Genomic DNA, 143,569 nt, shown 5'->3' with positions numbered 1-143,569 from the left:
TGCATGAAGTGCATTTGGAAAGTATTCAGACACCTTGACTTTTTCCACATTGTTACGTTACAGCCTCCTAAAATGAATTAAAACAAAAAAAATCATCATCAATATACACAAAATACTGTGTGTACCGGCAGGATAGAAGAGCGACGTCTGGTAAGACAAGGGGTAGAGGACTATGTATTTTTGTAAATAACAGCTGGTGCACGATATCCAAGAAAGTCTCGAGCTATTGCTCGGCAGAGGTAGAGTATCTCAAAATCAAATCAAATCAAATTAATTTATATAGCCCTTCATACATCAGCTGATATCTCAAAGTGCTGTACAGAAACCCAGCCTAAAACCCCAAACAGCAAGCAATGCAGGTGTAGAAGCACAGTGGCTAGGAAAAACTCCCTAGAAAGGCCAAAACCTAGGAAGAAACCTAGAGAGGAACCAGGCTATGTGGGGTGGCCAGTCCTCTTCTGGCTGTGCCGGGTGAAGATTATAACAGAACATGGCCAAGATGTTCAAACGTTCATAAATGACCAGCAGGGTCAAATAATAATAATCACAGTAGTGCAACAGGGTGGGTGCAACAGGTCAGGAGTAAATGTCAGTTGGCTTTTCATAGCCAATCATTGAGAGCCAAACAGGCAGGATATAACCCCACCCACCTTGCCAAAGCACAGCCCCCACACCACAAGAGGGATATCTTCAACCACCAACTTACCATCTTGAGACAAGGCCAAGTATAGCCCACAAAGATCTCCGCCACGGCACAACCCAAGGGGGGGCGCCAACCCAGACAGGGAGACCACATCAGCGACTCAACCGACTCAGGTGACGCACCCCTCCTAGGGACGACATGGAAGAGCACCAGTAAGCCAGTGACTCAGCCCCTGTAATAGGGTTAGAGGCAGAGAATCCCAGTGGAGAGAGGGGAACCGGCCAGGCAGAGACAGCAAGGGCGGTTCAGGGTTACAAGGGGCACTGCAATTTAAAACTAGATTTTTTAATTATATTTCTACACTATTACATTTTGAAGATTATGATAATGCACTTTTTGTGGAAGAACTATTTTGGACCAGATCATGATGTCACAATCTGATCTGATCATAATAGACCAATGACCGTTGATCTGGGTAAGGGGGTGGGCTCTAGACCATCAGCCAATCATGGCTGTGTATATAAAAATGTGTTTCCTAAAGCCCACAGGATCAGACTAGGCATTTTGGACAAAAGTTTTAAAAAATACAGGGGGGCTTTAACAGTTACATTACAGAAAATGTAGGTCAATGACCCTCAATTCAGCTTAATAATGGGAAAGGGATACCTACCTAGTCAGTTGTACAACTGAATGCATTCAACCGAAATGTGTCTTTCGCATTTAAACCCAACCCCTCTGAATCAGAGAGTTGCGGGGGGAGGTGGTGCTGCCTTAATTAATCAACATCATCAGCACCCAGGGAGCAGTTGTTGTTGGGGCTTAACTGCCCTGCACATTTTTCATTCAAACTAGCGACCTTTCGGTTACTGGCCCAATACTCTTAACCGCTAGGCTACCTGCTGCCCAGTGGGTGGACAGGCAAATTAACTTCAGCTAATCAACTTACTGTAGCACTTACTGTTGCACGCAACCACTCTGTTGTACAACAGTAACCTACTAGGCCATCACCTGTGTAACGTATATAGAAAACTTTAATTTTGGGGAGGATTTGTTCACCATAGATAAGCTCGTTAGTTGCAATGCAATTGTTTTGGAACCTCCATTGCCAACTTGGCAGCAATTCCATCTAGCCAATCAGAGAGCAAAGTGGAGATATTTTATATTGCTACCCATCTGATCTTATCAGGTCACCTCAGGGGCCTAAATAGTCTCCGATTGTGTCCCAGGCTGTGGGCCAAACAATTAGCTAGAGCCAGGACCATTGTGCATGGAGTGGTGACTCACCCTGTAATGCCCTGCATAGCCCCACTCACTCTGTAATGCCCTGAGCTCTTTACCCTGTAACCTGAGATCATAGCAGGACAACTATCTGGGCAGCAATTGAGAAGCACAGCATCCTGCATTGATAGCTGGCATGTGGACAGTGTTTTGGCACAAAATGACTGCCATGGATCACTGAGTGCTACACATCTGTTGTGTATGAGACCGGTTACCCCATACAATGACCTTGCCACTGTCGCTAAACTGACTAAAACTAGAAAAGGAATAACAAAAGCATCATTGAATCAAATTAGTGTAGAATGTTAACTCTTTCCGATTGGTTAATGTTTGTTGTTCTTTATCGTTCTAACAGAGGTTTGGAACGTTGTGGTTCTTATCTGGTTCACCCACTCTAACAGAGATTTAACCAAATAGGACCTTTCACTATCTCAGAGAGACAATGAGACCTTGCCTGGTGTCTGGACAGCCTCATGTCAACAACAATCTGGGATGGCACCACCAAAGTAGACAGTGAGGTCATAATTCCTAAGAATCTTGAGGAAGTCTATCTGCATAAGGACCAGAGGGACCTCCCAGTGAATGGGGGTGATTGGGACAGTTGGAACCCATACAGAACTTAGAACTCAATGTCTAATCATCCTTCCAATCAGGTTTTCCTCTTATGTTCCCTTACGGACACAAACACTACAGTAGCACTAAAAAAACTAAGATTGCTAACCTTTGACCTGGAATCGCCATTGACCTCCCGGCAAGCAACAATACTATTCCTGGAGATTTATATCCGCCCACTTTGGCCTCAGTCTGTCCAGTTCGGGCTGAAGTGTTGTTAAAATGTGAGCGTGATCTCACACTAACCAGGAGGTTGTGTAACCATCTTACAAGACAGCAGGCGATCTTGCAAAATGTTGAAGTATCATACCCCACACACCCACCGCATAAATCAGACCAACAACTGCTTATGGCCAGGGGTTCTTTCTGGACAAGCCAGAGTCTCTTTCCTAAAGCCTACAAAATCCCTACCCCCAGCATTCCACAGAAATCTTAGGTCTCTCGGCATCCATGTGTGTATGTGTAGGTTGTACCCTGAGGGTACATCAGCCAAGCGCAGTGGACCCTCAGCTGGGTGTGGACGAACAGTGGACCCTCAGCTGGGTGTGGACGAACAGTGGACCCTCAGCTGGGTGTGGACGAACAGTGGACCCTCAGCTGGGTGTGGACGAACAGTGGACCCTCAGCTGGGTGTGGATGAACAGTGGACCCTCAGCTGGGTGTGGATGAACAGTGGACCCTCAGCTGGGTGTGGACGAACAGTGGACCCTCAGCTGGGTGTGGACGAACAGTGGACCCTCAGCTGGGTGTGGATGAACAGTGGACCCTCAGCTGGGTGTGGATGAACAGTGGACCCTCAGCTGGGTGTGGACGAACAGTGGACCCTCAGCTGGGTGTGGATGAACAGTGGACCCTCAGCTGGGTGTGGATGAACAGTGGACCCTCAGCTGGGTGTGGACGAACAGTGGACCCTCAGCTGGGTGTGGACGAACAGTGGACCCTCAGCTGGGTGTGGACGAACAGTGGACCCTCAGCTGGGTGTGGACGAACAGTGGACCCTCAGCTGGGTGTGGATGAACAGTGGACCCTCAGCTGGGTGTGGATGAACAGTGGACCCTCAGCTGGGTGTGGATGAACAGTGGACCCTCAGCTGGGTGTGGATGAACAGTGGACCCTCAGCTGGGTGTGGATGAACAGTGGACCCTCAGCTGGGTGTGGACGAACAGTGGACCCTCAGCTGGGTGTGGACGAACAGTGGACCCTCAGCTGGGTGTGGATGAACAGTGGACCCTCAGCTGGGTGTGGATGAACAGTGGACCCTCAGCTGGGTGTGGATGAACAGTGGACCCTCAGCTGGGTGTGGACGAACAGTGGACCCTCAGCTGGGTGTGGACGAACAGTGGACCCTCAGCTGGGTGTGGATGAACAGTGGACCCTCAGTTGGGTGTGGACGAACAGTGGACCCTCAGCTGGGTGTGGACGAACAGTGGACCCTCAGCTGGGTGTGGACGAACAGTGGACCCTCAGCTGGGTGTGGATGAACAGTGGACCCTCAGCTGGGTGTGGATGAACAGTGGACCCTCAGCTGGGTGTGGACGAACAGTGGACCCTCAGCTGGGTGTGGACGAACAGTGGACCCTCAGCTGGGTGTGGACGAACAGTGGACCCTCAGCTGGGTGTGGACGAACAGTGGACCCTCAGCTGGGTGTGGACGAACAGTGGCGACGCAACGTCAGAAAATTGCAGAAAATCGGCGTTAAATGAACAGGAAATGAATTGCTGTAATTCAGACTACAAATGTATTTATTACATTTTATATTATAAACACATTCATCAAAATGTACATTTTAGAAACAAAATCCACATGTAAAAATCTAACTGACATAAGTTACAATAAAATCACCTAGGGGAGAAATAAATAGTAAAACACGAGACTGCGAGACTGTTCAGTCTGATCTCATGTTAAACGAGGCTATAGTGGTGGGATGTAGGGCCCATCTATAAGGTGCAGAGGGGACAGACTTTCTAAAGAGATGTTACACTGAAAAAGTAAAGAAGAACCCGTTTAAACTGTTGAATTTCAGTGGAAGGCCCCTTTAATGCCTCTGCTTAAAACAAGCACCGAAAGAGACACTCTACAGCTGCTGTAGGGAGTCCTTCATATTCATCCCCGGAGAGATTTAAATCATTAATGCAACAGCCTTTGACGTTAGTGACAATTTACAGGTTGACATGAGACATCTGCATGTAATTTGAATGGTGGCCAGCTGGCCAGTGATACAACTACAAAAGCTTAAATAATATTTTAATATATCAGGCTGAAATGTAAATGTACTGGTTGCATGAGCAGAATCTCAAGGGCTGCGTTTCAAACTCACAAAAGAAACACCTTCCTCCACTTACCCTTGTCTTATGCCCTCGGGGGAATCCCAGTCACCATCTTGGCCTTCGCTCCAAACGATTAGCCAAACAAGGGAAGTTCAAAACGTAAGCCCCATCAGCCCTTGTTTTTAATTGAGTTTGCAAGTGTACAATTATGTTCACTTCGGGCCTGTAATGCCCCATAATTCAATTTGCGATGATTGCACTTCCGCTAAGAAAACTCAGCCAAAACTTAAAACCTCAACATCAATATGGAGAAGTCAACATACAAGTGGGAGTAAAAACAAATGTAAATAAGTTAAATTGTGCTACTAATGCACAAACACGTCTCATAAAAGTAATGATGTTTTTGTTTGGTTCGTTTTTGGAAATTGTAGAAATAAAAAGTTCAGAAGTTCCAGCTTGGCAGGCTAACCTTAGTTAGCTAATTAGTTTGCTAGCTATCATACAGTAGACGTATATGAATAATTATATAGTTAATATAAGTAGACATAAAATCAGAATTGACTGTAGCTCATATAAAGCACCCACAAGCCACTGGTGGCTGAAAACACAATTGTTGTGGGACAAACGAGTGACAAACTTCCGGGCAAGGGCGCTCCATTTAAAAATCATTCCTTCCTCCCTCGCCCTGCAAGTGTAAACTCGCCAGACGTCATGACCCGTCATCAGAAGTGTCCACTTAATTTGAGGGCTGAGGGGAGAGGGTGTGTCTGTTAAGTGTTTGGAATGCAGCCAAGGTGCTTACCGTGCCCGACTACATTTCCCACGTTTCCTATACTACCTAGGGCCAAGATAATACCAGTACCGCGACACTCGTTAGTATCATGTCAAAGAAACAAAACACAAAGCAGATTTAACTTCTTTAGGAAAACAGTCCTAATGTTGGAAACAAACATCCTTATGTTGTCACCCAGAGTCACATGTATTTATTTTCCAAGCTATAGCACACAATATTTTACATACAGCAGGTTTTTAAAGGACCAAAGAGTTTGTTCTGCTTCGTGTTTTCATTTTTGCCATGGAAAAAATATTGGGATACTGGTGTGTTCACAGCCATAATATTACCCATCAAGCCCCAAGCCCTAACTGACTACATTTCCCATATTTCCTATACTCCCCACGGTGCCCCTCTGGTGTCTGTACAGGTGTAGCACCAGGTCCCTGATCTCGTCTCGTTTCCTCCTCACCTGTTGCCGTGGGAACCAGCGTTCTAGGCACAGGGGGAGTTCAAAGTGCACCACAGGGTCCTAAAGGGAGAAAGGGTAGGAGAGAGAGAGAGAAAAGTTATATGTAGGTGTATGTCAGCGTATGTGTTTGGTGAGTATGGTCTCATAAGAGAAACACGTGAGCAACCTTGTCTGAGACCTGAAGACACAAGCTTAAGTTCCTTTGGTTAACGGGGTCTTGAGTTGATCAGACACGACAAGAGTTCAATACCAGGCTGGTTACAGGTGGGAGCGTGTGAATTCCTATGCATGTTCTTCTTCAATGCGTACAGTTACCTGCAGGAAGCTTTCCACGTATTGCAGCAGGTAGAGGCCGCAGTCGCTGCTGTTGTCCTGTAGGGGGACCTTACAGTGGGAGCCTTGCATCTGCTCAGAACTGAACTCGCGCACAGAGCCCCGACGCAGCTCCCACTCCGACTGCAGGTACCTGGCACACAGAGATAGCTGGTACATTAAGGGAACAACACACACACACACACACACAACATTCCATTCAATAGTAGACTCACTCCCGTAAGAGTTTGAAGACGCGCTCATGGAGGGAAAACTTGAGGGAGTTCATGATGAGAATACAGGGTCTACGGAGAGAAGAGATGTGTATATAAACATCTAGTTAAGATCTCTAGAACACACCTCCTTAGTGTGTGTGTGTGGTCATCTACTCACCGTTTACAGATGGTCTCTCTGTGACAGGTCTTCTCAGTGCAGTCCTAGCGAGAAGAAGGACAGAATGTAAGAAAGACAACAGAGTGAGAGAGAAGGAAAACAACTGAATGTGAGAAGAAACAGAGATTCCTAAAGAGAGATGTCTTACCAGAGGACCAGGAGGTGGCTGGAGTACTGATTCACTCTGTACCACACCATTTGAAACTAGAGAGAAAACAGCAGCAGGATCAGCAATTATCCTCCTCCTGCTAAATCCCAGGACGTCAGCACTAGTATTTCCTAACAGCAACCCTGTTCATATTGTAGTTGTTGCTATTGTCATTGTGGATGTTATTTCAGCACAGTGATATAAAGAATGCGTCATAAAAAACCCTGTAGACGAAAGCCTCTTGAGTTCCAGCCTCATTCTGTGTTTCTGCCTGTAAATGGAATTCTGAGCAGCTCTCCCCTCACGGTTCTGACTCCATCCTACCCACAGACTACAGCTCTAGTTTTCCACCCTGCGTATTTATCTAAAACATATATTAGAGTTATACTCCTAAACCTACGCACATGTTCACTAATGTGTGACTATTATGTCAGTTTGACATAAAGACATGTAACATCCTGAGAGACAGGATGAGAGGACTACAGACACACATACCTGTAACTGTCAGTTTGTCCTGGTTGTCAGTGCTAATTGATTCAGGGGTGACTTCACTGATGCCATTTAGCTTTTTGGACCCAGAGGCCTCCTCTTCAGCCTGGGCCTCGTCTGGCTTCTCTCCCCCTGTTCCCCTCAGCGAGGCTGGGCTGCTCCCCTCCTCACACTGAGGCTCCTCCAGGCCAGGGAAGCAGATCACCACCAGGTACCAGTGGGCTCTGTCATATAAGGAAGAAAGCACTATGAGCCACACAGTTTATTTATTGATGTGTGTGTGTGTGTGTCACTCACTCCTGATTGACAGGCACAAACAGGAAGTCTTTCTGGAAGATGTCCACATGTCGTGTCCATGTCTTCACCCGCTGATGCCGCCTCCGCTGTGCTCTGGGGACAGACAACACACACACACACACGTCAAGAGACACACACATACAAACAAAAACACACAAAGATACAAATCCATAATTGATCAACTAAAATAGACACACACACACTTACGAGACGCTGGTACTGTCCTCACTGGCATTGTCTCGGCGAGTGAGCTGCCTGTAGAAGAAGCTGCTGAAGACGTGAGCGCGATCAGCCACATCCTGCGGAACCCTCTCCAGAAGCAGATACCTGTTGGGAAAGAGACATGCACAGGTTAAAACTGTCCTCTATGTTGTTGAAACTGTCCTCCATGCACCAAACTGACGATGTCACTCACTTGAGGTAGAAGTCGATGATGACATCATTCAGAAACTGGCCGTTGTCAAGGCACTCCAGATCTTCTGTTGTCACGGCGATCCCTCCTTTGGAAGGCGGTGGAGGAAACTGGATCAACCTGAGAAGGATCAGAAAGAACATAACTAAGAGTGAAACCACATATCTACACTAACGATTGTCTACATCAGGGGTTCCCAAACGTTTTCACTCCGGCCCCCTCTCCCCCGCATCTATTTCTATGGGCACAGGCACTGTTCATGACACAAACTGTTCACACCCCTCTTGTTGGTGGAGAGAATTTTGCAGATTTAAAGCTTATTTCCTGCAATTTCACACATTTTGTCATGTCTAATGTGTATCCATGTGATAAAAAATGTTAGCTGATGTGCTATTAAAGTTATAAATAGCTCTCTAAGCTATGCAATGACTAACATGACAAGAGGAACTGATGATGCACTACCCAATTTAGAAATTGCACCTTGTGCATTCTACATTACAACTTTCAAGAGTAAGTTTAATGCCGGACTACGTTCCTTGTTATTATTTGATTATTTTCTGCGCCTGCCCTGCCGACCACACAGTTTGGGAACCACTACTCTACAGCAAGGGTCTCCATCTCTGGTCCTGTAGACCAATATGGTGTGCAGGCTTTCGTTCAAGCCCTGCACTTACACACCTGTTTCAAAGAATCAACAAATCATGGGAGTTGTGTAGCTTGCCTGCGTGTGGGGCCCTGGTGCTTGTATCGGGTCCAGTTGGAGCCTGGCTTCGGGCCCAGGAACACAGAGTAGGAGCCTCTGGTTCTGCTGTGACACACTGTGTACACGGGTCTGGGCTGGACTGGACTCTCCTGGAGGGGGGACAAAAGACAGAGGAAGTGTAATAGGTTACATGTTGTTAATTTGATCATTCATGTAGAGCTTAGGGTTTGTTATGGTTGAGCTTGATGACATCCGTCTCCACACCCAAACACACACACACAGTACTACCAACCTCAGCGAGGGGTACGCTCTCTGCCTCCCTCTGCTCCTCCTCTGCCTGTACCTCTGTCTCCGGTGGTGTCTGTGACTCTCCCTCCACAGTGTCCAGATTTGGCCCAGGTGTGTCTCTGTCCTGGTCGGGTTCTGTGACAGGCTCGGCATTGTTCTGTCCCAGTAGGGAGAGCAGCTGGTGGTCTAGTCCGGTTCTACCGATCAGCGCCAGACTGTCATCCAATGACAGGAGGGGACTGTGGAGGTCCACCGCCTCGTTGATGGGAGCGTTCCCCCAGAGACATGCAGCGTCGACGTTGTTGAGACAGATGATGTCGAGGATGGAGCGAAGTAGAGCCCCTTCCACCCCCTCCAGAGGGGCATGCAGAGTCAGCAGGAGGAAGGGACTGGCCTGGCCTATGAACACACACACACACACACACTTGAATAGCACATGGGCATACACCCACTTGAGCAAACACCCACCTGCCCACATACTAGTGTTGTCACAAGACCAGAATTTTGACTTTGATACCAGGTTTAGTATCACGATACCAAAACAACAACACTGCAGAAAAGAAGCTGACGTATCAGAAGGGCACTTATTCCAGACGATCTGTAGACTTCAATATCACACTTGAAATGTTTGACGTCCATTTTTCATATTCAGCCATGTATGCATTAATGAATCAACTATACAATCAATCTCAGCACATAACATAAATGGTCATCATTGAATGGACTTATTTTACTCTACTGATCAACAACATTTGCATATACGAAGCAATGTCTTCTTTTATAAAAGAGTGCGTCTCTAAGACCTAATGATGTCACTCACACACACACAGTGAGAGAGACAGGAAAGATGTGAATGAACAACGTTTCAGACATTGAATATGGTTTTTGGCGACAATCAGCTTTGAAATCAGCATATTTTGCGTTATGGTTCTAGGGTAGCAAACTGACATTAGCTTCCGCTATTAGTTCAGCAAGAAAAGTTAGCCTACAAAGCTGGATGATAGCAGTATCTTCCTGCAAGTGTTCTAGCCTTTAATGGACATTATTTGGTGAACAGTTTCAACATGTCTACATGCTGTGTTGCATTACTCAAGTGCGTTAACTTATGTGCAGCGTGAGAGAGGAGACAACATGATACAGTCCAGACTCCCAGTGGTTCCTCAGGACAGACTAGAGTCAGTATGAGAGAGGAGAGATAACATGATACAGTCCAGACTCCCAGTGGTTCCTCAGGACAGACTAGAGTCAGTATGAGAGAGGAGATAACATGATACAGTCCAGACTCCCAGTGGTACCTCAGGACAGACTAGAGTCAGTATGAGAGAGGAGATAACATGATACAGTCCAGACTCCCAGTGGTTCCTCAGGACAGACTAGAGTCAGTATGAGAGAGGAGATAACATGATACAGTCCAGACTCCCAGTGGTTCCTCAGGACAGACTAGAGTCAGTATGAGAGAGGAGATAACATGATACAGTCCAGACTCCCAGTGGTTCCTCAGGACAGACTAGAGTCAGTATGAGAGAGGAGATAACATGATACAGTCCAGACTCCCAGTGGTTCCTCAGGACAGACTAGAGTCAGTATGAGAGAGGAGATAACATGATACAGTCCAGACTCCCAGTGGTTCCTCAGGACAGACTAGAGTCAGTATGAGAGAGGAGAGATAACATGATACAGTCCAGACTCCCAGTGGTTCCTCAGGACAGACTAGAGTCAGTATGAGAGAGGAGACAACATGATACAGTCCAGACTCCCAGTGAGTTCAGGGGTTCCTCAGGACAGACTAGAGTCAGTATGAGAGGAGCTAACATGATACAGTCCAGACTCCCAGTGGTTCCTCAGGACAGACTAGAGTCGGTATGAGAGAGGAGATAACATGATACAGTCCAGACTCCCAGTAGTTCCTCAGGACAGACTATAGTCAGTATGAGAGGGGAACATGCACTGTGCATTATCAGGGGACATGGGCTACGCTGACACGCTTGATCCTCTCTCAATCAGTAGATGATGTGAGACACATTGTGACGATTCTCGTACCGGACCATTTTTTTCATGTTCTACTATTGAAAAAGTTTTGGTACAGTGCAACACTAACACACAATTTGGTTCCAAAAGGCAGGCTCTCACCAGCGGGTGGTTCTAAGGCCTGTTTGATTGACAGCTCCCTCAGGTCTTCTTGAACGGCGACTGCCTGGGCGTCTGACACGTAGAGGAGGAGGGCGGGGGGAGGCTGCCCCATCTCTCTCTTGACCTCACACCCCAGCCCTCTCTCCTGTAGCTCCTCCCTGTCCCAGATGCTGTACTTCCACAGCTGACAGCGCTCCACAGTCACCATCACATCTACCTGGCCTGAGGGGGCAGGCGACAGAGGGGAGAGAGGGGTCAACAATCTAGGCCACCACCCCACACCACCACCTGCCCTGGGTCACAGACAGGGCACAGATGGGCAAGCGACCGCACACGGTCATGTTCAGGTTGGACCAAGTAATAATTGAAAACGATTAATGATTCAAGTTTAAATAGAGGACCAGGACTGTATGGTCAATGGTGTGGTGAGAACACAAGCAAAGTCCAGGGGTGCTGGTTACCTTTAATTGGTATGATGATTCTGTGGTTTGTGATCTGCAAAGGATGAAAGAAAGGGCCCCATGTCACATAACCACTGTATTGCATGCCTATTCTAGAATGTACTGCACCCATTCTCCAGTTGGAGCAGTGTGCATAACCTTACCATGAGGTTTCCGCTGGACTCCCCTCGGACCCCCCCACAGTGCAGGGCAGAGAAGGGTAGGGCCATACCCTCAGAGTCCTCGGTGCTGGGGAAACTGGCCACCCCAGACCCTGTCACCACCGCAGGCATCACCTGGAACACACACACACAGATGAGTAACACACACATTGATGAGCAACACACACACATATTGATGAATGACACACACAAACACACGTGTGCATGCATGCAAGCACACAACAAACATGCTTTCTGATAACGAGGACACTTTAGAATCTGGATAAGCAATGAGGCATTGAAGGGGTTTGTGTGAGAGACTTAGTTAATCAACAGATAGGTTTAAATGATGGTGGTTCTGCCTCCTAGGGCCAGTCTAATCATGAAATCCCTTTTCCCCACACCTGCCTCTACCCAGATCCCTCTGTGAGCAGCCCTTTGTGACATCCCATCCCTCTGTGAGCAGCCCTTTGTGACATCCCATCCCTCTGTGCTTTTCTTTGTGATATCATCCAGGCCAGGTCAAGCCCTTTGTGATGTCACAGAATCTGCCCAGTTCCCAACCCTTTGTGACGTCATCTATTGTGAGCTCCCCCTGTTCTGCCCTTTGTGATGTCATCCATTGTGAGCTCCCCCTGTTCTGCCCTTTGTGACGTCATCTATTGTGAGCTCCCCCTGTTCTGCCCTTTGTGACGTCATCCATTGTGAGCTCCCCCTGTTCTGCCCTTTGTGACGTCATCCATTGTGAGCTCCCCCTGTTCTGCCCTTTGTGACGTCATCCATTGTGAGCTCCCCCTGTTCTGCCCTTTGTGACGTCATCCATTGTGAGCTCCCCCTGTTCTGCCCTTTGTGACGTCATCCATTGTGAGCTCCCCCTGTTCTGTCCTTTGTGACGTCATCCATTGTGAGCTCCCCCTGTTCTGCCCTTTGTGACGTCATCCATTGTGAGCTCCCCCTGTTCTGCCCTTTGTGACGTCATCCATTGTGAGCTCCCCCTGTTCTGCCCTTTGTGACGTCATCCATTGTGAGCTCCCCCTGTTCTGCCCTTTGTGACGTCATCCATTGTGAGCTCCCCCTGTTCTGCCCTTTGTGACGTCATCCATTGTGAGCTCCCCCTGTTCTGCCCTTTGTGACGTCATCCATTGTGAGCTCCCCCTGTTCTGCCCTTTGTGACGTCATCCATTGTGAGCTCCCCCTGTTCTGCCCTTTGTGATGTCATCCATTGTGAGCTCCCCCTGTTCTGCCCTTTGTGACGTCATCCATTGTGAGCTCCCCCTGTTCTGCCCTTTGTGATGTCATCCATTGTGAGCTCCCCCTGTTCTGCCCTTTGTAACGTCATCTATTGTGAGCTCCCCCTGTTCTGCCCTTTGTGACGTCATCCATTGTGAGCTCCCCGTTCTGCCCTTTGTGACGTCATCTATTGTGAGCTCCCCCTGTTCTGCCCTTTGTGACGTCATCCATTGTGAGTTCCCCCTGTTCTGCCCTTTGTGACGTCATCCATTGTGAGCTCCCCCTGTTCTGCCCTTTGTGACGTCATCCATTGTGAGCTCCCCCTGTTCTGCCCTTTGTGACGTCATCCATTGTGAGCTCCCCCTGTTCTGCCCTTTGTGACGTCATCTATTGTGAGCTCCCCCTGTTCTGCCCTTTGTGATGTCATCCATTGTGAGCTCCCCCTGTTCTGCCCTTTGTGACGTCATCTATTGTGAGCTCCCCCTGTTCTGCCCTTTGTGACGTCATCCATTGTGAGCTCCCCCTGTTCTGCCCTTTGTGACGTCATCCATTGTGAGCTCCCCCTGTTCTGCCCTTTGTGACGTCATCCATTGTGAGCTCCCCCTGTTCTGCCCTTTGTGACGTCATCCATTGTGAGCTCCCCCTGTTCTGCCCTTTGTGATGTCATCCATTGTGAGCTCCCCCTGTTCTGCCCTTTGTGACGTCATCCATTGTGAGCTCCCCCTGTTCTGCCCTTTGTGACGTCATCCATTGTGAGCTCCCCCTGTTCTGCCCTTTGTGACGTCATCCATTGTGAGCTCCCCCTGTTCTGCCCTTTGTGACGTCATCCATTGTGAGCTCCCCCTGTTCTGCCCTTTGTGACATCATCCATTGTGAGCTCCCCCTGTTCTGCCCTTTGTGACGTCATCCATTGTGAGCTCCCCCTGTTCTGCCCTTTGTGACGTCATCCATTGTGAGCTCCCCCTGTTCTGCCCTTTGTGATGTCATCCATTGTGAGCTCCCCCTGTTCTGCCCTTTGTAACGCCATCTATTGTGAGCTCCCCCTGTTCTGCCCTTTGTGACGTCATCCATTGTGAGCTCCCCGTTCTGCCCTTTGTGACGTCATCTATTGTGAGCTCCCCCTGTTCTGCCCTTTGTGACGTCATCCATTGTGAGTTCCCCCTGTTCTGCCCTTTGTGACGTCATCCATTGTGAGCTCCCCCTGTTCTGCCCTTTGTGACATCATCCATTGTGAGCTCCCCCTGTTCTGCCCTTTGTGACGTCATCCATTGTTAGCTCCCCCTGTTCTGCCCTTTGTGACGTCATCCATTGTGAGCTCCCCCTGTTCTGCCCTTTGTGACGTCATCCATTGTGAGCTCCCCCTGTTCTGCCCTTTGTGACGTCATCCATTGTGAGCTCCCCCTGTTCTGCCCTTTGTGATGTCATCCATTGTGAGCTCCCCCTGTTCTGCCCTTTGTGACGTCATCCATTGTGAGCTCCCCCTGTTCTGCCCTTTGTGATGTCATCCATTGTGAGCTCCCCCTGTTCTGCCCTTTGTGACGTCATCCATTGTGAGTTCCCCCTGTTCTGCCCTTTGTGACGTCATCCATTGTGAGCTCCCCCTGTTCTGCCCTTTGTGACGTCATCCATTGTGAGCTCCCCCTGTTCTGCCCTTTGTGACGTCATCCATTGTGAGCTCCCCCTGTTCTGCCCTTTGTGACGTCATCCATTGTGAGCTCCCCCTGTTCTGCCCTTTGTGATGTCATCCATTGTGAGCTCCCCCTGTTCTGCCCTTTGTGACGTCATCTATTGTGAGCTCCCCCTGTTCTGCCCTTTGTGATGTCATCCATTGTGAGCTCCCCCTGTTCTGCCCTTTGTGATGTCATCCATTGTGAGTTCCCCCTGTTCTGCCCTTTGTGACGTCATCTATTGTGAGCTCCCCCTGTTCTGCCCTTTGTGACGTCATCCATTGTGAGCTCCCCCTGTTCTGCCCTTTGTGACGTCATCTATTGTGAGCTCCCCCTGTTCTGCCCTTTGTGACGTCATCCATTGTGAGCTCCCCCTGTTCTGCCCTTTGTGACGTCATCCATTGTGAGCTCCCCCTGTTCTGCCCTTTGTGACGTCATCCATTGTGAGCTCCCCCTGTTCTGCCCTTTGTGACGTCATCCATTGTGAGCTCCCCCTGTTCTGCCCTTTGTGACGTCATCCATTGTGAGCTCCCCCTGTTCTGCCCTTTGTGATGTCATCCATTGTGAGCTCCCCCTGTTCTGCCCTTTGTGATGTCATCCATTGTGAGCTCCCCCTGTTCTGCCCTTTGTGATGTCATCCATTGTGAGCTCCCCCTGTTCTGCCCTTTGTGACGTCATCCATTGTGAGTTCCCCCTGTTCTGCCCTTTGTGACGTCATCCATTGTGAGCTCCCCCTGTTCTGCCCTTTGTGACGTCATCCATTGTGAGCTCCCCCTGTTCTGCCCTTTGTGACGTCATCCATTGTGAGCTCCCCCTGTTCTGCCCTTTGTGATGTCATCCATTGTGAGCTCCCCCTGTTCTGCCCTTTGTGACGTCATCCATTGTGAGCTCCCCCTGTTCTGCCCTTTGTGACGTCATCTATTGTGAGCTCCCCCTGTTCTGCCCTTTGTGACGTCATCCATTGTGAGCTCCCCCTGTTCTGCCCTTTGTGACGTCATCCATTGTGAGCTCCCCCTGTTCTGCCCTTTGTGACGTCATCCATTGTGAGCTCCCCCTGTTCTGCCCTTTGTGACGTCATCTATTGTGAGCTCCCCCTGTTCTGCCCTTTGTGACGTCATCTATTGTGAGCTCCCCCTGTTCTGCCCTTTGTGATGTCATCCATTGTGAGCCCCCCCTGTTCTGCCCTTTGTGATGTCATCCATTGTGAGCTCCCCCTGTTCTGCCCTTTGTGATGTCATCCATTGTGAGCTCCCCCTGTTCTGCCCTTTGTGACGTCATCCATTGTGAGCTCCCCCTGTTCTGCCCTTTGTGACGTCATCTATTGTGAGCTCCCCCTGTTCTGCCCTTTGTGACGTCATCCATTGTGAGCTCCCCCTGTTCTGCCCTTTGTGACGTCATCCATTGTGAGCTCCCCCTGTTCTGCCCTTTGTGACGTCATCCATTGTGAGCTCCCCCTGTTCTGCCCTTTGTGACGTCATCCATTGTGAGCTCCCCCTTTTCTGCCCTTTGTGATGTCATCCATACATGCAGTAAAGAGGTCAATGGAACGCAGACCGTGGGGGAAAGAATGTCATTGGTGCACAAAGTGGATATTTGTCAAATATGTCATGATTTATGTGTTCTAACAGGTGATTACTCAAATCTGATTTGGATATATTTGGCTATGTTTGCTGCATAATATTTGGGAGAATTTTTTTTTGTCGGGGTTAGAAAAATGTCTGCTATATCGTAACTCCTGTTCATATAAGCTGGTAGCATAGCTAGCCATATAGAAATTGGTGGTGGTACTTTACAATGTTTTTAAGTGTAATGCAGTTGATTGGTGATGATAACAGACCATGTATTGGGGTTTACCTCCATACAAGCATTATACACAGATTTTTACCCCAAAATAGTGTGAAATGCACATATAAGCAATAGCCTAAATGTAGCCTAGGTTCATTTTGATGGGGGCAATGAGGACATTCTTAATCTTTCCCCCACGGGGGGACACCTGAGTGGCATTGCCATGGATTTTCCATTGTTTTAGTAGAATTCGATTGATCTCTTTGCTGCATCCATTGCGAGATCCCCCTATTCTGTCCTTTATGATGTCATATGTAGAAGTAGTTTTTGCCCACCTGAAAGTCTGTCTCTTCCACCACGTTGTCTTCCTGAGCATGGTTTCTCTGGGACTCACACTCACTAGTCTGAGGCCAGAGGACTGAACTGTGGGACGGGGTGACTACCTCCTCATCACTGGAGAGAACGACTAGAACACACATATTAAACACGTTGCAGTGGAATACTGTATATATCAGACAAATTATAATCTCTCTCACACGATGACTGTAGTGTAATGCACTGTTAAGGAAAGATGCAGACAGCAGTAACCCTGCTATGTTGGGGGGGCAGTAACCATAGCAATGCCAGTGTTGTAAGGCACAGCTTGTGCTATTTCAGACACATACAGACATGTACTGTACACAAACAAATTAAAACGTTAAAAAAACAATACTGGCAGAGTCACAGAAACGCACTCAACACACACTGGGCATACTGACATAGACAGTCACAAGCACAGACCCAGCGGTCCGTGTTACAGACAGACAGTATGCGTGCTTGTGTGTGAGGGGGCTGACATGCTGACCACACCGCTCGCGTCGCGGGCTCGAGCTTTGCAAAATAAATGTACACATACATGTTATTCAATCACTGCAACCGCACTGCTCGCAAGCGTCTGCACAGCCTGGCGCTAAAATAGGTTCTATTTGTGACGCGCTGCAGGTCTCGCCCCTCCCATCTCCTCATTGGTTTTTAGGATCATATACCCACGTGGGTGATTGAAAGATAAACTGATGTCCACACTACAGTTCAGTTGGTGGTGGTAACGCACCTTAAAGTTATAAGGTCCCAAGAAGAAGAAGACTGAAGGAGGAGAGATTGTTTCTAGTAAACTCGATTTACCATTTTATCTGTGGATTAGTTGTCGGAGTAGAGGACCTTGTGCATTTCAGGTAAAATAACAACCTAATGTTTATATTCCACAACAAATTTGCTAGAAACAGCAAGCAAGCTGGATAAATTGCCATAAATGTTTAATGCTTTTCAACCTGTCCCCAAATGAATATAGTTGGTTCAGAGTTACATGCTGACCAGACAACTCGCATGTTGATATTGTCCACCCACACCAGACACCATCAGGACACGGAGGTTTAAAAAATCTGAACCAACTATATTCATTTGGGGACAGGTCGAAAAGCATTAAACATTTATGGCGATTTAGCTAACCTTCTTCTTTGGACTATATGGAGGTCGGCAACCAACTTTAAGGTGCGTTCTATTTTAGTGCCAGGCTACGCAGACGCTCGCGAGCAGTGTGGGTGCAATGATTGAATAACATGTATGTGTACATTTATTTTGCAACGTGAGCGGCGTGGTCAGCATGTTAGGGTCAGTGCCCGTAGGCAGAGAAATAGACTATATTATGATGACGCTATTCCAGGAGGAGGGAAGGGTGGGGAAGGGTGGGAAACTAGACACACCAGGAGTGCAGATATGCAGTGTACAATATGATAGCCTAAACGTAGCTCTATACTCACTGGGTTCAACAGGACTGAGTTTGGGCGTCCTATCCTGGCTGGAGGACAGGGTTCCTCTCCTCTCCTTAACCCCTCCACAGCTGGGGTTAGAGGAGCTGGCAACTTCCCTGTCTTCCCCCACAGTGACTACCATCGGGGTCCCATCAAAGTTTGAGGGGTCCACCTCTACTTCTATGGATGCTACATTAGTGTCTATGCCCCCCGTCCCCCCCAGACACAGCTGTTTGGGGGGCAGTCCTCCCCCGCCTCTGGCCTCCCTGGAGAGGCGCAGCACGCTCCCTCTGGAGCTCCTGGAGGCATCTGTGGTCAAGCCCTCTGCCACTCCATCATTCATCCCTCCATCCTTCACCTGTCCATTACTGTAGAGCCCAGACTCCCTCCTCCAACTCTCCCTCTAGAAACAAAGAGAGATAGGGTGTTACTTTAGCCCCAGGGCATGTTGTCTAATGGTTTGGTTAGCAGCTTGCAGGTTCTTGGCTTCAGCCTTAAAGTCAGTCAACTTTAATGTCAGTATTTAAGTAACTTCTACCCGAAGACTCTACCTCAACATGTGTGGATTCGCTTGAACCTGAATCTGCCTTCCTAGTCCTGGTGGATTGTGGGTAAGTCTTTTCCTGGTGCATGTCCCCCTCAGTAAAGGTCACCTCCTCCAGGGGTTCCTGTGAACTATGCCTCCCTGACATACTACTGTCTGCAGAGGAGAGAGACGGTGAAACAATAAACGTGTCACTACTCTCCAGAAAGTAGTGCAGCAGATATGGGAAAACAAACGACCGTAACATAGAATTAAATCAACTTTGCCTGTGTGTGTTAGCAAGAGATGAAAAGCACATTCAGCAGGTCTTTGTTTTACAGCTCTATAAAAGTAAAAGAGTTTGTTACTTTACAGCAGGATTGAGGCCAGGGATACTACAGATCCTTTCCAATAAGGAAAACCCTCAGAGAGGGGGAGATAGGGAACACAGTAGCAGGGGGAGTGTGTGTGTGTGATGGCGGACTCACTGCATCTCTGGTCTTTGATGTTTTCCTCTCCTATTAAAAGTTCCTTCACCTCCTCGTCTTCCTCTGACCCCCCTCTGTGGTGTGACCTAAACAAGAGAGAAAGAAAAAGTAGTAGAAAAACAATTATTCCACTGCATGCTGACCTTGTGTTTTAACTCTTAAATCGCTCACTGGCATCCTAAAAAGGAAGACATGTTCCCTACACTTAACAGACTCCACTATAATCATCTACAGAAATTCATCTGCATACAGCGTCCCCTCTCCAACAGCCAAGCTGAATTCAGCAACATTTAACCAAGCATTACCTCCTCTCCTTGCGGGTCGGGGTCGAGGTGGGAGTGGGGTGGTCATGGGGTCTCTTTGTGTGTGCTATAAAATCTCTACAATCCTCCCTCCCCTCTCTGCTACACTGAGACACCCTCCTTTGCCCGCTCCCCATCGGTGACTCTCTCTTCCTCTCTCCAGTTCCTGTCATCTTGCCACGCATCTTCCTGTCTAGGTAGACCTGTCCCTGTTCCGTCTTCAGGACGTCCGTGAGGACCAACTGGAGCTGCGTGCTGAAGGAAGGAACAGAACCAGTCAGAACCTTTAGATCCCTACGACCCATTTGTGTCATCGTGACCCCATCTGACAAGCATCTGTTAAAGGACTTAAATGTAATATCTTGATGGCCATTCTGGGTCATCTCTTTTAAAGTTAACCAATAGGGAAATGACAATAGGGGGGAGGGGCAGACAGATGGAATGGGGTTGATAGGACCAGGCAGTGTGATAAAGATAAGCACTGTCGCTGCAGCTATAGCTCAACAGTATCAGTAGTGGGGGTACACTGTCAGCTACACTGCATTCGGAAAGCACTCAGAGGCCTTGACCTTTTACACATTTTGTTACGTTACAACCTTATTCTAAAATGGATTAAATAAAACATGTAGCATCAATCTACACACAATACCCCATAACGATAAAGTGAAAACAGGTTTTTAGAAATGATTGCAAATGTTTTAAAAAAATTAAAAGACCTTATTTACATACAGTACCAGTCAAAAGTTGACACACCTACTCATTCCAGGGTTTCTTTATTTTTACTATGTCCTACATTGTAGAATAATAGCGAAAACATCAACACTATGATATAACACATATGGAATCATGTAGTAACCAAAAAAGTGTTACACAAATCTAAATATATGTTATATTTGAGATTCTTCAAAGTAGCCACCCTTTGCCTTGATGACAGCTTTGCACACTCTTGGCATTCTCTCAACCAGCTTCATGAGGTAGAAGTAAATAACTCACGGACACTAGAGAAGCTTAACCAAGTTTAATTATTCCCAAAGGTTCGATACAGCTGGATTCAGACAAAACACATTTCACACAAGCACTGATATTTAACTCTTTCTCCTAGACTGAGTATCCTCCCAGCCTAGGAGAAAGGAAACCTGGCACCATCCCTATGGTGAAGCATGGTGGTGGCACCATCCCTATGGTGAATCATGGTGGTGGCACCATCCCTATGGTGAATCATGGTGGTGGCACCATCCCTATGGTGAATCATGGTGGTGGCACCATCCCTATGGTGAATCATGGTGGTGGCAGCATCATGCTGTGGGGATGTTTTTCAGCGGCAGGGACAGGAAGACTAGTGAGGATTGAGGGAAAGATGAACAGAGCAAAGTACAAAGAGATCCTTGATGAAAACCTGCTCCAGAGCACTCAGGACCCAAGACTGGGGGCAAAGGTTCACCTTCCAACAGGACAACGACCCTAAGCCCACAGCCAAGACAACACATTAGTGGTTTTGGGACAAGTTTCTAAATGTCCTTGAGTGGCCCAGGCAGAACCCGGACTTGAACCTGATCAAACATCTCTGGAGTGACCTGAAAATAGCTGTGCAGCGACGCTCCCCATCCAACCTGACAGAGCTTGAGAGGATCTGCAGAGAAGAATGGGAGAAACTCCTCAAATACAGGTGTACCAAGCTTGTAGGTCATACCCAAGAATACTCGAGGCTGTAATCGCTGTCAAAGGTGCTTCAACAAAGTACTGAGTAAAGGGTCTGAATACTTATGCAAATGTAATATTTCCATTTTTTACTTTTAATAAATTTGCAAAAGTTTCTAAAAACCAGTTTTTGCTTTGTCATTATGGGGTATTGTGTATACATTGGTGAGGGGAGGGGGACTATTTACTCAATTTTATAATAAGGCTGTAACATAACAAAATGTGGAAAAAGTCAAGGGGTTTGAACACTTTCTGAATGCACTGTACCTGAGAAAAGTGCTTAGGGAAAGAGCTCCATCTGGTGAATGTTCGTAAAACTGCACTCAATGACACAGTGGATGAATTCGTCCTTACCGTACAAATGGACCGAATAAATTCACAGATAAAGACAAAGGCTGTCTCAAAGATATACTATGCAGAAATCGCTCCGCCATTTCCTGCTTGCTAAAATTCTAATTTCAGTTTGTGACAAAACAAGCAAGTATGGTGTAGAAAATCATTGTACCATCTAAACCGGTGTGAAATATATTTTCCATAACCAACAATATTGTATTTTCAGCTGTTTGAAGCTGGTGTACAAAACCGAAAGTAAGACGCAAAAACTAAACTTCAGAACAGGAAGCATAGAAATGGCGTACAAAGAACAAATCTACTGCTTCTTAGAGTTCATTTCAATGAGAATGACAGATCTATAACATATTTATATGTGAATTTGGTCAGGTCGCCCAAAAAGTGACATATTGCAGCTTTAATAACTGACCGTGTTATGGAGCAAGGTCATCTATGAACCGTCAACAAGTCTAACCTAACCAGACTAATTAGGTTTGCTTCCTAACGTAACTCCATCTGTGGCTCCATAAATACTGCTCCTCACCAGTTCATTGCCGCTTGGGCTAAAGCCGCTTGGCCGTGATCCAAAGAGATGGATCCATTCTGCTGACAAGACTTTTGGAGTTTGATTCCATTTCCAGCAATCTGGGTCCAGTGAATCTGTTGGAGGAATTGAGGTAGAGGTACTGACCCACTACCCAGATCACAATAACAAAACCTCAGGAAACAAGGTTAAATACGCAATCTGTCATTTAATTACTTTTCTATCATTTTAATATTTGAGTGTATGCGTGTGTTGTACACTTCGTAGGGAGGCCACAAAAAATAGAAAATAAAGAGAAAGGTGACCTGTAGAGAATAACATTTACCTGTGACTCTTCATTCCCACATCTCAACTCTGAAGAAAGAAGGATCTTGGGAATTTTTAGTGGACTTCCCATCTTAAAAGCAGAATGGGGTACTGTTAAAATGCTCACTGTTGTTGATTATAGTAATTGCATAGTGGCTGAGAAAAAGACTAGGAATCCCAATGGACTAATATAGCCAGGCAGGCCAGACATACTTGAGAGTTATCCACCTTGTCAACGGCCAGTGAAATGGTGAGTGCTCTCTTATGGTCCATCATGACCAGGCTCTGGTGCTTTAGGGCTTGACCTCAGGCCACTCCTTCTCCAGGGCCTCCTGTGACCAATCCAGGCAGCGATGGTGACGCAGCCAACAAGCTCTGCAGCAGACACACATGATATGTACAGTATACATTCACTTTCGTACCTGTCAGTTTACAAGCGCACAATCAAACATACACTACATGATCAAAAGTATGTGGACACCTGCTAGCTGAACATCTCATTACAAAATCATTAGCATTAATATGGAGTTGATCCCCCCCTTTGCTGCTATAACAGCCTCCACTCTTCTGGGAAGACTTTCCACTAGACGTTGGAACAACGCTGTGGGGACTTGCTTCCATTCAGCCACAAGAGCATTGGTGAGGTCGGGCACTGATGTTGGGCGATTAGGTCTGGCTCGCAGACGGCGTTCCAATTCACCCCAAAGGTGTTCGATGGGGTTGAGGTCAGGGCTCCGTGCAGGCCAGTCAAGTTATTCCACACCATTCTCGCCAAACCAATTCTGTATGGACCTCGCTTTGTGCACTGTCATGCTGAAACAGGAAAGGGCCTTCTCCAAACTGTTGCCACAAAGTTGGAAGCACAAAATCATCTAGAATGTCATTGTATGCTGTAGCGTTAATATTTCCCTTCAATGGAACTAAGGGGCCTAGCCCGAACCATGAAAAATAGCCCCAGACCATTATTCCTCCTCCACAAAACTAGCATTATGCATTGGGGCAGGTAGCGTTCTCCTGGCATCCGCCAAACCCAGATTTGTCTGTTGGACTGCTAAATGGTGAAGTCTGTAGCATTTCCACTGCTACGGAGTCCAATGGCTACAAACTTTACACCACTTCAGCAGATGCTTGGCATTGCGCATGGTGATCTTAGGCTTGTGTGAGGCTGCTCGGCCATGGAAACCCATTTCATGAAGCTCCCGTCTAACAGTTATTGTGCTGACTTTGCTTCCTGAGGCAGTTTGGAACTCGGTAGGGAGTGTTGCAACCTAGGACAACTTACAGTTCACCGAGGCAGCTTTAGCAGGGCAGAAATTTGACAAACTGACTTGTTGGAAAGGTGGCATCCTATGACGTGCCACGTTGAAAGGCCATTCTATTGCCAAGGTTTGTCTATGGAGATTCCATAGCTGCGTGCTCGGTTTTATACGCCTGTCAGCAACCTGTGTGGCTGAAATAGCGGAATCCACTAATTTGAAGGGGTGTCCACATACTTTTGTAGATATAGTGTACATTGGTGACTGTAGCATCATTAGGTACATGCAAGAGCTATTATTTTATTCTGTACTTTGAACTTAATGCTTTTGCCAGGAAAAATAAAACCCTTGTTTATAAGCTTGTAATAGCGACACATGAATGGCAGCATCTTGTCACGCGTGGTGCTGGTGCACATTTATTTTCTGAATTTGCATGCTGTGCTACTACCAATTTCTAGCTAGCCCTCAGGTCGCTAATAATTTGCATTTCACTGAAGTTAAATACTGCTCATGCAATGCTTCTCTTCGTGTGTGCCCTTTGACATTCTACAATATTATCCAGCTATGCACAGACACGCTACCTAATAAAACCTGGCAAAACCTGCCTGTTTTTTAGCCAGCAAGCTAGCTAATTTAGCTAGCTCACTAGTAGACATCAACTTTTGTTCCCGATTCTCATACTTACTCAATAATACAGCGAGTTAGTGCAACATACACAAACGTGACCAAATAGCGAGGATAAGGGCAATGTAAACAGCTACCATACACTCCAAATCATCTCGCTGATTAACTGGAACGCCTATAAAATTCTAAATAGCTACACGTTGCGTTGTTCGCACAGGTTGTAGATATTTTCACGCTTTTCCTGGACAGAAGAACATCCTGGTGTTTCCGGAAGTGTACGATCTAGCCGCTTTAGCGCCTATAGAGATAAATAATAATGGCATATTTTTGAAGGCACTTAAACCAAAGATTTTTATAACTAACCCAAGATAGACCACAGCCTGTCAATTTCCAATGGGGGAAAATTAATTCAGTGGGCAGAATAGGCAAGGTGGGCAGAGCCAAGCACGAGCTAGCGAGAGCCTATTGGTGCGTTCTAGCATATATTTGCATATTTCCGTTGGGAAACGCCTACTCTGTGAAGTACGCATGTGCAATAACTAAATTTGCCCTTGCAGTCCTTCCAAACAACGCACTGTACTGCAGCGCCAGCTGTGCCATCAGAGTCCCTGGGTTCGCGCCCAGGCTCTGTCGTAACCGGCCGCGACCGGGAGGTTCGTGGGGCGACGCACAATTGGCCTAGCGTCGCCCGGGTTAGGGAGGTCGGTAGGGGTGTCCTTGTCTCATCGCGCACCAGCGACTCCTGTGGCGGGCTGGGCGCAGTGTACGCTAACCAAGGTGGCCGGGTGCACGGTGTTTCCTCCGGCGCATTGGTGCGGCTGGCTTCCGGGTTGGATGTGCGCTGTGTTAAGAAGCAGTGCGGCTTGGTTGGGTTGTGTATCGGAGGACGCATGACTTTCAACCTTCGTCTCTCCCGAGCCCGTACGGGAGTTGTAGCGATGAGACAAGATAGTAGCTACTACAACAATTTGATACCACGAAATTGGGGAGAAAAAGGGGTAAAAAAATAATATAAATAAATAAATAAGAAAACTGTACTGAGATTACAAAATTAGCCGAATGTCAAGTGTTGAGGGAGCCATCTCAGGTTGATCTCAATTCAAATTAAGGCAGGTGATTCCTATGGGTACAAGGGGGAGAAAGAGTAACTCAGGTGGACTGATGAGTGTAGATGTAACAGTATAACAGTATAACCGCCCCATACCCGGGCGCGAACCAGGGACCCTCTGCACACATCAACAACAGTCACCCACAAAAGCCACGGCTCTTGCAGAGCAAGGGGAACCACTACTTCAAGGTCTCAGAGCAAGTGACGTCACCGATTGAAACGCTATTTAGCGCGCACCGCTAACTAAGCTAGCCGTTACATAGAGAAGCATTGAACTGTAGGAACAGAGCTTTCAGAATGTTGAAAAGGTGCCATAATTACCAGCGCCTGATTCAGTATAATCAAGCACAAGCAGTAGTAAGGAGGATCATTAGGACAGCTAAGAGGGAGTGTTGGCGCCGGTTCTGTGGAAACATGGGTAGAACCACTCCTGTGGGAGAGGTATGGGGGATGATTAAGAGGATGTATTTGCGCCGGTTCTGTGGAAACATAGGCAGAACCACTCCTGTGGGAGCGGTATGGGGGATGATTAAGAGGATGAGTGGGGTCAGATGAGATTTGGATCTCCCTGGGCTGAAAAGTGGGGAGATTGCAGTGAGAGATAATGAGAAGGCAGAGATGTCAGCCCAGGCATTTGTGAAGGTGCACAGCTCAAATAACCTGACAGAAGAGGGAAAGAGGATGTCAGAGGAGAACCATCTCTCTCCTGGATCAGAGAGAGATGGTGGGGGATGCATTGAATGCCCCTTTTACATTGGCTGAGATGAAGAGAGCATTAGCTAAAGCTGGGGTAACATATCCTGGGAAGGATGGGATGTGTTACATCATGATGGCTCATCTCAGTGACGGGGAAAGTATTGGGCCTTTACAATAAGGTGCGGCAGGGAGGGAAACTGCCTGGAAGTTAGAAGCAGGCGGTAGTGGTGTCAATATGGAGACCTGGAAAGACCCTACTAGTCCTTAAAGCGATTGGCCGATAGCGTTGACATCTCATGTATGTGAACTATAGAGAGGATGATTATGGAAAGGCTGACTTACTTTCTAGAGAGTAGAGGACTAATGTCACCAGATCAAAGTGTGTTCAGGAAAGGCAGGGAAACGATAGATCCTGTACTGTGCCTTGAGTCAGTCATACGGAAGACACAGGCAAATAAGGAGGTGGTGGGAGCCTTTTTTTTGATGTAGAGAAGGCTTATGATATGATGTGGAAGGAAGGCCTACTTCAAGCTGGATAACATGGGGGTTGGAGGAAGGGTTTTTAACTGGATAAAGGATTTTATTTTTGGTCAATCAATAAAAGTGAGGGTGGGGATCTCTATGTCAGAAAGCTATGAGGTAGATAATGGTACCCCCCAGGGAAGTGTCATTCGTCCTTTTTTGTTCTCCATTATGATTGATGATGTATTCTCCCAGGTGAGACCTGATATTTGGAGATCATTGTTTGCGGATGATGGGATCTGTGGAAGAGAGCGAGAAATATTACCCATAGAGCTAGAAGAGTTCAAGAAGCGATTAGTGAAGTTGAGCAGTGGTCCCTCAGGTGGGGCTTCAAGTTTTCACTTGAGAAAACACAGACTGTGTTTTTTTCTAGAAGGAAGGTTGGGGAGGAAATATACTTGAAGTTGTATGGAAGGAATCTGGAGAGGGTGAGGGGGTTTAGGTTCCTGGGGTTCTGGTTTGACACTCAAATTACATGGGCAGAGCATATTCAAATGTAATGGTAAAAATGTAGATTTCCGCCTAAATAAACATAACCAAAAGTAACTACTATTCATGTGTAATTACATGATTCTGACATGAAAAAACATGGTATATTTGGAAAGAAGACATCTGGGAGATTACGAGGAAATGATCAGAAGATAGATAGGAGTTACATAGTTCAGAATACACCAAATAACCGTTTTTTTAATTTTGAAGTCATCTTTCATAAGCTATAAGTGAATTATTGATGACCAGAGCTAGAAACACATTAGATGGCGTCCACAACAAGTGAACAATATCAGAAAAGAAATGGGATTGATAGACCTAACAACTAGAAATGGGCAGATGTTTTAGTAAGTGGTGTCAGGTGTGGTCTCGGGACGTTTCCAAGTATCCCTAAACCTCTCCAAAGTGGCATGTCTGTAAATTAGATAATTCCAGTGCTATTACATATTTGCAATCCCTAAATGCTATTTATTCAGTATAAAAACAGAATTTCTACCATATCAACCTCACTCAAACATTGTGGTGGTGTTATGGGATATCCAGGGTACATTCAAGTGTCCTTTCAACCTCTCCAACGTGTCCAGATATGGTAATTCCACTGTTTTTGCACACTGGGTGTGCCTAAAAGTTATTTTTCACTATAAAACCTCAATTTCTACAATACAAATCTCTCTCAAACATCGAGGTGTCTCCAAAGTGCCTCAACATTTAGCCTAGGCATATCCAATGTATTGGTCCCACATACAAATGAACTGTTTATAAACGCAACAGATATAAATAAAAATATATATAAAAGTGTCTTGTCAAACACAAACTTGGTTACACACGTATCCTTCAATAAAAATGTGAAAACATTTTAAAAAAGCTGAACTATTTACAAATGACACTCGTGTTGGTTTTACATCACAGGTGTAGATGATTAGATTTAACTTTCACCATGGTGTGATTGTCTTTGAAACAGTCCCTCTCTGCCAGAAAACAAAAAGCAAACAAACTGGCATTTCAGACAGAAGATCTGGGATTTCACTCTTTTTTACCCCTGTGTTTTGTGCAATGCTTTCAGTTCTTCCTTTTGTCTTTTGGTATATGTGTTGGATAGTGGCGCTCACCTTGAGTGGGGGGTCTTGTGATGGTTGTGAGGTTGCTTTGGGCCCCTAATTCAGCCATTTCCAACACCAGCTGCTCTCTGAAGGCCAACTGAGAGAGAGGGGTTTGACCTTTTGCTTTGGCCATCTGCTTGTGGAGAATGAAAGCATTTACTGTAGCAATGTCCACAAAGTGGTAAGAAAAAACTCTTATACCACTTCCTGGTCTTGTGGAGGACCTGGTAGTAGCCTATCAGAGCATCAGATAGGTCGACACCCTCCATGCTGGCATTGTAGTCCTTCACAGAAACAGGAATAGGGACATTCTTCCTCCCCCATGCCCCATTGGCACTTTTCACCCTCCTTGAGACATTGGTAGTTATTGAATGCCTTATGCTGTGTGGTGAGCATGGTTAATTCCCTAATGTCCTTCCATTTCACAAAAAGCAGCTTGTCAGTCCTGATCCAACGTATCGTCCCCTCTCTGCTGTCTTTGTCATGTTGTTTACCTTGGTCTTGGGGAAACTGATTATGTTAGGACGAATGGTGCCACAAGCCCCTATTTGTTTTCAAGAGGTCTATGAAAAGCATGGGACTAGTATAAAAATGTCCCACTGCCAAGTAAGGGGAAGTCCATCAGCTGCATGACAGTCATAACCAAGGCCCTTCCCAGTGGGTGTGATCGCCTTGCCTTCATAGATAAAGTGCTATATGTAGGCAGAGGCTGAATCGGCTAGCACAAAGAGCTTGTAGCCCCGTTTGGTCGGCTTATTTTCATATATTGCCTCATCTATAGATAGATTTTGAGCAGGAGGTTTTGCATGCCTCCACCATGTCATGATAAAGGGGCTTGACTCTTACAAGACGATCATACCCTGTAGCCCCCTTCTTCTCGTCACTGTATACCAGAAACTAGCTCCCTGGTATACAGAAAATACCCGAGCTCTGAAGCAAGCTTCCAGAAAATTGGAACAGAAATGGCGCCACACCAAACTGGAAGTCTTCCGACTAGCTTGGAAAGACAGTACCGTGCAGTATCGAAGAGCCCTCACTGCTGCTCGATCATCCTATTTTTCCAACTTAATTGAGGAAAATAAGAACAATCTGAAATGTCTTTTTGATACTGTCACAAAGCTAACTAAAAAGCAGCATTCCCCAAGTGAGGATGGCTTTCACTTCAGCAGTAATAAATTGATGAACTTCTTTGAGGAAAAGATCATGATCATAAGAAAGCAAATTACGGACTCCTCTTTAAATCTGCGTATTCCTCCAAAGCTCAGTTGTCCTGAGTCTGCACAACTCTGCCAGGACCGAGGATCAAGAGAGACAGTCAAGTGTTTTAGTACTATATCTCTTGACACAATGATGAAAATAATCATGGCCTCTAAACCTTAAAGCTGCATACTGGACCCTATTCCAACTAAACTACTGAAAGAGCTGCTTCCTGTGCTTGGCCCTCCTATGTTGAACATAATAAACGGCTCTCTATCCACCGGATGTGTACCAAACTCACTAAAAGTGACAGTAATAAAGCCTCTCTTGAAAAAGCCAAACCTTGACCCAGAAAATATAAAAAACTATCGGCCTATATTGAATATTCTATTCCTCTCAAAAATTTTTGAAAAAGCTGATGCGCAGCAACTCACTGCCTTCCTGAAGACAAACAATGTATACGAAATGCTTCAGTCTGGTTTTAGACCCCATCATAGCACTGAGACGGCACTTGTGAAGGTGGTAAATTACCTTTTAATGGCATCAGACCAAGGTGCTGCTTTTGATACCATCGATCACCACATTCTTTTGGAGAGATTGGAAACCCAAATTGGTCTACACCGACAAGTTCTGGCCTCGTTTAGATCTTATCTGTCGGAAAGATATCCGTTTGTCTCTGTGAATGGTTTGTCCTCTGACAAATCAACTGTAAATGTTGGTGTTCCTCAAGGTTCCGTTATAGGACAACTATTGTTTTTACTATATATTTTACCTCTTGAGGATGTCATTCGAAAACATAATGTTAACTTTCAATGCTATGCGGATGACACACAGCTGTACATTTCAATGAAACATGGTGAAGCCCCAAAATTGCCCTCGCTAGAAGCCGGTGTTTCAGACATAAGGAAGTGGATGGCTGCAAACTTTCTACTTTTAAACACGGACAAAACAGAGATGCTTGTTTTAGGTCCCAAGAAACAAAGATATCTTCTGTTGAATCTGACAAATAATCTTGATGGTTGTACAGTCGTCTCAAATAAAACTGTGAAGGACCTCGGCGTTACTCTGGACCCTAATCTCTCTTTTGACGAACATATCAAGACTGTTTCAAGGACAGCTTTTTTCCATCTACGTAACATCGCAAAAGTCAGAAACTTTCTGTCCAAAAATGCTGCAGAAACATTAATCCATGCTTTTGTTACTTCTAGGTTACTGCAATGCTTTACTTTCCGGCTACCTGGATAAAGCACTAAATAAACTTAAATTAGTGCTAAATATGCCTGCTAGAATCCTGACTAGAACCAAAATGTTTTATCATATTACCCCAGTGCTAGCCTCCCTACACTGGCTTCCTGTTAAGGCAAGGGCTGATTTCAAGGTTTTACTGCTAACCTACAAAGCATTACATGGGCTTGCTCCTGCCTATCTTTCTGATTTGGTCATGCCGTACATACCTACACGTACACTACGGTCACAAGACGCAGGCCTCCTAATTGTCCCTAGAATTTCTAAGCAAACAGCTGGAGGCAGGGCTTTCTCCTATAGAGCTTTTTATGGAATGGTCTGCCTACCCATGTGAGAGACGCAGACTCGGTCTCAACTTTTAAGTCTTTACTGAAGACTCATCTCTTCAGTGGGTCATATGATTGAGTGTAGTCTGGCCCAGGAGTGTGAAGGTGAATGGAAATGCTCTCGAGCAACGAACCGCCCTTGCTGTCTCCCCCTGGCCGGTTCCCCTCTCTCCACTGGGATTCTCTGCCTCTAACCCTATTACAGGGGCTGAGTCACTGGCTTACTGGTGCTCTTTCATGCCGTCCCTAGGAGGGGTGCTTCACTTGAGTGGGTTGAATCACTGACGTGATCTTCCTGTCTGGGTTGGCGCCCCCCCTTGGGTTGTGCCGTGGCGGAGATCTTTGTGGGCTATACTCGGCCTTGTCTCAGGATGGTAAGTTGGTGGTTGAAGATATCCCTCTAGTGGTGTGGGGCTGTGCTTTGGCAAAGTAGGTGGGGTTATATCCTTCCTGTTTGGCCCTGTCTGGGGGTATAATCGGATGGGGCCACAGTGTCTCCTGACCCCTCCTGTCTCAGCCTCCAGTATTTATGCTCTAGTAGTTCATGTGTCGGGGGGCTAGGGTCAGTTTGTCATATCTGGAGAACTTCTCCTGTCTTATCCGGTGTCCTGTGTCCGGTGTCCTAGAGCTGAGCCCTAGGACCATGCCTCAATACTACCTTGTCATAATGACTCCTTGCTGTCCCCAGTCCACCTGGCCGTGCTGCTGCTCCAGTTTCAACTGTTCTGCTATGGAACCTTGACCTGTTCACCGGACGTGCTACCTGTCCCACACCTGCTGTTTTCAACTCTCTAGAGACAGCAGGAGCGGTAGAGATACTCTTAATGATCGGCTATGAAAAGCCAACTGACATTTACTCCTGAGGTGCTGACCTGTTGCACCCTCGACAACTACTGTGAGTATTATTATTTGACCATGATGGTCATTTAAGAACATTTGAACGTCTTGGCTATGTTCTGTTATAATCTCCACCCGGCACAGCCAGAAGAGGACTGGCCACCCCTCATAGCCTGGTTCCTCTCTAGGTTTCTTCCTAGGTTTTGGCCTTTCTAGGGAGTTTTTCCTAGCCACCGTGCTTCTACACCTGCATTGCTTGCTGTTTGTGGTTTTAGGCTGGGTTTCTGTACAGCACTTTGAGATATCAGCTGATGTAAGAAGGGCCATATAAATACATTTGATTTTGATTTGATTCTTTCTCATCATCTTCAAGGACCATATGGCACATGTCCTCAGTTTCATCTCCCTCTGTTGTGCTGCTTCCACGACCTCTCCCTCTGTTGTGCTGCTTCCACTGCCTCTCCCTCTGTTGTGCTGCTTCCACGACCTCTCCCTCTGTTGTGCTGCTTCCACTGCCTCTCCCTCTGTTGTGCTGCTTCCACTGCCTCTCCCTCTGTTGTGCTGCTTCCACAGCAGATTATAACAGAAAAGCAATCAAATTAATAGTTTACCTTTGATGATCTTCGGATGTTTTCACTCACGAGACTCCCAGTTACACAATAAATGTTCATTTTGTTCCATAAAGATTATTTTTATATCCAAAATACCTTTTTTGGCGCGTTATGTTCAGAAATCCACAGGAAAGAGCGGTCACGACAACGCAGACAAATTCCAAATAGTATCCGTAATGTCCACAGAAACCTGTCAAACGTTTTTTATAATCAATCCTCAGGTTGTTTTTCAAATTAATAAATCGATAATATATCAACCGCAACTGTCTTTTTCAGTCGGAGAGGGAAAGGCAATGGCAGCCCAAACTCTGTTACGCAAGCAAAACGCTGCTGGCACCCGGCCATACAATGATTTGATGTTATCTTTCTGGTTGATATCCCTTTAAATGGAGCAAAGGCAGGTTATGGAACATGGGAGTTTTCAAAATAGAAGCCACTTCCTGGTTTGATTTTCCTCAGGGTTTCGCCTGCAATATCAGTTCTGTTATACTCACAGACAATATTTTGACAGTTTTGGAAACTTTAGAGTGTTTTCTATCCAATACTACTAATAATATGCACATATTAGCAACTGAGACTGAGGAGCAGGCCTCTTAGTTTGGGCAACTTATTCATCCAAGCTACTCAATGTGAGGGCCCTCGGAGTGTGGTGTCAGGAAAATAACCTCTCACTCAATGTCAACAAAACAAAAGGAGATGATTGTGGACTTCATTAACCAGCAGAGGGAGCAACCCCCTAGCCACATCGACAGGACAGTAGTGGAGAAGGTGGAAATTCTATGTTCCTTGGCGTACACATCACAGACAAACTGAAATGTTCTACCCACACAGACAGCATTGTGAAGAAGGTGCAACAGCGCCTCTTCAACCCCAGGAGGCTGATGAAATTTGTCTTGTCACCCAAAACCCTGACAAACTTTTACAGATGCACAATCGAGAGCATCCTGTCGGGCTGTATCACAGCCTGGTACGGCAACTGCTCCACCCTCAACCGCAAAGCTCTCCAGAGGGTGGTGTGGTCTGCACAACGCATCACTGGGAGCGAACTACCTGCTACCTTGAAACCCTTGCACTTCTACCTGTGATCCAGACCACTCATAGAGCAGCCAAAGTGTGACGTTAGGCTTATGTTCTGCCTTACCTCACAAGATATCATTCTTAAACAATTTATAGGAGTTTTGTGTAATTGGGCATGATCATACAAATTGAATTGTATAAACTCCCTTCATTTTGGAAGAATAGATGCTGCCTTGGAAACAGCTAATGGGGATCCATAATATAATATGATTATATATTTTTCATTAAAATCAATCAAATGTTATTGGTCACATACACATAGTTAGCAGATGTTAATGCGTAATATTTGAAATATGCAATACATTTTTTGTTACCAAAATGTGTGTGGTAGAGGGTTAGTTACTTTATACATTTGTGAGCTAAAAGGAAACTATCTGAGAAAGAGATTGATTTGATTATTACGTTTATTTGGCACAACAAAACATAAGCTAAGTGTCAGATCACTGAGAACATGTGGAGCACCAGATTTAGCCAATAGCTCATTTCCATCTGTAGTCCCAAAAACATCTAGACATAGGTGAACATCTAGACATGGAAAGATTATATACAAAACAGAAAAACATAAATACACCATACAGTAAAGAAGTATGATAATGAGATCAGGACATTATACAAAAGTCAACACATTGTGGTGCAGTAAGCTAAAGCACTGTGGAAGAAAGAAGACAACTAAGGTTCAAATTTTAAAAATCAATCAACATTACACGACGAAAATGGTTAGTTTGTAGATTATGGTGTTATTTAACCCTACATCTTCAAACAGTATCTTAAACAATCCTCCTCCACACCTTTTTATTTATTTATAACTAAATAACCCAGCACTTGACCTCTGACTCTACTGACGGCTACATTACTGAGGAAAATGTACTTTCTCTGCCTGTGATATGTGGTTGTCCCACCGAGCTATCTTAAGAAGAATGCACTAACTGTAAGTCGCTCTGGATAAGACAGTCTGCTAAATGACTGAGGAGAGCAGCCTCCCTGACACAGAGGAGAGCAGCCTCCCTGACAGAGGAGAGCAGCCTCCCTGACATAGAGGAGAGCAGCCTCCCTGACACAGAGGAGAGCAACCTCCCTGACACAGAGGAGAGCAGCCTCCCTGACAGAGGGGAGCAGCCTCCCCGACACTGAGGAGAGCAGCCTCCCTGACACTGAGGAGAGCAGCCTCCCTGACACTGAGGAGAGCAGCCTCCCTGACACAGAGGAGAGCAGCCTCCCTGACACAGAGGAGAGCAGCCTCCCTGACACAGAGGAGAGCAGCCTCCCTGACACTGAGGAGAGCAGCCTCCCTGACACTGAGGAGAGCAGCCTCCCTGACAGAGGAGAGCAACCTCCCTGACACAGAGGAGAGCAGCCTCCCTGACACAGAGGAGAGCAACCTCCCTGACACAGAGGAGAGCAGCCTCCCTGACAGAGGGGAGCAGCCTCCCCGACACTGAGGAGAGCAGCCTCCCTGACAGAGGAGAGCAACCTCCCTGACACAGAGGAGAGCAGCCTCCCTGACACAGAGGAGAGCAACCTCCCTGACACAGAGGAGAGCAGCCTCCCTGACAGAGGGGAGCAGCCTCCCCGACACTGAGGAGAGCAGCCTCTCTGACACTGAGGAGAGCAGCCTCCCTGACACTGAGGAGAGCAGCCTCCCTGACACTGAGGAGAGCAGCCTCCCTGACACAGAGGAGAGCAGCCTCCCTGACACTGAGGAGAGCAGCCTCCCTGACACAGAGGAGAGCAGCCTCCCTGACACAGAGGAGAGCAGCCTCCCTGACACTGAGGAGAGCAGCCTCCCTGACACTGAGGAGAGCAGCCTCCCTGACACAGAGGAGAGCAGCCTCGGTTGAGTGACTTCTCTTCAAGCCTGACTGGTTAGGGTCATTTAAAAAAAAACATACAATCCACCTGCAGTGAAGCTGCTCAGCTATCCAAGGCCCCCCCCAAAAAAACTCCCCCCCAACTTCACCCCCTCAGGGGAACCATCCCTGCCCAACCCAACCTAACAACTACCCTCCTGATGTGCCAACAACCAATAAAATACAAATACTGAGAAAAAGAGAAAAGAACAACAATGTAACAACAAAACACATCAAAGACAATCAAATGAAAACAGCAAGGCCAATTGTGTGTGTTTGCGTGCTACTATTTTTTTGTGTGCTACTATTTTTGTGTGTGTGTGTGTGCGCGCACGTGTGTGAATGTGAGTGCATATATATGATATGATACGAATTCCAATTTCTTGTGGATAATGTTAGCTAGGTGGCTAATGCTAATGTTACCTAGGCTAGGGGTTATAGGTTAACGTTAGGGTTAAGGTTTGGCATTAGGTTAAAGGGTTAGCGGTAAGCTTAGCTAACATGTTAAATAGTTACACAGTAAATAAAAAGTAGTTACAAAGTTGCTAATTAGCTAAAATTGTCTGTGATGAGATTAGAACACGCAACTTTTGGTTGCTAGATGTTCACTTTATACAACACGACCAACCACCCTCCTTTCGTTTTTTAAGTTAAAGTAACCTGTCTTATACACTGAGAATACAAAATATTAACGATACTGTCACGTGTGCTCCCTCTCCGGCCTCTAGGTCACCAGGCTGCTCGTTATGGCGCACACCTGTCACCATCATTACGCGCGCCTACGCATCGTCAGACTCACCAGGACTCCATCACCTCCCTGATTAACTTCCCTATATATGTCACTCCCTTTGGTTCCTTCCCCAGGCGTTATTGTTTCTGTTCAAGTGTTGAGTTTGTGTGCTGTTCCTGCTTTGTTTTATGTTTGCATTTTTTTATTAAAACACTCACTCCCTGAACTTGCTTGCTGACTCTCAGCGCACATCTTTACTGATACCGTCCGAATATTGAGTTCTCCTCCCCTCGTTTGCCCTCAGAACAGCCTCAATTCTTCGGGGCATGGACTCTACAAGGTGTGGAAAGCCTTCCACAGGGATTCTGGTCCATATTGACTCCAATGCTTCCCACAGTTGTGTCAAGTTGGCTGGTGAACTGTTATTGATAAGATTGGGAAACGGTTGAGTGTGAAAAACCCAGCAGCATTGCAGTTCTTGACACAAACCGGTGTGCCTGGCCCCTACTACCATATCCTGTTCAAAGGCACTTCAATCTTGTCTTGCCCATTCACCCTCTGAATGGCACATATACAATCCATGTCTCAATTGTTTCAAGGCTTAAGATCCTTCTTTAACCTGCCTCCTCCTCTTCATCTACACTGATTGAAGTGGATTTAACAAGCGACGTCAATAAGGGATCATAGCTTCACCTAGTCAGCCTGTCATGGAAAAAGCATGTCCTTAATGTTTTGTACACTGTGTATAACCATACCAATTGTAACCAGGCTGTAATTTCATGTTGAAGTTATGTAAGAAATGTTTATGATTCATAGCACTTCTTGATCATTTTTAATGTTCGTTAGTGAGTATAGTACCTAATAGCTCAATGGATATTCTGGGAACTTATATGCCTACAACACAATAAAAGACAAGTCGACCAGATAGTTTTCAAGTTTTTATTAGGGAAGCTGCAGCAGGGGCATCAGAACAGCTCAGTCCCTGGGTGGAGGGGTTGGTGAGCAGGTCGTCACACGCTGCAGCCATAAAGGGTCATCTGGTGTCAGAGGTTAAACAGAGCTCACTGGACCCAATATTAACCTGAGATCAGTGTATATGAAAATGTCATAACTTCACACAATCTTCACACTGACTTAGTGACCGAAAGTTGGAATTACAGCAAGTATCTCAGCTTAGTATTTGGTCCACTGAGTATGGGCACACTGGACAGAGACTGGGACAGCAAGGGCATGACAACATAAACATTTTTCAGTTGGAGGGCTGTTAAAGAATATCTTCTATAGATCAGTAAATAATCAACTTTTTATTGCGATATCGTATTAGCATTCTTGGGTTCAGAAACCTACACAACGTAAATTAAATGGAATGACTTATGTCATAATTTGGTCTCAAAACTAGTCATCATTATGGTCGTAGTGACATTTTCTATGGGAATGCTTTGATTAAGGTCAGCAAAGTTAAGTAAGAGCATGTTGGGCTATACAAAAAAGTGATCAAAGTTTATTGGTTGCGTACAGATTTGCAGGTGCAGCAAAATTCTTATGTTTCTAGCTCCAACAATGCAGTTATATCTAGTAATACAATACATAATCCAAACTTTTGAAGAAGAAATTAAGACGTATCAGAATAATGTATGCGAATGTAGAATTTCCCTGATTAACGTACAAAAGTTTTTTTCTGGGTGTAAGTAACAATACTAGAAATGTTCTGAGCAAACAAGGTAAGAAATAACACAAACAAATCTAAATACTGCAAAGTTGTCGGGGAGCGAGGAACAAGGCGACTGCGTCTCAACATACAGTTCTGTGAATGCATCCTTTTCAAGACATGCTTAATAATAAGTTATTGGTCCCAGCCAGTTATCCAGTGTGACCTTTAACCTCAGGATCCGCACTTCTGCACGGCTGTCTCTGACGACGCCGGGCCGCCGTTGGCGATACCATCATCAGGTTCAGGGGTCATTACGGCCGCCGGTGGATCAGAACCTGATGTCAACTGCTCCTTCTTAAAGCCTGAGGAGCACACACACACACACATTCTATGTAAAGGTTATGCAAAGGGAAAACAAGGTTTAGTAGACCAGCGCCAAAATTGATTTAGTTACCAAAAGATGCAATTAGCCTGCCTAATCGTAGTGACTGATAATGCTTTATAAATCCTAGCCGTACATAGCTGGTTATCAAACAAGAGCTCAAGAAGTATCCAATTGTCAAAACAGTTGCCGTCACGACTGACACAGGGTAAACGTTAGACGTATTTTAAAGACATATGGAGTGACCTTAGAGTGTTATTATAGAAGTTGCTACACAGATCTAAGAAATGTTGTCCAACCAGGGTTTAGAGATTAACCTTCTCAGCCGGTGCTTAAAATGTGGAGATGCAATAAGCTAATTGAAATTAGAAGACTTAGCCTGCAAGCCATGGGATAACTCAGTCTCTGATAAGGGAACCTATTACCAGTGCCAGCCTGCCCATTGGGCAAAAACTGGTTGAATCAACATTGTTCCACTTCATTAAATAATAATAATAATAATAATAAATGTGATGACGTTGAATCAATGTGAAAAACTGATTGGATTTTCAAAAATGGAATTTAGTCTTTTTCACCCAACTTTGAACATAAATCCAATGTCATGGTGAAATGTTTCGTTGATTTCACATTGGTTGACAACAGAAACAGAGGTTGAACGGTCTGTGCTACATATCAGTGGAATGTATCAATGGCCGATATTGCCCTATTAAAATGTATACATGCAGTAAAGAGGGTAATGAAACACAGGGCTCTATTCAATGTGGATTGATGAACTACAGATTGCGTGATAGAGATGTAAAGGTCATTTCTGACTGAGCTGACATAGGCAGCGAGTTAAAGAGCCTGCAGACTGTGGGGGAAAACACAAGGAAGTGGTTATTGGCGGTTCTAACAGTGGATATTCATAAAATCCGTCATGATTTATGTGTTCTAACAGGCCCACAATATGGTTATTAAAATCAAATATGGATATATTAAGCTGTTTATGCAGCATAATGTTGGGTTTTAACTTGAAATGTACTTATTCCCGTCACTATATAATAACTTATTGATTACGTTACATGTATGATAAGGCAGGCCAGCTGCAGGGCAATAGTATCTGATAAGGCAGGCCAGCTGAAGGGCAATAGTATCTGATAAGGCAGGCCAGCTGAAGGGCAATAGTCTCTGATAAGGCAGGTCAGCTGAAGGGCAATAGTATCTGATAAGGCAGGCCAGCTGAAGGGCAATAGTATCTGATAAGGCAGGCCAGCTGCAGGGCAATAGTCTCTGATAAGGCAGGCCAGCTGAAGGGCAATAGTATCTGATAAGGCAGGCCAGCTGAAGGGCAATAGTCTCTGATAAGGCAGGCCAGCTGCAGGGCAATAGTATCTGATAAGGCAGGCCAGCTGAAGGGCAATAGTCTCTGATAAGGCAGGCCAGCTGCAGGGCAATAGTATCTGATAAGGCAGGCCAGCTGCAGGGCAATAGTATCTGATAAGGCAGGCCAGCTGCAGGGCAATAGTATCTGATAAAGCAGGCCAGCTGAAGGGCAATAGTATCTGATAAGGCAGGCCAGCTGAAGGGCAATAGTATCTGATAAGGCAGGCCAGCTGAAGGGCAATAGTATCTGATAAGGCAGGCCAGCTGAAGGGCAATAGTATCTGATAAGGCAGGCCAGCTAAAGGCAGGCCATGCCTAGTAGGAGGTTATAAACACGTGCTTGTGTAATCATAACCAGGGCCGTTACGTTAACTGTATTTCCGCCACACCGGTGATCACGAGTCATGACGGCAGTCAAATTCCACGTAACCGTTTAGTCACAGTAAGGCTTCTCCAAGCTCTGATGCTGCTGATAGTCATTAGTAGCCCACCAAACTTGTTAACTGCTTGTTCTCAGCACACTATTGTCCCTCTAATCACTCTGACATCAATGCAAATCTAATCAAAAATCTAATCAAACACTTCATGAGAGGTCATGAGCTCATGTTGCGCAAAATTATTATAGGCTATGCAATTGCGCAAGAAAACAGAGTAATGACCACTATTAAAAAGAGAAGGATCACATCAGCTTTCTATAGGCTAGGCCTACTATATTTATTTATCAACTTTCCTAATATTAAGCACACTGCTTCTCTTTACAACAGGAGTCTAGACTACCTGTCTGGCATGAAATGAAAATGAACAGTGGGAAAAGCGTCCTCCATTCGCTTTTTAAGTTCATAGATGACGTGTTTTTTCCCTCTGCCCCCATTTCGATACGGGTGCATGATAATGGTCCATTCTAAATCAAAACTCATTTTACACATATATTATTTAGTAAATGTAAAGACAAGATTAAACCAAGAATAGTTTGATGGGTGACAATATTAGCCAATCACATGTGAATGATGCCCAGCTTAAGGCAAGAAACATTGCATGCCTTGTTTTTGTGACTTTTTGTAGTCATAGTCGCACACTTCATGTAGTCCAGCCCATAGGCCTATATGTTTTGAGAAGGTTTTTATCACAACTAAAGTGGCCAAATAACTTTAAATGAAGCACATCCATACGCTTTACAGCAGATGTAGAGCCTAACTGGCATACAATATCCAGCACCTGAGTTTCAAGTTTGGGGAACAATTTTCAAATGCATCTTTATAATAAAAACATTTTCCTGTATAATCACATTTGTGGTCACATTTGAGAATGGTGTTTTCTGCTAATGGAACATTTGCTCTTATATCCTACTGCCGTGAAGAACTGTCGTGTGCATTGCTGGGCTTATAATGTGAAGAAATACCCTAATAGTTTATAAACCTTTTAAGCTAAATGTTCTGATCTGTTGCGTCAGGCTCATTGCTTAAAACAGGTTTTTTGATGCTAGTGGTTGTATTCATTTGGGATCTATCGTGTCCCACAACTGTCCCAGACTATGTTGGGAATATTTATTTCTCGCAGAGAATAGGTCGACTTTTGTCCTACAGGGGATAGTAGATTGACAAAGGATAGTGCTTCTGCTGTTCGTTAGGTCTACTCATCTTGTTGGCTGACGAAAAGCAAATGTGGACAGTTCTTCCAATATCTTCAATATGAGCCTCGGAATTGGATAAGGACGCGCTCAGTTGCGTTCACGATGGGTCTGTCTTGTAGCCTGTGAGAAAGACCAGATCGATCACGTGACAGAGTCATGTGAGTGAGAGGTGCTTCAGCACGCAGCCGGGAGGAGGGAATGATCATTATTATATTCAGCCCAAGGGTCCAAAGTCCCTTGGGAATGGATGTTTTTAGGGGGCATTACAACCACACAAAAGGGATGTAGCCAGGAAATTGCTTGTCAAATTGTGAATGAGAGACTGATGAAGTGTGTGAAGCCTGCACAAAAAAAAATATATAACGTATTACATATTTCATTGTAAATACAATAAATGTGTAAATACAATTTAAAAAATGTAAAATATTTAACCTGCTCCAAAATAACTTCAGAGTCACGCTCATAAAGTGTATAATAGTTTCCCCTTCTTTATCACAGAAAAGGCAGATGTCTAATTTCATGGATTTAGAGGACAACTGCAAGGGTATGTTTGTGCAAGATTTTAAAGTGAATTTATTTGACTTTATTTGATATACAAAATGTGTGAGGGAGCAATCAAGCTCTCTTCCATTCAATTTCAGTAGCATATGCGTTCCAGAAGAATTTCCCTCAAGGAGATATCTTGTTCTTGGAGTTAAAAAGTAATTACATTTGTTTTCCAGCAGGGGGAAACCTTCTAACAGAAGTTGTGCACCTATCTTGCCATTTTCTCCAAAACACAAATTACATTTAATTAATTGAGTAAGTCCTGAAGGTATTGCTTTGCATATAGAATAACATTCTTTATAACGTATAGGGAAGGTCTATTTTTCTAAAGAACTTTCTATAAGAGTATATTTCCTTCTTTATCAAATAAATCAATTAATTCTTATTTCTATGGTTGTAAGGTAGTTTAGCTCTGTGGCATTGTTCGGTAATGCCAGTATACTTAACAATGGTATTGTTAAGTGGCGCCATTGTTCTAATCTATGCCATAGATGTAGTTAGTTCTGTGGCATTGTTCTAATCTATGCCAGTGTAACGGATGTGAAACGGCTAGCTTAGTTAGCGGTGGTGCGTGCTAAATAGTGTTTCAATCGGTGACGTCATTTGCTCTGACTCCTTGAAGTAGTGGTTCCCCTTGGCTTTTGTGGAGCGATGGGTAACGATGCTTCGTGGGTGACTGTTCATTGATGTGTGCAGAGAGTCCCTGGTTCGCGCCCGGGTATGGGCGAGGGGACGGTCTAAAAAAAATACTGTTGCACCAGAGGTAGTTAGCTCTGTGGCATTGTTCTAATCTATGCCAGAGGTAGTTAGCTCTGTTGCATTGTTCTGTAATTACAGCGTTCTTAAAGCTGCAATATGCAACTTTTTGGGTGACCAGATTCACATATAAATGTGAGTTATAGATCTGACATTCACACAGTAGTAATTCAATATTAAACTGATTATGGCAGTAGGCAGATTATGCAATAGCCATGTAAACACCTTACTAAATCTTAAAATCAAAGAAGACATACAGATGAAGTCAGAAGTTTAAATAAACAAGTTAATGACTCCAACCTAAGTGTTTCAACCACTCAACACATTTCTTGTTAACAAACTATAGTTTTGGCAAGTCGGTTAGGACATCTACTTTGTGCATGACAAGTAATTTTTCCAACAATTGTTTACAGACAGATTATTTCACTTATAATTCACTGTATCACAATTCCAGTGGGTCAGAAGTTTAGATACACTAAGTCGACTGTGACTTTAAACAGCTTGGAAAATTCCAGAAAATTATGTCATGGCTTCAGAAGCTTCTGATAGGCTAATTGTCATCATTTGAGTCAATTAGAGGTGTACCTGTGGATGTATTTCAAGGCGTACCTTCAAGCTCAGTGCCTCTTTGCTTGACATCATGGGAATATCAAAAGAAATCAGCCAAATTGTAGACCTCCACAAGTCTGGTCTAATTTCCAAATGCCTGAAGGTACCACGTTCATCTGTACAAACAATAGTATGCAAGTATAAACACCATGGGACCACGCAGCTGTCATACCGCTCAAGAAGGAGACGCATTCTGTCTCCTAGAGATGAACGTACTTTGGTGCGAAAAGTGCAAATCAATCCCAGAACAGCAGCAAAGGACCTTGTGAAGATGCTGGAGGAAACTTGTACAAAAGTATCTATAGCCACAGTAAAACGAGTCCTATGTCGACATAACCTGAAAGGCCGCTCAGCAAGGAAGAAGCCACTCCTCCAAAACTACCATAAAAAAGTCAACTGCACATGGGGACAAAGATTGTACTTTTTGGAGAAATGTCCTCTGGTCTAATGAAACAAAAATAGAACTGTTTGGTCATAATGACCATCGTTATGTTTGGATGAAAAGGGGGGAGGCTTGCAAGCCGAAGAACACCATCCCAACGGTAAAGCACGGGGGTGGCAGCATCATGTTGTGGGGGTGCTTTGCTGCAGGAGGGACTTGTGCACTTCACAAAACAGATGGCATCATGAGGCAGGAAAATGATATGGATATATTGAAGCAACATCTCAAGACATAAGTCTGGAAGTTAAAGCTTGGTCGCAAATGGGTCTTCCAAATGGATAATGACCCCAAGCATACTTCCAAAGTTGTGGCAAAATGGCTTGAGGACAACAGTCAAGGTATTGGAGTGGCCATCACAAAGCCCTGACCTCAATCCTATAGAACATTTGTGGGCTGAACTGAAAAAGTTTGCGCGAGCAAGGAGGCCTACAAACCTGACTCAGTTACATCAGCTCTGTCAGGAGGAATGGGCCAAAATTCACTCAACTTATTGAGGAAAGGCTACCCGAAACGTTTGACCCAAGTTAAATAATTTAAAGGCAATGCTATCAAATACTAATTGAGTGTATGTAAACTTCTGACCCACTGAGAATGTGATGAAAGGATTAAATGTCAGGAATTGTGAAAAACTGAGTTTAAATGTATTTGGCCAAGGTGTATGTAAACTTACGACTTCAACTGTACACCTGGTTCTTTACACTCTAAACACCTTAAATCGGCGATTCGAACTCAGAATCAAATATGCTTCCCAAAAATAACATTGTCACTGTGGTAGAATAGTAGTTTATTTTGATTGCCGACTTTCTGCATCCATCAGGGTGCCACCAGGTTTCACGTGTCCATGTAAGCAGGTTAATTTGGGGAAATCTTTATTTTTTGCAAAGCATGTAAACTTTAATAGAACTATGATATTAATCTGACTAGCCACTATAACCAGATTGTGTGCATGTAACCATAGTAATTGAAAGCAAGTATAAGAAGGGGTAAATCTTTATTAAATGTGTCATTCAGTCTGACAGAGTTTATAATAAACACGTTTCCTAATTCATTGTGATATGACATATAATGCCGCCTAAAAAAATCCATGCGTCATTTGTACAGACGAGAGTGCTCTACAATCGGAGTAGATGGCTAGAGTGAATTTACGAACGCACCCAAAGATACGCTGTCTAAAAATCGCTCGACCTTTTCCTGGTTGCTAAAATTCTAAATTGTTCGCCTAATTTCAGTTTGTGATAAAACAAAAATTATGTATTTTCAGCTGGTGTACAAAACCGAAAGGAAGACGCAAAAACACATCTTAAGAGTTCTTAAGAGTTATTTGTGATAAAACAAGAGCTGACATACATACAAATCATTAAAAGCCAGACAGAAAATATTTACACAAGAAGCAATCTAATATCACACAGTCAAAACTCACCGTCGTTTAGTTAAGTTCACCATTCTGCGATTCTCACTGTTAATAAACATCAGGCGTTTCAACACAAAGGTTCAAAAATTATGTATTTTCAGCTGGTGTACAAAACCGAAAGGAAGACGCAAAAACACATCTTAAGAACTCTCTTAAAGAACTCTTAAGATGTGTTTTTGCGTCTTCCTTTCGGTTTTGTACACCAGCTGAAAATACATAATTTTTGTTTTATCACAAACTGAAATTAAGCGAACAATTAGAATTTTAGCAACCAGGAAAAGGTCGAGCGATTTTTAGACAGCGTATCTTTGTTCGTAAATTCACTCTAGCCATCTACTCCGATTGTAGAGCACTCTCGTCTGTGTGCCAGAGCGCAAAAATAACTGATGAATTTACGAACACGGAACACCCATTGAATATGAACAGTGTCAAACGTCGGCAAAAAAAAGGTATTACATTGTTGCCAGCAGCACAGCTCGTCACTAACGCTCTAGATAACATAACAGCCTAAACAGCTCTGTCATGGTGAGTAAAATGGTCAGTGAGGTGTTCTGTCATTTGTGTCTGGAAGTAGCTGACAAGCTAGCCAACTTTAGCCAGTTAACGTTCGGTCAGACCCTTCTCGACCAGCGCGTTCAGTGAGCGCTCCGAACGCTCCGAGAACGAAACGCTCTGAATTTACGAACAACCCAAAGTGCACTCTGACACACTGGAAGCAATTTACGAACGCACCCTGTACTACGGCATTGTTAGGTAACGCAAGTGTTCTTGCATGGCATTGTAGATAAGTTGATAACAATCAGCATTGTTGCATATCTATGGCATTACTGTTCTTACCAATAACACCACATGGTGTGAAGATGGGCTTCTCCTCTTGCTCTCCCTCAGCAATGTGGGCCCGAATCTTCCTCACCGTCCAGATGCTGGCTGAAAGATGGAGAGAATGAGACAGATAATTATTTGCAAAACATTATTGAAATGACACCTCACAATATTTCATTGGCATAGATGTGTATAGCCTGAGTAACATGACTTCATATATGTTACTTTGTAACAACTAGAATGAAGAAATCGGCGCGCACCTTTGATCAGCAGTCAGACCATGGCGCGAGAGTGTTCTTCTTTCTCCTCAGAAAATTGATGTTTTTGTCGCCAGATAGAGGGATTTCTTTTAGTAGTACAGTCGATCTGCTGTTACCAAACCTGTTACCAAACCAGTTACACAAAAGCACACCCAATTACGTATTCGGATAACCTTAGAGGTGGAGTTTCAGGAACTCGTCTCTCTATTGGAGCAGATAGCTACACGGCTTCACTGATTGGCTACTTCTATATGGCGCAATAGTTACGTCTGACCTAGTCTCGTGATCTGCTTATGTATTGGATAAGTGAATTGAGGAGTATTTTTGGTGATGGTAAACATGTCATACATATCACTCTGAATTAGAAAACGTGTTTATTATAAACTCGTGTGACACATTTACTAAAACTAACTGTGGGACAATTTGTCCCAGGTCATTTGTGCCAATGTATCACTGGTTCCTGTAGACTATAGTGGTTTAATAAACATGAGAATTCAATTTGCCGATTGAAGTACACAAACTTATGATATTAAATCATTTATTGCCCATACTGTACATAATATTTTGTTTCATATTGTCCACAACTGCAAAATTCATGCAACATGCCAGTGAATATTACAGACCTCCCCATACCAATACAGCAGTTTATTCAAGATATTTGCATTTCTAACTTCAATATATACACATTTCACTTTAACTTAAGTTTTATATCTCAAAAAATACAATCATTTACATCACACACACCATATAATTCTCAGTCTTTCAGGGCATTACAATAATTTTTATTTTATTTTTACAAAAAATAAAACTGGACATTTTCAATCACCAAGGAAGTAGGACAACTACTGTGGACACTCAAAATAAATGTGAAGTGTGGGCTAGAAGGTACATGACTAGGCTTCAGACACAGCTCTACAGTGTTACAATTCTGTATAGTCAACCTTTGCAGTACTTACCAGTGACATTACAGTGAACTGCACCTCACATACATCTCATACATATTGGATTAAACTATTACCTCCACCTGAACAACTGCTATTCTGGTGTCTACTCCTCAGTCCACAATCAACCCCTATAACCTTGTGTATACCTGAGAGTTAGGATAGGTATACGCTATTTGGTTTATAATTAGTTCGACCATGGCTTATATACCAAGCTGGGTGGAATTATTTTCACCATATTGCTTATACCTATCCAACTCTCTCAGATCTAAACAAGTACGTAGAGAGTAGGGGGTAAGACTCCAAGGCCCCACATCTTTATTTTTCACACAAAACAAGAAAAACAATAAACTTCCACTAGGATAGGAGAGGGCTAATTGGAGGGCTGGAGTGTTGCTGGGCAGACTTTAGTCCAACCTGATCTTCTGATTGGTCATCCTGTAGATGATGCTGTCATATCCTGGGTCCATGTTCCACAGATTGTATGAGATGACAATGACAGCCAAGGCAAGGATGATCATCAGCCATAGCACGATGTTGAAGATCACTGCATAATTAAAGTTATATTTATAGGCCAGGTTATAGGGACTACCAGGGTTACTCTGTGTGATGAGGAGAGAAAGGAGGAAAGAGAGAGAGGATTTCAGTAGTTGCAAATCTCATCTATGAAGTATAGAATTTCAGACACATCTAAAAATACTCATGGTTTGATACATAAATATATACAACAGAGGAGGCTGTTGGGAGGAGCTATAGGAGGACAAGTTCATTGTAATGGCTGGAATGGAATAATTAGAACGATATCAAAAATATAGAAAACACATTGACTCTGTTCCATTCCAGCCATTACAATGAAATTGTCCTCCTATAGCTCCTCCCACCAGCCTCCACTGATCCATCGATATGTACATAAAACATAAAAACAGAAGATCTGGGCAGATGAAGCTAATATAAACAAACATACAATCTGTTTGGACTCCAGGATGGAGCGGGACTTCCTGGTCAATGGTGCCTCAAAGCTCTTCACCGTGACAACCTCGACCACCGCACTGTCACCATAGAGACCAAACACATCCTCACCAAACTACAGCACAGGAGAGAGAGAGCAAAAGAGAGCGAGAGATGACAAACAGGTGGTCACGTATAGAGATGAAACACTACTCGTGCCACTGCCACTAAACATTTTATTTGATATATAGATGCCCCCAGGAAGCCCCCCCACACAAACTCTGCCACCGCTGCTGAAAAAAATCCTAGGGGAAACACTGTATTTACCTTCTGTAGGACGTTGGCCAGGATGGCGGTGGCATCTCGATACTGTGGGGAGTCCTGTCCGTAGCGACGGCCCAGCTCCTCCAGGCCAGACAGCTCCAGGGAGTACAGGTCAGGGGAGTGGTCCTGGGCCAGGTGCCGGTGTCTCTGCAGCTACATGAGGGTGAGGGGGTTAGCCACAACAGATGACCAGCGTTGAAATTATCCAATTCCCCTGTGCCCAACAAACAACATATTCAGTCTTACCAGGGCAGTGATGTCATGCAGAACCTGGACCTCAGACAGGAAGAGCAGATCAGCCTATAAGAAGAGAGGAAGAAGGTCAGAGTTCAGAGATCAACCAACCCTTATTCACTTTAACCGAGGGACGCAGATAGAACCAGCACTAGTTATGCATGTTACCTCAGCGTTGCGGTTGAGGGAGTTAAGTGGCAGGGAGGCCAGCACGGAGCCATCCTGGGAGAGACGAGAACGGATCTGCTGCAGGGTCACAGGCAGGTCCTCAAACACCGCGTTGGCCTTCCCCAGCATGTACAGCCTCTGTAGACACACGTAGACACACACACAATAATGGCACCGGAGGGGATGGCTGACGTTTTACGGGCTCCTAACCAACTGCATTGTTGGTTAAGGGCTTGTAAGTCAGCATTTCACAGTAAGGTCTACTACACCTGTTGTATTCAGCGCACGTGACAAATACATTATTATTTGATAACATTACTATCCCCCTGCACATACAAACCCTCTGGAAAAAATAAACCTTTCCACATAGGCTGGGTTTCTGTACAGCACTTTGAGATATCATCTGATGTACGAAGGGCTATATAAAATAAATTTGATTGATTGATTGACATGTGCTGGTCCATACAGTACCTCCTCACTAGGGGCCAGCTGGAGGACCACAGGAGTGTCCTCAGCAAAGAGAGAATGAACCGTCTCAGCCACACTGTCCAGGTTGAAGGGTACCGGCTGGAGGAGAGAGGGAACAAGGGAAGAGTTATTAATAATAGAGCCTTGGTGAAGAATCTCATTCAAATTAGAACGTTGCTGCTGCTCAACCATCACCTCTGATGGGGAGCCTGGCCTCACTCACGTTCTCCAAGGGATAGGAGGCCACATTCTGGGGCAGGGCCAGGCTGTCCACCCCCCTCACCACCACCAGCACGTTGGCCCTGGGACGCTGGAACAACTGACCTGCCCGGAGGCCAGGCCAGGAGAGATCCTACAAACACAGACGTTAGAGTATCATGTAAAATACCAGAGGCTTGCGCACCTGTTCAAACATAGGATATGCGCCTGTGTGGGTCTTCACTGATGCAAGTGGACCCGATATACCTGAGACCCAACCCCCAAATTCAAACTTATGCTATAGGCTATGCAGAGCTGTGGTCAGGTCCACTCTGGTCTATCAGCTGTAGTTACATAGACCCGATGACAATCAAACAGGACCTGACCCGGACCCAAGGGACATTTAGTTTATGCAAATACGGTTAATTTATTGACATATAGAAGGCCTGGTCAATATAATATAAAGACCTATTTGTTAAGCAGAAGAGCAACTTGGCTGATAAACATAATGTTGGGGTCCAATCGGGTGTGGTCGATACTGTTAGGGTATGGGTTAGGTCAAGTTGTCTTCCGGTCCGATTGTTCTAGGGTCTGTTTGAGTCTCCATTGTATTTTTTTCAATGATCGGGTCAGGTCTGATTGTCATCAGGTCCTGGTCCAAATTGTTGGACCCTAAAGTGTGTGTGTACCTCCTGGACAGAGAACCCCATAGTCAGAGCCACCATATCTGGAATCTTCTCCCCAGAGATTGGCCAGTCTCCCTTTTGGAAGGACACGTACTCTGGGGCCTGCAATATGGTGAGGCTGTCCCCCTGAACGCCTGAGGGAAAACAGAAGGAATTGGTTTGGTTCAAATAATATTGTCTATAAACAACCTACTTATCAAAGCTAGCTACTGTTTGGAGTTCAATATGGTGTAGGTGGAGGGGACACCAGGGCCACATAATGACTTTTGGAGGTTCATCTAGGTGGGTTCTGATAGTATGGTGTTGCCATTTGCTCCCACTTGCCTGTTAATTACAAACTGTGAAAGACAGCCATTTCATGAATGGGAATGCCAGGCTACAGGAGCTAGTTAGTTAGCCGGAGTCTCGTGACTGGGAAAGCAGAAGGATTTTTGAGGAAGTTAAGCGAATATGGTGTGTATTCATTAGTTGGATGCCAATTCAAAACGTTTTGTCAGTTGCAAACGTTTTGCAATAGTAACTATAGGAACCAAACCGAAGCAAGTAGAACGAAACGTGGAGGGACCGACCTGAATTTTTCCAATAGAAACTCTCGTTATCGTTCAAAACGTCTTCCGTTTGGAGTAAACGATTTGCAACACACCAAACGTTTAGCAACAGAATCCGACTAATGAATGCTGTATGTCACGTGATACAGCTGGCTAGCCGAGACGATCCCCTGTGAGTCTGGTTAGTAAGACAGCTTACAATGAACCATAGCCATATTGCTAGATAGTGTTGTGCACAACAACAGACGGGGTAAAACTGCAGGAAATGGCTCATCATGTTAGCTCATGTTTTGTCGTTCCAGTTCGGTGGTTGTTGCTGCCAGGCGGTCAGGCTGTCAAGTTAGCTTACTAGCAAGCTAGGGAAATTAGCCCAACTAAAAAGCAGTATTTAATCGTTATAACATATTTATAAGGGAAAGACACGGCTTGCCACAAGTTGCCAACAATATTTATATCAACACGATTGGAAGTGTTCTTTAAAGTCATTTCTTTAGCGTTAACGTTAGCTAGCTAAAACGGTTAGTGCCTCTTAGCTAACGTTACCGTTTTCATTAATGCAAATGACTCGTTAACGTTATAGCATCCCCATGAGATCATTTCCAGAAAACGATCTACATCAGTAGCTAAATAATCATATATAAGATTTCCAATTTTTACCTGCCGTAAAAGCCGAGCAGAAGATAAACGCTACGCTGAATAAAGTCTCCATCCTTCGGCGATTTTCCAGCAACACAATTCCCCTTTTGCTCTAACGTAGATCAGATGACTCGCGTGTCACGTATATCTTCTTCGTGTGACTTTCCGGAAGAATAGACGCTGTGTTGTGTTTTGCTGCTTGTCGCAGGTCAGAGTGCGGATTGCACATTTTGGTCACAAACAACAAGAAAAAGGGGCATGGGAGAGTCTTATATTGCACCACTATCTAACCCTGCACCTATACACTACCCACTACTTTCGCCCAAAAAGGTCCTACACCATCTTCCTATAGACCGTCAGCACTTAAATCTCTCACCCCCAAATATTCCCCTGCTGCTGCAACTACCACGTATATCTTCTGTGATTTTCGCACCAACGGCACAGTACATTTGATCACCATGGCTATAAATACAAGAAATCAGCGATCTAAGGCACTGCATCTCAGGGCTAGAGGCGTCACTACAGACACCCTGGTTCAAATTCAGGCTGAATCACAAACGGCCGTGATTGGGAGTCCCATAGGGTGGCGCACAATTCTCCCAGTGTCGTCCGGGTTTGGCTGGTGTAGGCCATTATTGTAAATACGAATTTGTTCTTAACCGACTTACCTAATTAAATAAATAAATAAAATACTACAACTCATCCTCTTTGGACCTCTCTTTTCAGGCTGACTCACTGGCGGACTCACAGTCAAATCACTCACCCTTGGGCTATCCTCTAGTCTCTTCATTGCCTCAGTATAGGAACATTTGTGCCCAACTCAAACTCTGGCAATCTCAACCTGTCGCTCTCTCACCCGTGCATGTTGACACACAGTGCTTTCTCTATCCCAACTGTACACTCCCTCTGACTATGCCCTCCTGCAACTTTCTCACATCTTGGGATCTCCCTTCTACACACTGCTGCAACATGTCAGAATCCTTGGCACCTATAAACCACTGTAGCGGGTTCGGAAACATAGGCCCTCATAGAATAGCAAATATAATCTAACCTGAATTTATCAGATAGAAACTCTGTGTCAAAGCTCAACAATACAACCATTCCTGTGTTTTACTTGTTATATTGTATTTACTTCGCCACCATGGCCTTTTTTGCCTTTACCGCCCTTATCTCACCTCACTTGCTCACATTGTGTATAGACTTATTTTTCTACTGTAATATTGACTGTATGTTTGTTTTACTCCATGTGTAACTCTGTGTTGTTGTATGTGTCGAACTGCTTTGCTTTATCTTGGCCAGGTCGCAATTGTAAATGAGAACTTGTTCTCAACATGCCTACCTCAACATGCCTGCCATTACCACCGGGTCTACTTCTCTCCAAACTGCGGTTGTCAGAAACACCAGGAATATTATTTTTCATTTGATCCACCTCAACACTGAACGCTACCCCACTGATCACCCCTTTGTGTGGCGCCCTGTTCCGGAGAGCAAAGCACGCCACTGGTTGAACCTCGAGCCGTGTGAAGCACCGCTTCTTCTGGGCAAAGGATGTACAAAAAATCTAATCAATTCCACTTCTCTAAACTTTCACAGATGTAACCATTCCTAGTTTGTCCTTTACCCAGCTTGACAAAACGTATGGGTCTGCCAAAAAGCAGGAATCCACTCTTTCAAAAAAATCTTCGGTAACATTCACAGGGCAAACGTTGGAAGTCTCAACCACACATGTCGCCACAGTTAGGCCCACTTCATCCTGGTCTGGCTCAACCCCAGCGCGCTCAACACTAACGACTGACTCCAATTCAATATTCTCAAGAGAGCAAGAAGACCTAAAAAATAAGATTACTTGGTTTGTATTCAGGAGACGAAGGTATGTACTCAGGAGTTGAAGGTCTGAATTTAACACAATTCTTGCACTTTTGCATCATTGTACCTATTGTCACGAAGATGCTAGGAATGCATTATGGGCAAGAATTGGTCTTTCAGAAAGCCAGAAACATTGATTGATTTCTGAAAAAATAAATATTGTATGGCTATTGAAATATGTAGTTAATTGTTTCCATCCTTTGACATGTTCAGCTAAGGAAAATCAATACCGGAAGTAGGGACTTTTCAATAAACTGTTGAACAAAACATCATCATCGTCCATGTCCTTTTCACCTGTAATATCAAGTACATCCACTGGATGGGGGTATAGGATCATAAATTAACCAACCAGGGTCCATTTAGGGCTTACTCGGACGATGCAATAAAAATAATTTGTGAATGTTAAGGGAAAATTGCGGAAGTCAATAAATGTTTATTTAATTTTAAGGTCAGCTTCAGGGGCGGATTGGTCCTCTGGCAACTCTGGTAAATGCCAGATGGGCTAGACCATTTTTTGTTGGATGGACTGGTCAAAATTGACACACACACAAAATATAGATTTTGAATAAAAAATTAAATAATGAAAAGCTGACCAATGGGCCTGTAAATATTTAATTAGAAAGATGTTTGTGCAATTTCTCTGTTATACTAATCTATAATGAGCCTTTGGCTGATCAGTGGGCAACGGCCGGCCCCCCTACAAAGATTGGCCGGCCTGGTTTTCTGGTTACTCAAACTCCCATTCAACGTCAAAAGCAGCATCAGCAAAGAGACCTGCTCTGATTCTGTCATCATTTAGATCATGGATTGTAAAAAACAGAAAGTGTGCCTATTAACGTAGAAAGAGCACATTCTACATTGTAACTTCACTCAAAACGTCCTATTTTCGGGCGGCTAAAGCCATGATTTGGTCAAAAAGTGAAGTTCATTATTCTTATGATTCCTGTAATGAAAGTATCTGCCCCTGCGCCCCCAGTGAGGGCACAATATTTCAAAATGCAATTGTGGGAAAAACACAATTTTGGAAGATTTGTCCCCTTGTCCTTGTCAAAGAGAACAGGGTCTCAGCTTTCTGAAGGTATAATTTGAATTTCTCAATATCCAGCTCAATAGCTACTATTTTACAACCAAGATATTTGATATGGCTTTGAGATATGGAGCAGCATGCGTGAAATGTGCAATGGCCATTGCGAGGATTAGACTATAGGTCTCGTGGTAGTAGCCTACAACTGCAAAGTTTTTAAAGAACATTACATTTACTGTTGGATGAATACATCCACTGCTACTAACAGTGGGTATTATATTTAGAGATTTGCGATCTAGTTAATGTGTTTTGACATGGACCACCAACACCAGGTAAAGAGGGCGCAACAGTTCCTTTACTTCCTAAGACGGCTGAAGAAATTCGGCATGCCACCCAAGGTCCTCTCTAGTAATACTACCACTGCACCATCGAGACGTCTTGACCGGTTGCACCCCGGCCTGGTACACAAGTTGCTCCATCCACGACCGGAAGCTGGTTGTGAAGACAACCCAATCCATCCCTGGGGACATCTACTTGAAATGGTGCCTGAGGAAGTTACGCAGCATCAAAGGACCCCACACAGCCATGAGATGTTCTCTCCCATACTGTCGGGCAGACAGTGTCAGAGCATGAGGTCTGATACCAACAAAGGACCCCACACAGCCATGAGATGTTCTCTCCCATACTGTCGGGCAGACAGTGTCAGAGCATGAGGTCTGATACCAACAAAGGACCCCACACAGCCATGAGATGTTCTCTCCCATACTGTCGGGCAGACAGTGTCAGAGCATCAGGTGTGATACCAACAAAGGACCCCACACAGCCATGAGATGTTCTCTCCCATACTGTCGGGCAGACAGTGTCAGAGCATGAGGTCTGATACCAACAAAGGACCCCACACAGCCATGAGATGTTCTCTCCCATACTGTCGGGCAGACAGTGTCAGAGCATGAGGTCTGATGCCAACAAAGGACCCCACACAGCCATGAGATGTTCTCTCCCATACTGTCGGGCAGACAGTGTCAGAGCATCAGGTGTGATACCAACAAAGGACCCCACACAGCCATGAGATGTTCTCTCCCATACTGTCGGGCAGACAGTGTCAGAGCATCAGGTGTGATACCAACAAAGGACCCCACACAGCCATGAGATGTTCTCTCCCATACTGTCAGGCAGACAGTGTCAGAGCATGAGGTCTGATGCCAACAGGCTCAGAGACAGTTTATATTTTTATTTATTTTATTTTTAATTAACCTTCATTTAACTAGGCAAGTCCGTTAAGAACAAATTCTTATTTACAATGACGGCCTACTAGAAGGCAAAAGGCCTCCTGTGGGGCTGTGATTAAAAATATAAATAAAAATATAGGACAAAACACGCATCACGACAAGAAAGACAACACAACACTACATGAAGAGAAACCTAACACAACATAGCATGGCAGCAACACATGACAACACAGCATGGTAGCAATACAACATGACAACACATGGTAGCAACACAACATGGCAGCAACACAACATGGTAGCAGCACAAAACAGGGTACAAACATTATTGTGCACAGACAACAGCACAAACAGCAAGAAGGTAGAGACAACAATACATCACGCAAAGCAGCCACAACTGTCGGTAAGTGTCTATGAATGAGTCTTTGAATGAAAATATTGAGATAAAACTGTCCAGTTTGAGTGTTTTTTGCGGCTCGTTACAGCCGCTAGCAGCAGCAAACAGCACACATGCGGTCACTCACACATATCACAACTGCTGATACAAGAATCGTATTTACTATTGCTAATACTGCTCAATTTAAACACTTGTCCCCCAACCTCCCTTCCCTGATACATGTGTAAATATTGGACTATAAATTGTGCCCTGTATCATACTCTACTGAGCAATTTACTTTATGTTCGTATTCTTATCTTTTCTTATTTTCTTATTGTTGTTGTATTGTCGAGAAGGAAACTGCAGGTAAGTGTTTAGTTGGACGGTGCATACCATGTGCATCCTGTACATACCACTAATAAAACACAAACTTCCCCAAATTCATTAGCCTATGATATTAGTTAGTGAACAAAAATATACATCTCTATAGAACAACAAGATCAGGATATTCTGGAGTCCTATTTTGACAGTAAAATATCAACTAATTGTCAACCCAAACTTCATGACAATCACTGGATTGGGTTTCCCATCAAAATATCTTGAATCATCCATTCCTGCTTGAACGTGTTAGATGACAGAACTTATTTCTTAAATAGCTCAGTAGTCTATTTATGATACTTCTTAATAAAACACTATGAATTACTTTATCAGATGGTTACTCATCGACCAAATCAAGGGCTGGTGCCACCCACTGTAAAAGTTAGTGGCACCAGTAACACCAGGAGAAAAGTCTGGTAACAGTAATTAATACTGAGGGTAGGTGTTCATTCAGGGGAACACTTATGACAGGCACTAATTTGCAATATAGCCAAAGTTGTTAGCTTGGTTTTAATAACATAAGGCTTAACACAGACAGACTGGGTGAGTGGGTTGACGAGATGGTGTGCATGCAGTGAAGTGGGCCGGTGTGGATAAAATTACAGGGCAGAATCCTTGTCCCAGTCTGCCCCTGGTCAGCTTTATCACATTTGATGTCAAATTATTTACTTTCTTTGTAGATCTGACACCACCACAAGAGCAGTAAATCAAATCAAAACAAATCAAGTCAAATTTTATTGGTCACATACACATGGTTAGCAGATATTAATGCCAGTGTAGCGAAATGCTTCTTGTTCCGACAATGCAGCAATATCTAACAAGTAATCTAACAATTCCACAACAACTACCTAATACACACAAATGTAAAGAGACGAATAAGAACATGTACACATAAATAAACTCAGCAAAAAAAGAAATGTCCTCTCACTGTCAACTGTGTTTATTTTCAGCAAACTTAACATGTGTAAATATTTGTATGAATATAAGATAAAACAAATGACACAAACTGAACAAGTTCCACAGACATGTGACTAACAGACATGGAAAAATGTGTCCCTGAACAAAGGGGGAGTCAAAAATCAAAAGTAACCGTATCTGGTGTGGCCACCAGCTGCATTAAATACTGCAGTGCATCTCCTCCTCTTGGACTGCACCTGATTTGTCAGTTCTTGCTGTGAGATGTTACCCCACTCTCCCACAAAGGCATCTGCAAGTTCCCAGACATTTCTTGGGGGAAAGGCCCTAGCCCTCACCCTCCGATCCAACAGGTCCCAGACGTTCTCAATGGGATTGAGATCCGGGATCTTCGATGGCCATGGCAGAACACTGTGAATCCTGTCTTACAGGAAATCACGCACAGAACGAGCAGTATGGCTGGCGGCTTTGCCACGCAGGAGGGTCATGTCAGGATGAGCCTGCAGGAAGGGTACCACATGAGGGAGGATGATGTCTTCCCTGTAACGCACAGCGTTGAGATGGCCTGCAATGACAAGCTCCGTCCGATGATGCTGTGACACACCCCACCAGACCACCTCCAAATCCATCCCGCTCTAGAGTACAAGCCTCGGTGTAACGGACCCTCACCCCTGGTGAGACAAAACCGCGACTCGTCAGTGAAGAGCACTTTTTGCCCGTCCTGTCTGGTCCAGCGACGGTGGCTTTGTACCCATAGGCGACATGTTGCCGGTGATGTCTGGTGAGGACCTGCCTTAAAACAGGCCTACAAGCCCTCAGTCCAGCCTCTCTCAGCCTAGTGCAGACAGTCTGAGCACTGATGGAGGGATTGTGCATTCCTGGTGTAACTCGGAGCAGTTGTTGTTGCCATCCTGCTGTCCCACAGGTGTGATGTTCGGATGTACCGATCCTGTGCAGGTGTTGTTACATGTGGTCTGCCACTGTGAGGACGAGCAGCTGTCCATCCTGTCTCCCTGTAGCGCGGTCTTAGGCGTCTCACAGTACAGACATTGCAATTATTTGCTCTGGCCACATCTGCACTCCTCATGCCTCCTTGCAGCATGCCTAAGGCACGTTCACGTGGATGAGCAGGGACCCTGGGCATCTTTCTTTTGGTGTTTTTCCGAGTCAGTAGAAAGTTTCCATAACTGTGACCTTAATTGCCCACCGTCTGTAAGCTGTTAGTGTCTTAACAACCATTTCTTCGGTGCATGTTCATTAATTGTTTATGGTTCATTGAACAAGCATGGTAAAAAGTGTTTTAACCCTTTACAATGAAGATCTGTGAAGTTATTTGGATTTTTACGAAATATCTTTGAAAGACAGTGTTCTAAAAAAGGGATGTTTCTTTTTTTGCCGAGTTTATATGAGCGATGGCCGTGCGGCATAGGCAAGATGCATTAGATGGCACAGAATGCAGTATATACATATGAGATGAGTAATGTAGGATATGTAAACATTATTAAAGTGGCTTTATTTAATGGCCTTGAGATAGAAGCTGTTTTTTCAGTCTCTCGGTCCCAGCTTTGATGCAGCGGTACTGACCTCACCTTCTGGATGATAGCGGGGTGAACAGGCAGTGGCTCGGGTGGATATTGTCCTTGATGATCTTTTTGGCCTTCCTGTGACATCGGGTGGTGTAGGTGTCCCGGAGGGCATGTAGTTTGCCCCCTGGTGATGCGTTGTGCAGACCTCACTAACCTCTGGAGAGCCTTACGGTTGAGGGCGGTGCAGTTGCCGTACCAGGCGGTGATACAGCCCGACAGCATGCTCTCGATTGTGCATCTGTAAAAGTTTGAGAATGTTTTGGATGACAAGCCAAATTTCATTAGCCTACTGAGGTTGAAGAGGCACTGTTGCGCCTTCTTCACCATGCTGTCTGTGAAGGGGGACCATTTCAGTTTGTCTGTGATGTGTACGCCGAGGAACTTAGACTTTAACCTTTTCCACTACTGTCCTGTCAATGTGGATGGGGGGGGTTTGTTGATGTTGAGCGAGAGGTTATTTTCCTGACACCACACTCCAAGGGCCCTCACCTCCTCCCTGTAGGCCGTCTCGTCATTGTTGGTAATCAGGCCTACCACTGTGGTGTCGTCTGCAAACTTGATGGTAGAGTTGGAGGCGTGCTTGGCCATGCAGTCATGGGTGAACAGGGAGTACAGGAGAGGGCTGAAAACGCACCCTTGTGGGGCCCCAGTGTTGAGGGTAAGCGGGGTGGAGATGTTGTTTCCTATCTTCACCACCTGGGGGCGGCCCGTCAGGAAGTCCAGTACCCAGTTGCACAGGGTGGTTTTGAGACCCAGGGTCTCGAGCTTAATGACAAGTTTGGAGGGTACTATGGTGTTAAATGCTGGGGTGTAGTCGATGAACAGCATTCTTACAAAGTTATTCCTCTTGTCCAGATGGGATAGGGCAGTGTGCAGTGTGATGGCGATTGCGTCATCAGTGGACCTATTGGGGTGGTCAGCAAATTGGAGTGGGTCTAGGGTATCAGGTAGGGTGGAGGTGATATGAACCTTAACTAGTCTCTCAAAGCCGTTCATGATGACAGAAGTGAGTGCAATGGGGCAATAGTCATTTCGTTCAGTTACCTTAGCTTTCTTGGGAACAGGAACAATGGTGGCTATCTTGAAGCATGGGAGGAAAACAGACTGGGATAGGGATTGATTGAATATGTCCGTAAACACACCAGCCAGCTTGTCCTGCGCATGCTCTGAGGACACGGCTAGGGATGTCGTCTGGGCCGACAGACAGCCTTGCGAGGGTAAACATGTTTAAATGTTTTACTCACATTGGCCACGGAGAAAGAGAGCCCACAGTCTTTTGTAGCGAGCCGTGTCAGTGGCACTGTATTGTCCCCAAAGCGAGCAAATAAGTTGTTTAATTTGTCTGGGAGCAAGACGTCAATGTCCGCGATGGGGCTGGTTATCTTTTTGTAATCCATGATTGACTGTAGACCCTGCCGCATACGTCTGGTGTTTGAGCCGTTTAATTGCGACTCTACTTTGTCTCTATACTGACGCTTTTCTTGTTTGATTGCCTTGGAGGGAAAAGTTGCACTATTTGTATTCGGTCATGTTTCCAGTCACCTTGCCATGATTAAAAGCGGTGGTTCGAGCTTTCAGTTTTGCGCGAATACAGCCATCAATCCACGGTTTCTGGTTAGGAAAGGTTTTAATTGTCTCCGATGCACTTGCTAATAAACTCGCTCACAGAATCAGTGTATACATCAATGTTATTGTCTGAGGCGATCCAGAACATATCCAAGTCCATGTGATCGAAGCAATCTGATTGGTCAGATGAGCAGTGTAGACCTGAGCACGGGCATTTCCTATTTTAGTTTCCGTCTATAGGCTGGGAGCAACAAAATGGCATTCTGGTCAGATTTGCCGAAGGCAGGGTGGGGGAGGGCTTTGTAAGCATCTCGGAAGTTAGAGTAGCGATGATCCAGAATGGTACTAGCTCGGGTCGCACATTCGATATGCTGATAGAATTTAGTAAGTATTGTTCTCAAGTTAGCTTTTTTTAAATCCCCAGCTACAATAAATGCAGCCTCAGGATGGGGGGGATGTACACGACTGTAATTATAATCGAAGATAATTCTCTTGGAAGATAATGCGGTCGGAATTTGATTGTAAGGAATTCTAGGTCAGGTGAACATAAGTACTTGAGTTCCTGTATGTTGTTAGGATCACACCATGAGTCGTTAATCACAAGGCATACACCTCCGCCCTTCTTCTTACCAGAGAGATGTTTGTTTCGGTCAGCGCGATGCATGAAGAAACCGGGTGGCTGTACCGACTGACAACATATCCCGAATGAGCCATGTTTCCCTGAAACAGAGAATGTTACAATCTCAGATGTCTCTCTGGAAGGCAACTTGTGTCCTAATTTCATCCACCTTGTTATCTAGAGACTGGACATTGGTGAGTAATATGCTCGGAAGCGGTGGATGGTGGGCTCGCCTTTTAAGTCTGACCAGTAGGCTGCTCCGCCTGCCTTTCCTGTGGCGACCTCGTTGTTTTAGGTCGGCCTCTGGGATAAGATCCCATGACAAAGGATCCGCTTCGGGAAAGTTGTATTCCTGGTCATAATCGCTTTTATATCCAATAGTTATTCCCGGCTGTATGTAATAACACTTGAGGTTTTCTGGGCTAACAATGTCAGAAATAAAACTTTAAAAAACGAATTACTGCATAGTTTTCTAAGGACCTGAAACGAGGTGACCATCTCTGTCGGCGCCATGCGGTGTGTTTTCACTTTTAACAATGAACAAGCTTTTTTGCATTTACTTCCATTGTCCTCCAAGAGTTGCTGAATATCTTCTACTGCAGTTTGCTCCTCAATTCAAGCACCTTGGTTTGAGAGCGAGGTAGCAGCAGTGCTCCCCCCAAAGCTTTGTGATTATCCATAGCAAACGGTATGCTGTGTGTTTTCTTTACTTTGTTGGCTTCATTTGGCTTGAGGGAGTTTGACTTTACTTGCGTAGGCTACTGTTTCTCCCCTCCAACCCCTTATTGTTGATCATTCAGGATGTGGCTCAGAACAGCCTAGCTACACTATTTTAATCTTTATTTAACTAGGCAAGTCAGTTAAGAACAAATTCTAATTTAGAATGACGGCCTATGCCGGCCAAACCCGGACGATGCCGAGCAAATTGTGCGCCGCCCTATGGGACTCCCAATCACGGCCGGTTGTGATACAGCCTGGATTCGAACCGGAGATGCAGTGACTTAGACCGCTGCGCCACTTGGGAGCTAAACAAGTAGCTCCTGTATGTAGGTAAAAGTGTACAGATTAAATATTGAAGTCGCCCAACTTTGGATGTGCACTAACTGTCTGGATGTCTTCGTAGGTCCAGGCTACAGATTTGGTCTTGAAATGCCAGAATGTGCCTTATGTTCAAAGATTAGCTGGGTCCATGTAAACCCTTCTATAGTAATAACAAAATGTGGAGCATAACACTCAGATAAACTTTCTTGCAAATGTTAAGATTTATTTTTATAATTTTGCTGGCAAAATATAAATACAAATGAGATATTTTAATTACAAAAAAAACCACAAATAGTATAACTGCTACTGTTCTGCAATAGCCACCCTGTTATGTACAAGTTCTGTACCGAAGGGCGAATATCTTCTCATCTTTAAACCTTTAATATTATACAAAAACACATCTCTTCAGTTTTGCAAGTGAAATGAGAGACTAAATGAGAAGCAGATTGAACACAGGTACAAAACAGCCCCTGAGGGTGATGAGAGTGCTAACTCTGAGGAGAACAAAAAACTATACAACTGATCCTCATCATGTGCTTCCTATGAACAAAAAATGCGACATTCAAAGCGCTGCCTCAGTGCTCAGACACACACTATGGCATATAAACTGACACACACACACATATATTATACTGTTTAACACACAAACAACCTTCCAATCATGATAACACAACCACACTCTCGCTCACACAATTGCAGGAGAGAAATCAAGATAACATTTCCAGATATATTTATACTTATATTAATACATTTATAAAAATAAGACAAAAGTTAATTTACAGTCGCCTCTTCATCTTCGCTTGATGTACAGACACGTTCAGGTCTCTGCTGCTCTGTCTGTCCGTTCGTCCATACAGTCCAGAGCAGGAGTTCATCTCAGATCTCAGGGCAGGGGTCTTACTCATTCACCTATCGTAGACCCCCACTGTAGAGTAGGGATTCAGAAATCTGAGTCAAAGTTCAGGGTCAGGGATAACAACCTCCTGTTAGCGTTAGCCTTAGCTTTAAAATTAGCATTACCATTAGTCTTAGAGTTAGTCTTAGCTTTAGCATTAGCCATAGCCCTAATGTTCCCATTGACATTAGCCTTAGCATTAACGTTAGCCTCCAGGGGTTCGTCCCAGCGGTCATCCAGGCACTCCAGGGTGGATCCCAGCAGAGCGGCCAGCTCAGCACTCCCCTCCACCAGGTCCAGCAGCTCCTTGCTGTCTGGCTGGAAGCCCTCCAGCTCGTCTGGGCAGGAGAAGAGCTGGGAGAGGGAGGCCTGGCGGTAAAACTCTGCCTCAGCCATCGTCACCACCTTCATGTGGGGGAAGGAGGAGCGGAAGGAACGGGCCGACATCCGCAGCTTCCGGAGAACATCTGAGAGGAGAAGCCAGTTCCTGGACCTGGGGGGTGGGGGGAGGATTTGGGACCGCAAGGATTTACACACAAGAGATTAACAAATGGTCTTGGTTTACAATCTGTCACTTTCATCTCACTCTCTCATTCTGTACTCTTTCACTGCTTCTATCCAATCATATTGATTTCTCTGTGTGTGTGTGTGTGTGTGTGTGTGTGTGTGTCTGTGTATACACTCACCCCTGCGACAAGGACACCTGGATGTTGTAGCAGGGGAGGAGGGGTTGGTTGGAGAACTCAAACTCAAAGAGCTCCTTCCTGTCCCCGTCATCTTCCTCTGGTCCTGGAGGATCCGCCAGCATGTTACACACACTGCCCTCCTCTAAGGACTCTGAGACATGGAGAAAGGGAAACACAGTTAGAATAACACAAGTCCACTGCCCTCCTCTAAGGACTCTGAGACATGGAGAAAGGGAAACACAGTTAGAATAACACAAGTCCACTGCCCTCCTCTAAGGACTCTGACATGGAGAAAGGGATACACAGTTAGAATAACACAAGTCCACTGCCCTCTTCTAATGACTCAAAGTATTCACAGCCCTGGACTTTTCCACGTTGTTGTGTTCCAGCATGAGATGCTGTGTCAGTGGCATACACACAATGCCCCATCATGCCACAGAGGAATTAGGTTTTAGAATTTTATACAAATTAATTTAAAAATGAAACGCTGAAATGTCTTGGGTCAATAAGTGTTCAACCCCTTTGTTATGTCAAGACTAAATACAGTCAGGAGTAAATAAGTCAAAACACCAGTCTCAACGGCGAAGAGGCGACTCTGGGATGCTGGCTTTCTAGGCAGAGTTGCAAAGAAAAAGCCATATCTCAGACTGGCCAATAAAAAGAAAAGATTAAGATGGGCAAAATAACAGACACTGGACAGAGGAACTCTGCCTAGAAGGTCAGCATCCCGGAGTCGCCTCTTCACTGTTGACGTTGAGACTGGACAGAGGAACTCTGCCTAGAAGGTCAGCATCCCGGAGTCGCCTCTTCACTGTTGACGTTGAGACTGGTATATTTTTGTTTATACCTAAAGGGGTCCTAAAATTCAAAATCAGAAAGCTAAATGATCCTTGGTATGACCATCTTAAAACAATTCCAAATAGCTTAGTAGAACTACCCCCAGTCAAACGTCTAGACACACTTGCTCATTCAAGGGATTTTATTTGGACTATTTTCTACATTGTAGAATAATAGTGAAGACATCAAAACTATAAAATAACACATATGGAATCATGTAGTAACCAAAAAGTGTTAAACAAATCAAAATATATTTTAGATTCTTCAAAGTAGCCACCCTTTGCCTTGATGACAGCTTTGCACACTCTTGGCATTCTCTCAATCAGCTTCATGAGGTAGTCACCTGGAATGCATTTCAATTAACAGGTGTGCCTTGTTAAAGTATAATTTGTGGAATTTCTTTCCTTCTTAATGCGTTTGAGCCGATCAGTTGTGTTGTGACAAGGTAGGAGTGGTATACAGAAGATAGCCCTATTTGGTAAAAGACCAAGTCCATATTATGCTCAAATAAGCAAAGAGAAACGATAGTCCATCATGACTAAGACATGAAGATCAGCCAATCCGGAACATTTCAAGAACTTTGAAAGTTTCTTCAAGTGCATTTGCAAAAACCATCAAGCGTTATGATGAAACTGGCTCTCATGAGTTACCTCTGCTGCAGAGGATAAATTCATTAGAGTTAACTGCACCGCAGATTGCAGCCCAAATAAATGCTTCACAGAGTTCAAGTAAAAGACGCATCTCAATGTCAACTGTTCAGAAGAAACTGCGTGAATCAGGCCTTCATTGTCAAATTGCTGCAAAGAAACCACTACTAAAGGACACCAATAATAAGAAGAGACTTGCTTGGGCCAAGAAACATGAGCAATGGACATTGTGTCACGGTCCCTCCTCTGCAATGTAGGGGCAGTTCCTCCTCCAGGAAAAGTGGGTCATTAGTGATTGGAGCCACCTGGGCTCAGGGTATTTAAACTGCTTCACTCTCATCTCTCTGATCCTCCAGGTATGATCCTGTTTTGTTTGTTCCTTTGTAGTTTTACGTAGTTTTCACTCAGTCATATTCACACAAACAGATTCACGTATCCCTGCACTTTACATACACCCTACATTATGATACTTTCACACCTCATTCCTTTTTCTTTGTTTAAAGCTAATAGTTTTTGGTTTATAATAAATAACCTTTTTGATTGGCCTGTACCTGTTGTTCATGTCCCTTCATTTTTGCCACAGGCTATGAGCCGGCCTGTGACAAGTGGGGGCTCATCCGTAAGTTAAAGTTAATTGTACTTTAGTCTTATTTTAATATTTTAGTTTACTTTAACATTTTGTCATAGGGCCAGTTAGTTAGTTGTTTTTGGAGGATAGTGGGGTGTGGCTCCTGTCCTTGAACCCAGACTGACAGCAGGTGAGTTGTGTGTTTTTTGTTGAGCATTTGTAATAGTTGTATCGGTTGAGGAAAATGTCTTCCATTCTGAGTAGTTTTGTTCAAGCTCCTTCAGAAGTAGCCTTAGAGTTGTGTACTAAGGAGCAGTTAATTGACATTTCTGAACATCAGATTGTTGCTAATTTTTAAAAATTTAAAACTAGATTAAAGCAGGGTCTTAGGGAAATGTTTTTTTTGGGGGGGTCAGTCTGCTAGTAGTGAGGGTGCAAGTTTTCAGTTTTGAGCCGCAGAGGGAGCTGTTGCAAATGCAGTTAGAGTGCGATTGAGAAATGCTAATAGACCAGAAGGACTACCACAGTTTGATGTTTCACAGAATCTTTGTTGCCTAAATTTGATGAGTCAGATCCAGACACATACTTTGCTTTATTTGAGCGTATTGTGGAAGCTAAAGCTTGGTCAGATTTGGACATGACTGTTGTTGCAATGTGTACTTACAGGTAAAGCACGTGAGGCTTTTGCAGCACTGAGTGTAGCTGACAGTAAAGTTTTTGCTAAAGTTAAATCAGCAGTTCTGAAGGTCTACGAGCTTGTGCCAGGCTTGTGCCAGAGGCATATCGTCAACATTTTCGTTACAGGAAAAAGTTAGATTCACAAACCTATTCTGAGCTTGTTCGTGATTTGACTTCTGCATTTAATTGTTGGTGTACAGCTTCTGAAGTAAGTACTTTTGAGGGTCTGTCTAATTTGATTGTGTTTGAACAGTTCGATAATTCTGTGTCTGACCAGGTTGCTACATACATGAATGAATGAATGAATGTAAAGTTAAGTCTCCAAGTGATGCAGCAATGCTTGCAGATGAGTACCGGCTAACACATAAAAGCCATTTTGAGTCAAATGGTGACATAACTTTACTCCTAGGAATAGGTCACCTTTTTCTGGGGTTCCTTTCCAAAGGCCTCAGACGTTTGGGTCTGGAGGACTTAAAGCACTGGTTAATGCTAATACCTGTCACTACTGTTTAGTTGAAGGACATTGGAAGAAAGATTGTCACCTGCTTAAATAAAACAAGTCAGGTCAAGTTAAACCTGTGATGGCAGCTCCTGTTACAGCCACTAGTTAAGTTTGATTCTCAGTCTTCCCACTGATTTTTCAGCCTTTATTTCAGATGGTGTAGTGTCCCTGGTAGATGACAACTAAAATGTTTCAATCAAGATCTGAAGAGACACTGGAGGTTTAGATTATTTTATTCTGGAATCTGTTTTGCCATTCTCTAAAGAGTCTGATACTGGCAGTTGTGTAATGGTATGTGGTATGGGTTTAGTTCATTCTCTTTATATGAAGTTACCCTAAAATGTGGTCTGGTAGAGGGTGATGTAGATGTTGGGGGTTAGATCCCAGTTGCCAGTAGAGGGAGTCCACATGATTTTGGGGAATGACTTGGCAGGTAGTAAGGTGTGGGCAGATGGCAAACTAAACATCTGTAAGAAGCAACCTTCAGTGTCCCCTGCAAGGGAATCTCCAGATCAAAACTGTCTCCTGAGGTATTTCCAGTTTGTGTGGTTACCCGCACAGCCTCTTGTAAGGAGATTGAGAGTAAGCCAGAAAGTCTTGAGTTGCCAGTCAAACTCCAGACAGAACAGTTGACTAGTTCTAGAGATTCATTGATGGCTGAGCAAAAGGCCGATATTACCTTGGCTGATCTGTTTGATAAAGTTGTTCCTGATTCAGTGGCGAGGAATAGTGCTCAGTGTTATTTTCTTCTTGATGGGCTGTTGGTCCATAGTTCCACACTATGATCAGGGTCTAGGAGAACCAGTCTTTGAAATAGTTGTACCTACTACTTTGCGAAATAAAGTGTTGCAAACTTCACATGGTGATGTGGCAGGTCATATGGGTGTTCGTAAAACTTCTGATCGCAACTCCGTTATTTTTTCTGGCCACGTTTAAAGCGAGATGTAGCTGAGTTTATTAAAACTTGTCATACGTGTCAGCGCACAGGTAAGCCAAACCAGCCATAGGGCAACCTTTTGAGCATCTTATCGATTGTGTTGGGCCTTTACCAAGGTCCAAGTCAGGTCATAGCTACTTATTAACTTATGTGTCAAGCAACTAGATATCCGGCAGCTTTTTCCTTGCGTACCATAACTTCAAAATCAGTAGTTAACCTCTTGAAACTAGGGGGCACTATTTTCATTTTTGGAAAAATAACATTCCCAAAGTAAACGGGCTATTTTTCAGGACCAGATAATAGAATATGCATATAATTAACAGCTTAGGATAGAAACCACTAATGTTTCCAAAACTGTAAAAATATTGTCTGAGTATAACAGAACTGATATTGCAGGCGAAAGCCTGAGAAAAATCCAATCAGGAAGTGACTCTTATTTAGAAACCTCTGCGTTCCTATGCGTCCCTATTGAGCAGTGAAGGGGATATCAACAAAATTCATTTTTCTATGGCTTCCCTAATGTGTCTAGTGTCACAAGACAGTTTCAGGCTTTTATTTTGAAAAATGAGTGAGCGACAACATTGCGTCAGTGGTCAGCTGGTGGCTCTCAGATTGATATGTGCGTAATAGACAAATGCGGCCATTGTTTCTCTCTATCCTACTAAGAAGCCAACTGATCCGGTTGATACATTATCGAATAGATATTTGAAAAACACCTTGAGGGTTGATTATAAAAAACGTTTGCCATGTTTCTGTCTATGGATCTAATTTGGAATATTTTTCGGCGTTGTCGTGACCGCAATTTCCGGTGGATTTCTCAGCCAAACGTGAAGAACAAACGAGGCTGTCGGCTACAAAAATAATCTTTATGGAAAAAAGGAACATTTGCTATCTAACTGGGAGTCTCGTGAGTGAAAACATCCGAAGCTCAAAGGTAAACAATTTAATTTGATTGCTTTTCTGATTTTTGATTTCAAAATCTGAGATGACAGGGTGATTAACAAAAGGCTAAGCTCCGTTTCAATATATTTCACTTGTGATTTCATGAATATGAATATTTTTTTTGTCCGTTGCGTTATGCTAATTAGTGTCAGTTGATGACAATTCTCCCGGATCCGGGAGCGGTAGTTCCAAGAGGTTTAAGCGTTAACTCAATTTATTTCAACATTTGGGATTCCAAAAATCATCCAGTCAGATCAGGGGTCTAACTAACTTTAAGCTGTTTGAGAACCTGAGCAAATAAATGGGAGGTAAACACAAGTCTACTGCGTTCCATGCCCAGAGCCAGGGAGCTTTGGAACGTTTTCATCAAACTTTAAAATCCTTGCTTCGTGCATACTATACAGAACTGTCTGCAGATTGGGAGGGGTTACCTTGGCTGTTACTAGCTGCTTGTGAAGTAGTGCAGGAAAGCACAGGGTTCAGCCCAAATGACTTAGTGTTTGGTCATAAGGTGCGTGGGCCTTTAGCAGTGTTGCAGGATGGTTGTTTGCCTGAGGAACCACCTCAGAACCTCATTGACTATGTAAATGGTTTTAGGTTGAAGTTGTATAGGGCTGGTGAACTGGCGAAAGAAACTGAAATATGACGGACAGGCTGAGCTGCTTGAGTTTAGTCCCGGTGATCGGGTACTTTCTCTTCTGCCTCTTGTAAGTTCACCTTTTCAGGCAAAATACTGTGGTCCTTTCACTGTGTTGCGTAAAGTGTCAGATTTGAACAATCTTATTGAAACCCCTAGTCATAGGAAGTCCTCTAAATTATGCCATGTGAACCTGTTAAAATGTTATCACTCTCGGGATCTAAGCAAAGTTGAAGGCACTCCAGCGGTGAGGTCAGCGTTGACTGCTGCTCCAGTCACTGCATCTTGTCTTTAATTTGGTGGAGGGGGGAGAAGAGGAGGACGTTAGGGTTTCGGATGAGGTCTTACAAGGTCGGTTGAAAAACTCCCAGACTTTGCAAAACCTTGGGGTTTTGGAAGATAATTTAGACTCAAACGTGATGAATTGGTAGCTCTTTTTTGTTTTCTGACACTGTCGCAAGCCCACTTAATTGAGCATGATATAGACATCGGAGATGCTAAGCCTATCAAACAGAAATGTTATCGTGTATCTGAGGAGAAGAGACTGCAATTGGAAACAGAGGTGCAGTATATGTTGGACAATGGTATTGCGGAGCCATGTTGTTCAAATTGGCCTTCACCCTGTCTTTTGGTCAAAAAGTCTGATTCCACATTCAGACCTTGCACTGATTATAGAAAAGTTAACAATGTTACTAAAGCAGACCTTTACCCTCTTCCTAGGATGGAGGACTGTATTGATCAAGTTGGGTCAGCAAATTTGATCTTTTAATGGGATATTGGCAAGTACCCCTTACCAAAAGAGCTTGTGAGGTTGCTGCCTTTATAATAACTCTGGTTTGTTTTCTTATACAGTGATGGCTTGCGGAATGCTCCAGCCACCTTCCAGAGGCTAATGAATCGGGTGGTCTCAGGTCTGGAAGGGTGTGCCGTGTATTTGGACGACGTGGTCATCTACTCAGACTCCTGGGAGGAGCATGTTTGGAGAGTGCAAGCCCTGTTCGAAAGACTGGTGTGGGCCAGGTTGACTATCAATTTGGCAAAATGTGAGTTTGCCAAAGCTACATTCACATACCTAGGCAAGGTTGTTGCTCAGGATTTTGTCTGTCCCGTGGAAGCCAAGGTCCAGGCTGTGAAGCGGTTCCCACAGCCCTCCACAAAGGGCTGTGGGCTTTCTGTAAACTTTTCAGTAGTAGTGTCCTCACTGACCAATCTGTTGAAGGCCAAGGCTGAATTTTTCTGGTCCACCCAGTGTCAAGAGGCATTTGATGCAGTTAAGGCTATTTTGTTTTTGGCACCTGTGTTGGCAGCACCAAATTTGGGGAAACCTTTCAAATTGCAAGTGGCTGTGCTTCTCCAGGAGAATGATAACAATGATAACAATGTTGAGTGTCCAGTCAGTTTCTTCTCCCGGAAATGTAATAAATATCAGCAAAACTATTCTGTAATTGAAAAGGGGGCTTTAGGTCTCATTTGGGCTTTACAGCACTTCGAAGTCTGTTGGTTCTGGTTTGACCCCTTAACTGTGTTCACTGACCACAACCCACTTATTTTTCTGAGGTCCCTGCAAAATCCCAACCAGCGCCTGATGCGTTGGGCTTTGTTCTTGCAACCATTCAACCTTGATATAAGACACATTAGTGGTAAGGATAATATCATTGCTGATGCTCTGTCCCGTGCTCCTTTAACCTAGTTTGTATCTTGTCTCTGCTGACCCCTACGGGCTGTCTGCGCCTCTTTCCTCTTAAATTGCTCCCCAGGTACCAGGGCTGCCGAGTTTGAGGGGCGGACAGTCAGCTGGGGGACACGGGGCTACTGCTAGGAGACGGGACTGGTATACTTTTTTTTTGGGGGGGGGGGGGGGGGGGGGGGGGGGGGGACTTTGGATTGTTTTGAATATGTTGGGCCGAAATTTGGGTTGAGGGTGGGACCCTCATTTTAAGGAGGGGGGTGTCACGGGCGGTTCCTCCTGCAGGCAAAGGGTCGTTAGTGATTGGAGCCACCTGGGCTCAGGGTATTTAAACTGCTTCACTAACCTCTCGTCTCTCTCTCTGATCCTCCAGGTATGATCCTGTTTTGTTTGTTCCTTTGTAGTTTTACGTAGTTTTCACTCAGTCATATTCACACAAACAGATTCACGCATCCCTGCACTTTACATTATGATACTTTCACCACTCATTCCTTTTTCTTTAAACAAAGTTAATAATAAAGAACCTTTTTGATTGGCCTGTACCTGTTGTTCGCATCCCCTCATTTTTGCCACAGATTATGAGCCGGCCTGTGACAATATGAAATCTGTGCTTTGGTCTGATGAGTCCAAATTTGAGGTTTTTGGTTCCAACCACCGTCTTTTTGAGACGCAGAAAGGATGATATCTGCATGTGTGGTTCCAACCGTGAAGCACTGAGGTGGTGGTGTGATGGTGCTTTGCTGGTGACACTGTCTGTGATTTATTTATAATTCAAGGCGCACTTAACCAGCATGGCTACCACAGCATTCTGCAGCGAAATGGCATCCCATCTGGTTTGCGCTTAGTGAGACAATCATTTGTTTTTCAACAGGACAATGACCCAAAACACACCTCCAGCTGTGTAAGGGCTATTTGACCAAGAAGGAGAGTGATTGAGTGCTGCATCAGATGACCTGGCCTCCACAATCACCCGACCTTAACCCAATTGAGATGGCTTGGACCACAGAGTGAAGGCAAAGCAGCCACCAAGTGCTCAGCATATGTGGGGACTGCTGGAAAACGACCCAAAACAATGACGCCATAGAAGGGGCAGACGGTCAGGCTCCGTAGAAGGGCACATCGCCCACCGCTCCTGAGTATACTACTAGCCAATGTCCACTCTCTTGACAACAAGGTAGACGAAATCTGATGAAGGGTTGCCTTCCAGAGAGACATCAGAGATTAACATTCTCTGTTGAAAGGAAACATGGCTCACTCGGGATAAGTTATCAGTCGGTACAGTCACCTGGTTTCTTCACGCATTGGCCCAACAGAAACAAACATCTCTCTGGTAAAGAAGAAGGGTGGGGGTGTGATCATAACATAAAGGAACTCAAGTCCTTTTGTTCACCTGATCTAGAAATCCTTACAATCAAATGCCAACCGCATTATCTTCCGAGATAATTATCTTAGATTATAATTACAGTCATGTACATCCCCCCCCCCCCCCCAAGCAGACACCTCAACAACATAATTTGACTATGTAAACTGGCAACCACATATCCTGAGGCTGCATTTATTGTAGCTGGGGATTTTAACAAGGCTAATCTGAAAACAAGGCTCCCTAAATTTTATCAGCATATCGAACGCGCGACCCGGGCTGGCAGCATTCTGGATCATTGTTACTCTAACTTCCACGACGCATACAAAGCCCTCCCTTACCCTCCTTTCGGCAAATCTGACCACAACTCCATTTTGTTGCTCCCAGCCTATAGACAAGAACCGCCCAGGTCTGTTCAACGCTGGTCCGACCAATCTGATTCCACCCTTCAAGATTGCTTCGATCACGTGGACTGGGATATGTTTTCCCGGATAGCGTTGAACAACATTGATGTATACGCTGATTTGGTCAGCGAGTTTATTGGTGGTGATGTAACCACGGTGACAATTAAAACCTTCCCCAACCAGAAGCCGTGGATTGAGGCAGCATTCGAGCAAAACTGAAAGCGCACAACACTGCTTTTATTCAGGGCAAGGTGACCGGAAACATGACCAAATACAAACAGTGTAGCTATTCCCTCCGCAAGGCAAACAAGCTAAGCGTCAGTATAGAGACAAAGTAGAGTCGCAATTCAACGGCTCAGACACGAGACGTATGTGGCAGGGTCTACAAAAGAAAAACCAGCCCCGTCGCAGATCACGATGCCATCAGGATGTCTTGTTCCCAGACAGACTAAACAACTTTGATTGCTTTGACGACAACACAGTGCCACTACCAAATCATGCAGGCTCTCCTTCACTGCAGCCGACGTGAGAAAAACATTTAAACGTGTCAACCCTCGCAAGGCTGTAGGCCCAGACGGCATCCCCAGCCGCGTCCTCAGAGCATGTGCAGACCAGCTGGCTAGTGTGTTTACAAACATTTTCAATCAATCCCTAACACAATCTGCAGTTCCCACATGCTTCAAGAGGGCCACCATTGTTCCTGTTCCCAAGAAAGCTAAGGTAACTGAGCTAAACGACCATCGCCCAGTAGCACTCACTTCTGTCATCATGAAGTGCTTTGAGAGACTAGTCAAGGATCATATCACCTCCACCTTACCGGCCACCCTAGACCCACTTCAGTTTGCTTACCGCCCCAATAGGTCCACAGACGAAGGAATCGCAATCACACTGCACACTGCCCTATCCTATCTGGACAAGAGGAATACATATGTAAGAATGCTGTTCATCGACTACAGCTCAGCATTTAACACCATAGTACCCTCCAAACTTGTCATTAAGCTCGAGACCCTGGGTCTCGACCCCGCACTGTGCAACTAGGTCCTGGACTTCCTGACGAGCCACCCCCAGGTGGTGAGGGTAGGTAACATCTCCACCCCCCTGATCCTCAACACTGGGTCCCACAAGGGTGAGTTCTCAGCCCTCTCCTGTACTCCCTGTTCACCCACGACTGCGTGGCCATGCACGCCTCCAACTCTACCATCAAGTTTGCAGACAACACTATAGTGGTAGGCATGATTACCAACAACGACGAGACGGCCTACAGGGAGGAGGTAAGGGCCCTCGGAGTGTAGTGTCAGGAAAATAATCTCACACTCAACGTCAACAAAACAAAGGAGATGATAGTAGACTTCAGGAAACAGCAGAGGGAGCAGCCCACTATCTACATCGACAGGACAGTAGTGGAGAGGGTGGAGAGTTAAGTTCCTCGGCATACACATCAGGGACAAACTGAAATGGTCCACCCACACAGACAGCGTGGTGAAGAAGGCTCAGCAGCGCCTCTTCAACCTCAGGAGGCTGAAGACATTTGACTTGTAACCAAAAACACTAACAAAACTTTTACAGATGCACAATCACAGGAAGGCCAAAAAGATCATCAAGGACAACAGCCACCCGAGCCACTGCCTGTTCACCCTGCTATGATCCAGAAGGCGAGGTCACAACAGGTACATCAAAGCTGGGACCGAGAAACAGCTTCTATCTCAAGGCCATAAGACTGTTAAACAGCCACCGCTAACATTGAGTGGCTGCTGCCAACATACAGACTCAAATCTCTAGCCACTTTAATAATAAAAAATTGGGTGTAATAAATGTATCACTAGTCACTTTAAACAATGCCACTTTATATAATGTTTACATACCCTACATTACTCATCTCATATGTATATACTGTACTCTATACCATCTACTGCATCTTGCCTATGCTGAACGGCCATCACTCATCAATATATTGATATGTACATATCTTATTCATTCCTTTACACTTGTGTATAAGGTAGTTGTTAGATATTACTGCATGGTCGGAACTAGAAGCACAAGCATTTCGCTACACTCGCATTAACATCTGCTAACCATGTGTATGTGACCAATAAAATTTGATTTGAAAAGCATTCCAGGTGTTGCTGGTTGAGAGAATGCAAAGCTGTCATCAAGGCAAATGGTGCCTACTTTGAAGAACCTAAAATATATTTTGGATTTGTGTAATACTTTTTTACTATTCTACAATAAAGAAAAACCCTTGAATGAATAGGTGTGTCCAAAAATTTGACTGGTAATGTATGTAAATGAGATTTGTAAAAACATGTTTTCACTTCGTCATTGTATTTTAGATGGGTGAGAGAAATCTATTTCATCAATTTTGAATTCAGGCTGTAACAACAAAATGTGGATTAAGTCCAGGGTTATGAATACTTTCTGAAGGCAGTGTACACAGTTATATTACACAATGGGACTCTCACACACACAAATAGAAATAGAGCTAAACTCACCACACACAGCACTGCCATAGAATTCCCAGTGGATCTCTGGGTCGTCAGAGTGGCCCTGCAGGTCAGCAAAATAATCTATGAAGAGAGAGAGAGAGAAAACAAAAGTGAGCGAGAGAGCAAGAAAGTGAGAGGAAAGAGCGAGGGAGAGAGACTAGCAAGGTTAGATGAGGGGCCTGCCACAGCTTTGGTAGAGAGGGGGCTGTCTATACTGCATCATAGCTGGCTGGATACTTGAAGTGGGGGGAGAGGAGGGGAGAGAGAGGGGCTGTCTATACTGCATCATAGCTGGCTGGATACTTGAAGTGGGGGGAGAGGAGAGGAGAGAGAGGGGATGTCTATACTGCATCATAGCTGGCTGGATACTTGAAGTGGGGGGAGAGGAGGGGAGAGAGGGGCTGTCTATACTGCATCATAGCTGGCTGGATACTTGAAGTGGGGGGAGAGGAGGGGAGAGAGAGGGGCTGTCTATACTGCATCATTGCTGGCTTGGTTCATGCTGAGGCTAGAGGAATATGCTAAAAATGAAATTGGAACCACACTCTCTCTACTTCCTTCCCTCTCTATGACACACACACACACACACACACACACACACACATTTACGGTACTAGGCGCACACACAAACCAAGTACACACAAACACAGAGAGCCAGTAAGACCTGGGCTGAGTGCCAGTACTGAGGCGTTGGGTGTCTGGCGTGTGTTTGGAGGGATTAACGACCTCCAGATGAGTGGGACCAGGTGGAGGGAGGAGTACACACACAATCTCTGTCGCTCGCTCTATCTTTCCGTCTAAACCCTTCTCCAGCTCTCCCTCCCTTTCTCCCTCTCTACCTACGCCTCTCCTCTCTCAAGGCCTGCTGTCTATCTGAGGTAATTGGGTTTTACTTGTTCGGATAGAAAGAGATGGACGCCACCGGCTATGTGAGGGGGTGTGTGTGGTTCCTTTTCATTCTCCATATGTATGTAGCAGAGATCCCATTTGTCACACACACACACACACACACACTTTCTATTTTCTAGAGTGAGCGTGTTCTGAGAAGCCCATTTCTGCACATACACTAAGCAAACAGATCGGCCGTTGCTAAGTAACCAGACAGATGAGCGAGCACGTATCCCAACCGACTGAATCCCCTCACACAGGTGGTGTGGGGAAAGGAAAGGGGTGGAAGAAGGGACTGTTTTCAGCATGTGTGTGTTTGAGAGAGAACGGTTTTTAAAAGCAGACCAAGGGAGAGTGCTTTGAGATGGAGAATGAGAAGCACAGTGGGACACAGTGAGGGGTAGAGCAGCAGTATAGTAGTGAGTGACTGACCAGTGAGGGCTAGAGCAGCAGTATAGTAGTGAGTGACTGACCAGTGAGGGGTAGAGCAGCAGTATAGTAGTGAGTGACTGACCAGTGAGGAATCGCTCCATGCTGTTGCTGTGGGTCATCTTGAGCAGACCGCGGCCGGAGTAGGTGGACAGAGTAGGGTCAGCCCCGTAGGACAGCAACACCCGCACTACATCCAGATGGTCATTTTCCACCGCGTCATGCAGAGGCCTGGACACACACACACATTAATGTAATAGGAAAAACTGTGTGTGCGCGCACGCGTGTGTGTTTCTGCATCTGAGTGTGTGTATACTGCATTGTGTGTGTGCATACTGCATTGTGTGTGTGTGTGTGCATACTGCATTGTGTGTGTGTGTGCATACTGCATTGTGTGTGTGTGTGTGTGTGTGTGTGTGTGTATATTGCATTGTTTGTGTGTATACCGCATTGTGTGTGTATACCGCAGTGTGTGTGTGTATACCGCAGTGTGTGTGTGTATACCGCAATGTGTGTGTGTATACCGCAATGTGTGTGTGTATACCGCAATGTGTGTGTGTATACCGCAATGTGTGTGTGTATACCGCAATGTGTGTGTGTATACCGCAATGTGTGTGTGTATACCGCATTGTGTGTGTGTATACCGCATTGTGTGTGTGTATACCGCAATGTGTGTGTGTATACCGCAATGTGTGTGTGTATACCGCAATGTGTGTGTGTATACCGCAATGTGTGTGTGTATACCGCAATGTGTGTGTGTATACCGCAATGTGTGTGTGTATACCGCAATGTGTGTGTGTATACCGCAATGTGTGTGTGTATACCGCAGTGTGTGTGTGTATACCGCAGTGTGTGTGTGTGTGTGTGTGTGTGTATACTGCATTGTGTGTGTATACTGCATTGTGTGTGTGTACCTAGTGCCGTCCTGTGCGCTGCAGTTGATGTCGGCCCCGTGCTCCAGCAGGTGTATGACTATAGAAAGCCAGCCGCGGGCGCAGGCCTCGTGGAGGGCACAGTAGCCTGCATGGTCCCTGTGGTTCACCTCACACACACGGTTCTCCACGCAGTACAGCACCACCTCCTGCAGGGGACAGAGGGAGGCACAGATGAGTGTGTTCACACACACACACACACACACAGACAGAGATAGCTGCATACACCCACACACAACAGAACAGCAAGAATCCAAAACTAGAGCTGGTCTAACTATGTTGGTCGGTGTGTCGGTGTGTCAGTCTAACTCTTTTATGCTAAAATGTTTATTCTATTCTACGGAGACATTTACCTTATGTTCCTATTTTTATCTGTTAGAATTTCTTGTTGTGGAGAAGGAACGACGGTGTATACCATGTGTATCCTGCGTGCGTAATTCTGCCTGCCTGTCTGCCTACGTGCGTAATTCTGCCTGCCTGCCTGCCTACGTGCGTAATTCTGCCTGCCTGCCTGCCTGCCTGCCTGCCTGCCTGCCTGCGTGCGTAATTCTGCCTGCCTGCCTGCGTGCGTCATTCTGCCTGCCTACGTGCGTGCGTCATTCATTCTGCCTGCCTGCCTACGTGCGTGCGTCATTCTGCCTGCCTGCCTGCCTGCCTACGTGCGTCATTCTGCCTGTCTGCCTACGTGCGTCATTCTGCCTGCCTGCCTACGTGCGTCATTCTGCCTGCCTGCCTGCCTACGTGCGTCATTCTGCCTGCCTGCCTGCCTGCCTGCCTGCCTCATTCTGCCTGCCTGCCTACGTGCGTCATTCTGCCTGCCTGCGTGCGTCATTCTGCCTGCCTGCGTGCGTCATTCTGCCTGCCTGCCTGCCTGCCTGCCTGCCTGCCTACGTGTGTCATTCTGCCTGCCTGCCTGCCTGCCTGCCTACGTGCGTAATTCTGCCTGCCTGCCTGCCTACATGCGTCATTCTGCCTGCCTACATGCGTCATTCTGCCTGCCTGCCTGCCTACAAGCGTCATTCTGCCTGCCTGCCTGCCTGCATGCGTCATTCTGCCTGCCTGCATGCGTCATTCTGCCTGCCTGCATGCGTCATTCTGCCTGCCTGCATGCGTCATTCTGCCTGCCTGCATGCGTCATTCTGCCTGCCTGCATGCGTCATTCTGCCTGCCTGCATGCGTCATTCTGCCTGCCTGCATGCGTCATTCTGCCTGCCTGCATGCGTCATTCTGCCTGCCTGCATGCGTCATTCTGCCTGCCTGCATGCGTCATTCTGCCTGCCTGCATGCGTCATTCTGCCTGCCTGCATGCGTCATTCTGCCTGCCTGCATGCGTCATTCTGCCTGCCTGCATGCGTCATTCTGCCTGCCTGCATGCGTCATTCTGCCTGCCTGCATGCGTCATTCTGCCTGCCTACATGCGTCATTCTGCCTGCCTACATGCGTCATTCTGCCTGCCTACATGCGTCATTCTGCCTGCCTACATGCTTGAAAATATGAAGAGTGGAACTCAGTGATGTGTTGGATTTGCCCCAAACATAACACTTTCTATTCAGAACATAAAGTTAATTTCTTTGCCACTTTTTTTGCAGTTTTACTTTAGTGCCGTATTGCAAACAGGATGCATGTTTTGGAATATTTGTATTCTGTACAGGGAACCTTCTTTTCACTCTGTCAATTAGATTAGTATTGTGAAGTAACTAAAATGTTGTTGATCCATCTTCAGTTTCCTCTTATCACAGCCAATAAACTAACTGTTTTAAAGTCACCATTGCCCTCAGTGAAATCCCTGAGCAGTTTCCTTCCTCTCCGGAAACTGAGTTAGGAAGGACGCCTGTATCTTTGTAGTGACTGGGTGTATTGATACACCATCCAAAGTGTAGTTAATAACTTCACCATGATCAAAGGGATATTCAGTGTCAGCTTTTTTTTTCTACCAATAGGTGCCTTTCTCTGCGAGCCATTGGAAAACCTCCCTGGTCTTTGAGTTTGAAATTCACTGCTTGACTGAGGGACGTTACAAATAATTGTGTGTTGAACACTATTATTGCACTATTATTAGTCCATGCAATTTATGAGACTTGTTATTACTCCTGAAATTGTTATTCCTCCTGAACTTATTTAGGCTTGCCATGAGGTTGAAAACTTGACTCAAGACACTTCAGCTTCTCATTTTAAATTAATTTGTAAAAATGTCGATTTACACGTTGACATTATGGGGTTTTCTGTGTAGGCCAGTGAGAAGCCCCGCTGGAACAACAAAATGTGGGAAAAGCCTAGGGGTGTGAATACTTTCTGAAGGCTCTATAGATCAGAGTGGAACAAAGCTTTGGAACCATTTATATGGTTATGACAATGAGAGATGGAACACAGAAAGGGCTGGGTTCCATTTAGTGTTTATCCCCTCTGGTTACTAACCAACCTGATAGAGCTGACATGATGCTTTAAATAAAACCTCACTAGCACTGTGTGGGAACTCTGGAGCAGAATGATTGCACAGTTTGGTTCCGGTAGTGTGGGTCTATACCGTGGTGTTCATTCTAAGAGAGAGAATTGGCACACGCACACATACGCACAAAGTCCTTAACAGCCTTCCACTGAGAGAGAAGTGGCTCATCTAAACCTAGGCTGAGGTTCCAAACGTCCATTTCTATGCTAATTCTGGACCGCTGTCTACTCCAAGAGATTATTACACACTTTCTCCCTGAGAGCAGGAGGAGAGAACTGAGGACAAAGGGGAAGACTGGAGATGAGGAGAAAAACAGAAGAAAGAGGGGAAAAGGAGGAGGGTGACAGAGAAAAAGGACAGCAAGAAAGCAGGATAGAAGAGCTAAGTCAACCAACTCCTAGCTCTGCCAACTGGAGAGGGACTCTGGAGTCTACCTAAGGTCCAAGACTCCTCTTGCTGTGAGCACGTGTGTGTGGGGTGTGTGGTGGAAGCGTTAACCCTCCTTGTTTAATATCGCTGTGAGACAGAGGAGCACACCACGAGAACACCGGCTCACACACACACACACACACACACACACACACACACACACACACACACACACACACTCCTCCACAGTAAAATGAGACGCTCCTCCTCCCTCCTCTCCCTCTCTAGAATGCTCCCTGCACTCAACTGCAATCAATGCATCACTCAGACATGTTACAAGCATCTATACAAGAATCATCACGCCACACATCACAACAGCGCTGTATGTACGCGTGCCAGGGCCAGAGAGTGATCCATGGATCGAGTGGACGGGAGCCGCAGGGACATCTAAGCACCGATAAACAGAGAGGAGGAAAGCTATGCATCACACGCAAACATAAATAGCAATACACTTCTGGCTATAAGTCAGTGGTGAAGAGCTGAGCAGCATGTAGGTAGAAGCCATGTGTAACACGAGGCTGAGCAGCATGTAGGTAGAAGCCATGTGTAACACGAGGCTGAGCAGCATGTAGGTAGAAGCCATGTGTAACACGAGGCTGAGCAGCATGTAGGTAGAAGCCATGTGTAACATGAGGCTGAGCAGCATGTAGGTAGAAGCCATGTGTAACATGAGGCTGAGCAGTATGTAGGTAGAAGCCATGTGTAACATGAGGCTGAGCAGCATGTAGGTAGAAGCCATGTGTAACATGAGGCTGAGCAGCATGTAGGTAGAAGCCATGTGTAACATGAGGCTGAGCAGCATGAAGCCATGTGTAACATGAGGCTGAGCAGCATGTAGGTAGAAGCCATATGTAACATGAGGCTGAGCCCATGTGCCAGAGAGAGAGATGAAGACATCCACCCAGTCTCTGCTCATTACCATTTAAAACGCTGAAAGCGAGGGAGGGAGGAAGAGAAATAAAAAGCGGGGGAGGAAGAGAGTGGGCTTTCATATGCAGCGGCATGGAGGACAAAACTAAACCAACATGAAATATGCAGAACACCGGGTGTCAAGGTGTGTGTACGCACGTGTTAGTGTTGTCATGATACCAGAATGTTCATTACCATTACGATACCAAAACAATACCACATCAACAAAAGGCATATTCACCAAAGTCCCAGAATGGCACTTGAGCCAGACAGATCTTGAGTTCAATATCATTTATTTGAATGGTTCATCTATTGATAACCTGGGTAAATCAAGATGCAGGGTTCTAAAGTGCGAACAACTAAATATTTCGCTGTGCGTGTTGTATTTTGCGCGACCAGGAGTTGTATTTTGGGAGCACTGCACAACCAGGAGTTGTATTTTGGGAGCACTGCGCGACCAGGAGTTGTATTTTGGGAGCACTGCACAACCAGGAGTTGTATTTTGGGAGCACTGCACAACCAGGAGTTGTATTTTGGGAGCACTGCACAACCAGGAGTTGTATTTTGGGAGCACTGCACAACCAGGAGTTGTATTTTGGGAGCACTGCACAACCAGGAGTTGTATTTTGGGAGCACTGCACAACCAGGAGTTGTATTTTGGGAGCACTGCACAACCAGGAGTTGTATTTTGGGAGCACTGCACAACCAGGAGTTGTATTTTGGGAGCACTGCACAACCAGGAGTTGTATTTTGGGAGCACTGCACAACCAGGAGTTGTATTTTGGGAGCACTGCACAACCAGGAGTTGTATTTTGGGAGCACTGCACAACCAGGAGTTGTATTTTGGGAGCACTGCGCAACCAGGAGTTGTATTTTGGGAGCACTGCGCGACCAGGAGTTGTATTTTGGGAGCACTGCGCGACCAGGAGTTGTATTTTGGGAGCACTGCGCGACCAGGAGTTGTATTTTGGGAGCACTGCGCGACCAGGAGTTGTATTTTGGGAGCACTGCGCGACCAGGAGTTGTATTTTGGGAGCACTGCGCGACCAGGAGTTGTATTTTGGGAGCACTGCGCGACCAGGAGTTGTATTTTGGGAGCACTGCGCGACCAGGAGTTGTATTTTGGGAGCACTGCGCGACTTACCAGATAATAATGGTTGTAATAATAAGGCTTCGCTGGACTGTCCCCGAGGAAAAAGCGACAGCAGATTTGATAGCGTCATCGTTGCACGATTACTACAGGTCAAAGGGTCAAAAGATCTGACCCATATTACCGGCACAACATTTATCTTCCTGGATCGCGGGGAGCACATTTTACATTCACAAACCATGTTGTGGGCAGTTCTAAAAAGACTCAGGCGTCGTTAACCATTTGTTTACACTTTGTTCAGTCAAGGTACCCGATTGGCTAGCCAACAACCTGGTAACTTTAACAGTATATCCAAACGTGGGGGCAGGAAAAGGAAAGGCATAGCTTCTTCAGGTGATCAACGATCATAGCAATGACTGAATGACAGATTTGCATGTCCTCATCACAAACCTGACATTCTTAAACAGACAGTGTACAGTTGTCTATGTAATGCATCTCAGTAGGAAACAGTAGAAACCTCATTTTTCACAACTCTTTTTCATTTCAATGACAGGTATTTGTATCAACATTTGAGTTATATTAAACTAATTAATTTACAGAGTTACATAATAGTTTCTAGGGAACATGTGCTTCAGAAGAAGCTAGAAGCATATAGGCCGTATCTAGAATGCATATCAATAAAAATAAAAAATAAATGTTTTGAACATTCTGGTGCTCCTACATTTTTCTAGTTGGGCGTACCAGTGCTACCAAGGAATGTTTCTAATGTAGAGCTCTGAGCCTAGGCCAATTCCCAATACAGGTGAATGCATCTTCAATAGCAGTGTGTGCATGCACTGAGATGGAGTTTGTTTCGACTGATGTCATGGGGCTACAGATGATTAAACATTTCCCCCTTCCATTTGGGACTGATTTTATTGTACTGATCAACAACATTTGCATAGAAGCAAGCTCTTCTTTTTTTAAGTGCGCGCTATGTCTAAGCCCGAATGACGTCATTCACGCACACAGTGAGAGAAGTAATGTAGCAGGCAAGAGACGTGAGGCGAGGGCTACACAGGTTGAAGTTTGTCATGAGTCTTGACCTGGAGGCAGAACTGAGTCATTTCAATTTAGGTCAGCTGCAAAGTCAAAATTGGCAATATTGTAAAAATACATGAGGACAAAAATTTGCTTTTTGGTCTTCATTTAAGGTTATGGTTAGGGTTAGGCAACAAGGATTAGTAGGGTGCTTAAGGTTAGGTTTATAATCTGATTTTATGACTGTGGCTCCTCCAGCTTGTGGTCACTCTGCAGAGCTGCCTCCAGAACAACATTCATGGCGAGAAATGCTAACCTGTGAAGTGAGAAGGGTCGTCACTAGTTACCACACCCACAAGGTTATAACCCCACCGATCTATCTACACACACAGCAGACACTATTATCCAAAGCAACTTAGTCATGCGGGCATACATTTACGTATGGGTGGTCCCGAGAATTGAACCAACTACCCTGTTGTTAGAATTGCCATGCTCTACCAACTGACCTGCAAATTACCTCTAGTCTGTCCTGAAGAACCCCTGAACTCACTGGGAGTCAAGACTGTATCATGTTGTCTCCTCTCTCATACTGACTCTAGTCTGTCCTGAGGAACCACTGCGAGAGACGGGAGGCCGAGCGAGCGGGAGGCCGAGCGAGCGAGCGAGCACGAGAGAGGAGACAGAGCGCGAGCGAGAGGAGGCCGAGCGAGCGAGAGGCAACAGAGCGCACGAGAGAGAGAGAGAGAGAGAGAGAGAGAGAGAGAGAGAGAGAGAGAGAGAGAGAGAGAGAGGAGACAGAGCGCAAGAGAGAGAGATGAGAGAGCGCGAGAGAGAGAGAGGGAGGAGACAAAGAGAGTGCGAGGAGACAGAGAGAGGAGACAGAGGTGCGGGGAGACAGAGGGAGAGAGACAGAGGGAGCAAGAGGAGCCAGAGCGAGAGAGAGCGAGAGGAGCCAGAGCGAGAGAGACAGAGGGAGCGAGAGGAGCCAGAGCGAGAGAGAGAGAGAGAGCGAGAGGAGCCAGAGTGAGAGAGAGAGAGCGAGAGAGAGAGGAGCCAGAGCGAGAGAGAGAGAGCGAGAGAGAGAGAGCGAGAGGAGCGAGAGAGAGCGAGAGAGAGAGCGAGAGAGAGAGCGAGAGAGAGAGCGAGAGCGAGAGAGAGAGCGAGCGAGGGGAGGCCGAGCGAGCGAGCGAGAGAGGGGAGGCCAAGTGAGCGAGCGGAGGCCGAGCGAGAGAGAGAGCGAGGGGAGGCCGAGCGAGAGAGAGAGCGAGGGGAGGCCGAGCGAGAGAGAGAGCGAGGGGAGGCCGAGCGAGAGAGAGAGCGAGGGGAGGCCGAGAGAGAGAGAGCGAGGGGAGGCCGAGCGAGAGAGAGAGCGAGGGGAGGCCGAGCGAGAGAGAGAGCGAGGGGAGGCCGAGCGAGAGAGAGAGCGAGGGGAGGCCGAGCGAGAGAGAGAGCGAGGGGAGGCCGAGCGAGAGAGAGAGCGAGGGGAGGCCGAGCGAGAGAGAGAGCGAGGGGAGGCCGAGCGAGAGAGAGAGCGAGGGGAGGCCGAGCGAGAGAGAGAGCGAGGGGAGGCCGAGCGAGAGAGAGAGCGAGGGGAGGCCGAGAGAGAGAGCGAGGGGAGGCCGAGAGAGAGAGCGAGGGGAGGCCGAGAGAGAGAGCGAGGGGAGGCCGAGAGAGAGAGCGAGGGGAGGCCGAGAGAGAGAGCGAGGGGAGGCCGAGAGAGAGAGCGAGGGGAGGCCAAGAGAGAGAGCGAGGGGAGGCCAAGAGAGAGAGCGAGGGGAGGCCAAGAGAGAGAGCGAGGGGAGGCCAAGAGAGAGAGCGAGGGGAGGCCAAGAGAGAGAGCGAGGGGAGGCCAAGAGAGAGAGCGAGGAGACAGAGCGCGACAGAGAGAGAGAGGAGCCAGAGCGAGAGGAGGCCGAGCGAGCGAGCGAGGGGAGGCCGAGCGAGAGAGCGAGAGAGGGCAGGCCGAGCGAGCGAGCGAGGGTAGGCCGAGCGAGCGAGCGAAGGCCGAGCGAGCGAGCGAGAGGAGGCCGAGCGAGCGAGCGAGGGGAGGCCGAGCGAGCGAGAGAGGGGAGGCCGAGCGAGCGAGAGAGGGGAGGCCGAGCGAGCGAGAGAGGGGAGGCCGAGCGAGCGAGAGAGGGGAGGCCGAGCGAGCGAGAGAGGGGAGGCCGAGCGAGCGAGAGAGGGGAGGCCGAGCGAGCGAGAGAGGGGAGGCCGAGCGAGCGAGAGAGGGGAGGCCGAGCGAGCGAGAGAGGGGAGGCCGAGCGAGCGAGAGAGGGGAGGCCGAGCGAGCGAGAGAGGGGAGGCCGAGCGAGCGAGACAGGGGAGGCCGAGCGAGCGAGACAGGGGAGGCCGAGCGAGCGAGACAGGGGAGGCCGAGCGAGCGAGACAGGGGAGGCCGAGCGAGCGAGACAGGGGAGGCCGAGCGAGCGAGAGAGGGGAGGCCGAGCGAGCGAGAGAGGGGAGGCCGAGCGAGCGAGAGAGGGGAGGCCGAGCGAGCGAGAGGAGGCCGAGAGAGAGCGAGGGGAGGCCGAGAGAGAGAGCGAGGAGACAGAGCGCGAGAGAGCGAGGAGACAGAGCGCGAGAGAGCGAGGAGACAGAGCGCGAGAGAGCGAGGAGACAGAGCGCGAGAGAGCGAGGAGACAGAGCGCGAGAGAGCGAGGAGACAGAGCGCGAGAGAGCGAGGAGACAGAGCGCGAGAGAGCGAGGAGACAGAGCGCGAGAGAGCGAGGAGACCGAGCGCGAGAGAGCGAGGAGACCGAGCGCGAGAGAGCGAGGAGACAGAGCGCGAGAGAGCGAGGAGACAGAGCGCGAGAGAGCGAGGAGACAGAGCGCGAGAGAGCGAGGAGACAGAGCGCGAGAGAGCGAGGAGACAGAGCGCGAGAGAGCGAGGAGACAGAGCGCGAGAGAGCGAGGAGACAGAGCGCGAGAGAGCGAGGAGACAGAGCGCGAGAGAGCGAGGAGAAAGAGCGCGAGAGAGCGAGGAGAAAGAGCGCGAGAGAGCGAGGAGACAGAGCGCGAGAGAGCGAGGAGACAGAGCGCGAGAGAGCGAGGAGACAGAGCGCGAGAGAGCGAGGAGACAGAGCGCGAGAGAGCGAGGAGACAGAGCGCGAGAGAGCGAGGAGACAGAGCGCGAGAGAGCGAGGAGACAGAGCGCGAGAGAGCGAGGAGACAGAGCGCGAGAGAGCGAGGAGACAGAGCGCGAGAGACAGAGAGAGAGGAGACAGAGCGCGAGAGACAGAGAGAGAGGAGACAGAGCGCGAGAGACAGAGAGAGAGGAGACCGAGCGTGAGAGACAGAGAGAGAGGAGACAGAGAGCGAGAGAGAGAGAGAGGAGAGAGAGGGAGGAGACAAAGAGAGCGAGAGGAGCCAGAGCGAGAGAGACAGAGGGAGCGAGAAGAGCCAGAGCGAGAGAGACAGAGGGAGCGAGAAGAGCCAGAGCGAGAGAGAGAGAGAGCGAGAGGAGCCAGAGGGAGAGAGACAGAGGGAGAGAGGGAGAGGGAGAGAGACAGAGGGAGAGAGGGAGAGGGAGAGGAGCCTGAGCGAGAGAGGGGAGGCCGAGCGAGCGAGAGAGGGGAGGCCGAGCGAGCGAGAGAGGGGAGGCCGAGCGAGCGAGAGAGGGGAGGCCGAGCGAGCGAGAGAGGGGAGGCCGAGCGAGCGAGAGAGGGGAGGCCGAGCGAGCGAGAGAGGGGAGGCCGAGCGAGCGAGAGAGGGGAGGCCGAGCGAGCGAGAGAGGGGAGGCCGAGCGAGCGAGAGAGGGGAGGCCGAGCGAGCGAGAGAGGGGAGGCCGAGAGAGAGAGCGAGGAGACAGAGCGCGAGAGAGAGAGAGAGAGGAGTCAGAGCGCGAGAGAGAGAGAGAGAGGAGTCAGAGCACGAGAGAGAGAGAGAGAGGAGCCAGAGCGAGAGAGACAGAGAGCGAGAGGAGCCAGAGCGAGAGAGACAGAGGGATCGAGAGGAGCCAGAGCGAGAGAGACAGAGGGATCGAGAGGAGCCAGAGCGAGAGAGAGAGAGCGAGAGGAGCCAGAGCGAGAGAGAGAGAGCGAGAGAGAGAGAGCGAGAGGAGCCAGAGCGAGAGAGAGAGAGCGAGAGAGAGAGAGCGAGAGGAGCCAGAGCGAGAGAGAGAGAGCGAGAGAGAGAGCGAGAGGAGCCAGAGCGAGAGAGAGAGAGAGAGCGAGAGGAGCCAGAGCGAGAGAGAGAGAGCGAGAGGAGCCAGAGCGAGAGAGAGAGAGCGAGAGGAGCCAGAGCGAGAGAGAGAGAGCGAGAGGAGCCAGAGCGAGAGAGCGAGGGGAGCCAGAGCGAGCGAGCGAGGGGAGGCCGAGCGAGCGAGCGAGGGGAGGCCGAGCGAGCGAGCGAGGGGAGGCCGAGCGAGCGAGCGAGGGGAGGCCGAGCGAGCGAGAGAGGGGAGGCCGAGCGAGCGAGAGAGGGGAGGCCGAGCGAGCGAGCGAGGGGAGGCCGAGCGAGCGAGAGAGGGGAGGCCGAGCGAGCGAGAGAGGGGAGGCCGAGCGAGCGAGAGAGGGGAGGCCGAGCGAGCGAGAGAGGGGAGGCCGAGCGAGCGAGAGAGGGGAGGCCGAGCGAGCGAGAGAGGGGAGGCCGAGCGAGCGAGAGAGGGGAGGCCGAGCGAGCGAGAGAGGGGAGGCCGAGAGAGCGAGAGAGGGGAGGCCGAGAGAGCGAGAGGGGAGGCCGAGAGAGCGAGAGAGGGGAGGCCGAGAGAGCGAGAGAGGGGAGGCCGAGAGAGCGAGAGAGGGGAGGCCGAGCGAGCGAGAGAGAGAGCGAGCGAGAGGAGCCAGAGGGAGAGAGAGAGGGAGAGAGAGAGAGCGAGAGGAGCCAGAGAGAGCGAGAGGCCGAGAGAGCGAGAGAGGGGAGGCCGAGCGAGCGAGAGAGAGAGCGAGCGAGAGGAGCCAGAGGGAGAGAGAGAGGGAGAGAGAGAGAGCGAGAGGAGCCTGAGCGAGAGGAGCCAGAGCGAGAGAGCCAGAGGAGCCAGAGCGAGAGAGAGAGGAGGCCGAGCGAGCGGAGGCCTGAGCGAGCGAAGGCCGAGCGAGCGAGAGAGGGGAGGCCGAGCGAGCGAGAGAGGGGAGGCCGAGCGAGCGAGAGAGGGGAGGCCGAGCGAGCGAGAGAGGGGAGGCCGAGCGAGCGAGAGAGGGGAGGCCGAGCGAGCGAGAGAGGGGAGGCCGAGCGAGCTAGAGAGGGGAGGCCGAGCGAGAGGGGGGAGGCCGAGCGAGAGAGGGGAGGCCGAGTGAGCGAGCGGAGACAAGGCGAGAGAGACTGAGGGGAGGCCGAGAGAGCGAGCGAGCGAGAGAGGGGAGGCCGAGCGAGAGAGGGGAGGCCGAGCGAGAGAGGGGAGGCCGAGCGAGAGAGGGGAGGCCGAGAGAGCGAGCGAGAGACGGGAGGCCGAGAGAGCGAGCGAGAGAGCGAGCGAGAGAGGGGAGGCCGAGAGAGCGAGCGAGAGAGGGGAGGCCGAGAGAGCGAGCGAGAGAGGGGAGGCCGAGAGAGCGAGCGAGAGAGGGGAGGCCGAGAGAGCGAGCGAGAGAGGGGAGGCCGAGAGAGCGAGCGAGAGAGGGGAGGCCGAGAGAGCGAGCGAGAGAGGGGAGGCCGAGAGAGCGAGCGAGCGAGGGGAAGCCGAGAGCGAGAGAGCGAGGAGACAGAGCGCGAGAGAGCGAGGAGACAGAGCGCGAGAGAGCGAGGAGACAGAGCGCGAGAGAGCGAGGAGACAGAGCGCGAGAGAGCGAGGAGACAGAGCGCGAGAGAGCGAGGAGACAGAGCGCGAGAGAGCGAGGAGACAGAGCGCGAGAGAGCGAGGAGACAGAGCGCGAGAGAGCGAGGAGACAGAGCGCGAGAGAGCGAGGAGACAGAGCGCGAGAGAGCGAGGAGACAGAGCGCGAGAGAGCGAGGAGACAGAGCGCGAGAGAGCGAGGAGACAGAGCGCGAGAGAGCGAGGAGACAGAGCGCGAGAGAGCGAGGAGACAGAGCGCGAGAGAGCGAGGAGACAGAGCGCGAGAGAGCGAGGAGACAGAGCGCGAGAGAGCGAGGAGACAGCGCGCGAGAGAGCGAGGAGACAGAGCGCGAGAGAGCGAGGAGACAGAGCGCGAGAGAGCGAGGAGACAGAGCGCGAGAGAGCGAGGAGACAGAGCGCGAGAGAGCGAGGAGACAGAGCGCGAGAGAGCGAGGAGACAAAGCGCGAGAGAGCGAGGAGACAGAGCGCGAGAGAGCGAGGAGACAGAGCGCGAGAGAGCGAGGAGACAGAGCGCGAGAGAGCGAGGAGACAGAGCGCGAGAGAGCGAGGAGACAGAGCGCGAGAGAGCGAGGAGACAGAGCGCGAGAGAGCGAGGAGACAGAGCGCGAGAGAGCGAGGAGACAGAGCGCGAGAGAGCGAGGAGACAGAGCGCGAGAGAGCGAGGAGACAGAGCGCGAGAGAGCGAGGAGACAGCGCGCGAGAGAGCGAGGAGACAGAGCGCGAGAGAGCGAGGAGACAGAGCGCGAGAGAGCGAGGAGACAGAGCGCGAGAGAGCGAGGAGACAGAGCGCGAGAGAGCGAGGAGACAGAGCGCGAGAGAGCGAGGAGACAGAGCGCGAGAGACAGAGAGAGAGGAGACAGAGCGCGAGAGACAGAGAGAGAGGAGACAGAGCGCGAGAGACAGAGAGAGAGGAGACAGAGCGCGAGAGACAGAGAGAGAGGAGACAGAGCGCGAGAGACAGAGAGAGAGGAGACAGAGCGCGAGAGACAGAGAGAGAGGAGACAGAGCGCGAGAGACAGAGAGAGAGGAGACCGAGCGTGAGAGACAGAGAGAGGGGAGACCGAGCGTGAGAGACAGAGAGAGGGGAGACAGAGAGCGAGAGAGAGAGAGGAGAGAGAGGGAGGAGACAAAGAGAGCGAGAGGAGCCAGAGCGAGAGAGACAGAGGGAGCGAGAAGAGCCAGAGCGAGAGAGAGAGAGAGCGAGAGGAACCAGAGGGAGAGAGACAGAGGGAGAGAGGGAGAGGGAGAGAGACAGAGGGAGAGAGGGAGAGGGAGAGGAGCCTGAGCGAGAGAGGGGAGGCCGAGCGAGCGAGAGAGGGGAGGCCGAGCGAGCGAGAGAGGGGAGGCCGAGCGAGCGAGAGAGGGGAGGCCGAGAGAGAGAGCGAGGGGAGGCCGAGAGAGAGAGCGAGAGGAGTCAGAGCGCGAGAGAGAGAGAGAGAGGAGCCAGAGCGAGAGAGACAGAGGGATCGAGAGGAGCCAGAGCGAGAGAGACAGAGGGATCGAGAGGAGCCAGAGCGAGAGAGACAGAGGGATCGAGAGGAGCCAGAGCGAGAGAGAGAGAGAGAGCGAGAGGAGCCAGAGCGAGAGAGAGAGAGCGAGAGAGAGAGAGAGCGAGAGGAGCCAGAGCGAGAGAGAGAGAGCGAGAGAGAGAGAGCGAGAGGAGCCAGAGCGAGAGAGAGAGAGCGAGAGAGAGAGAGAGCGAGAGGAGCCAGAGCGAGAGAGAGAGAGAGAGCGAGAGGAGCCAGAGCGAGAGAGAGAGAGCGAGAGGAGCCAGAGCGAGAGAGAGAGAGCGAGAGGAGCCAGAGCGAGAGAAAGGAGCCAGAGCGAGCGAGCGAGGGGAGGCCGAGCGAGCGAGGGGAGGCCGAGCGAGCGAGCGAGGGGAGGCCGAGCGAGCGAGCGAGGGGAGGCCGAGCGAGCGAGCGAGGGGAGGCCGAGCGAGCGAGCGAGGGGAGGCCGAGCGAGCGAGAGAGGGGAGGCCGAGCGAGCGAGAGAGGGGAGGCCGAGCGAGCGAGAGAGGGGAGGCCGAGCGAGCGAGAGAGGGGAGGCCGAGCGAGCGAGAGAGGGGAGGCCGAGCGAGCGAGAGAGGGGAGGCCGAGCGAGCGAGAGAGGGGAGGCCGAGCGAGCGAGCGAGAGAGGGGAGGCCGAGCGAGCGAGAGAGGGGAGGCCGAGCTAGCGAGAGAGGGGAGGCCGAGAGAGCGAGAGAGGGGAGGCCGAGAGAGCGAGAGGGGAGGCCGAGAGAGCGAGAGAGGGGAGGCCGAGAGAGCGAGAGAGGGGAGGCCGAGAGAGCGAGAGAGGGGAGGCCGAGAGAGCGAGAGAGGGGAGGCCGAGCGAGCGAGAGAGAGAGCGAGCGAGAGGAGCCAGAGGGAGAGAGAGAGAGCGAGAGGCCGAGAGAGCGAGAGAGGGGAGGCCGAGCGAGCGAGAGAGAGAGCGAGCGAGAGGAGCCAGAGGGAGAGAGAGAGGGAGAGAGAGAGAGCGAGAGGAGCCTGAGCGAGAGGAGCCAGAGCGAGAGAGCCAGAGGAGCCAGAGCGAGAGAGAGAGGAGGCCGAGCGAGCGGAGGCCTGAGCGAGCGAAGGCCGAGCGAGCGAGAGAGGGGAGGCCGAGCGAGCGAGAGAGGGGAGGCCGAGCGAGCGAGAGAGGGGAGGCCGAGCGAGCGAGAGAGGGGAGGCCGAGCGAGCGAGAGAGGGGAGGCCGAGCGAGCGAGCGAGAGAGGGGAGGCCGAGCGAGCGAGAGAGGGGAGGCCGAGCTAGCGAGAGAGGGGAGGCCGAGAGAGCGAGAGAGGGGAGGCCGAGAGAGCGAGAGGGGAGGCCGAGAGAGCGAGAGAGGGGAGGCCGAGAGAGCGAGAGAGGGGAGGCCGAGAGAGCGAGAGAGGGGAGGCCGAGAGAGCGAGAGAGGGGAGGCCGAGCGAGCGAGAGAGAGAGCGAGCGAGAGGAGCCAGAGGGAGAGAGAGAGGGAGAGAGAGAGAGCGAGAGGCCGAGAGAGCGAGAGAGGGGAGGCCGAGCGAGCGAGAGAGAGAGCGAGCGAGAGGAGCCAGAGGGAGAGAGAGAGGGAGAGAGAGAGAGCGAGAGGAGCCTGAGCGAGAGGAGCCAGAGCGAGAGAGCCAGAGGAGCCAGAGCGAGAGAGAGAGGAGGCCGAGCGAGCGGAGGCCTGAGCGAGCGAAGGCCGAGCGAGCGAGAGAGGGGAGGCCGAGCGAGCGAGAGAGGGGAGGCCGAGCGAGCGAGAGAGGGGAGGCCGAGCGAGCGAGAGAGGGGAGGCCGAGCGAGCGAGAGAGGGGAGGCCGAGCGAGCGAGAGAGGGGAGGCCGAGCGAGCGAGAGAGGGGAGGCCGAGCGAGCGAGAGAGGGGAGGCCGAGCGAGCGAGAGAGGGGAGGCCGAGCGAGAGGGGGGAGGCCGAGCGAGAGAGGGGAGGCCGAGTGAGCGAGCGGAGACAAGGCGAGAGAGACAGAGGGGAGGCCGAGAGAGCGAGCGAGCGAGAGAGGGGAGGCCGAGCGAGAGAGGGGAGGCCGAGCGAGAGAGGGGAGGCCGAGCGAGAGAGGGGAGGCCGAGCGAGAGAGGGGAGGCCGAGAGAGCGAGCGAGAGACGGGAGGCCGAGAGAGCGAGCGAGAGAGCGAGCGAGAGAGCGAGCGAGAGAGGGGAGGCCGAGAGAGCGAGCGAGAGAGGGGAGGCCGAGAGAGCGAGCGAGAGAGGGGAGGCCGAGAGAGCGAGCGAGAGAGGGGAGGCCGAGAGAGCGAGCGAGAGAGGGGAGGCCGAGAGAGCGAGCGAGAGAGGGGAGGCCGAGAGAGCGAGCGAGCGAGGGGAGGCCGAGAGAGAGAGCGAGGAGACAGAGCGCGAGAGAGAGGAGAGAGGTAGAGAGAGTTTGTCTCACCTCGTATCCGAGCCGTGCTGCTCTCTGTAACAACGTCTCTCCAGCATTTTTGTTGACGATTAGTCTTCGTGCCTCTGGGGGGATGGGCCGCACCACAGGAGGCTCAGCAGGGGGTGCCCTCCTCACCCCTGCTTTCTCCGGTGGGACAGTCCCACTGCCATTCACCTGGGGGGGTAGGGAGAGGGGCCCCGTTGCAGGGGAACAGGGCTTGACCGGAGAGCTGAGGTAATGTAGGGGAGAAGAGGGCCTTTTCCTTCGAGCACACTGCTCACTGACCTGACAGGGGGAGGAGGGGTTAGAGAGAACTCACACATACCAATTAAGAAATAGCTACTCACATACAAACAACTGCTCACTCACAGACAAAGCTGTACCCTCCCACAACGTGTGTCTACCCCCAGTGGAATTGGAGACGGAGCAGCTGTCACTATCCGGGCGAGGTGAGAGCAGAAAACAACCTCTTTTTCCTTTGCAAATCAGACGCTTCAGATGCTTTGCTGCGGCTGCCACATTCCTGTGTGTGTGTGTGTGTGTGTGTGTGTGTGTGTTCACCGCCAAGTCTACTGCTGAAATGCTCCAGGGTTTTCTCGTTATGTAAAGAACGCTCGTACACAGTGTTGGCATTGTTTTACACACACACACACACACACACACACACAATGAGTTTTGCAGGGCAGGAAAGGGTCAGAGAAGCAGCAGCCCTCTTAAACATTGTAACGGTATTCCATCTCTCGCTCGGTCTTATTCCCTCTCTCCAGCTCCCTCCGTACTACTTTTCCCTTTCACTTCCTCCGTCCTCTTGCCACCGCAATCCATTTGGTCACCCTACCAGCCTGTTAAATCTGGAATCTGTGAACGCTGACACTGCCACTCTCACCTTGTCCACCAGAGCTGCTCCCAGATCAGTGCTGCCGTGCTGGTTGCTGGCGCCATTCAGCAGCTCTCTCCTCCGCTCCATCTCTCTCTCCCTCTGGCTGGTGTGTTTGGTCTTGCACGGCCGCTTGCCTTTGGGTTTGTCCATGTCACCATGACGACGTGGCTTGAGAGAGGCGGTGTCACCGGTGGGGGGCTCGGGGGCAGAGGGGAGGGGGAACTGACCCACAGTCTTCACCGCCACCCCTCCTCTCCTGGGCTCCTTGGATCCCCGGTCACAGCCTGGTCCCATCAAGGGCCCCTGGGGGGCCGATCTGTCCCTCTGCTGGGTCAAAGGGAGTAATCCAACTGAGGAGACAGAGACCCTGACGGTTAGGGGTGAGGAGACCGAGACCCTGACGGTTAGGGGAGAGGAGGTAAAGATCTACTAGCTCTCTTTGTGTGCTGATTTATTAATGAGGATGAACATCAGTCTGGGAGACACACACATTTTGCAACAGACTAGATGTTTTCCACAGCGTAATGAATACACCCCAGGTAATTCCCTTTCTTACTCTTCGTCTCTAATCCCTCTCTCTATGATGTGAACACATGGAAAGCCCTACTTTAACAGACCTTCGTTCTGTTTCTCTTGCTCTCTCCATTTGACTGGCCTCAAGGGGAAACAGTCATTCATCACGTTAGTCACATACACCTGCCCCCATATTTTGAATAGGCATGCGCACATGCTCTCCCACAAACACTCTGTCTCCTCAAGCTAGGCACACGACTTCTCCAGAGCTCTTCAACCCGGAGAGAGAGATTGTGCATCCAGACCCCAGAAGCATATGAATCTAACCCCTGAGAGAGAGAGATTGTGCATCCAGACCCCAGAAGCATATGAATCTAACCCCTCAGAGAGAGAGAACCACAGCTTCTCTAACACCCCAATGAGATGTCCATAGGCCCCCTGGACCCAGAAGGAAGTGTTTGACATCCCTCATGTCCCTGAAACCCTGGTAGGATGACCACACTGCTAACATAGAGAGGAAGTGACATCACAAAGCACATCTATTTTTTTGGCTAAACCATAAAGAGCATAGATTCCTCTCTGGTGGTGGTGTTGAAACCACAGAAGTCAGATGTTGGGGAGATGTTGAGGGTATAGAAGAATAATACAGGACATCTTAGCACCAAGCACAAGACTGCTCTATAGTGAACACAGCAGCAGTGAAAGCCCACCATCACTGACGACAAAGCAACAGAAAAATCACTGCAACCTTCATTGTGCCTACCGCGTTTAGCATCTCCGTTAGCCAGCATCTCTCTGGCCCAGCTCTTCGTGATCTCTGGTTTCTGCGGCAGAGGTTTCACTTCCGGGTCGACCTTGAACTTCCTGTCCCGCGGGGGCGGGGCTTGGGCTGGGGGGAGTGTCCGGGACAGGGAGGAAGGGCTGTGATGTGATGACCATGCCCTCTCCTCTTTGACCTCTAGTCTCTCAGGGGAGGAGGCAGAGGGCTTGCGGAGGCAGAGCCCCTTCAGCTCAATACACACCTTAAGTTTCCTGACCTCTTCATCATCATCATCATCATTACTAGGAGGAGCTGTAGGCAGCACACAGACATCTGAAGACCCAGGAAGTGGAGGTTAGTGAAGAACGAAAAAAGGACACATACAAACACACACACAGACACAGAAATGCAACAAACACACACATAAACACACACATACAGACACACACATGCAGACACAGAAATGCAACAAAGACACACATACACAGTGCCCACTTTTTGTCAAGCTGATGAGCTTAAAGCCTCACGTTAAGCATAGTATTATGATGCTGTGTGTATATATAAAGTGAGAGAGAGCGAGAAGTCGGAAAAGAGAAAAGAGGTAAAATAGTGTTTTCCCCAAATGCACAGGGAGGACAATCCCTCTCGCCTGCCAGCATTGGGAGATCGAGTGTAATGTCACATGCCAAAAGAAAAGGGGAACGGGAACAGAAAGCCAAACAGCCAGAGGGAAGAAAGGAGATGAAAAGAACAGCTCTGAAGAGGGAGGGTAAGCACAGCAGAGGAACAGCACGGCTGAAGAGAATGGCTGTCCTGCTCTCTCTCTCTCTCCACTCAGACAGGATTAAACACCTCTCTCCCTCCCTCACACAGTGAGAGGATTGGAACTGACAGTGATGAAAGAGAGAGGGAACAGAGAAGAGAGATGAGACATCTATGGTAATGAGGGGAAGAGGGGCAATAGGATGGACAGACAGAAAGAGGGATGGAAGCGAGACAGCTGTGAGAGAAGGGCGATGAGATGGAAAGAGAGAGAAAGGGGCGATGGGATGGACAGAGAGAGGGGGGGGGCGATAGGATGGACAGAGAGAGAGGGGGGGCGATAGGATGGACAGAGAGAGGGGGGGGGGGGCGATAGGATGGACAGAGAGAGGGGGGGGGCGATAGGATGGACAGAGAGAGGGGGGGGGCGATAGGATGGACAGAGAGAGGGGGGGGGCGATAGGATGGACAGAGAGAGGGGGGGGGCGATAGGATGGACAGAGAGAGAGGGGGGGCGATAGGATGGACAGAGAGAGAGGGGGGGGCGATAGGATGGACAGAGAGAGAGGGGGGGCGATAGGATGGACAGAGAGAGAGGGGGGGGCGATAGGATGGACAGAGAGAGAGGGGGGGGCGATAGGATGGACAGAGAGAGAGGGGGGGGGCGATAGGATGGACAGAGAGAGAGGGGGGGCGATAGGATGGACAGAGAGAGAGGGGGGGCGATAGGATGGACAGAGAGAGAGGGGGGGCGATAGGATGGACAGAGAGAGAGGGGGGGCGATAGGATGGACAGAGAGAGAGGGGGGGCGATAGGATGGACAGAGAGAGGGGGGGCGATAGGATGGACAGAGAGAGGGGGGGCGATAGGATGGACAGAGAGAGGGGGGGCGATAGGATGGACAGAGCGAGGGGGGGCGATAGGATGGACAGAGAGAGGGGGGGCGATAGGATGGACAGAGAGAGGGGGGGCGATAGGATGGACAGAGAGAGGGGGGGCGATAGGATGGACAGAGAGAGGGGGGGCGATAGGATGGACAGAGAGAGGGGGGGCGATAGGATGGACAGAGAGAGGGGGGGCGATAGGATGGACAGAGAGAGGGGGGGCGATAGGATGGACAGAGAGAGGGGGGGCGATAGGATGGACAGAGAGAGAGGGGGCGATAGGATGGACAGAGAGAGAGGGGGCGATAGGATGGACAGAGAGAGAGGGGGCGATAGGATGGACAGAGAGAGAGGGGGCGATAGGATGGACAGAGAGAGAGGGGGCGATAGGATGGACAGAGAGAGAGGGGGCGATAGGATGGACAGAGAGAGAGGGGGCGATAGGATGGACAGAGAGAGAGGGGGCGATAGGATGGACAGAGAGAGAGGGGGCGATAGGATGGACAGAGAGAGAGGGGGCGATAGGATGGACAGAGAGAGAGGGGGCGATAGGATGGACAGAGAGAGAGGGGGCGATAGGATGGACAGAGAGAGAGGGGGCGATAGGATGGACAGAGAGAGAGGGGGCGATAGGATGGACAGAGAGAGAGGGGGCGATAGGATGGACAGAGAGAGAGGGGGCGATAGGATGGACAGAGAGAGAGGGGGCGATAGGATGGACAGAGAGAGAGGGGGCGATAGGATGGACAGAGAGAGAGGGGGCGATAGGATGGACAGAGAGAGAGGGGGCGATAGGATGGACAGAGAGAGAGGGGGCGATAGGATGGACAGAGAGAGAGGGGGCGATAGGATGGACAGAGAGAGAGGGGGCGATAGGATGGACAGAGAGAGAGGGGGCGATAGGATGGACAGAGAGAGAGGGGGCGATAGGATGGACAGAGAGAGAGGGGGCGATAGGATGGACAGAGAGAGAGGGGGCGATAGGATGGACAGAGAGAGAGGGGGCGATAGGATGGACAGAGAGAGAGGGGGCGATAGGATGGACAGAGAGAGAGGGGGCGATAGGATGGACAGAGAGAGAGGGGGCGATAGGATGGACAGAGAGAGAGGGGGCGATAGGATGGACAGAGAGAGAGGGGGCGATAGGATGGACAGAGAGAGAGGGGGCGATAGGATGGACAGAGAGAGAGGGGGCGATAGGATGGACAGAGAGAGAGGGGGCGATAGGATGGACAGAGAGAGAGGGGGCGATAGGATGGACAGAGAGAGAGGGGGCGATAGGATGGACAGAGAGAGAGGGGGCGATAGGATGGACAGAGAGAGAGGGGGCGATAGGATGGACAGAGAGAGAGGGGGCGATAGGATGGACAGAGAGAGAGATGGCGATAGGATGGACAGAGAGAGAGGGGGCGATAGGATGGACAGAGAGAGAGATAGGGGGCGATAGGATGGACAGAGAGAGAGATAGGGGGCGATAGGATGGACAGAGAGAGAGATAGGGGGCGATAGGATGGACAGAGAGAGAGATAGGGGGCGATAGGATGGACAGAGAGAGAGATAGGGGGCGATAGGATGGACAGAGAGAGAGATAGGGGGCGATAGGATGGACAGAGAGAGAGATAGGGGGCGATAGGATGGACAGAGAGAGAGATAGGGGGCGATAGGATGGACAGAGAGAGAGATAGGGGGCGATAGGATGGACAGAGAGAGAGATAGGGGGCGATAGGATGGACAGAGAGAGAGATAGGGGGCGATAGGATGGACAGAGAGAGAAAGAGGGATGGGAGCGAGACAGCTGTGAGAGAAAGGGTGAGATGGACAGAGAGAGAGGGGGCGATAGGATGGACAGAGAGAGAAAGAGGGATGGGAGCGAGACAGCTGTGAGAAAGGGTGAGATGGACAGAGAGAGAGGGGGCGATAGGATGGACAGAGAGAGAAAGAGGGATGGGAGCGAGACAGCTGTGAGAAAGGGTGAGATGGACAGAGAGAGAAAGAGGGATGGGAGCGAGACAGCTGTGAGAAAGGGTGAGATGGAAAGAAGTCTAAGATGATTTTATAACAGGTAGATAAAAGAAAATGACATCTCCCACACTCACCTGAAGTAATCCTTGCCTTCTCCTCTACCCTCTTCTCTCCTGCCTCCTCCTCATCTTTCTCCTGTAGGATGTGTGTGCATTTGCTAGTGGGTACCGTATTCTGCCCTCCCTTCTCCTTGGGGTGCCCGTCTGCCATTGCCAGGATGGGAGGTGACCGTCGCCCACCCTCTCCCACTCTGGCACCATCTCTAGCACCCTCCCAGGCCTCCTGCCCTTGGGAAAGGCTCTCCCGTTGGCCCCCACACCTCTGGAGGACTGGGACTCTGTTGCTCCCATAGACCTTTCTTCCACCTAGACCAGGGAGGAAGACAGAGAGAGGAGAGGAAGAAAGGGGAGGAGAAAGAAGCAACGGAGAGAGGGGTGTGATGGGAGAGAGAGGGGTGTGATGGGAGAGAGAGGGGTGTGATGGGAGAGAGAGGGGGGTGATGGGAGAGAGAGGGGGGTGATGGGAGAGAGAGGGGGGTGATGGGAGAGAGAGGGGGGTGATGGGAGAGAGAGGGGGGTGATGGGAGAGAGAGGGGGGTGATGGGAGAGAGAGGGGGGTGATGGGAGAGAGAGGGGGGTGATGGGAGAGAGAGGGGGGTGATGGGAGAGAGAGGGGGGTGATGGGAGAGAGAGGGGGGTGATGGGAGAGAGAGGGGGTGAAGGGAGAGAGAGAAGGGCTGTTAGACATCCAAATACATGCTGTAAAACTTTGATGGGGTAGAGTTTTGAATCAGATGTCAGTGGGTGGGGTATAGAGTTTTGAATCAGATGTCAGTGGGTGGGGTATAGAGTTTTGAATCAGATGTCAGTGGGTGGGGTATAGAGTTTTGAATCAGATGTCAGTGGGTGGGGTATAGAGTTTTGAATCAGATGTCAGTGGGTGGGGTATAGAGTTTTGAATCAGATGTCAGTGGGTGGGGTATAGAGTTTTGAATCAGATGTCAGTGGGTGGGGTAGAGTTTTGAATCAGATGTCAGTGGGTGGGGTATAGAGTTTTGAATCAGATGTCAGTGGGTGGGGTATAGAGTTTTGAATCAGATGTCAGTGGGTGGGGTATAGAGTTTTGAATCAGATGTCAGTGGGTGGGGTATAGAGTTTTGAATCAGATGTCAGTGGGTGGGGTATAGAGTTTTGAATCAGATGTCAGTGGGTGGGGTATAGAGTTTTGAATCAGATGTCAGTGGGTGGGGTATAGAGTTTTGAATCAGATGTCAGTGGGTGGGGTAAAGAGTTCATACTGACTCTCCTATGAGAAACAGGTAGAGAGAGAGCACAAGAGAAAGTGAAGAAAAGGGTTGTTTTAGGACGAACCCCCCCCCTCCTCCCCCTGACATGACCCTGCTGCACAGAGCATGACTCTTTCCTTCTCAGCCTCCTCCTCTCTCACTCACTCTCATAATTAGTCTCCCACGTCAGTTCAGGCCTCGCTCCACTACACAGCTGGGCTCTCCGCCAGCACAAGTAGCCCCCCTCCCCCACTCACTCTTTCCCCCTCTCTCCCCCAATCCTTTTCTGACACTATTCCTCTCTCTCATCCACTTACTAACTTTACTCCTCCATCTCTGTAATGCTCTCTCTCCCTCCCCCACCCACTGGATCTCTCTTCCTCCCCTCCCTCTATCCTCTTTCTACACAGATAAGCAGAAAACGCTCATTGAAAATAAGATTCTCCCCACATCTCGCTCTCTCGCACTGTGTGTATATATTATGACCAAACCCTGCCTATCTGTGTGTGTGTGTGTGTATTGGGTTACTCACCCTCCCTCTCTCCCTGCCTGGCGGTGTGTTGGCAGTGTTCCCACTCTCTCGCTCTCCGCTGGCCGTCTGCCAACTCCCGTCCTGCTGCCGACTCAGACACACCCCCGCACTCCTTCTCCTTCAGCTCCAGCTCCGAGAACCGCATCATCGCCCGCTAAACACACACACACACACAGACAGACAGGACACCCACAGAGACACATACACAGAGAAAGCAGCCATGAAACCCACTAACCTTCTAGCCCTCGCCGCACACACCTCTCTCTAAACCTCAATCTGGGCTGAACGGTTACAGAAGCAGACATCGCATCAGGAAATCACAGTGTCATTAAAAGGAGGCCAAAACAGGACAAAGAGACAGAGATAAACGAACAAGCATGGCACATCCAGACACGGTTAGGTTAGACTAGTGCAGTCAGCCACAGTGAGTCCTAGTTCCTGCCACCTCCCTTCCTGAAACATGAACACAGCTAGCAAGCACATACAGCTAGCCCTGGGGCTCACATAGAGAGAGGGGGGGGGGGGGGAGAAACTGAGAAAAGGGAAGAAGCAATGCAGAGAAAAGGAGAGGTAGCAGAAAGAGAGGGCAGAGAAAAGGAGAGGTAGCCGAAAGAGAGGGCAGAGAAAAGGAGAGGTAGCCGAAAGAGAGGGCAGAGAAAATGAGAGGTAGCAGAAAGAGAGGGCAGAGAAAATGAGAGGTAGCAGAAAGAGAGGGCAGAGAAAAGGAGAGGTAGCAGAAAGAGAGGGCAGAGAAAAGGAGAGGTAGCAGAAAGAGAGGGCAGAGAAAAGGAGAGGTAGCAGAGAGAGGGCAGAGAAAAGGAGAGGTAGCAGAAAGAGGGCAGAGAAAAGGAGAGGTAGCCGAAAGAGAGGGCAGAGAAAAGGAGAGGTAGCAGAAAGAGAGGGCAGAGAAAATGAGAGGTAGCAGAAAGAGGGCAGAGAAAGGAGAGTTAGCAGAAAGAGAGGGCAGAGAAAAGGAGAGGTAGCAGAAAGAGGGCAGAGAAAAGGAGAGGTAGCAGAAAGAGAGGGCAGAGAAAATGAGAGGTAGCAGAAAGAGGGCAGAGAAAAGGAGAGGTAGCAGAAAGAGGGCAGAGAAAAGGAGAGGTAGCAGAAAGAGAGGGCAGAGAAAAGGAGAGGTAGCAGAGCATAAAGAGGGCAGAGAAAAGGAGAGGTAGCAGAGCAGAAAGAGGGCAGAGAAAAGGAGAGGTAGCAAAAAGAGGGCAGAGAAAGGGAGAGGTAGCAGAAAGAGGGCAGAGAAAAGGAGAGGTAGCAGAAAGAGAGGGCAGAGAAAAGGAGAGGTCGCAGAGAGAGGGCAGAGAAAAGGAGAGGTAGCAGAAAGAGAGGGCAGAGGGAAGGAGAGAAAGCCTGTCTGAGGGGTAGAGTGAGATAAAGAAATGTAAAGAACTGACCTCCCAGATAGCTGCAGGTCGACTTATATTATCCCCCTCTCGTGATATGACTTCCATCTATGCAATTAGAATGGGGGAGGGGGCTCAATATATCTGTCCATTTCATACTCTGTCCATTTCATACTCTGTCCATTTCATACTCTGTCCATTTCATACTCTGTCCATTTCATACTCTGTCCATTTCATACTCTGTCCTTTTCATACTCTGTCCTTTTCATACTCTGTCCATCATTTTAGTCAGTATGTCTGTCTATCATTGCATGTAGGTATTGTATGTTAACACGTCTGTACTCTGTTCCTCAGTGTCTGTGGCCCTGCTGCTTCTTCCCCTTTAATCAAGGATTGACCAATCAGTAACATTAGTCAATCAATCAACCAACCTATTAACTATCAGGAGAAAGGAACCCCAGCAGTAGCGCAGACCTGGGGGATTGGAGTCTCCCTGTTACTTACACACACACACCCCTGTACCCAATGTACTTCCTTTTTTTGGGAAGGGGGATTGTGGGTATATGATTTATAATAATGGAGTTAGACAGAGGCTCTTATTAAGATGATAATAAACATCCAGAAATCTAGCATTTGATAGCTTTATATCAGCAAGCATGACAATTTACGACAAACCAACATGGTTTAGAGGAGCCATGGCAACATATGGACAGGTGGAACCAACCGGTTAACACACACGTGCCTTTGTCCCATTCATTGATAAATCATAAGAGGTGTGTGTGTCTATGCCAGAAATCACACACACGTTTTTTAACAACTAATCTAACCAGAATGTTGGTCTATGACAAGCAGAAAAGTAGATTCAGTGCATGCAGTCTGATCACGCACCGCAGTTCGGTTGTGCAGGACTGAATCTGTGTTTGTTTACAGTGTGTGTGTGTGTGTGTGTGTGTGTGTGTGTGTGTGTGTGTGTATATGTGTGTCAGGGTTTCCGTTAGGAAAATGTGCCGCCGGACATTTGACCAGCAACATTTTCATTTACTGGACATTTGAGAAATGTACCGGACCCATATGCATTAGGAGTATAACCTGATTAGGGCGTCCACCCAAAGTGCTCAGAATGACAGCACATTTACAATATGGTCATTCATATTAACAGAACATGCCAGTCCAGGATGCAGCGATGTGCGGTCCTTCTTACCGAATGTGCACTTTGAACATGTTAGAATAACAGCCAACAAGACAAGTAGCAAACAACAAAATCACTAACTTATGTCAATCTACTATAGTAGAATAATTAGCCTACCTGTTCTACTGGTCAGCTTGTGGAGAAAGAAATAGCCTATTCCAGACAGACTGAGACAGGTGTGGGATGATAGATCCCAAATTCCTACAACCAGGAGGACTAGGCTACATAGCAAAGATCAGAAAGTTTAACAGTTTAAGCTAAACGATCAGGCGATTTCTTCACGTTATAACCAAAGCAGGGCACTCAAGGCAGTACTCGCGAATGTTTGTTCCATAATCATTTTAGCATGAAAACACTGTTTTCAAAAGGGCAGTGCACATGCGAGAGGTTTCATGTGACAGAGATTAATAAGAACAGTACTTTGAAGCAAGGTAAGACCAGCCTCATAATATGTAGTAAAACCTTCAGGTTTCAAACAATTAAGTAGCTTATATGTTTTCAAAATGCATACTTCCTCCAGCTCATAGCAAAGTGGTGTGTGCCGCGCTGATGAAGCCTGCCTTCCGTTTGACATTTGATGCCTCGTTCAAAACAACTCAGAACTCGGAAATCTCCAACTTCTGACTTCAGTGCGTTGAAGAGAACTGGGGAAAACAAACGAGCTCCAAAGGGGGAAATAGTTTTGAACAGGAAACCAACTCAGGAACTTGGTCCTCTTTCTTGAGCTCAGACTTTCCGACCTGAAGATCACTGAGGTCATTTTAAATGCATTTATTTAAGCTGTAATTAACTAGGCAAGTCAGTTAAGAACAAATTCTTATTCACAATGACGGCCTACCCCGGCCAAACCCGGAGGACGCTGGGCCAGTTGTGCGCCGCCCTGTGGGACTCCCACCGCGGCCGGTTGTGACACAGCCCTGTGGGACTCCCACCGCGGCCGGTTGTGACACAGCCCTGTGGGACTCCCACCGCGGCCGGTTGTGACACAGCCCTGTGGGACTCCCACCGCGGCCGGTTGTGACACAGCCCTGTGGGACTCCCACCGCGGCCGGTTGTGACACAGCCCTGTGGGACTCCCACCACGGCCGGTTGTGACACAGCCCTGTGGGACTCCCACCACGGCCGGTTGTGCGCCGTCTGATTTGACCTCATATTTTTCAGTTGTCTTGAAAGCACCACAACATGCAACAGCGCTGTCTGACAGATGTCTCACTCTAAGGCTCTGTATCTGTATGCTAAATAAGATAACGAATATACAGTACACACACCAAATGAATTCCACTAAATTATGCAAATTAACATAGACCGATAAGCATGACCAGCCAAATGTATTTACATCGACTGGCATTTACATCAATGACTAGGCTAAAACGTCGTATTTTACAATGGGATTTATTCCTCTTCTCCCAGACAATTGGCGGGCACCAATTCTATTTAATCGTCTTTTCAATTTTAGTTTTGGGGGACAAAACTGGCTATTACCAGCTAACGGAAACCCTGGTGTGTGTGTCTTAATGTGTTCAGAGTGTGAGGAGCCAGGCACTAATAGCCTTGGGGGAAGGGATGTGACACCTTGGATAAGGCCAGGGTGGGTGGAGGGGGAACCCCATCCATCACCCTCCAGCCCCTCTGGCTCACGTTGGGGTTAAGCACAGCCCTGTAACCATGTGAAGCCCCACCGCTCAGCAGCAAGCAACACATGCGTTTGGAACCTGCCTTTCGATTTCACTATTTCTCCCAAGCTAGATACACAGAGCACGCAAACAACCAAACCAATGTTGCCTAGACAACTCACAGGCCTAGGTTAACCTTTGAACTGGCCTTGTACTAACTCACTGACTGTCAACATGCTTCAAACGTCCTCTCAATCTCAGAGGCAACCACAAAGGGCTGGTATAAGCCTATAACCCTGAACTCACCCTCACCCTGCAACCCTGCAACTTCAGCTATGGGGAGCATAGACTGATTCTAAGACGCATCCTATATGAAGTCATATATTGTCTGAATAATATGACAGTCTATGGGCCGCTAAAATAAGTGGCAGAATTGACCGTAGTTGTAGGTTTGATTCCTGCACAGGTTACATGGGAACGTACCATATAAACCGTAAATTACCTCAGATGAATGAGTCATGTTACCATCACATCCACTAACGCTGCCCCCCACCCCAAATACGTCCGAATTTCTCTCAACTCACTTGCAGGGCGCGCTGTTCCCGGCTCAGCTTGCTAGAGTCTGCGTACAGCTCGGTCGTGACACACTTGATGCGGTCACCCACATAGCCCAAGGAGCTAGCGATCCTCTTGGTCAGGCCGGTCCTCCGTGAGCCTCTTCGCCCACCCTCTTCGTCCTCATCACCTTCTCCATGTGACTCCTCTGTGTCTCCAACGCTCTCTCTTTCACTGTCCCTCTCCTTCCCCAGGCCCATGTAGCTATGGATGGGGTGGGAGGAGTTTCGTTTGTCCATCTCTTCTCTCTCCTCTCCAGACGTGAAGTCGCAAGAAAACGTGCCATCTCTACACAAGTGGTCGCCAGACTTGCGGTCACAATCCCCAGTTGTGCAGACTCCAGGCGTGCGGTTGCCAGAGATGTGGTCGCCAGACTTGCGGTCGCCAGACGTTCGGGCACAGCGCAGGGTGCTCTGGTCCTGTTCCCCTTGGTCCCCTGGGTCTGAGGAAGGGCTCTGGTCCTCAGGGCTCTCCTCGGCCCGATTAACCAGCTTTGGGGAGCCCCAAGGTGGGCTAGAGGCCACACCTGGACAGCCCGTCTCCTGGAGGAGCTTTGGTCTCACACAGAGAGTTTCTGGTTGTCTGTCTGTGTGGATAGTTGTCATGGTGGAGCTTGGGCTGGGGTGGTGATGAAGATGCTGGGGGTGGTGGTGATGCAGTTGGTGTTTTGGCTCCCGTTCCACTTCCCTAATGTTTTCATTGCCATGGCAACACTTGTGTTGGTTGCCCCTGGCGATGGGAATGGTGACAGAGACTTGCGGCTTGTTGGTTGTCGGAGTGGACTCTCCATCTGTGTCGGAGTGGACGAGGTCAATGCAGACGATACGGTCTTTGGAGGGGGTACTGAGGCTGGAGGAGGAAGTGGGTCTGGGCTGGCTCCCTCCCTGCTCCCCGTCCTCTCTTTTGGGCTTCACGTGGGACCCCTCTCCTGTTTCCACACCACTTCGGCCCCTGTGGGACCCACCACAATCTTCTGTGAGACCCCTAGGTTTGTCCTGACCATGGCCCCGGCACTTGGGCCCCTGATCTGCCCGCTCTAGGGCTTTAGAGTCTGGATGTGTGTGCATCAGAGGGTGGGTCATCTCCTGGGAGTTGTACGTGAGGCTGTGGTAGGGTAAGGGCTGTTTGGCTGCCAGGTGGGAGGGGTACAGGCTGCTACTGCCCAGCAGGACGGGGTGAGGGTAGGCTGGGCCCTTCCCTGGCAGAGGGAGAGAATGGAGGGCCATGCTGTCGGGTACAGAGTAGTGCAGGTATCGGTTGGCGTAGGCCATGCTGTGAGCTAGGTAAAGGTGGCTGGGCGGGTGCCCGTTGGTATTCTCCAGACAGGGACGTTTAATATAGGGAGACACCTCCTGGGACGTCTCAGCCCTCTTGGGGGCTTTAAGAGGCTTCTCTGTGGAGCCCCTATGATGGCCGGCCATGGGGGAACCTTCTGATTGGCTGGGGCTGTGATTGGGCCAATCACCATTGGGTTTGGGGGACGGGGGCATCGTGGAGGCAGGCTTGTGATTGGAAGGTATTGGGTTAGTATGTGGCTCTCCAACCCTGAGGCAGGATGGACTGTTTTGCTGGGACTGGGGCAGGACTCTCTCTATAACCTTGTGTTTGATGACTGAGGGAGAGGAGCGTTTCCCTTGGGGGTCTGGGCTGGGCCTGGGGGAGGGGGATAGGGCTGGGGGGTGGGGGTGTGTGTGGGTGGACCCAATGGTGGAGATAGGTGTAGGCACCACCCAGGAGGAGTGCAAAGTGCTGATCCTCTCTGGCCTGTCTGGGGCCTTGGAGAAAGTGCTGCAGACCACTGAATGGGAGGGGTGGGAGGAGGGTGAGAGGGTCTCCTTCAGGAGCTCCCGGCTTGGGGGATGTCCGTACCGAAGCCCCAGAGCTTCCATCTTGATGGGGAAGCTGTTGGGAGGCAGGTCAAACTCCAGCAGCCTTCCAGAGAGATCCAGAGGCTTTGGGTCTGCTGGGTCTTTGGTAGTCTTGTTTGGTGGGGTTTTCCGCTCAGAGGACGGTTTAGAAGGGGACCGATTGGGTTTCCTTTCACACCCCCCAGCCCTGTGCTCTGGCGCCCCATCCCTGGGTCTGGGTTTGTGGGGGCTGGGCCGGGCGGGGGAGGGGTGCTCTTGCGCAATGCTGCTCACATAGAATGGGTGAGGCATCGACTGGGAAGAGGAGGAAGATGGTGGCCCTATTCGAGGGACTGGCCTCTGTAGGTCTAAGGTGCTGTCGCTGAGAGTGGGAGGCAGGGGAGGAGCAGGCTGGGGGAGGCGAGTAGAGGCTCGAGGGGAGGAATCAATGGGAAGGCTATTACTACCACCACCACTGCTGTTGTTGGCTCCTTTGTTTGAGGTGGGTCTAGTGGGCTTACTGTTCCTGCTGAGGGGTCTGTCTCGGTCTGTGTGGGGGGGCTGAAGGTGCAGGGGTGGAGGGGGAGGCTGGTGAAGCTGCTGCCCAAACGGAGAGCCCTCGTGGTGGATGCGAGATCCGACACTCAGTCCCTTCTCCTGACAGTGTACCATGGATGTGGGGGCCACAGACACCGCTGGGATCCTCATGGGAGACCCCACCAGGGGGGAAGAGATGGGGGACGGGGGGTAGGGGGGCATGAAGTAGAGCCTCTCGGTGGCCGAGGCAGCAGCAGGGTTCATGTTCCCCCCCTGGGAGGCACAGAGGGACTGGTAGGCCAGGTGCTGGGGCAGGTAGGGGCTGGGCTGACTGAGGAACTGAGCCTTGTACATGCTGAGGGCGGCGTACTTGGACGTGTCCATGAAGGGGTAGAGGCCCGGGCTCAGCCCCCAGGGCAGACGTAGGTACCCACCTGCTCCTGCACCAGCACCCCCCAGGCCCAGCTCTGAGGGCTTCTGCCCCCCAGGCCCCACACATATCCTGTCTAGGCCCTCTGGCCCCCTCTGAATGCCTGGTGGAGGGCTCTTGTACAGGCCCATGTAGCCATTACTAGGCTTGCTCCTGTCCATGGAGACATCAGACTTATAGAGGAGGTCCGGGAGGCCGTCCCGGCCGTAGCTCAGGGGGAGGGTATTGGTCACTTCGCGGGGCTTCTCAGCCGACAGCGCTTGGATCCCTGGGTAGATCACGCCGCCGTGCAGGCGGAGGCCATCCCGCATAAGAGCATTGCGGTCCAGACCCATGGTGGCCAGGGGGGTTAACCTGGCATCCACCTACAGGGGAATAACACAGGGGGGGTTAACCTGGCATCCACCTATAGGGGAATAACATAGGGGGGGTTAACCTGGCATCCACCTACAGGGGAATAACACAGGTACAAATCTGTTATATTGTTTCAAAACAGCCTTATACACATGTAATACACGTTATACACACAGGTTATGTCTTCGCTTGAGTTCGGTATGAGGATATGGTTTACATCTCTTAAAAAAGGCCCAATGCAGCCGTTTTTATCTCAATAGGAGATCATTTCAGGGTAAAAATGTACCTTCCTGTAATACAGTGGCGGTCGGTGATGTTTAATATGAAGTTTAGAACGTAGGTGCACAGGTCGAGCGAGGTGACGGACAGTGACACATTCAATATCACCTTACACACTCTTGCCTGCATCTCGCTGATCTAGGATGTAATCAATAGTCCAACAGTTACAAACGAGAGTTTCTTTTGGACAAATTCAGGTATATTTATCCCGGTTTCATTCTGTTGGCTTCAGTTTCAGATTTATTTTTCAACAGAATCAGCCGAATGAATATGCCCCTGATCACATGCAAACATAGTTCACTTCATAGCAGCAACATGATCCCTTTGATCAACAGCATGATCCCTTCGATCGTTGTATAATCCTCCTCTCATCTTTTCCCTTTGCTTGTGGACTTCAGTGTACAACACATCAGCTGTCTGTGACCAGGCGAGAAAGAAAAATCCAAACCTTCATACAGCATCATAAACGCTACACACACAGCCTACATCATTATCAACATATTAGCTAACAACGTCAGTAACGCCATAGTCAACATAGCTACTAGAACTATTGCATTAGTAAACACGCTATAATCATGCAGCACAGTGTACAGTCAGCAGGCAGTTACACAGGCAGGCCACGGTCGCAAAACATTTATTAATAAATCCAAACGTTTTCCGTGACTTGGAAGAGTTCCAGTGTTGGATAGCCATAGCCAGCTAGCTGGCATAGCATTCCTCTCTGTTTGAGCCGGGTGTTTGCGTAGGTTAAACTAGCTAGTTGCATGCGCTAGCTACACCATATACAGTTGGGCAAAAAAGTATTTAGTCAGCCACCAATTGTGCAAGTTCTCCCACTTAAAAAGATTATGAAAATTACAGGCCTCTCTCATAGGTACACTTAAACTATGACAGACAAAATGAGAAGAAAAAAAATTCCAGAAAATCACATTGTAGGATTTTTTAATGAATTTATTTGAGAATTATGGTGGAAAATAAGTATTTGGTCAATAACAAAAGTTTCTCAATACTTTGTTATATACCCTTTGTTGGCAATGACAGAGGTCAAACATTTTCTGTAAGTCTTCACAAGGTTTTCACACACTGTTGCTGTTATTTTGGCCCATTCCTCCATGCAGATCTCCTCTAGAGCAGTGATGTTTTGGGGCTGTTGCTGGGCAACACAGACTTTCAACTCCCTCCAAAGATTTTCTATGGGGTTGAGATCTGGAGACTGGCTAGGCTACTCCAGGTCCTTGAAATGCTTCTTACGAAGCCACTCCTTCGTTGCCCGGGCGGTGTGTTTGGGATCATTGTCATGCTGAAAGCCACGTTTCATCTTCAATGCCCTTGCTGATGGAAGGAGGATGTCACTCAAAATCTCACGATACATGGCCCCATTCATTCTTTCCTTTACACGGATCAGTCATCATGATCCCTTTGCAGAAAAACAGCCCCAAAGCATGATGTTTCCATCCCCATGCTTCACAGTAGGTATGGTGTTCTTTGGATGCAACTCAGCATTCTTTGTCCTCCAAACACGACGAGTTGAGTTTTTACCAAAAAGTTATATTTTGATTTCATCTGACCATATGACATTCTCCCAATCTTCTTCTGGATCATCCAAATGCTCTCTAGCAAACTTCAGACGGGTCTGGACATGTACTAGCTTAAGCAGAGGGACATGTCTGGCACTGCAGGATTTTAGTCCCTGGCGGTGTAGTGTGTTACTGATGGTAGGCTTTGTTACTTTGGTCCCAGCTCTCTGCAGGTCATTCACTAGGTCCCCCCGTGTGGTTCTGGGATTTTTGCTCACCGTTCTTGTGATCATTTTGACCCCACGGGGTGAGATCTTGCGTGGAGCCCCAGATCGAGGGAGATTATCAGTGGTCTTGTATGTCTTCCATTTCCTAATAAATGCTCCCACAGTTGATTTCTTCAAACCAAGCTGCTTACCTATTGCAGATTCAGTCTTCCCAGCCTGGTGCAGGTCTACAATTTTGTTTCTGGTGTCCTTTGACAGCTCTTTGGTCTTGCCCATAGTGGAGTTTGGAGTGTGACTGTTTGAGGTTGTGGACAGGTGTCTTTTATACTGATAACAAGTTCAAACAGGTGCCAATAATACAGGTAACGAGTGGAGGACAGAGGAGCCTCTTAAAGAAGAAGTTACAGGTCTGTGAGAGCCAGAAATCTTGCTTGTTTGTAGGCGACCAAATACTTATTTTCCACCATCATTTGCAAATAAATTCATTAAAAATCCCAACAATGTGAATATCTGGATTTTTTTTCTCATTTTGTCTGTTATAGTTTAAGTGTACATATGATGAAAATTACAGGCCTCTCATCTTTTTAAGTGGGAGAACTTGCACAATTGGTGGCTGACTAAATACTTTTTTGCCCCACTGTATACAAAAGTATGTGGACACCCTTTCAAATTAGTGTATTTGAATATTTCTGCCACACCCATTAATGACAGGTATATAAATCGAGCACACAGCCATGCAATCTCCATAGACAAACATTTGCAGTAGAATGGCCTTACTGAAGAACTCAGTGACTTTCAACGTGGCACCGTCATAGGATGCCTCATTTCCAACAAGTCAGTTTGTCAAATATCTGCCCTGCTAGAGCTAGTGCTGTTATTGTGAAGTGGAAACGTCTATGATTAACAACGGCTCAGCCGCGAAGTGGTAGGACACACAAGCTCACAGAACAGGACCTCCGAGAGGAGAAACCTCTTAGCATATAAAAACCATCTGTTCATGGTTGCAACTCCCTACCGAGTTCCAAACTGCTTCTGGAAGCAACGTCAGCCAAATAACTTAGTCGGGAGCATCATGAAATTGGTTTCCATGGCCGAGCAGTGTCGGCTGGAGTGGTGTAAAGCTCGCCGCCATTGGGCTATGGAGCAGTGGAAACGAATTCTCTGGAGTGATGAGTCACGCTTCACCATCTGGCAGTCCAACAGAGGAATCTGGGTTTGGCGGATGCCAGGATAACACTACCTGCACGAATGCATAGTGCCAACTAGAGGTCGACGGACTATGATTTTTCAATGCCGGTACCGATTATTGGAGGATCAAAAAAAGCCGATACAGATTAAATCGGCCGATAAAAAAATATATATACACACACATATATACACACACACATACACATACATATATATATATATATATATATACATATATATATATATATATATATATTATATATATATATATATATATATATATGTGTGTTTATTGTTCATTCAGTATTGTTGTAATTGTTATTTTTACAAAAATATTTTCAATTACAACCATACTGAATGAACAATAAACACTTATTTTAACTTAATATAATACATAAATAAAATCAATTTAGTCTCAAATAAATAATGAAACACTCAATTTGGTTTAAATAATGCAAAAAACAGCATTGGAGAAGAAAGTAAAAGTGCAATATGTGCCATGCAAAAAAGCAAAAGTTTAAATTCCTTGCTCAGAACATATGAAGTTGTTCAATATTCCCAGTTCGTCAATATTCCCAGTTAAGAAGTTTTAGGTTGTAGTTATTATAGGATTTTTGACGTGTCGACTATTTCTCTCTATACCATTTGTATTTCATATACCTTTGACAATTGGATGTTCTAATAGGCACTTTAGTATTGCCAGCCTAATCTCAGGAGTTGATAGGCTTGAAGTCATAAACAGCGCTGTGCATCAAGCATTGCTAAGAGTTTTGAATGAATGCTTACAAGCCTGCTGCTGCCTACCACCGCTCAGTCAGACTGCTCTATCAAATATCAAATCATAGGCTTAATTATAATATAATAATAAACAAATACAAGCCTTAGGTCATTAATATGGTCAAATCCGGAAACTATAATTTCAAAAACAAAACGTTTATTCTTACGGTGAAATACTGAACCGTTCCGTATTTTATCAAAGTGTGGCATCCCTAAGTCTAAATATTGCTGTTACATTGCGCAACCTTCAATGTTATGTCATAATTATGTAAAATTCTGGTAAATTAGTTCGCAACGAGCCAGGTGGCCCAAACTGTTGCATATACCCTGACTCTGCATGCAAAGAACGCAAGAGAAGTGACACAATTTCACCTGGTTAATATTGCCTGCTAACCTGGATTTCCTTTAGCTAAATATGCAGGTTTAAAAATATATACTTCTGTGTATTGATTTTAAGAAAAGCATAAACATCAATGCCTAGGTACATTTGTGCAAAGATGGTGCTTTTTGGCAATGCGCTTTTGTTAAATCATCAACAGTTTGGCGAAGTTGAAGTAGGCTGTGATTCGATGATAAATTAACAGCCACCGCAGTGATTATATGCAACGCAGGACCTAGTAATATCATCAACCATTGACTAGTGATTGTGAAGATTGATTGTTTTTTGTAAGATAAGTTTAATGCCAGTGAGGATCTCTGAACGATACAATGTTGACCTAAATGACTAATGATGATAAATACAATCCACCTGTGTGTAATCAAATCTCCGTATAAATGCACCTGCACTGTGATAGTCTCAGAGGTTTTTTTGAACCATTCCATTGTAGATTTTGCTTTATGTTTTGGATCATTGTCTTGTTGGAAGACAAATCTCCGTTCCAGTCTCAGGTCTTTTGCAGACTCCATCAGGTTTTCTTCCAGAATGGTCCTGTATTTGGCTCCATCCATCTTCCCATCAATTTTAACCATCTTCCCTGTCCCTGCTGAAGAAAAGCAGGCCCAAACCATGATGCTGCCACCACCATGTTTGACAGTGGGGATGGTGTGTTCAGCTGTGTTGCTTTTACGCCAAACATAACGTTTTGCATTGTTGCCAAAAAGTTCAATTTTGGTTTCATCTGACCAGAGCACCTTCTTCCACATGTTTGGTGTGTCTCCCAGGTGGCTTGTGGCAAACTTTAAATGACACTTTTTATGGATGTCTTTAAGAAATGGCTTTCTTCTTGCCACTCTTCCATAAAGGCCAGATTTGTGCAATATACGACTGATTGTTGTACTATGGACAGAGTCTCCCACCTCAGCTGTAGATCTCTGCAGTTCATCCAGAGTGATCATGGGCCTCTTGGCTGCATCTCTGATCAGTCTTCTCCTTGTATGAGCTGAAAGTTTAGAGGGATGGCCAGGTCTTGGTAGATTTGCAGTGGTCTGATACTCCTTCATTTCAATATTATCGCTTGCACAGTGCTCCTTGGGATGTTTAAAGCTTGGGAAATCTTTTTGTATCCAAATCCGGCTTTAAACTTCTTCACAACAGTATCTCGAACCTGCCTGGTGTGTTCGTTGTTCTTCATGATGCTCTCTGCGCTTTTAACGGACCTCTGAGACTATCACAGTGCAGGTGCATTTATACGGAGACTTGATTACACACAGGTGGATTGTATTCATCATCATTAGTCATTTAGGTCAACATTGAATCATTCAGAGATCCTCACTGAACTTCTAGAGAGAGTTTGCTGCACTGAAAGTAAAGGGGCTGAATAATTTTGCACGCCCAATTTTTCAGTTATTGATTTGTTAAAAAAGTTTGAAATATCCAATAAATGTCGTTCCACTTCATGATTGTGTCCCACTTGTTGATTCTTCACAAAAAAATACAGTTTTATATCTTTATGTTTTAAGCCTGAAATGTGGCAAAAGGTCGCAAAGTTCAAAGGGGCCGAATACTTTCGCAAGGCACTGTATATATATATATATTTCTACTGTATTATTGATTGTGTGTTTGTTTATTCCATGTGTAACTGTTGTTGTATGTGTCGAACTGCTTTGCTTTATCTTGGCCAGGTCGTAGTTGTAAATGAGAACTTGTTCTCAACTAGCCTACCTGGTTAAATAAAGGTTAAAAAATATATATATATTAAAAAGGGAGGGAAACTAGCTGTCCTTCGTCTACACCATGATGCTACACCATGGCGCTACCCTACAGAGTGCTGTCGAGGCTACTGTAGACTGCTTCGGCTACACCATGGTGCTACCCTACAGAATGCTGTTGAGGCTACTGTAGACTGCTTCGGCTACACCATGGTGCTACCCTACAGAGTGCTGTCGAGGCTACTGTAGACTGCTTCGGCTACACCATGGTGCTAACCTACAGAGTGCTGTCGAGGCTACTGTAGACTGCTTCGGCTACACCATGGCGCCACCCTACAGAATGCTGTCGAGGCTACTGTAGACTGCTTCGGCTACACCATGGCGCCACCCTACAGAATGCTGTCGAGGCTACTGTAGACTGCTTCGGCTACACCATGGCGCTACCCTACAGAATGCTGTCGAGGCTACTGTAGACTGATTGCAAAACAGTGTGTTTCAATTAATTAGTTAGGTGACCTGTTAATATACAGTATTTAGTATAGTTTTATCTGAAAATGATAACTTTAATGTTATACTATTTTTACTCGTATTAATTTCAATGAGAATGGTCTTCCCTTCCTCCTCTGAGGAGCTTCCACTGCTGCAATAGTTATTTTTAAAACGGAACAAAAAAGCTACATAATATTTCCCAAGCAAGAATTTAGCTAGGTCTGTCTGGGAATGGTCTGAGTGACCAACTTAATTGGAGGAGCCTAATTTGAGGGAGATGTTTTATTTTTTTTTTATTTCACCTTTATTTAACCAGGTTGGCTAGTTGAGAACAAGTTCTCATTTACAACTGCGACCTGGCCCAGATAAAGCATAGCAGTGTGAACAGACAGCAACACAAGAGTTACACATGGAGTAGACAATAAACAAGTCAATAACACACTAGAATATACATTGTGTGCAAAAGGCATTTAGCAGATTAACACTGGAGTGATAAATGATCAGATGGTCATGTGCAGGTAGAGATACTGGTGTGCAAAACAGCAGAAAAGTAAATAAATAAAAACAGTATGGGGATGAGGTAGGTAAATTGGGTGGGCTATTTACCGATGGACTATGTACAGCTGCAGCGATCGGTTAGCTGCTCAGATAGCAGATGTTTAAAGTTGGTGAGGGAGATAAAAGTCTCCAACTTCAGCGATTTTTGCAATTCGTTCCAGTCACAGGCAGCAGTGAACTGGAAGGAAAGGCGGACAAATGATGTAATGGCTTTAGGGATGATCAGTGAGATGCACCTGCTGGAGCGCGTGCTACGGGTGGGTGTTGCCATCGTGACCTGTGAACTGAGATAAGGTGGAGCTTTACCTAGCATGGACTTGTAGATGACCTGGAGCCAGTGGGTCTGGCGACGAATATGTAGCGAGGGCCAGCCGACCAGAGCATACAGGTCGCAGTGGTGGGTGGTATAAGGTGCTTTAGTAACAAAACGGATGGCACTGTGATAAACTGTATCCAGTTTGCTGAGTAGAGTATTGGAAGCCATTTTGTAGATGACGTCGCCGAAGTCAAGGATTGGTAGGATAGTCAGTTTTACGAGGGTGTTTGGCAGCGTGAGTGAAGGAGGCTTTGTTGCGAAATAGAAAGCCGATTCTAGATTTGATTTTGGATTGGAGATGTTTGATATGAGTCTGGAAGGAGAGTTTACAGTCTAGCCAGACACCTAGGTACTTATAGATGTTCACATATTCTAGGTCGGGAACCATCCAGGGTGGTGATGCTAGTCGGGCGTGCGGGTGCAGGCAGCGAACGGTTGAAAAGCATGCATTTGGTTTTACTAGCATTTAAGAGCAGTTGGAGGCCACGGAAGGAGTGTTGTATGGCATTGAAGCTCGTTTGGAGGTTAGATAGCACAGTGTCCAAGGAAGGGTCAGAAGTATACAGAATGGTGTCATCTGCGTATAGGTGGATCAGGGAATCGCCCGCAGCAAGAGCAACATCATTGATGTATACAGAGAAAAGAGTCTGCCCGAGAATTGAACCCTGTGGCACCCCCATAGAGACTGCCAGAGGACCGGACAACATGCCCTTCGATTTGACACACTGAACTCTGTCTGCAAAGTAGTTGGAGAACCAGGCAAAGCAGTCATTAGAAAAACCAGGGCTACTGAGTCTGCCAATAAGAATATGGTGATTGACAGAGTCGAAAGCCTTGGCCAGGTCGATGAAGACGGCTGCACAGTACTGTCTTTTATCGATGGCGGTTATGATATCGTTTAGTACCTTAAACGTGGCTAAGGTGCACCCGTGACCGGCTTGGAAACCAGATTGCACAGCGGAGAAGGTACAGTGGGATTCGAGATGGTCAGTGATCTGTTTGTTGACTTGGCTTTCGAAGACCTTAGATAGGCAGGGCAGGATGGATTTAGGTCTAACAGTTTGGGTCCAGGGTGTCTCCCCCTTTGAAGAGGGTGATGAGCGTGGCAGCTTTCCAGTCCTTGGGGATCTCAGATGATATGAGAGGTTGAACAGGCTGGTAATAGGGGTTGCGACAATGGCGGCGGATAGTTTCAGAAATAGAGGGTCCAGATTGTCAAGCCCAGCTGATTTGTACGGGTCCAGGTTTTGCAGCTCTTTCAGAACATCTGCTATCTGGATTTGGGTAAAGGAGAAGCTGGGAAGGCTTGGGCGAGTAGCTGCGGGGGGGGTGGAGCTGTTGGCCGAGGTTGGAGTAGCCAGGAGGAAGGCATGGCCAGCCGTTGAGAAATGCTTGTTGAAGTTTTCGATTATCATGGATTTATCGGTGGTGACCGTGTTACCTAGCCTCAGTGCAGTGGGCAGCTGGGAGGAGGTGCTCTTGTTCTCCATGGACTTTACAGTGTCCCAGAACTTTTTGGAGTTAGAGCTACGGGATACAAATTTCTGCTTGAAAAAGCTGGCCTTTGCTTTCCTGACTGACTGCGTGTATTCGTTCCTGACTTCCCTGAACAGTTGCATATCGTGGGGACTATTCGATGCTATTGCAGTCCGCCACAGAATGTTTTTGTGCCGGTCGAGGGCAGTCAGGTCTGGATTGAACCAGGGGCTGTATCGGTTCTTAGTTCTGCATTTTTTGAACGGAGCATGCTTATCTAAGATGGTGAGGAAGTTACTTTTAAAGAATGACCAGGCATCCTCAACTGATGGGATGAGGTCAATATCCTTCCAGGATACCCGGGCCAAGTCGATTAGAAAGGCTTGCTCGCAGAAGTGTTTTAGGTAGTGTTTGACAGTGATGAGGGGTGGTCGTTTGACTGCGGACCCGTAGCGGATACAGGCAATGAGGCAGTGATCGCTGAGATCCTGATTGAAGACAGCGGAGGTGTATTTGGAGGGCCAGTTGGTCAGGATAACGTCTATGAGGGTGCCCTTGCTTACAGATTTAGGGTTGTACCTGGTGGGTTCCTTGATGATTTGTGTGAGATTGAGGGCATCTAGCTTAGATTTTAGGACTGCCGGGGTGTTAAGCATATCCCAGTTGAGGTCCCCCAACAGAACAAACTCTGAAGCTAGATGGGTGATGATCAATTCACAAATGGTGTCCAGGGCACAGCTGGGAGCTGAGGGGGGTCGGTAGCAGGTGGCAACAGTGAGAGACTTATTTCTGGAGAGAGTAATTTTTAAAATTAGTAGTTCGAACTGTTTGGGTATGGACCTGGAAAGTATGACATTACTTTGCAGGCTTCCTCCCCCTTTGGCAGTTCTATCTTGACGGAAAATTTTATAGTTGGGTATGGAAATCTCAAGAATTTTTGGTGGCCTTCCTAAGCCAGGATTCAGACACAGCAAGGACATCAGGGTTGGCAGTGTGTGCTAAAGCAGTGAGTAAAACAAACTTAGGGAGGAGGCTTCTGATGTTGACGTGCATGAAACCAAGGCTTTTCGATCACAGAAGTCAACAAATGAGGGTGCCTGGGGACATGCAGGACCTGGGTTTACCTCCACATCACCCGTGGAACAGAGGAGGAGTAGTATGAGGGTGCGGCTAAAGGCTATCAAAACTGGTCGCCTAGAGTGTTGGGGACAAAGAATAAAAGGAGCAGATTTCTGGGTGTGGTTGAATATATTCAGACAGGGGTATGGCAGGGTGCGGGTACAGAGGGGGGAAGCCCAGGCACCGGGTGATGATAACAGGTTGTATCTCTGGACTGCTGGTTGTAATGGGTGAGGTCAATGTATGTGTGGGAGGTGGGACAAAGGAGGTATCAGAGGTATGAAGAGTGGAACTAGGGGGTCCATTGTAAACTAAAACAATGATAACTAACCTGGACAACAGTATACAAGGTATATTGACATTTGAGAGAGACATACAGCGAGGCATAAAGTAATCACAGGTGTTGACTGGGAGAGCTAGCTAAAACAACAGGTGAGACAACAGCTAATCAGCTAACACAACAACAGCAGGTAAAATGGCGATGACTAGGCAGAGGGTTGGATTAACTACACACAGAGCCTGAGTTCGCGGCTGGGGCAAAAAGATAAATAATAAATAGAAAGAATGGAGTACCGTGATTAATGGACAGTCCAGTAGGAATCAGCTATGTAGCAAAGTGATCAGTGTCCAGGGGGCAGCAGTAAATGATACAAGGGAGCCCCACTAAGCTAGCGACACAGCGTTTAAAGTTAGTAGCGTCTGCTCCGACGGAGGCCTGATGAAGGCATGGCGGATGGAGTATTCGTCGGCAGACCAGTCGTGGTGGTGCGGCGGGGCGCCGTGTCGACAGAGAATCCAAGCCAGACGGCGAAAGAGGTATTGTGGAATTTAGTTTGCTAGCCAGGAAATGTGCCTGGCACACTGCTAACTGGTGCTAGCTTCGTGGCAGTGGCGTTAGCCACTATATCCAATCGGTAGCAGCGGTGATCTGGAGCTAGCTAGCTGCAAGCTAGCTGTGAAGATCAGAAGTAGTGGTCCAGGGATTACGGCAGGAATCCGGCGTTGTTGTGGAGAGACAGTCCGATATTGGTAGACAGGCGAGAATTATCCAGGCTAAAAACAGGGCTGGTATCTGTGCAGAAGGTAAAAGCCGCTAGCAGTGGCTAACAATGACCTAATTAGCTACAAGCTATTTACTGGTTAGCTTCTGGAGATTCTTTAATGTGTTCAAAAATGTAAAATAATAGCGATTCCGTATCACATTGGGTGAGGCAGGTTACCGGAAGGTATAATCGAATAAAAAAATCAAGAGATTGAAAATAAATTGAAATATATATATATATATATATTATACACACAAAAAATACACAAAAAATACAAAAGTACATGAGAGGACAAAACAAACACGTCTTCACTGCTACGCCATCTTAGATGTAACCAACAGTGATAGTTTCATCAGCTGCTGTGCAGTTTACAGATTCAAAACACAGGAAAACACATGGACTGTCCTGGGCCTTTAATCTTGTTATAAACAGTGTTATAGAACTGTAATATACATGATATAGACGATGACGTACCATGCTTTGTGTGATGTGGTTCCCTTCACTTAAATCCAGATTTCTCTGGGTCCCCGCATCACTAACAGGTACTCTCCTGGAGAGAGAAAACACATGGTCAGAATCATTTGCACACATACATATACACTGACATGTCATAATAGGGGTGTTTGCCTGGTGTGGTGGCAGTGGTGTGCAGTGCTCTAGTTAATGACTGGCTTAACGGCTTGTTTTTTCAATAGCACCAACAACACGTCACACTGAGAAAGAGCAAGAAGGGAGACGAAGGGCAGAAAGGTGGGGAGAGGGTGTGATTCCTCTGCTGTTGCAACACACACTCCCCCTCCACCCAAAGTAGTCCCCCAATCTGTAGCCCTCTCGCATTCCCCACCCACCCATGGGAGTAGCCAATTTACATTGTGGGGCCCCAGCCATTCAATCACGTTCTCCACATACTCGTTTTCACTCGTACGCCCTCTTTGCCCTTCCCTCCCGCCATTCTGCCGGCTGGCTAATATTCAATTGCCTTCCAAAACAAACTTAAGGTCACTTTGAATAGGCTATTTATTGCTCAAACACCAAACATACAAACACATAACCTGCGTTATCACCATTAAGTGAGGATGGTGAAATTGCTGGTAGTGAGAGGTACCTATTTACCCAAGTCAGTCAGTGAGAGAGAGAGAGGGAGAGAGAGGAGGGGAAGAGAGAGAAACTTGGCTTCTCCATAAAAGGAAAGAAACGTGTCAGTGACCTCGAGCTCCGGGTCACAGGCATGCCGCTTTTATTACAGAGACCTCGAGCTCCGGGCCACAGGCATGCCACTTTTATTACAGAGACCTCGAGCTCCGGGCCACAGGCATGCCGCTTTTATTACAGAGACCTCGAGCTCCGGGCCACAGGCATGCCGCTTTTATTACAGAGACTTCGAGCTCCGGGCCACAGGCATGCCGCTTTTATTACAGTGACCTCGAGCTCCGGGCCACAGGCATGCCGCTTTTATTACAGTGACCTCGAGCTCCGGACCACAGGCATGCCACTTTTATTACAGAGACCTCGAGCTCCGGGCCACAGGCATGCCGCTTTTATTACAGAGACCTCGAGCTCCGGGCCACAGGCATGCCACTTTTATTACAGTGACCTCGAGCTCCGGGCCACAGGCATGCCACTTTTATTACAGAGACCTCGAGCCCCGGGCCACAGGCATGCCGCTTTTATTACAGAGACCTCGAGCTCCGGGCCACAGGCATGCCGCTTTTATTACAGTGACCTCGAGCTCCGGGCCACAGGCATGCCGCTTTTATTACAGTGACCTCGAGCTCATTAATCTCCTTCTCCCTTGCTGTTTCTCCCTTCCCCCCTGCCTGGTCTGGTCTGCCTGTCTGGTCTGCCTGTCTGCGCTGCCTGGTCTGCGCTGCCTGGTCTGCGCTGCCTGGTCTGCGCTGCCTGGCCAGTCTGGTCTGGCCAGTCTGGTCTGGCCAGTCTGGTCTGGCCAGTCTGGTCTGGCCAGTCTGGTCTGGCCAGTCTGGTCTGGCCTGTCTGGTCTGGCCTGTCTGGTCTGGCCTGTCTGGTCTGGCCTGTCTGGTCTGGCCTGTCTGGTCTGGCCTGTCTGGTCTGGCCTGTCTGGTCTGGCCTGTCTGGTCAGTCTGTCTGGTCAGTCTGTCTGGTCAGTCTGTCTGGTCAGCCTGTCTGGTCAGCCTGTCTGTCTGGTCAGCCTGTCTGTCTGGTCAGTCTGTCTGTCTGGTCTGCCCGAACAACATCCGTGTGAGACATAACCCTTACATTTCCAGATAACATGTCGGGGGCGATGAAACAGAGCACCATTCATTTTCAATGGAGGGAAGTGAAGAGGGAGGAGGGAACATTGGGCGATGCGTGCATGGGCGAGGGAGCGTAAACAGGGTGGGACAAAAGTTGGGAAATGTTGAGCTTTATGCAAATACTCTGATTTTGGAACGATATTGACCAATCAAAGCTCACTAGCTAGCTTCCAAACCCTACAACAAGAAAATAGCTTTAAGTGTTTTGTCAAATACTGGTGGAGTCAACTAATAAAAGAATGGACGACCTGACCAGAGAGGTCCAGGACCTGAAGAACAGTTTGCAGTTCTCCCAGGGTCGGCACGATGAGTTGAAACAGGAAAATGGCAAGATGACAGCAATCTGTAAGTCATTGAGAGAGAGAACATCAGTTCTGTGTGTAAATCCATGATAATGACAGAGAAATCTGATTATCGAGGGACAATCAAGGTGGAACAACATGGTTGTGGATCGAATTGTAGAATCTCCACGAGACTTGGACGGAGTCTGAGGACAAAGTGAGGGAAATGATCTACGAGAAATTGAACATGGACCACAGGAAAATTGAGTTGGATCACATCTACAGGACTGGAAAACCCATTACCAGCCCAGGTGACAGGGCCAGGCCGATTGTGGTCAAGTTCCTGAGGTTCAAATAAATACAAGGTAGCTGTTCTGGAAAGAGCCACGGACTATCCTGAAGCTGTGCGTCAGAAAAGGAAAGAACTTATCACAGCCATGAAAGCTGCCAGAGCTTGTGAGGACATTGCTTATATCCGCAATGACAGGCTCATTGTCCACCCTTCCTCCCAGAATCCTGGAAGGGATGAGATAGCTAAGCCTACGGGTTTGTAGCTTCAACCCTGCAGCACACACACACTAATTGATTAATGGATTGCTGAATGTACATTTTTTATCTTGCTTTGTTTGTTCTTTTTCATATTATGTCCATCTCTGATAAGCTACCCAGGAAAGGGCTGAAAATAGCCCATATTAATATATGTAGCCTTAGAAATAAGGTTAACTTGAGTGTGGGGGGCAGTATTTAGATTTTTTGGATGAAAAACGTACCCATTTGAAACTGCCCATTTCTCAGGCCCAGAAACTAGAATATGTATATAATTGACAGCTTAGGATAGAAAACACTCTAAAGTTTCCAAAACTGTCAACATATTGTCTGTGAGTATAACAGAACTGATATTGCAGGCGAAAACCTGAGGAAAATCAAACCAGGAGGTGGCTTCTATTTTGTTACTATGAAGCCAAAGTAATTCCGCTACCCAAGAGAGTGGCAAAGCGGCCTTTACTGGTTGTATCAGCAGACCTATCAGCTTGCTCCCAGCTCTTAACAAACTGTTGGAAAATTGTATTTGACCAATACAATGCTATTTTTCTGTAACCAAATTAACAATAGACTTTCAGCATGCTTATGGAGTAGGGCACTCAACATGTACTGCACTGACACAACAGGTTATTGATAATACGATGATTGTGGGAGCTGTACTGTTAGATTTCTGTGCAGCTTTTAATATTATTGACCACAACCTGTGTTGAAAAAACGTGTGTTATGGCTTTTCAAACTCTGCCATATCGTGGATTCAGAGCTCTCTCTAAAATAGAACAAAGGCTTTTTGTGAATGGAAGCTTCTCTAAATGTCAAACATGTAAAGTGTGGTGTTCCACAGTGCAGCTCTCTAGGCCCGCTACTCTTTTCTAATTTTACCAATGACACGCCACTGGCATTAAACAAAGCATGTGTGTCCATGCATGCTGATGATTCAACCATATACACATCAGCAACCACAGCTAATGAAGTCACTGAAACCCCTAACAAAGAGTTGCAGTCTGTTTTGGGATGGGTAGCCAGTAAAAAAAAAACTGTTGAACAAGTTGAGACTAAATTATTTGGTGTTACCTTAGATTATAAACTGTCATGGTCAAAACATATAGATTCAATGGTTGTCATGATGGGGAGAGGTCTGTTTTTTGACACCACACTCCAAAAAGCAAGTCATGCAGGCTCTAGTTTTGTCTCATCTTGATTATTGTCCGGTCGTGTGTTTGAGTGCTGCAAGGAAAGACCAGCATGTCTTGCTCTTCATTGTAATCAGAGGGCTGATATAAATACTATGCATACCAGTCTCTCTTGGCTAAGAGTTGAGGAGAGACTGACTGCATCACTTCTTTTTATAAGAAACAAAATGTTGAAAATCCCACATTTTTGCATAGTCTACTTGCACAGCTCTGACACACACACTTACCCCGCCAGGGTTCTATTCACAGTCCCAAATCCAGAACAAATTCAAGAAAGCGTACAGTATTATATAGAGCCATTATTGAATGGGACTTCCTTCCGTCTCATATTGCTAAAATGAACAGCAAACCTGCAAACTATTTGATCTAGATAGTTTGTGTATAAGTATTGATATGTAGGCTTCGTGTGGCATTTTTTAAATGTAGTTCTGGCCTTGAGCTGTTTTTGTCTGTTAATCTTCTGTATTGTGTAATGTTTCATGTTTTGTGTGGACCCCAGGAAGAGTACATGCTGCTAACAGCTAATAGGAAGCCTAACAACATACCAAACACTGGATTGGCTGTTGATACCTAGCACTACCTAGCCTGCTTGCTAGCATCCACATGAGGGCAAAGCTAGAATGGCTATCCAAATGATTGTGATGTGTGGAAATCCCCTGTCTCTCAATTCACCCGAGAACATCTGCTGCCCGAACAGCCGGGATCATTCAATCTTTCCCATCCCACCATACCTTCTCTCGCACAAAACATTTTCCACGAACTCACAGGAAACCGTGTCAGGGTGACTGAATGCAGCAGCATGAAGAAGAAATAGAAAATGAGTGGAGCCAGGCTGTATGTCGACTTAGGAGCATGGAGAGGATGGAAAGGCAAACTGACGTCTCCTCCAATGTTCCCCTCATCCATGGGGGAACATTGGTGTAGCGGAGAGCATGTCATCCCCTCATGGGACAGTCGGTCTTAAAAAACACCTCCAACCGACCCACACTCTGCAAGACATTCAAAACTGTGTCATGGCGGCCTCTGTTGGTCCATCAATGTAAGCCGAAACTTGCCATGTTAAGCAATAAACCCCATTAAAAGCCTATATAAAACAGCAGAGAGCATTGCAGAAACCTGCAGTGTGTGGTTACAGGTTTGGATTGCTCAAGTGATCTGCAACAAGAGGCTACGTTCACACGCATGGATCGATGAGGGCAAATGGGTTCAGCCCGAGTAGCCAATGCACTGTGTAATGTTCAATATCCTAGACTATATCCATGGGCACAAAATCCTCAACAACGAAAACACACACACATTGAGTAGTAATTTGAAAGCCTATCAATCTTTGCGCTTTACCAAAACATTAAAGGGTATAAAGCATGAGTTTTTACTCCCCAATGTAAGAGAGTGTGGTCAAATACTTACTAATGTAGTTGTAGTCACCATCTGGATACCTACAACTACAAACAGTTATATTTTAGTGTTTTTTACATATTTATTAACTTATTTCCAGATATCTACTAAACTACCCACAATACACTATTTCTCAACATTATATGGAAAATCTACTCTGCGTTAGCTAGCTCGACCTGGCTAACATTAGCCACTAGCCATGCAGACCGAGTGTTGGCAGTGGTGAGCTACAATCCACCAATCATGAGGTGGTGTGATGTAAACAACCAATCAGATTCCCCACACGTGGGGGGAGCATAATCTCTGTGAAGTAGGCTACTAGAGTTTTTCAACCTACTAGCACACTACAGTAGCTGACTGACTGCGATTTTGTGATAATTTCCATCTACCTGGAGTCTTCCTCCGATCGCCATCTTGTTGGCTGTTACCCTCGTCTCCTGTGCCCAATGCTGCCTCTGGATTATTGCCTCTGGACTCTATCTACTTTGGATTTACCGCACTTTATTGCTATTGGAATAGCTGACTCTCCCTTGGCCGTTGAAACTGCCTCTCCCTCTGAAGCGCCTAGCTCCTTGGCTCTTCCTTGGTAGCTAACACAGCCATCAATCCGTAAGTCTTCGCTCCCTCTACTTTATATCTGCTGGCTTTCTGTATTGTGTTCTGTGGGTTCCTGCCCATGTTCGACTAGTTAATATTGTTCTCTGGCTTACTACTTAGATATGTCAACCGTGGTGGATAGCTAGCTATGCTAATGTTACCGGTATATGCAGTTATTTGATAGCTAGTTCGATGGTGTTATGCATTTCCAAAACGTTGGTTTACTAGGTGTTGATAGCAACTGGTTGACTCATGCAGCACTAACATAATGTTAGCAGGCTGGTAGGGCTAACATTAACAGGCTAGTTGGCTAGCAACATTGCAAGCTGATTTGCAACAAATTCATAAAGTGTTTGCTTATACATTGGCTGAAATTTTAATTGAAACCAGTAGTCATGAGCGCAAATGATTGTTTCATTTGAAGTTACATACACTGAGAAAAACAAACGCAACGTGCAACAATTTCAACGATTTTACTGAGTTACAGTTCATATAAGGAAATCAGTCAAATTAAATAAATGAATTAGGCCGTAATCTATCGATTTCACATGACTGGGCAGGGCCGTAACCATGGGTGGGTCTGGGAGAGCATAGGCCCACCCACTTGGGCGCCAAGCCCAGCCCATCAGAATTAGTTTTCACCTACAAAAGGGTTTTATTACAGACAGAAATACTCAGTTTCAGTTTCCTTAGCTGTCCGGGTGGCTGGTCTCAAACAATTCCGCAGGTGAAGAAGCTGGATGTGGAAGTCTTGGGTTGGTCATGGTTAAACGTGGTTTGCGGTTGTGAGGCCAGCAGGATGTACGGCTAAATTCTCTAAAACAACATTGGATGTAGCTTATGGCAGAGCCAATAGCTCTGGTGGACATGCCTGCAGTCAGCATGCCAATTACACGCTCCCTCAAAATCTCTGGCATTGTGTTGTGTGACAAAACGGCACATTTTAGAGTGACCTTTTATTGTCCCCAGCACAAAGTGCACCTGTGTAATGATCACACTGTTTAATTGGCTTCTTGATATGCCACACCTGTCAGGTGGATGGATTATCTTGGCAAAGGAGAAATGCTCACTAACAGGGATATTTAAAAAAAATTGTGCACAAAATGAGAGAAATAAGCTTTGTGCATTTTTCTGGGATCTTTTATTTCAGCTCATGAAACATGAGACCAACACTTTACATGTTGCATTTATATATTTTTGTTCAGTATACATTTCAACTTATTTCTGTTTGAGTGTACATTATAGGGAACAGGCCGACTCGCAGGGTCCTCCATATAACGGTCTCTGATTGGTTTTATGTAATAACTCGAAAAATTGAAAAGTTGGAATGTACTTTGAATTGGCACTTTTAATGTATATGCTAGTGCATATATGCATATGTCCGAAGCCGGAATGTTTGACATCAACGCCTCTTTACAAAACACAAGTGTATAGCAAAACCAACACGCTGAGCGCCTTCATACGAGACTGTGTGTGTGTGTGTGTGTGTGTGCGCGCGCGCGCGTAACGGAAGGAAAAGCCAGAGCATGTCGATGCCCATCCCTGGTGCTAAGAATAGTTTGCGCAACAAACAACTCCCGACAGCCATTCATCACAAACCGTGGTCAGGGGGTAGGCGGGCGGGGAGAGCGAGGGAGCGGCCGGGCTGGAGCCCGATTCGCACCATTAAACCGAAAACCACCGGGTGTTTTTAGCAAGCCTAGTAACCTGTAGTCCAGTCATTATTGTGTTGTAGGGGAGGGAGCTGCGTAGAGAAAGAGAGCGAGTGAGTCGGAGAGAGATTAAGAGAGACCTCAGTTCCAGTCGATCTCGTTTCCTGTTACTATCGAGACTTGACCTCCATCTGACATGCCATGTGGGGAGGAACAAACACCAGCGCCACTGATAATTTCCTCATAGGCAACGCTCAACCGACTTCCCAGGTTGCCCTCCTTTAATTTGTTATCCCTTGGGAGAGAAGAATGTAGGTGTGTGTTACAGAGAAGTGATATGGGCTACATTTTCCCGTGCCTGGCCTGCTGCTGTGCAAGCCCTTATCTCTATATCGACCTGCAGGCTCGAGCGAACAGGGACGAGGAAGGGGAGGGAGGGGTGCAGAGCGGAGTGTTGGCGCCCTCGCGCTCTTTGTCCCTGGCGCTCGGCCAGCTCTCCCTGGAGCGCCGAGGCTCGAGCTCCTGCTCTAAAAAAAAAATAGTGTGACGCAGGATTCTCTCCGCAGCGACGAGGGCGGGGGAAAACACGGCTTATTATGCACACACCACTACGCAGGGCCCGCTGTGTGTTACCAAAACGAAAAGAATACTCGAAAACAAATATTAGAAGGGGTTTTAAAATCGCGTCTGGATTAGGCTAAATACAATCTATTCACCACTTTAAAATGATGTCTGCCCATAATTACCAGGGGGGTCCATAATGTGTCTTGTTTGAGGTAATACAACTATTGAGACACCTGTAATCATTGTAAATAAAATAGTAGTTATGTCTTTTGATACATCAGATTTATTTTATTTATTTGGCATTCATTAACATTCATTACGAGAGTAACCTAAATGTAACAGACAACCCTTCACTCCTTATCATGCGTAACAGCACACACGCAGCTGCCGAAAGATAGTGTGTTTGCCTTGCAGCGTGTGTGTGTCGCTGATGCGCGAATTTGATGTGAGGCTGGGCTGGTCAAAGAGACGGGAGCAGGGAAACTCCAAGACAGCTCCTCATACACACGGAGAGAGAAGTGGGCAGGCCTCCAACACTTCTCCGCACGGAATACCAGCGCTGCACGACAGACAGGCGGCAGAGCCCCCAGGGCGGCTAGGGGGGCTAAATAACCGCGCAGAGGGTTTTCGCTTCCCACCCCACACGATTTCAGCGATCCCGTAGTCGATACACAGCATCTTATTCCGTAACACACAATGTGACCATGGAAAGTAAAACTCATCGGAGAAAATTTAACACCAAGTCCCAAATGATTTACTGGCTAATCTCAACATCCCAACAATTTAGCACAATATATCAGTTGTCAACAAATTATCAGCAGGGGTCCGCTACATATCAATCTATGATTTCCATATAGCGAACGCACGCTATGACCAATTAAATACATAATCCTACAATTGGAATATTGTGTCCACAAGGTCACAAAAGAACTGTCAATCTCCCTCGGCCTGGGGCTCCATGCAAGATCTCACCTCGTGGAGTTGCAATGATCATGAGAACGGTGAGGAATCAGCCCAGAACTACACGGGAGGATCTTGTCAATGATCTCAAGGCATCTGGAACCATAGTCACCAAGAAAACACAAGGTCACAGAGCGAAAGCTGATGAGGGAAGGGACGAGAGAGAGAGCTCGGCTATAGTGCACACATACACACACTAAGGCAGGTGCACATATATGAGTGTACCTGTGCCCGAGCACCTGCCCCTTTACCCTCCCAGTCGCCAAGTTACCTTTCGGGTGGTGGTATAATTACAGTGCCTTCAGTAAGTATTCACACCCCTTGATTTAGTCCACATGGTGTTATGTTACAGCCTGAATTCAAAATATCTACACAAAATACTAATGTCAAAGTGGAATTATTAGTGAATAAAAAAATGTTAAAAAAAAAATATATATATATATATATATATTTATGTGAGTTTTAACCATATTAATGTTTGCATGAGAGTGTGCGTACATTCAACGACCAAGCGTACACACATTACCAGTGGTACACACATTACCAGTGGTACACACATTACCAGTGGTGGAATAAGGGAACTGCTTTCAAGCATAAAAAGGAAAATATGTTTAACATTTGTGGAATTGTTAAGAGTTGCCTAATAAAATATTCTATTTCATTGTAAATTCATGAAACTTATCTTGACGGTAGATCAAATGATAAACACATCAGTTCATGTGTTAGATAATCCTTATAAAAGTACAGTAACTTGTCAAATTAGAGGCAAGTGTGAAAGTGAAGCCGTTGTTAAAATACTGCAATAATGGGAAATATTGCTCTGACCTTTTTTTTTTTACAGTAAGTACAGATTTGCTCATCAGATATCGTTTACCAAAACCAATCTTATAGGATCTTTACAATGATTTAAGACCTACTTTAAAAAGGCAAACATGCCATTCCGGTCCACATCTAAGTGCTTTCCACCCTAGGGTTTTTGGCAACGGGCACTTTTCACCGGGAGTTTGCAGATTCGCGTCTCATAGCCCTCAATTAGCCAATTTTTTGGGTGCAATGGTCGGCAAAACGAACAGTAGTAACACATGCAATTTCCATACACCATCGCTCAAAGTTTTTTATTAAAGAGGGGTTTCTTTGCCATGATGCCATCCACGGGTTCCCAAATATTAACAGAATAGATGGCACCCACATAGCCATAAAAGCAGCATACCAAAACGAGTTAAACGATGTGAACAGAATAGGCTTTTACACTTAATAATGTGCACGTTATGTGATGCGCAAAATACGCTGCTGAATGTGGTGGCAAGGTAGCTAGGTGGAACGCGCTACTGGTTCAATCTACATAACATCAATGTTTAGCAAGGTCACCCGTGACAAGTCAGTATTCGACTTCTGAGGACGTGGGGAGAGGAGGTGGAAGCCGGCATCTGCCTCTGGTTCAACAGGTTGCATATTCGACTCTAGCGATAGAAAGTAGTTAGTAAAGTAAAGTGTTAAAAAGTAAAGTAAAGTGTTAAAAAGTAAGCCTATCCCAAATATTAACCCTTACCTTAACCATTCGGAGTTAATGCCTAAACTTAACTTTATACACTGAACTTAAAATGTGACATTTGTATTAAAGTAGTAAAAAGTTAAGTATTTGGTCCCATATTCATACTACATCAAGCTTGTGCCTCTGCACATTTGTTGAATACATTTGCTCTGTTTTGGGTGTGTTTTAGATTATTTTGTGCCCAATTGAAATGAATAGTAAACAATGTATTGTCTTATTTTGGAGTCACTTATTGTAAATAAGAATATAATGTTTCTAAACACTTCTACATTCATGTGGATGCTACCATGATTATGGATAGCCCTGAATGAAGAGTGAATAATAATGAGTGACAAAGTTACAGATGCACAAATAGCATAACCCCTGCCCCCCCCCAAAAAAATGCTAACCTCCCCTGTTAATGTAATAGTGTGAGGTTAGCATTTTTAGGGGAGTATGATATTTGTGCGTCTTACTGTCACTCATCATTATTCACGATTCATTCAGGATGATCCGTAATCATGGTAGCATCCACATTCACGTATAAGTGTTTAGACATATATTATATTAATTACAATAAGTGACTAAATATTATTTATCATTAATTTCTATTGGGCCCAAAAATATCTGAAACACAACCGATGACAAGCATACCCATAACATGATGCAGCCACCACCATGCTAGAAAATATGAAGAGTGGGACTCAATGATGTGTTGTGTTTGATTTGTCTCATGTATTCAGGACATTAAGTTAATTTCTTTGCCAATGTTTTTTACTCTGTTCAGGTTTCCTTTTCACTGTCAATTAGGCTATTATTGTAGAGTAACTACAATGTTGTTGATCCATCTTCAGTTCTCCCATCACAGTCATTAATAAAGTCAACATTAGCCTCATGGTGAAATCCCTGAGCAGTTTTCTTCCTCTCTGGCAACCGAGTTAGGAAGGACGCCAGTATATTTTTAGTGAGGGTGTATTGATAAACCATCCAAAACGTAATGCATAAAATCACCTGGGAGTGTGAGCAGCAGTGTGCAGAGTTTTCCTTTTAAATTAATAACTTCACCATTCTCAAAGTAATATTCAATGTCAGATCTATAAAGAAATATATATATATATATATATATTACCCATCTACCAATAGGTGCCCTTCTTTGTGAGGCAATGGGAAACCTCGCTGGTCTTTGTGGTCAAATATGTGTGAGAAATTCACTGCTCGACTGAGGGACCTTATAGATTATTGTATGTGTGGGGTACAGAGATGAGGTTGTCATTCAAAACTCATGTTAAACACTATTATTGCACACAGAGTGAGTCCATGCAACTTAATAAGCACAGTTTTACTCCTAAATGTATTTAGGCTCACCATAACAAAGTTGATTAGGGTTGAAGACTTGGACTCAAGACTTGTCAGCTTTTCATTTTTAATTTTTGTAAAAAAAAAATAAAAAAAACATAATCCCAGTTTTACATTATGGGGTATTGTGTGTAGGCCAGTGACAACGAATCTTAATTTAATCCATTTTAAATTCAGGCTGCAACAAAATGTGGAAAAGTCAAAGGATGCGAATAGTTTCTGAAGGCACTGCATTTGTTTCTGTATAGAGTTTTTGTCTTTGGTTTGAACACCCCTTAAATCATTCCTACGTCATCAAGTTCGCCACCCCCTATCGCGCCCTTTGGTCTGCCCGGTAAGGAGATCACGTGAGCCAGGTTGTGCTTTTTACCTAGTCTGCACAGCGATTGCGTGCACGTGTAGCAAGTTACCTAGTTTAAATATCAACAGTACTGCCACAGCAACATAAAATTAGCTTAACACTTGATATACACCATCACAGGGCCTCGCGCCCTCCCTCCACACAGGCGCATGCAAGTCGGTGCAGGACAGTCAGCATGACCGCCAACAACCGCGACATTGTGTGGTCCGTGCTGTCACTGGAGAACAGGCGACGGCCGCTGAACCAGACCATTCATCCCTGTCCAAATTAGGACTAAATAGGCCTTTTATGTCCCCAGAGAGGCAGGATTGTAGTAACAAGGATGAGCATATTTGTCACCTCCCACCTTATCTCAAATCCTTTCTTTGAATCAAATCAAAATATAAATTGTATTCGTCACATGCTTCGTAAAGAACAAGTGTAGACCAACAGTGAAATGCTTACTTACATCCTAGTATACATGTGAGGTTTGAGAAAGGCATGCCTCGATTTTAATATAGATTTTATTTGGGAATATAATATCTGAATCGAATCTTCTTTGGCTTTAAATTATTGGCTGCAAATGTGATGGAACTGCCTTGCATCAAAACGGGCCTGCTGAGGTGGTGACAAGGTGTCAAACAACATCCTCTCCCAATATTCTATTTCGGTGAGATCATGAAAATATAGGCCAAATAAATAATCCACCTTGCACAAAAGCAACATTAGAACGAAAATATAAACACACTCAATAACGGACCAAGGACAGACCAGGGATGGTTGACACACTTAATTCTGACCTGTATTCCCCATTAATTGAAATAAGAACAAAATAATGTCACATTTAAAAATAAAATGTAGGCCTTGTGCCAAACAGTCGGTCTCTCATTCCAGTATGAGTTTTTCCAAGTCGCTCTCCCCGGCGCTGTGGGTGCTATACAGTGGCAAGTCTTTCTGTAGGGAAGTGATCCGTGCGCTTGTTGCCTCCGCGGAACTAAAAGCTCTGTGAATCAGAGAGGAAAAAAGGTATCTCCCGTTTCAGAGCAAGGTCCCGGGAGGCCTATGCGGAGGCACAGCTTCAATCAAACCATGACGTCTCCTCCGGGAGCCGTGCAGCGCGCAGAAACACGATCCCCCCCCGCCTCTCCGCTGTGCGTTCACTTCTGTTCTCACACATCGCATGAACAGCCAAGAGCGCAGCGGTGGATTTGTGATTGTTGTTTTATTCAGTAAATCGACACCACAAACAACAAGTGTGACAGCCTAAAACGGGCGGACTGAAGATTAGTCTCAGCAACGCTGTAACCAGAAAGCATTTGCCTAATATACTCTGGGTTACAATCAACCGCAGGACAACATAATGACAGTGGATGTACCAACACAAGCTCAAAATAAAACGTCACACTTCGCCATAACTGCAGCATGTTAATATACATCTCTATATTGTTTTTTATATCTGCAGCACGATATACCATGAAATAAAAGACATGACGGTTATTTTTAATATCTAGGTCATATGCCTACAGACATGATTTCTCACATCCTCATTTAAAATACAGAAGGTTGACTGTCCATTTCATCAAAGTACCATATCGAACCAAAGTCAGGTGACAGACGTGGTTAACTGCATGGTCATATAGGATTATATTGACATATCAGCGCATGGATTCCTCCTCGCAGATCCATTGATTTCAGACGATTACAAAACGACCCAACATGGGTTTGGAAAAGCGATGAGGTTGTCCCTGTACACCGCCGGTTATCATCTCCACGCCTCCCTGCGCGGAGCCTTTGAGACACCGTTACAAATGCGAGATCCATCAAACGGCTGGCCAGTAGCCTACCAGCTCCGAGTATAGAAGGTGCCCTCAGGTACTTTATGTTTTATTTATTTCAGCAAGTCAGTTAAGAACAAACTCTTATTTACAATGACGGCCTACCAAAAGGCCTCCTGCGGGGACAACACACACATCACGAAAAGAGACGAGAGAGAACACTACATAAAGAGTGACCTAAAACAACAAAGCATGTCAGCAACAGGTACAGATCGGGGTAGTAGGTTATACCCTCCCATATCCAATCATTTAAGGGTGAGAAACGCAAAACTGGCCTAAGATCAATGTCTAGGCAAACTTCATTCTAGTACATAGGGTTATGAAGACCCTCAGACAACCTGCCCATATGGACATGATGGTAATTGTATAGTGCAGGGTCTAACTCTGCTGCCCCCCAGTCAAATATCCCACTCATCATCATGCTTTGAGTATTTGAAATCAGCTGTGTAGTGCTAGGGCAAAAACCAAATGGTGTACCAAGGGGGGGCCCAGGACCGAGTTTAGGAATCCCTGGTATGATGTGTGGAGCGGAGATCAGCCCTTCGACCTTTTGTTAGGCGTGACGGCGAGCAATTCAACCAGGCTCGCAACCCGTGATGTTTAAAAGGTTTGCCAAGAATGCAAGCGCTATAAACCTGGGGGATTCTCCCATGTCTGTTGAAGTTATTCATGAACTTGTGGCGGCTACAAAATAGCATTCACACAAAATAACTTCTAATGCCCTAAACAGACAGTCTCTCTCTCTCTCTCTCTCTCTGCGCGCGAACGGACACCTGGGGAATGGCCCAGCGCGGGTGATCTCTTCGCTCGAGCACAGTGGGAAATGATGCACAAAACAGTCCAATGGGATGCTCTAAAAAATGACCTGCAGCCAGATCAAAATGTAAAATAGCGGTTTTAGGCTTTATGAAGTTTAGTAGCCTGGGGTGGAATCAACTCAGTAATCGAAAGGAACCGTAGGTCTGCTGCTGATTAAACGATATTGTTATTCACTAACACAGTTTGGTGAAGAACGGGTCGTTTTCTATGGGGCATCCAGAGACTCTTATCCAGACTGTCTTTCAATAATCCCACAAAGGAGAATACAACAACCACTTCATGTGACCATATTTTGTAAATAAAACACGTTTTAAAAATAAGGGTCACTCACAAGCAATCACAATAGTTAGAAAGATGCTAAGTGCGCCTCATTACGCAAAGATCCGTCTGGAATCCCATACGGTGGCATTATCCAACAAATCGATAAGATTTGGCTAAATAGAAAACCTCCCCCACATGCTGTGTGTGTGCGCGCTCTGTGCTGTGAGCAAGGCCACTCAAGGTTTGGAGGAAGGTAAGCACACCGCTTGTCACTCGCGATTGAAGGAACATCACGTGGTAAGGCTTTTGGAATCGAATACCTGGTTCATATAATTTATATTGTAGGGGTACAACAAATAAACAACAACCCTCTTAATGCTTCCTTCCCAATACTGTACTATATTCAGCACTAACAGGGGAGTCTCAAACGTCAACTAACATGGAAACCAAACTACTGTTTTCACTCTTCAAGACACACAAGACTTTCCATTTCTTTAACTGTCTCAAATGTAACGTTCCCACTTGCTTCTACTATGATTCAGTTCGCACAGACCACAACCAGCTCTTAATTTCCCCCTTTCGGGGTAGGCCTACTTATGATCATTGCTGAGTCATGTCATGGGACAATAGCAATGCAAACTCTCACTGACGTTGGCCCACTGCCTATTGGTCTATATGAAGTGATCACTTATCTGCTACAGTGAGGGGGAAACACTGTCAGATATCTCAGTTTCCTTACCCAGCTCAAGGTAGTTGGGGAAAGAGTCGGTCATGGGGAGAATCTCAATTGCACACTCCTTGCGTCATCTCTCCTCGCCTCCTTCTCAAAACCGATTTTAGAAGGTCCCCCTCTGACCTTCTCCTGCAATGGGTTTTGTGAAGAAAGTGAGAGGACGCCAGGAGTGTGCAATTGAGATTCTCCCCATGGCCCGTTCCTCCTTGCATAGTAGCGATAGGCTTGGGGCCCTAGGCTATATGCGCAGGCAAGCGAGGTATAGCCTAATTATATGCTAAACAGGATGTGGGTGTTGGTGTACTATACTGGTATATTTTTTTGTTTTACCAGAGAAGATTTGGTCAACTAACATTCTAGATCCGTAACTAACCTCGCCAATGAGCTAGGGAACATCGATCGCGTGAGCGATCCCCAATTAGTGTTCTATCACTGGCCAGAAGAGACACGCTGCATGCGCTGAGAAAACCTGGCACGGGGCTTTAGCTGCGTGTGCAGTAAGGACATGGACAACAGGAGTAACAATAGCCAATACAAATATCTACCAAAAAAGTAGGTTAAAGGAATTTGCTGGTGCAAGGTGGTGATTTAGGCCCTAAACGGGCAGGGAGGCAAAAAGCTGAAGTGTTTTCGGTGCTTTTCTCCACTGACAGATCCCGTGTGTGGTACGTCGGTCTATATGCAGCATTCGATACAGTTTCTATCTGCTCCGCACATTTCGCACTCTACCCCTCCGGGTCAACTAGCTCTCCTCTGTACCTCACACTCCCACTACAAGCACTCAAAAACACAGTGTTGACCCGTATTGAAACGGAACAAATCGCTCCTCTTGTCAGGGCGAGGCTGTATTCCGTAACCTTGTTTAGCGCGCGCGCGCGCACACACACACACACACACAGAGATTAAGAACACTCGATTCAAAACACTCTTCGCTCTTTTGAAGAAAATAAGGTTAATTTAGTAGCCTAGCCTAATTAACAAAGAACAAGTATTATCAGTCAATTTCAATCCAAACATTATTGGAATCGTTCGCTGACCAGACTGCTGACAGCGAAGCCTCGTCCTGACCTTCCGACTCAGTCTCTCCTGGTTGACAGGACTGCCCCTGTCGCCTAGCCCAGGGCCGAATGACTAAACAACCAATGTTATTTATCAACCACATGCCACTGCCCCGCCGAAACACACAAAGACCACCCTATGCGCTATTCTTAGAAGTTGCCATTCCACTCTCTCCCCCTTCTCTCACACACGGAGATCAAATCACTCCGAACCTGTACAAGAGCTGTAGACAATTTTCTTCGTATTTTAATGTTTACACTTCTGAGATTGACAGTCAATTTGGAAAAATCCATCTATGTCGCAGTCGTTGTGGTGATAGCCTATATTGTGAATAGTCTATCCTCTCAAACGGGGAGACCATTGTTTACAATTCAACAGTGGCAGACAGAATAAAACACCAAACGTCTTTATTGCCCACATAATTGTCTTACCTGGCAGTTAGCCGCTAATTCCAATCGTCTGCTTCAATTTGACGCCTTTTTACAGTTTTTGTTCACAGTTCTGAGCAAAGATCCGTGCGTTTAGGTTAGGATTCTTTTATAAACGCATAGACATCCATCCCTTCCCGGGCCAGTGAATATTCAAATCGTTGGATATAAACATTCAGAAGTGTTTCTTACTGTGTATTTACTTGTCAGTCAATTATACCAAATGTTACACTCGGTGTGTTATTTTCAAAATACTTTTTTAAAGAGAGAAAACGTCGCCAAAAATCGACTTCGTGTGACAAATCCCTAGAAAGATTTTCAATCATTCTTTACAGAACGACCCAGAGGCGTGGTAACGTACCGTGTACCAGAGCGCAAGCATACAGGTGGCGATGTCCGCGGACTCCAGAAATTAATTCAACTCGGTCGTAGACAGCGCCATGTTGGGTTTTATTTGAGCACGCCGTTTCAACGCTCTTACTTCCACTCTCGTCATTCCCGATCTATTCCAAAAATACTATTTATATCCAGCGATATTGTGAGAAAAATCGGAATTGTTTAACTTTCCGTCGTTTTTCATCTTAAAGCCCTTGGTAGCTTCGTTTGCGGAGTTGCTGAGGACGCCGAACGGACCCGCGGGAGCGCGGAGCGGAATGAGTGGAGTGTTGTACTGCGAGAGACTCTCCCAATCTCAGACTCTACCCAGAAGGCCTGTCGGGAGACCGCAATTACCATAAACCTCCAGCGCACACACACACACAGCGCGTTGGGGCGGGCGTGTAAAACAAAATATGAGCGAGAGACAAGGGGGAGGGTGACAGGGTGACGGTAAAAGAGAAAAATTAAGTGAAAGGTAGAAATTTACTGAGGGATGACAGCATAGCGTAATGGAACGCTCAGGCAGAGAAAGAGAGTGGGATAAGGAAAGTGAATAGGTAAAATATAGGATTATGAGTAAGAGAGAGGAAAGTGGAAAAAAACGCAAGAAGAGAGAGAACCAGATCTTCCAAGTTCAATAATGAGCTGTCAAATTCTGGCACTTGAAAACCCAGTGAGTCATTTTTACGTTTACGTTTGAGTAATTTGACATCATACAGGAGCAATTAGGGTTAAGTACCTTAGTCAAGGGCACATAGATTTGCAACCTAGTCTGCTCAGAGATTCGAACCAGCAACCTTTTGATTACTGGCCCTCTTAAGCAGGTGTGTGTGTGTGTGTGTGTGTGTGTGTGTGTGTGTGTGTGTGTGTGTGTGTGTGTGTGTGTGTGTGTGTGTGTGTGTGTGTGTGTGTGTGTATAAAATAACTGAGTCATACACAGTGAACTAGATGGGTAGAAGATATGTACTTTGAGTTCAAGACCAATGTAAGGAAGATTGGCCTTTACTACCTACAATATTAAAACATTATCTTACAATTCACCCTCAAATATGCAACCCCACACAAATATATTGAAAGGGGATAGCCATGGACAATGGACTGTACATGTTTGGGTTCAATATTGCATTTTGCAAAGTCATGCCATGCAGTGAGTTGGAGAAATGTGATGGAAGAGAGAGTGACCCAGAAAGAGGAAAAGGAGGAGAGGAAGAGAGACAAACCCAGAAAGAGGAAGGGAGGGAGGGAGACATTGTGTTGGTTGAGACTCATCTGTTAGGTCTCAGTGGCAAATATAGGAGAGGAAGCTGGGATATCCAGCCTAGCCGGAGGTCTGGTGTGGTCTGTGTATGTGTGAGAGAGAGCGAGAGAGGGGTGGGGGGAGAAGGAGGGGAGGGGAGGGGAGTTGGCAGGGGAAAGTCTGGGTGTATTTTATGCAGCTGTTGAGAGTAGGAGTTGAAAAAGCAGCGCCAGACACTCTCTCTCTCTCTCAAACACACCACCCACACATTGAAAAACCATACAAATTAGTCCTTGAAGGCAAACTGTCAAGTAACTGTCAGGTGAGTCCATGAATGTTCTTTAAACTAGCTGACTGAAGTCAGAGAGAGAGGCAGAGGCTGGGGCAGGAGAGAAGGAATCAGATAAGACATTGAGAGAAATAGAAAAAGAGAATGAGATGAGGGGCTGATAGTGCTGCATTCCTCTGCTCTGTAATCAGAGCCCTCGGCCCTGATTTGTTTTTATAACACACAAAGGTAGACACACACACACACACTATTACTAATTACTCTGAGAGTTAGTGGGGAATCCTGAACAGGCTGGGCACTGCAGTGGATAGCTGCGGTCTTACAGGTTCCAGGCCAATCCTGCTGTTTAGTGTGTTTTATTATGCTGATCTTATTAACTGTTTCCGCCATCATTTCCTATCACTGAAACAACTTCTGGGCACCAGCTTCACTAACCTCGATTTGGATGAAGAGTTCTACTTCAATGAGTCGGCAGCTCTGGACGTTATGCTTACCCCAGACCAGGCCCTGATCCCAGGACTCGAATGAATAAGCTGCGGCTAAAGAGAAGCAAGTTAGGCGGCGTCATGATTAGACTACGTTGACGAGCATCTAGGCCGCCGTTGCCAAACGTACAATCACTAAATGACAACCTGGACGAGCTTTGTTCAAGACTATCAACGGGACCTGAAGAACTGTAATATGGCTGAACAAGGACATGGATAATACACTGCTCAAAAAAATAAAAGGGAACACTAAAATAACACATCCTAGATCTGAATGAATGAAATATTCTTATTAAATACTTTTTTCTTTACATAGTTGAATGTGCTGACAACAAAATCACACAAATTATCAATGGAAATCAAATTTATCAACCCATGGAGGTCTGGATTTGGAGTCACACTCAAAATTAAAGTGGAAAACCACACTACAGACTGATCCAACTTAGATGTAATGTCCTTAAAACAAGTCAAAATGAGGCTCAGTAGTGTGTGTGGCCTCCACGTGCCTGTATGACCTCCCTACAACGCCTGGGCATGCTCCTGATGAGGTGGCGGATGGTCTCCTGAGGGATCTCCTCCCAGACCTGGACTAAAGCATCCGCCAACTCCTGGACAGTCTGTGGTGCATGGTGGATGGAGCGAGACGTGATGTCCCAGATGTGCTCAATTGGATTCAGGTCTGGGGAACGGGCGGGCCGGTGCATAGCATCAATGCCTTCCTCTTGCAGGAACTGCTGACACACTTCAGCCGCATGAGGTCTAGCATTGTCTTGCATTAGGAGGAACCCAGGGCCAACCGCACCAGCATATGGTCTCACAAGGGGTCTGAGGAGCTCATCTCGGTACCTAATGGCAGTCAGGCTACCTCTGGCGAGCACATGGAGGGCTGTGCGGTCCACCAAAGAAATGCCACCCCACACCATAACTGACCCACCGCCAAACCGGTCATGCTGGATGATGTTGCCGTCAGCAGAACGTTCTCCACGGCGTCTCCAGACTCTGTCACGTGCTCAGTGTGAACCTGCTTTCATCTGTGAAGAGCACAGGGCGCCAGTGGCGAATTTGCCAATCTCGGTGTTCTCTGGCAAATGCCAAACGTCCTGCACGGTGTTGGGCTGTAAGCACAACCCCCACCTGTGGACGTCGGGCCCTCATACCACCCTCATGGAGTCTGTTTCTGACCGTTTGAGCAGACACATGCACATTTGTGGCCTGCTGGAGGTCCTTTTGCAGGGCTCTGGCAGTGCTCCTCCAGCTCCTCCTAGCACAAAGGCGGAGGTAGCGGTCCTGCTGCTGGGTTGTTGCCCTCCTACGGCCTCCTCCACGTCTCCTGATGTACTGGCCTGTCTCCTGGTAATGCCTCCATGCTATGGACACTACGCTGACAGACACAGCAAACCTTCTTGCCACAGCTCGCATTGATGTCCCATCCTGGATATGCTGCACTACCTGAGCCACTTGTGTGGGTTGTAGACTCCGTCTCATGCTACCACTAGAGTGAAAGCACCGCCAGCATTCAAAAGTGACCAAAACATCAGCCAGGAAGCATAGGAACTGAGAAGTGGCCTGGTCACCACCTGCAGACCCCTTTATTGGGGGTGTCTTGCTAAATGCCTATAATTTCCACCTGTTGTCTATTCCATTTGCACAACAGCATGTGAAATTTGTCAATCAGTGTTGATTCCTAAGTGGACAGTTTTATTTCACAGAAGTGTGATTGACTTGGAGTTACATTGTGTTGTTTAAGTGTTCCCTTTATTTTTTTGAGCAGTGTATATACCTTGCTGGCTTTACCATGCATGGTCCAAATCGGACGGCAGCCTCGGTTAAGATGAGAGGGGAAAGGGTGTGTCTCTTTGTTAACAACAGCTGGTGCGCGATCTCTAATGTTAAGAAAGTCTAAAGTTTTTGCTCGCATGAGTTGGAATACATCATGATAAGCTTTAGACCAAATCAAAATCAAATGTATTCACATAGCCCTTCTTACATCAGCTGATATCTCAAAGTGCTGTACAGAAACCCAGCCTAAAACCACAAACAGCAAGCAATGCAGGTGTAGAAGCACGGTGGCTAGGAAAAACTCCCTAGAAAGGCCAAAACCTAGGAAGAAACCTAGACAGGAACCAGGCTATGAGGGGTGGCCAGTCCTCTTCTGGCTGTGCCGGGTGGAAATTATTGGTCGCCAACCCAACGAACCACACTATTTACCAAGAGAGTTCCCATCTATATTTTTTTGTAGCTGTGTATTTACCACCACAAACCGATGCACTTAGGCCACACTCAACGAGCTGTATAGGACAAAAGCAAATAAGAAAATGCACATCCAGAGGCGGCACTTCTTGTGGCCAGTGATTTTAATGCAGGGAAACTGAAATCCATTTACCTAATTTTTTACCAGCACTTCACCTATGCAACTAGAGGCAACAAACTCGAGATCACCTTTACTCTACACAGAGAAACGCATGAAAGGCTCACCCACACCCTCCCTTTGGCAAATCTGACCATGACTCCTCCTCCTTTTTGGGGGGTAAGATACAGTATACATATATATTGTTTTAACAATACAAAATATAAACATACAAATGACAGCATAAAAACATCAATGACATCACCCTGCCCAGACCCACCTGCTCACACCTCCATCTCCAGCGCCTGCATCACTCTCCACCACATGGCCTCAAACTGCACCTTGTTGTTTCTCTCCGTTGCCCACGCATTTTGAACATTTAGATAATAAAGCATTTGACCTTTCCATTGTGTTAATGGAGGATTGGTTGATTTCCAGTTATGTATATGTTTTTTCAAGATGATTGACAAGAAAAGTAACTCACTGTACTCTTATATGCCATGTCTGGGAATATGCAGACAGATGGATTAAATGTACAATACATTTACATTGTAATATTTCTGACAACCAACTTTCTAACTCATCTCATATCTGTTGGACATTATAGCATTCTTAAAAGGCATGGATTATTGAGTCATTGTTAGTTTTACTCTTAAGACAAGACTCTGCCATTGTGCTGTAGAATTAGTTCATTTAGTTTTTTTGTGTAATAAACTATATAAACTCAGCAAAAAAAATCCTCTCACTGTCAACTGCGTTTATTTTCAGCAAACTTAACATGTGTAAATATTTGTATGAAAATAAGTGAGAAACAAATGAGAAATAAACTGAACAAGTTCCACAGACATGTGAAAACAGACATGGAATAATGTGTCCCTGTCACGTCCTATAGAAAACCTGTATTTATGGTAGAGTAGGTCAGGGCGTGACTTGTTTTTTTTTGTTCTACTTTATATTTTCTTTGTGGGGTTCTGGGTTTGATTTTCAATGTTGGTGATTTGTATGATTCCCAATTAGAGGCCGCTGGTTATCGTTGTCTCTAGTTGGGGATCATACTTAAGTAGCATTTTTTCCACCTGTGGGTTATGGGATATTGTTTATGTTTAGTTGCCTGTTCGCATTGTCGTCACGGTTAGTTTATTATTTATTTGTTTTGTATTTGCTTAAGTTTCACTTTATTCATACAAATTATGTGGAACTCTACGTACACTGCTCCTTGGTCCGACCATCATTATTACGAACGACGTGACAGTCCCTGAACAAAGGGGGGGTTCAAAATTAAAAGTAGCAGTCAGTATCTGGTATGGCCACCAGCTGAATTAAGTACTGCAGTGCATCTCCTCATCATGCACTGCACCAGATTGGCCTGTTGTTGCTGTGAGATGTCACCCCACTCTTCCAACAAGGCAGCTGCAAGTTCCCAGACATTTCTGGGGGAATGGTCAGAGCCCTCACCCTCCAATCAAACAGGTCCCATACGTGCTCAATCGGATTGAGATCTGGGCTCTTCGATGGCCATGGCAGAACACTGACAATCATGTCTTGTAGGAAATCACACACAGAACGAGCAGTATAGCTCGTGGCATTCTCATGCTGGAGGGTCATGTCAGGAT

The 143,569-nt window shown here is 47.1% G+C and overlaps 3 protein-coding genes and 1 long non-coding RNA gene across 13 annotated transcripts; all 4 read right to left on the bottom strand.

Annotated features, from left to right (window-relative positions):
• Positions 1-4,258: 4,258 nt before the first annotated feature.
• Positions 4,259-24,830, bottom strand: LOC110520507 (sentrin-specific protease 7). Of its 5 annotated transcripts, none has more exons than XM_021597881.2 (23): positions 24,722-24,830; positions 22,692-22,853; positions 22,498-22,569; positions 22,173-22,288; positions 19,604-19,855; positions 19,299-19,384; positions 18,839-18,987; positions 18,297-18,690; positions 16,836-16,966; positions 11,822-11,953; positions 11,679-11,712; positions 11,218-11,439; positions 9,092-9,486; positions 8,818-8,948; positions 8,100-8,216; positions 7,892-8,011; positions 7,685-7,777; positions 7,394-7,611; positions 6,899-6,954; positions 6,751-6,794; positions 6,594-6,662; positions 6,361-6,511; positions 4,259-6,105 (listed from the first exon to the last, which is right to left on the bottom strand). In XM_021597881.2, the coding sequence occupies exons 2-23, from the start codon at positions 22,752-22,754 to the stop codon at positions 5,941-5,943; spliced, it is 3,210 nt and encodes a 1,069-aa protein (XP_021453556.2). In that variant the 5' UTR covers positions 22,755-22,853; positions 24,722-24,830; the 3' UTR covers positions 4,259-5,940. The 5 variants fall into 5 exon arrangements, with proteins under 5 accessions (XP_021453556.2, XP_021453558.2, XP_021453555.2 ...); XM_021597883.2 differs by lacking the exon at positions 24,722-24,830 and adding an exon at positions 24,420-24,715 and having other exon boundaries at positions 22,173-22,322; XM_021597880.2 differs by lacking the exon at positions 24,722-24,830 and adding an exon at positions 24,420-24,715.
• Positions 24,831-37,061: 12,231 nt separating this feature from the next.
• On the bottom strand, positions 37,062-46,233 carry LOC118964320. Its single transcript, XR_005051367.1, has 3 exons — positions 46,015-46,233; positions 45,770-45,859; positions 37,062-38,156 (listed from the first exon to the last, which is right to left on the bottom strand). It is a non-coding gene; the product is annotated as an uncharacterized LOC118964320 (long non-coding RNA).
• Positions 46,234-46,535: 302 nt separating this feature from the next.
• On the bottom strand, positions 46,536-51,448 carry LOC110520506 (renin receptor). Of its 2 annotated transcripts, XM_021597879.2 has the most exons (9): positions 51,187-51,410; positions 49,985-50,115; positions 49,321-49,449; positions 49,101-49,196; positions 48,630-48,767; positions 48,474-48,527; positions 48,231-48,380; positions 47,920-48,039; positions 46,536-47,557 (listed from the first exon to the last, which is right to left on the bottom strand). In XM_021597879.2, exons 1-9 carry the CDS (start codon positions 51,236-51,238, stop codon positions 47,363-47,365), a joined length of 1,065 nt encoding a protein of 354 aa, XP_021453554.1. In that variant the 5' UTR covers positions 51,239-51,410; the 3' UTR covers positions 46,536-47,362. The 2 variants fall into 2 exon arrangements, with proteins under 2 accessions (XP_021453554.1, XP_036830956.1); XM_036975061.1 differs by lacking the exon at positions 47,920-48,039 and having other exon boundaries at positions 51,187-51,448.
• Positions 51,449-61,959: 10,511 nt separating this feature from the next.
• On the bottom strand, positions 61,960-137,953 carry LOC110520505 (BCL-6 corepressor). Of its 5 annotated transcripts, XM_036975059.1 has the most exons (15): positions 137,224-137,949; positions 119,878-119,953; positions 105,128-108,337; positions 101,793-101,849; positions 100,387-100,540; positions 98,644-98,934; positions 94,904-95,233; positions 93,634-93,977; positions 92,757-93,032; positions 77,257-77,423; positions 76,428-76,573; positions 75,032-75,106; positions 63,344-63,494; positions 62,783-63,150; positions 61,960-62,687 (listed from the first exon to the last, which is right to left on the bottom strand). In XM_036975059.1, exons 2-15 carry the CDS (start codon positions 119,878-119,880, stop codon positions 62,668-62,670), a joined length of 5,592 nt encoding a protein of 1,863 aa, XP_036830954.1. In that variant the 5' UTR covers positions 119,881-119,953; positions 137,224-137,949; the 3' UTR covers positions 61,960-62,667. The 5 variants fall into 5 exon arrangements, with proteins under 5 accessions (XP_036830954.1, XP_036830951.1, XP_036830952.1 ...); XM_036975056.1 differs by having other exon boundaries at positions 61,960-63,150; positions 137,224-137,948; XM_036975057.1 differs by having other exon boundaries at positions 61,960-63,150; positions 137,582-137,948.
• Between the last annotated feature and the right edge of the window lie 5,616 nt (positions 137,954-143,569).

The sequence above is a fragment of the Oncorhynchus mykiss genome, chromosome 3 (genome assembly GCF_013265735.2).
Source record: "Oncorhynchus mykiss isolate Arlee chromosome 3, USDA_OmykA_1.1, whole genome shotgun sequence".
NCBI classification, from domain to species: domain Eukaryota; kingdom Metazoa; phylum Chordata; class Actinopteri; order Salmoniformes; family Salmonidae; genus Oncorhynchus; species Oncorhynchus mykiss.
Note: the sequence above shows the minus strand (reverse complement) of the source record. Positions and strands in the feature narration are given on the sequence as shown.

Bases quoted from the DNA above. Each gene is read 5' to 3' on its own strand.
- LOC110520506 (XM_021597879.2), bottom strand. From the start codon at position 51,238: ATGGAGACTTTATTCAGCGTAGCGTTTATCTTCTGCTCGGCTTTTACG. The intron at 50,116-51,186 runs GTAAAAATTGGA...GTTTTCCCTCAG, and splicing joins CTGCTCGGCTTTTACGGCAG to GCGTTCAGGGGGACAGCCTC. The intron at 48,381-48,473 runs GTAAGACTGAAT...ACCCTCATGTAG, and splicing joins TGCATGACATCACTGCCCTG to CTGCAGAGACACCGGCACCT.
- LOC110520507 (XM_021597881.2), bottom strand. From the start codon at position 22,754: ATGATGGACCATAAGAGAGCACTCACCATTTCACTGGCCGTTGACAAG. The intron at 16,967-18,296 runs GTGAGTATAGAG...TGTGTGTTCTAG, and splicing joins ACTCAGTCCTGTTGAACCCA to TCGTTCTCTCCAGTGATGAG. The intron at 8,949-9,091 runs GTTGGTAGTACT...TCCCCCCTCCAG, and splicing joins AGAGCGTACCCCTCGCTGAG to GAGAGTCCAGTCCAGCCCAG.
- LOC110520505 (XM_036975056.1), bottom strand. The intron at 95,234-98,643 runs GTGAGTGTGGGA...CTGGGTCTTCAG, and splicing joins GAAGGCAAGGATTACTTCAG to ATGTCTGTGTGCTGCCTACA. The intron at 76,574-77,256 runs GTACACACACAC...GTGTGTGTCCAG, and splicing joins AGCGCACAGGACGGCACTAG to GCCTCTGCATGACGCGGTGG.